Source organism: Tachysurus fulvidraco, chromosome 4, assembly GCF_022655615.1.
Source record: "Tachysurus fulvidraco isolate hzauxx_2018 chromosome 4, HZAU_PFXX_2.0, whole genome shotgun sequence".
Classification (NCBI taxonomy): Eukaryota; Metazoa; Chordata; class Actinopteri; order Siluriformes; family Bagridae; genus Tachysurus; species Tachysurus fulvidraco.
Window position 1 is genome coordinate 8,561,270 of NC_062521.1, and position 144,179 is coordinate 8,705,448.

The 144,179-nt window shown below is 36.6% G+C and overlaps 6 protein-coding genes across 41 annotated transcripts; 4 read left to right on the plus strand and 2 right to left on the minus strand.

The window, feature by feature from the left end:
• Positions 1-6,447: 6,447 nt before the first annotated feature.
• lrrfip2 (leucine rich repeat (in FLII) interacting protein 2) lies at positions 6,448-58,131 on the minus strand. Of its 27 annotated transcripts, none has more exons than XM_047811880.1 (28): positions 57,640-58,131; positions 44,057-44,221; positions 39,714-39,800; positions 39,202-39,258; positions 36,128-36,181; positions 35,923-35,970; positions 35,115-35,189; positions 34,690-34,731; positions 34,080-34,142; positions 33,561-33,656; positions 32,691-32,735; positions 32,519-32,566; positions 31,400-31,456; positions 30,781-30,852; positions 30,565-30,678; positions 30,005-30,049; positions 27,042-27,176; positions 22,894-22,965; positions 20,491-20,661; positions 20,169-20,261; positions 19,863-19,955; positions 16,753-16,854; positions 13,040-13,172; positions 12,894-12,943; positions 12,636-12,756; positions 11,085-11,164; positions 8,322-8,426; positions 6,448-7,194 (listed from the first exon to the last, which is right to left on the minus strand). In XM_047811880.1, exons 2-28 carry the CDS (start codon positions 44,144-44,146, stop codon positions 7,084-7,086), a joined length of 2,259 nt encoding a protein of 752 aa, XP_047667836.1. In that variant the 5' UTR covers positions 44,147-44,221; positions 57,640-58,131; the 3' UTR covers positions 6,448-7,083. The 27 variants fall into 27 exon arrangements, with proteins under 27 accessions (XP_047667836.1, XP_027005957.1, XP_047667838.1 ...); XM_027150156.2 differs by having other exon boundaries at positions 35,923-35,973; XM_047811882.1 differs by lacking the exon at positions 39,202-39,258.
• mrpl14 (mitochondrial ribosomal protein L14) lies at positions 58,094-62,147 on the plus strand. Of its 3 annotated transcripts, none has more exons than XM_027150174.2 (3): positions 58,094-58,183; positions 61,172-61,239; positions 61,682-62,147. In XM_027150174.2, the coding sequence occupies exons 1-3, from the start codon at positions 58,142-58,144 to the stop codon at positions 62,046-62,048; spliced, it is 477 nt and encodes a 158-aa protein (XP_027005975.1). In that variant the 5' UTR covers positions 58,094-58,141; the 3' UTR covers positions 62,049-62,147. The 3 variants fall into 3 exon arrangements, with proteins under 3 accessions (XP_027005975.1, XP_027005977.1, XP_027005976.1); XM_027150176.2 differs by lacking the exon at positions 58,094-58,183 and adding an exon at positions 59,129-59,209; XM_027150175.2 differs by lacking the exon at positions 58,094-58,183 and adding an exon at positions 59,157-59,296.
• A 9,217-nt stretch (positions 62,148-71,364) lies between these two features.
• On the plus strand, positions 71,365-73,588 carry mgme1 (mitochondrial genome maintenance exonuclease 1). Of its 2 annotated transcripts, none has more exons than XR_007140404.1 (4): positions 71,365-72,036; positions 72,578-72,800; positions 73,113-73,225; positions 73,305-73,446. XR_007140404.1 is itself a non-coding variant. In XM_027150078.2 (4 exons), exons 1-4 carry the CDS (start codon positions 71,412-71,414, stop codon positions 73,434-73,436), a joined length of 1,113 nt encoding a protein of 370 aa, XP_027005879.2. In that variant the 5' UTR covers positions 71,365-71,411; the 3' UTR covers positions 73,437-73,588. The 2 variants fall into 2 exon arrangements, 1 of the variants encoding a protein (XP_027005879.2); XM_027150078.2 differs by having other exon boundaries at positions 73,093-73,225; positions 73,305-73,588.
• A 1,298-nt stretch (positions 73,589-74,886) lies between these two features.
• On the minus strand, positions 74,887-85,662 carry slc29a3 (solute carrier family 29 member 3). 7 transcript variants are annotated; one of them, XM_047812471.1, is made up of 7 exons: positions 85,473-85,662; positions 85,254-85,331; positions 83,345-83,627; positions 80,115-80,197; positions 79,432-79,658; positions 78,792-78,954; positions 74,887-76,820 (listed from the first exon to the last, which is right to left on the minus strand). In XM_047812471.1, the coding sequence occupies exons 3-7, from the start codon at positions 83,615-83,617 to the stop codon at positions 76,187-76,189; spliced, it is 1,380 nt and encodes a 459-aa protein (XP_047668427.1). In that variant the 5' UTR covers positions 83,618-83,627; positions 85,254-85,331; positions 85,473-85,662; the 3' UTR covers positions 74,887-76,186. The 7 variants fall into 7 exon arrangements, with proteins under 7 accessions (XP_047668427.1, XP_027006100.1, XP_047668428.1 ...); XM_027150299.2 differs by having other exon boundaries at positions 85,212-85,331; XM_047812472.1 differs by having other exon boundaries at positions 85,467-85,662.
• Positions 85,663-90,147: 4,485 nt separating this feature from the next.
• kifc1 (kinesin family member C1) lies at positions 90,148-97,903 on the plus strand. The gene is made up of 17 exons (XM_027150064.2): positions 90,148-90,275; positions 90,712-90,737; positions 90,964-91,044; positions 91,145-91,238; positions 91,338-91,388; positions 91,873-91,914; positions 92,032-92,221; positions 92,313-92,478; positions 92,626-92,793; positions 93,325-93,444; positions 93,785-94,069; positions 94,195-94,359; positions 95,029-95,167; positions 95,914-96,053; positions 96,161-96,234; positions 97,378-97,453; positions 97,530-97,903. Exons 2-17 carry the CDS (start codon positions 90,726-90,728, stop codon positions 97,572-97,574), a joined length of 1,848 nt encoding a protein of 615 aa, XP_027005865.2. The 5' UTR covers positions 90,148-90,275; positions 90,712-90,725; the 3' UTR covers positions 97,575-97,903.
• A 3,957-nt stretch (positions 97,904-101,860) lies between these two features.
• On the plus strand, positions 101,861-108,093 carry LOC113644918 (nuclear nucleic acid-binding protein C1D). Its single transcript, XM_027150069.2, has 7 exons — positions 101,861-101,906; positions 102,372-102,385; positions 102,542-102,596; positions 102,781-102,929; positions 103,043-103,109; positions 103,251-103,306; positions 107,622-108,093. Exons 1-7 carry the CDS (start codon positions 101,876-101,878, stop codon positions 107,766-107,768), a joined length of 519 nt encoding a protein of 172 aa, XP_027005870.2. The 5' UTR covers positions 101,861-101,875; the 3' UTR covers positions 107,769-108,093.
• Positions 108,094-144,179: the final 36,086 nt, after the last annotated feature.

Here is a 144,179-nt window from a genome sequence, read left to right on the forward strand (position 1 = left end):
CTTTATCCCACTTCAAATTAAGTGAAAGTGTTAGCACCCTGGTATAACACACATCAGAAACTAACTACTTGAAATGAGCTAGAATATAACTGTATCGTCATCAAACTAACTGGTAGAATCTGGACCCCTATCTATTTTATAATGATGTTATCTGCTTTTGAGCTCCTCCAGGAAGACATTATATTCCTTAAACTTGATCTATGTAATGCCTACCACCTAGTGTGGATTCAAGAGGGGAGCGAGTGGAAGATGGCCTTCTGGCCACTACAAGTACTTCATAATGCCATTTGCTTCAACTGTCTTTCAGGTACAAGTTCATTAGAAGCATTCAGTGTTAGAGTACTGATGCACCATCTCATTTCATAACTTTGCTCCACCTATGAAGACTGGGTGAATATACAAGCATTCTGCTAATTAAATGATATCTTCACAATGGCTCAGATTCTGAATATGCCTGGCCCCACACTTCACTTCCCCTAAAGACAATCAGCCCTGTGCAACCTCCCGTAATCTCAGTCCCACCGAGATTATTCTTCAGAGGAATGTGAACTCTTGGCCATCAAGCTAGGGCTGGAGGAGTGGTGCCATTGGCTGGAGGGTGCTGAGGGCCCTTTGGCTGAATATCAAGAAGGTCCAGGCTACACCCAACCAACCAGCAACTGCTAACTGTCTGGAGGGAAAACTCTTCGTCCCTGACCCCATGCAGTCTCAAGTCCTGCAATGGTGCCACAGCTTCTGTTTTCTCAGTCACCCCAGCACTGCCTGGACCTAGCAGTCTTTCCAAAATGCTTCTGGTGGCCTACTGTACTATGCACCCAGCAGAAGATGCCCAAGACCCCTCCTGCAGTTTTCATCTGCCAATCCCCAATCGAGCCTGGTCTCATATAGGTATGGACTTTGTAACTGTAGTACACTGTTTCTCTAAGTTGATGCACTTCATCCCTCTGCCCAAGCCTCCATCTGCTAAAGACACCATCCAACTCCTGATGCAGCATATTATCTCCCCAGCCTGCCCTGCAAAATTGTGTCTGACAAAAGGCCCCAGATTACCGCCAACTTCTGGAGAGAATTCTGCCAGCTACTAGGCATCACCATCAGTTTCTCCTCCAGTTTTCATCCCCAGTTCAACAGCCAAACAGAAAGACTCAAACAGAAGTTCAAGACTGGTCTATCCATCCTGTGCTAGGAGAATATCCATCATCCTGGTCAGAGAAGAGAGCTCTAGAAGCTATGTGAACTGGACTAACTGCAACTGTCACCCAGCTCTGCTCTACCATGCCAACCAGAAGGTGTGGATATCAACCTCAAAGTGGCCTGCAGGAATCTGGCCCTCCATCTTTGTGGGGCCATTCCTGATCTCTAGTACTCAACCCTGTGGCCATACACCTGAGCTCCAGAAAGTCCTACACATTCACCTCATGTTCTATGTGTCTAGATTCAAGCCTGTCCATGCCTGCTTGATTCTGCTGACAACTTTTGATTATCAATACATAAGACTGATTACTGCACATTTATTCTCCATGGTGAGCTCACACTGACTGTTTTTTTTTTTTTGGAAGTCTCTTCCCTGATATTAGCTCAGAGGTAGCAGCAACAGACTTCATTTATGAGTGAACCTGAAAATTACTGCAATGCTCCATCTCAATAAAAATTTTGTTTGATCAAAAGTTTAAAATTCTGTTTAAATTCTAAGTTTAAAATTGAGTATTGTAAAAACAAATGAATGAAAATAGGCCAAAATTAACACAAAAAAAAACGACAGATATTGGGGCAGAGTCTAGATCAATTCATCTTATGCCAAAAAGTGTAATGTGTAATCTTATGCCATTAGGTAATGCCCCAATATGCACCATCTGACGTCTAGGTAGACGTCTATGTGGACTTAATTTTACTAATGTAATTACATTAGATTTGTGGAAAAGGCTAGCCTGTTAGAGCAGGACAATGTCCATGATACATAAGAACTGCACACACTTTTTGCAGCAGCTTATAGGCTCAGAATAGGCCTAGTTAGTTGGTGCTACACAGGGGGCAGACAAGTGGGCTAAACTGGGAGTCTGCTAGCTGCTTTGAGTTGTCACTCAGTTTGTTGTGGGTGACTGAAGATTATTGTTAAATTCTACGGTCTTATTTACACCATCAGCATGAACTGGTGATGACTGCATTTTGTCAATAAAAATTCAGGCAATTTAATAACTGACCATGTATATGACAACCACATCAGTGATTTTAATGTTTTATATTTAGTTTATAACCCCTTCAAGAGGGCAAACTAATTTCACTAATAATCAAATATCATCCAGCAGTAGATCCCTTTTCTAGATATTTTTCAAGTGAATGTAGTATCAATTTAAAGAAATATTTAGGAAAAGGATATAGTACATAAGCAATGAAACCTCTTCTACAAATAGCCAATTATATACTTATCACTCACCACCTGCAGAAATCCTTTAAACCCAACTTCAAACACGTCATTTGTCCAAATATAGGGTACCCTTGAAAGTTTTACACAAAGCACAGCAGTATTGTTCATACATGTATAGTATGAACAATCCATCCATTTCACTATTGTTCATGAAATCTGACTCATCAAAATACAGAGACAAAAGGAGCTAGAGTGGTAATTACTGTAACCTGCTACTGGTCCTGGATCAGGGCTGTGTCTTCTTGCATATGTTCTTGATCCTAGTGCAGATTTGACACCATATTTAAAAACACTTCTAGATAGAAAAGAAAATGTTCGTTATGTAGATGTCTTTCTCCTGACTAAAATCTTATTATTAGTCTTAGGACTAATTGCTATTAGTATGTAATAGTTGTAGTTTAGTAGAAAGTAATTGCTTCTTTGTAGCCCCATTTTTAGGAACACCTGTACACCAGCACATACATGGAGTAATCAGCCCAGCATATGGCAGCGGTATGATGTTTATGGGAAAATGTGATCTCTATGACTAACTGTCACAGTTGTTGGTACACTTAATTATAAATATTTAATTGTGGCATACTTGTTCATGGGCTCTGTAGAGTATTTCTGAAATTTCAGATCTCTTGGGATTTTCACACAACATTCTCTAGAGTATAATATACAAAACACACCCTGTGTATTGAGGGTCTGCAGGCTAAAACACTGTTGATAAGAGAGATCAGGGGAGAATCACCAGACATGCCTGAGCTGTCAGGAAGTCTCTTTATACCTGTGGTGAGCAGAAAAGCATCTCAGAACAACACACAAGTTTGAGATGGATGGCTACAAGAGCAAAATACCACATGAGGTTTCTACTCTTATAAGAAAAACTATCTAAGACCAAGAGCACAGACTCACCTAAACTGGACAGCTAAAGATTGGAAAACACCAGGTCATTTTTTTATCTGTAATCTTCAACTTCTAATCTTCTTAAATCTTTTAATCTAGCGGTTATAAATCTCCTGTTTCAAAAACCAAACTATAGGCCAATATTAAACCTACCCTTTATATCCAAGTTCCTAGAAGAGATTGTAGCACAGCAGTTATGCTTGTACCTACATAGGAAGAACGTCCATTAATGTCAGGATTTAGACCTCATCATTGCAGAGACAAGACAGCACTGGTTAATGACCTAATACTTCCCTTTGATCAGGTTGCTGTCTCCCTGTTGGTATTGCTTGATCTTGATCATACTATATTAATTGATAGGCTAGAATATGTTGTTTGTTTAAAGGAATAGTCCTCCCTTGGCTCAGGTCTTATTTGACTGAAGCAGATCTGGAGGGTTCATAAGCACAGTTTGTGTGTAGTGAACTGAGAAGTTTGGAGGTTGTCATGCCCCAATCTCTCTCACATTCACTTAGTTTTGCTGACTGTGGAGTGGCTGGATGCTTTATGTCTCAGGAAGCCCTCATATTTGTGTCACCTTCTGGCTCTCACCACTTAGAGACTATGGTGCCAGGTTTAAACTGCAGTTATGGTGGTCAGTTTTGCACTTGGGTCTCAATCATTGAACATTTTATGACTTCAGCAGGTAGGAACTGGTGTTAAATCCATATTCATTGAAATGAATTTAAAAACGAGGCTCATTTCTAAGTTACACAAACCCACTTGACTATATACTGTACAGTTGTGGAAAGGACATGATTTATAATCACACTTTGGGATGGGTTGCCTTTAGAGTCTGGTCCTTCCTCATATAGCCTTAGTGAATTTTTCCTTGCAATTACATTTATATTTACAGCATTTGTATGTATTTTCAAATGGTGGTTGAAGACCTACTTATTCAGGAAACACTTCAAATAGCACCTCTTTCCCTATCTTTTGCATTTATATATATATAAAAAAAAAACCTTTGACAGTTTTTCATTGTATCTTTGAACAGTGTTTTAAACTCATGGTATCTTAAGTATGTAACCTAGTGAGCAGCATTAATGTATCCAATGTTAGAGATTTAAGCACTTATGTACGTCACTCTGGATAAGGGCATCTGCCAAATGCTGAAAATGTACAAAAGTCTCTATCATATACCATGAGCCCAAAACTCTGTTCAAAGTTTTTTCTTTGTTCAATCCTTGCCACCACTGCCTCAGGCTTTGTCATTTATATTCTAAGAGTTTTTTTATTTACTAAATTCTTCCTGAAACCTAAAACCAATCCTTTTTGCCATTTTCTTTTGAACTCTCTTATGAAAAAGACATTTTCTCCTTGGTGTGATTATTGACTGAAGTCTCTCTAATAACACTAATACAGTCTCTTGTTGTTACCTATAATGAAGGCTACAGCAGAGAGTAGATCTTGCTGTTTCTCACACAGTTATGTTCCAAATTAGTTTTGGGATGCAGTCACAGAGTGTTACCGATAGGGTTGTTCCCTTTGTACCACAGGGAGATTTTCCCTTGCCACAATCACCTCTGACTTACTCAATACATCTCTTTCAATAAGTTTCTGTGGATTTCTGAATAACTGCTTTGGGACAAGGTCCATTGTTAAAAGCACTAAACAAGTGAAATTTAATAATTCAATATAGGCTAAAAAGATAAAGGCTCATGTTATAGTGGAAAAATCATTTTATTTTTCTGAGTAGAGGTTGTGATACTGTATCTACCCATCAAGCTTTGTTTATAGGCTTTTATAGTCAACTTCAATTAATTTTAGTAGAGAAAAATAAAAATTATAATAATTTGACATCACCACAGTGGCCAGCCATACTAAGAAATATAAATTGCAAATTAAAATAAATACTTAAAGCTTTTTAAAGATAACACAATACTAGCTTTGTGAAATTCCTGCTGACACTTCATTATCCAAAAGCAGTGATTTTAAGTAATTAGGTAATTAGAATGAACATTTACATTTCTGCCATTTAGCAGACACCCTTATCAAAAGTGACTTACATTTTATTTTAATTTATACAACTAAGCAATTGAGGGTTAAGGGTCTTGCTGAAGCTGCATTGGCAGCTTGGTAGACCTAGGATTCAAACTCATGACCTTCCGATCAGTAGTCGAACACCTTAACCACTACACTATCACATCACTCATCCATGAATAGTGCCCCAAACATTGCCCAGTTGCATTGAACCTTATACTGAACCTGTGTCATGTTTGGTCCAAATACATAATACAATCATAAAATACAGCCATCCAATTAAACCAGCTCCGATACCTATGATTTTCAGAATTATTGAGCTTCTTACACTGATGAATAGTTCAACACCACAACTGTGAGGATTGGCCAAAAATCCACCAAAAATTCACTTTCACATTTTAGAAAATTAATGCACCAAAACCAATTTTCACCTGATCAGATAGTTTTTTTTTAAAAAGATAGGTATCTGACTACAGCTCTGCACCCATGAATGAACAGACCCCAGTTTTTTTACATGACCTTACAGAACGTTATCCTGTATATAGGCCTTCTTGTATTGTGATGCTTTTAGATTATTAATATTTTGATGCTTCTCCATTCCGCTGCTCTCAAAGAGGTGTAATGAATGCTTTACTGCATTATGGTCTTATGATTGCCTTGGCCAGTCCACTTTCCACTGACTTTTAAATTCATTCTGTTGCAACCATCATGAGCCACATCATCAGTGAAGCCTGTTCCAGAATCAGCCATGCGAGCCCAGGCCATGTGCTTGGCTCTTTCTCTACACTTTAACCTTTCCTTTGGTAGATATTTAATACTGGTTCCAGAACATTTTGGAATGATTTCATTGTTGTTTTGAGGTTTTTCTTCACAGCTCACACAATGTTTTGATCATAAACTGCTTTTGATTTTCTTGGCCAATCTGCTCCATTGTTTGTTAGTGGTTAGTGTTTTTTTATTTGTTTTGAGGACATTCTGAATTGTTATATTTGCCATGCCCAGGCCTTTCCTCTTTTCTCAGCTTTAAAATGACTTGTATTACTAGCCATTAAAAATACCTAGTTCATCTAATAATTAAATTAGCTACAACACTCATTTCATTCACACATCAATCCAATTTACTTTTTTATTTTTAATATTTTTGAAACCCCACTGAAACCATAGAGAACTGTTTTATACCATCACATCAGACTGAATACTTACATTAAATAATTTTTTGTACCGATACCATTTCTTTATAATGCAAACCCTCAGTTCCCATGTTAAACAAAGGCACAGTGTTGCAAACATTCATAAATGTCAGCAGTTGTGTGAAGTAATTTAAAATACATTTTTACACTCATTCATGCGGCCTATTGCAGAAGCAGAAGACATTAGGAAGAATCAAGCACCCAATCCACGCAATATAACCCAGGTGAAAACCATGATATACAAAGCTTTCCAAACACAAGACATAAAACCAATGGTGGGGGTGGGGTTTTGGGGTGGGGTCAGGAAAACACCCTTGGGTTGATTAAAAAAAAACCAAAAAAAATCACTTTCTCTATTCCAGGCAAACTGAAGTGTGCACCAAACTTTTATCTTTAGTGAAAAAATTTAAAGTATTTTCTGTTATTACCAAGTGTTTATTTTTGTTTCCCATAGATGTGAAGTGTTAGGTGGCAAAAACAGCATTTTCCATGTGACAGAAATTTGCTGTGACAGATATTTAAGAACTGTTTTGAAAGAATAGTCCAAGGCTAATCTTATCACTGCTGTGAGAGGAGAGCATTGCGATTTGCTTTCATCTTTTCCAGTCTCTTCACCAAGTGATTGTTGGTCATCTCCATTTCCTCAATTTTGTCAAGTGCACCACGTAGCTGCAGAATAAGTTAAAAAAAACAACAAATAAAAACAAGTTTGTGCAGCTCTCCATTTTGCTATAATACATTTGTAATAAATAATTTTAGAAGTGGACCTTTTTCCAACCACCATTTTAAACTTCAATGCAAGTGGCTTACAAAATTCTGATAGTTTTGAGGTCATTTTGATGCATTTCACGAATACTTATATACCTGTTTTTAATGCAATAGCACTTTCATTTGAAAAATGTATTGAGCAGAAGTAGGTAGGGACTATATTTGTATGGCCCTCTCTGACCATCTGTGAGAGGGCCGTACATTAAAAAATATACTGCTGTCTGCCTAGATTGATCAGATCACTGAAATGTATGTCATTAAATGTTTAGATTTACAGTATTTATACAAAAGCTATACAAGCATGATGTTTTGCATCAGTGCATATGTCCTTGATAAAAGTTGCATTTCAATATTTATTCAAAGAAATAAAATTGTTGTGCCCATCACGGCACTCCAACAACAGCAGCTGTAAAAACATACACTCACTGTCCACATTATTAGGAACACCAGCACATGCATGTAGTTATATATCATTAGTGAATCTGGTGGCAGCCCTGCAAGGCTTTAAAATCATGCAGATACAGGTCAAAAGCTTCACCTTTGACTTTAAACGTGAAGAATTGATGTTTCGAGCATTTTAGAAACTAATGATCTCTAGGAAATTTCACACACAACAGTATAACCAGTTTACACAAAATGGTGTTCAAAACAAATAACATCACGAGAGCCTGTAGGCTGAAGCAATTTGCAGAAGAGAGATAGCAGAGGAGCGCTGACCTTTCTTAGTTGAACTATCACCCACAGAACTGTCACTCACTCAATGTTTTTTTTTTTGCACCAATCTGTGTAAACTCTATAGACTGCTATGTGTAAAAATCTCCAGAGATCAGAGAAATTGCAATTTCCCCATTCTTCTGTTTGATGTAAAAACAATTAACTTAAGCTCTTGCATCTTGTTTCTGCATGATTTTTTTGTAATATGCTGCTGCCACAGTATTGACTGATTAGATAACTGCATGAATGTGGAAATAAAATGTGTTTCTTATAAAGTGCATAAATTTTCAATCTACATTTACTTGTATCCTTACCTCCCGCTGAAGTTTTCTTTTCTCTGCCTTTAGTTCATCTTCAATTTTCTCAAAGTTATCAGCTGATGCTTTGTATCTTAACACCTGAGCTTCAAGTCTGTTTATCTATAGGGAAAAGTGCACATTATTAGAACTGAGTGTTTAATTATTTAAAGGCAATTTAACTATCATTAAGATCTGACGATGACAGTCCGTGTTTACCCCAAAGGTAAAAATCTGTGTACATGCAAATAGAGACAGTTACAAGTCTACATGTCAAGCAAATTCAAATAGCATCGATCAGGATGTTACTGATTAGATCAGGGGTCAGCAACCCGCGGCTCCGGAGCCGCAAGTGGCTCTTTCATCCCTCTGTTGCGGCTCCCTGTAGATTTGGAAAATAAAAATTTCATTTCATTTCATTTTATTTTAGTTAGTTAGTTAGTTTAAAAAAAACAGTAATTCTAAATTCTAAGATTATGATGCTCTTGTAACATTAAAATAAACTGTGTTTAATTTTTTTGTCGCTCAAAATATGCGTCATAAGTGCCAAATTGTGAAATCCGACACACAGAAGCAGACGCATTTTTGGTTTGCTGCAGCCGGCAAGTTAAAATTTTGATGTCATGTAGGGCTGTCAAGTGTCACACATTGAGAGTGACAGTCACGCATCGTATTTCTCATGCAGAAAACCTTTTTGACTATTTATCATATATTTAATAAGCTGCAGCGCCCAAAATGTATCAGTCCGCACCGCTGTCTGGAACCGCGCGCGTCTCCCCTGAAGTTATTAGTCGAGCCTGACACTTATCAGCCAATCAAAAAAGAGGCTACACAATAGCCAATCAGAAAATAGCAATATCTGGGAAAGATTTAACCCATCAACCAATGAAAAAAATTGGGGTTGCGGGGGGGTTGGAGATGTCACGCTTGCCTGTCTTCAAAACTTGAGAGCCGAAGAGGACTCAATTAGACATTGAACATTTTATTTGAAAGTAACCTTCAACCCAGCGTCTTTTTTCTTAAGGTTAGTTCAAACTGTTCAAAATATTTTTGTTTGCCTGCAGAAATAAAATTTTGTTTACTCGGTAGCAGTTCATTGATTTTATAAATGCAACACACCACAGTTTTTTCTATACTTTCCATAAATTTAAAAAACGATATATGCAGTGTTATCTTCATTTTAGATGTCAAATGGGTTTTGTGGCTCCCTGTGTTTTTTTTTCTGTGGGAAACGGGTCCAAATGGCTCTCTGAGTGTTCAAGGTTGCCGACCCCTGGATTAGATATTCTTTTATCAATACAAGTTCAAACTCAGTGCATCTACAGTTGTATGCTTTCATAAATTGCTCCTGTGAGTACATATGTATGGATGTATAAAGAGGATAAAATGGAATGATATACTACTCATATATTATGAAAAACATAAAATGTTTCCATTATTAAGTAACATATATTATTATTATTATTATTATTATTATTATTATTATTATTATTATTATTATTATTAATGTTGTTTGCAAAGCAGCATTCTTATTATTGTGCATACTTATTATTATACATGAAGATAACCCTGAATATATCGTTTTTTACCTTTATGGAAAGTATAGAAAAAAACTGTAGTGTGTTGCATTTATGAAATCAATGAACTGCTACTGAGTAAATTAAATTTTATTTCTGCAGGCAAAAAAAATTTTTTTTTGAACAGTTTGAACTAACCTTAAGAAAAAAGATAATGGGTTGAAGGTTACTTTGAAATAAAATGTTCAATGTCTAATTGAAGCGTGATATCTCCACCCCCACTCCACCCCCCCACCCACAACCCCAATTTTTTTCATTGGTTGTTGGGTTAAATCTTTCCCAGATAGTGCTATTTTCTGATTGGCTGTTGTGTAGACTTTCTCTTTTTGAATGGCTTCAAATGCGTGACTGTCACTCAATGTGTGACACTTGACAGCCCTGTATGACATCAAAATTTTAACTTGCTGGCTGCAGCAAACCAAAAATTTGTTTACAAACCAAAAGTCTGATTCTGTGTCGGATTTCGGAAGTCGGCAGTTATGACGCATATTTAGAGCGACAAAAAAAATTAAACACGGTTTATTTTACTTTTACAAGAGCATTATGATCTTAGAATTTAGAATTACATTTTTTTTTAAACTAACTAACTAAAATAAAATAAAAATTTAAATTAAATATTTATTTTCCATATCTACAGGGAGCCGCAGCAGAGGGATGAAAGAGCCACTTGCGTCTCCAGAGCCGCGGGCTGCCGAACCCTGAACTAGACCCATAAATGAGGTGTCAAATCGACCGGCTCATTAAGGAGAGGTGTGCTATGACTTTAATAAGCGATCCAACCAATGATGTTCGCACAGCGGACGAAAAAGCGGGAAAAAAATTCCTAAAATTCCTTTAAGCTCTCACATACGCAGTGTGCGCAGAGCTCAGGCACGGCTTCGCTCTCTGCGTTCTCCTAGTGACTGTAGATGTAAAGGAGACTCTCAATACATCTACACTATCAATCCAATGATTCCAAAAGTATTGGCACCCCACCGGGTATTCTGGTGACGGCACTCGAAACACCACGTGTAGCCCCGCCCCCAAATTAAGCGAAATCAAAAAGTTTGCACAACATGGACGTGTCATATATCAAAACACTCAGCACGATGAGGGGAACTTCATTTTCTTCAGGAAATGTACATTCTAGTTATTATTATTATTTATTATTATTATTACCATCATCCTCATTAGTAGTAGTAAAATTGGTCATTTTGAAACTTACATTTTGTTCCATTGTGCCCATTTCTTGTTCCGCCTTTGAAAGTTTGAATTTATATTCACTAATTTGTCGGTTGACATCTCCTACGAAGAACACACGGATATAAGTTTGAATTAGAAGAAAAAAACATTTTTTTTCCTTTCAAATATACAAGCACAGTGAAATTATTTTCTTTACTTTTGGATTTCCCCCCTAATTTCAAACATTCAGAGGAAAGTGCTATCTACCATCTTTTGCATGCAAGAGATCTTAGATATCCATGATTGGCTAATGCTGCTGTAACTCAGAGAAGAGGAGGGAACTGCCACCACTCCGTGGCTGATAGCATGGCCAATGCTCTCATGTATTCCTGGCCAAGTGTGACCCTGGCATCCTCTGGATTCAACCTCAAGATATGCAGGACAACAGGGTAAATGCTTTTCTGTTGTGCCACTTGGAAGTGTGAAATTCTTTTCTTTGTATATAACAGCTTGTTTGGAGCCTAGGATTAGTGCACAGGTTCAGCCATGATACTGAGCCCTCACTATAGAAAGGAGCATTGCTTATGAGCCCAGCCAAACCTACAGCTTTGTGCTAACTATGAATAGCAAACAAATCAAATCCAAAGAGGTTATTTACATTCTGTTAGCAAACCTTCAATGGTAATATATATACATTTATTATTGTTCATTTATGCCAAGTCTAAGTCTACAAAGATCAGTGGATGATCAAACAAGATTAGTACAATATAGCATATATGGTCCCAATAAAACAAAAGTACCCATTCAGCTCTCTTCAAGGTCTTCCTTTAAATGTATTAATCATTATTTAACATTTCTTCCGTAGGGTGGCTGGGTGCTCCCTTAGAGTTTGGGTGAGGAGCTCGGTCACTCGGGAGGAGCTCAGAGTAGAGCTGCTGCTGCTAAACAAAAAGGGGAATCAGCTGAGGTGGCTTGGGCATCTGTTTCGGATGCCTCCTGGACACCTCCCTGGGGAGGTGTTCCGGGCATGTCCAACCGGGAGGAGGCCCCGGGGAAGACCTAGGACACGCTGGAGGGACTATGTCTCTCGGCTGGCCTGGGAACGCCTCGGTATTCCCCTGGAAGAGCTGGAGGAAGTGTCTGGGGAGAGGGAAGTCTGGGCGTCCCTGCTTAGACTTCTGCCCTCGCGACCCGGCCCCGGATAAGCGGTATAAGATGGATGGATGGATGGAAAATGTATTCTCATTTTTAATACTAGTATGCATTAGAAGTTTAATATGCTCTCACTTCTTTAGCACTTCTGGACAAAATAAAGGTATGCACTGTTGGCAAGCGCTGAAAATCTCTAAAATAAATGCAGTTGTCAGTATACCTTGTGAAAGGACATAGTAAGTTCAGGATGAAGATTTTCTTTGCTTTTACTTAATAAAAATGATATACCTTTTTCAAATACTTTTAAGATTGACTGATTTAACTTTATAAACATCCAGTGATAACATTTTAGTCATTTTAAAGGAATTACATTTTTTCATTAAAATGGAAAAATAAAAAACTAAACAAAAAAGAGTTCAACTGCTTATAAGTGTGAACTTACTCTGCATTTCAATTATGTTCAAGTCAGTGCCATTTTCTAGACGTTCTCCCTCTGAGTAAACACTTTCCATCTTAGAATGTTTCTGTCTCTCATCCTGTAGCTGTGTTTTTAGTTTCCTTATCTGTGAGAGATGCAAAAGCAGATGATCAACAAATGTTCTCTTCTGGGGAAATGTATTTTTATGCTGATTAACTTAATAATAATGAATCCTTCAAATAATCAATTTAGATATAATAATTATAATAATAATATTCATACTTGGGATAAAAGTTCATCCTTTTCTTCAGCAAGCTTTCGTAGTCGAGTATCTGTTGTTAGAAAAAAAGGTGTTTACAACTCAAAGTATGTCGAACACAATCAAATTTTTTTTTTTTTTTTTTTTTTGGCTCAATCTGTTTTCGTACCCAGAGGACCATCCCCAGCTGACTCTAGAACCTGAGCAGATTCCTGAGAGACAAGAGAGATCACTGAGGTGTGGGATTCTCGACTGTCATCCCCATTGGCCGTGCCCTCTGGAATGATAACCAGTCCATGTTTCTGTAGGGTGAACAGTAATGAAGTAAGTTTTATGGATGTCCAAACACAGAATATATATGCACAGCTAAAAATTCTTCATGATTTAATAATCATCATGAAAAAAGACACTGGGGTAATATTTGTATTATCTTAACTACTTAATAATGACATGAAAAACTTTACATACCAGAATAGATGCTATGGTGACTTCTATACCTGTATCTAGCACATCTGCAGTATACTGTATACGCAATAACCGTAGATAAGAATAAATAAACAGAAAACCCATTTACTTCATACTTAGTTACAGGACTTTGGGGTCCAGGGCTTCCTGAGTTCTATATTTTTGCATATTTGTCACACTTAAATGTTTCAGATCTTCCAACAAATTACATTACAGTATTTAATCTAGATAAATAAAGTTTGTCACAACAAGTTTGGCTTAACAATGCTAGTCGAGACAGACAGACAGACAGACAGACAGACAGACAGACAGACAGATAGATAGATAGATAGATAGATAGATAGATAGATAGATAGATAGATAGATAGATAGATAGAAAGAAATCAAGAAATCCAAATGAGGTTTGATAACTACTCCTGTAGACTGATGGTAACTATTTTTTAAAAGACATGGGTTGTGTTACATCTGGTGTAAAAAAAAACTATATTTCACAATAGGAGCATCATACTCCATTCCAAAATAAGAAAATACTACATTGAAAAAGTGGTGGTACAGAAACACCAAATTGTTGGTGATAATTTGCTGCTTCAGAATGTGTATGGCTTCAGAAGGTTCTGACACAACCATGAACTCTACCAGAAAAATCTGAAGTACAAGTGCAATTCAAGTACTAATCTTAAGCACAAGATCATAGTGTACCTCTGAATGCCTCAATGTCTAAACCTGCAGGGCATATACAATGGAAAAAAAATCTTACACATATTTGTGTAGAACACTACAGTATTTGTACCTGGCAGAGTCCCTCAGAAGTAAAAATGGACAGAGGCTCTCCAATCTGTGAAAGAGTGTGTAAAAGATTGCCGAATACTTTAAAAACAACGTTTCTCAATGTCAAATTGCCAAGGCTTTGCAAATCTCATCTACAGTGCATAACATCATTAAAAGAGTAGAGAGACTGAAGGAATCTCTGAGCGTAAAGGATGAAGACCTTTATTGGATGCCCATGGTCTTCGGGCTCCCAGACGTTACTGCATGGCTCATCGGCATGATCGTGTCAATGACATTACTAAACGGGCATAAGAATACTTCCAGAAACCACTGTCGGTAAACGCAATCTGCCCTGCCATGCCAACTAAGGCTCTGTATGTATACAACAACAGCATGGATTCATCGCCTGCCTGCAGTTCAGATCCTTCACCTATAGAGAACACTTGGCATATCATTAAATGAAAAATATGTCAAAGATGACCACAAACTCTTCAGAAGCTGGAAACCTATATCAGGCAAGAATTTGACCAAATCCCAACACCCAAACTCCAGAAACTCATAACCTTGATGCCCAGACGTCTTCAAACTGTTTTGAAAAGCAGAGGACTACACATGCTACACCATAGTAAACATGTCCCCTTCCCAAATTTGAAAAGAGCTCGTTTAGTGGATAAAAGTGTACATTTTCTCTGTTTAAACATTTTTATGTTATCTATGTTCTATTGTGAATAAAATATTGGCTTATGTGATTTGAAAAAACTTTTTTTGGAATCCTGGTTATATAAAATTATTTTCTCTTGTCCATCATTTCCTAAAACCCATTTTTTGTTAAATGGGCTTTCTATGGTAACAGCAAATACATGACAACAGTGTACTTTACAGATCCCTTCAGTTCAAGGATTTTTTTCATCATATACTCAATCTAAAAATTAATTAAATATACTATTTTCCCCATTAATATAAACAATATATAACAGTCAAGTGAAGACTTTTAGATATCTTTTTTAAGAGTGTTAAAAAAATCTTTTCTAAGAATTTTTTTTAAGAGTGTTGTGTTATATTATATTATATATAGTCATAGACGTCATACTCATATAGTCTATAGAACGTGACTAGAGTCCGTCTTTGGCTAATTACACTAACTGGATATGATTTAGAAATGCAGAAACCTGTCCAACAATTTGCAATGCTTGTCAGACCAAAAGAAATCACTCCTAGGAACTTTACAGACATCTGTTATCAAATAGACATAGATTTGGGGAGGGGTATAAAATCAGTTCTATGTCTTTGCATGTTTCCAGAAACATGGTGGTCCCCCAATCACAGAAAAATCAAATTAGAGGAACAACAAAGATCTTACCAGTCTAAAACTATACAGTACACAACCAACCAGACCAGGGGTCGGCAACCTTGAACACTCAGAGAGCCATTTGGACCCGTTTCCCACAGAAAAAAAACCACAGGGATCACAAAACCCATTTGACATCTAAAATGAAGATAACACTGCATATATCGTTTTTTACCTTTATGGAAAGTATAGAAAAAACTGTGGTGTGTTGCATTTATGAAATCAATGAACTGCTACCGAGTAAACTAAATTTTATTTCTGCAGGCAAACAAAAATATTTTGAACAGTTTGAACTAACCTTAAGAAAAAAGACGCTGGGTTGAAGGTTACTTTCAAATAAAATGTTCAATGTCTAATTGAGTCCTCTTCGGTTCTCAAGTTTTGAAGACAGGCAAGCGTGACATCTCCAACCCCCCCGCAAACCCAATTTTTTTCATTGGTTGTTGGGTTAAATCTTTCCCAGATATTGCTATTTTCTGATTGGCTATTGTGTAGCCTCTTTTTTGATTGGCTGATAAGTGTCAGGCTCAACTAATAACTTCAGGGGAGACGCGCGCGGTTCCAGACAGCGGTGCGGACTGATACATTTTGGGCGCTGCAGCTTATTAAATATATGATAAATAGTCAAAAAGGTTTTCTGCATTAGAAATACGATGTGTGGAGGGAAAGCGTGATAAAAGACCCAAATGTGTGACACTTGACAGCCCTGCATGACATCAAAATTTTAACTTGCCGGCTGCAGCAAACCAAAAATGCGTCTGCTTCTGTGTGTCGGATTTCACAAGTCGGCAGTTATGACGCATATTTTGAGCGACAAAAAAAAAACACGGTTTATTTTAATGTTACAAGAGCATCATAATCTTAGAATTTAGAATTACTGTTTTTTTTAAAACTAACTAACTAAACTAAACTAAAATTTAATTAAATTTTTGTTTTCCAAATCTACAGGGAGCCGCAGCAGAGGGATGAAAGAGCCACTTGCGGCTCCGGAGCCGCGGGTTGCCGACCCCTGAACCAGACCCTTACTGTGTACAAATAAAACAAATGACAAGTATACATTTTAAATGATGTTAAATGAAAATTTAAATTAAATCTAAAAGAGTTTTGATTTTATTTTGCATTAGTTTGCAAACATTAAAAAAATGTTGCTTTGTCATTATGGGTTACTATGTGCAAATTTAATTTAATTTAATTTACACATTAACTACAATTAAACTGAGAAACTTTCATAATGTACAAAACCCATCATTAAGAAATCTTTTGTACATTGTTGCATTTCTTGATCTTCAGCACTGACATACCTCTACAGATTTGGATTTCCCCTTGAGTTCAGCCAGCTCATCTTTGAGCTCATCCCTCTCATTCCTAATGCAATCAAAGTACTCTTTCTGTCTCTCTAAGGCCTGGTCAACAGCAGGACAGGAAAGAGAGAAGAACCATGAGCAGAACAAGTAGAGAAGGACAGGTCACATGCATGCAAAACACATGCATAATGGTCAAAATGCACAGACTGCATAGTTAACATGCATAGTCAAGATGGCAGCAAGCATAAAAGTAGCATGAACAAAATGATATGCAAATAAAATGAGAGCAAAGCTCAGGTTAAAGAGAAATATCTAAATGTTTTAATCCACTCTGTGCATCTGTATTCATGTGTGTCACATTTGTCAGTTAGTATGAGGTGTTTGTGGTTATGTACTGTGTTTCATTTTCTCCAAAAATGACAAAGATTCCATAGCTTTTCCTAGCCACATATATATAAGCATTTAATGTGTTTACAGAGGCCTCTTCAGTCTTTTTTTTTTTTTAACAAGTTGGACTGAAATTGAGGAGATTGTGACCATGTCCGTGCCTCCAAATATGCCCACCACCTGACTATGGATAGGGAGCAAAGGAGTTAGAGAAGTTAGGGGAAAGTTTGTGTGGCCCATAACAGAGAATAGCTTTGATCTAAAAAAGCCGACAGGAATGGCTCTGTCTGCTGCAAAGGATCTGGTGCTCAATTTTTAGTGACAGACAAATAATTAGGCAAAAATCTATGATAATAATCTCATTCTTTTTGGTCTTGGGGAGTACATACCAAAAGTGGACTAAAAGAAAGACAACCACTAAATCTGCAACAGGGTAATGGGTGCCCAATGCTCACACTCATGTGCATGGGCCAGTATGATCTGATCACACAAAGGAGCTACTGCAGCACAAATTGCTAAACACATTGCCTCTTGGTGTGAACAAAACACATTGCCTCTTGCTGTGTTTGGGGCAGTATAGCCACAGACCTATTCGAGTGTCCATGTTGATCCCTGTCCACCCCTGAAAGTGCCTACAATAACAGACTACACATCTACACATACACATCTAAAATATTAAGGGAACACTTAATCATCACAGAATAACACCAACTCAATTAAATTTCATGGAGATCACCAGCTTTGGTGTAAATGAAAGTGACTACATGCACTGGAGAGGCCACAGCAATGCAACCACCAATTTTCTGAGGCCATCATGGGCACAACCACCAACCACAAAGAACAAATGCCAAGGCACCTTCAAAATGTTATACTGCCTGCAACAACATCTAGAATGACAGCTTTAATGGTGGGTCAGTGATGAGGAGTCATATGGGGAGGAATATCCTTGGATGTTTGCACAGACCTTAGACCTCCACCCAAAGACCTACATGTGCAAGCCAACTGTACCCTTACTGGTGTTGGGTACCAGGATGAAATCCTCAGATCCACTGTCAGACCTTATGCTGGTGCAGTGACAATGACATGACAATGCCCAATCTTATGTAGACAGGGTGCACTGATGCCATTGACTGGCCCACATGCTCCCCACACCCAAATCCAATTTAGAACCTCTGGAATGTTATGTATCGGAGCATGTGAAGCTGCCAAATCGCATCATAGACTGTCCAGGAGTTCACTGATTCCCTGATCCAGGTCTGGGACGAGATCCTCCAGGACACTATCTGCCATTAAATCAGGAGCCTGCCCAGATGTTGTCAGGAATGCATCCAGGCATAAGGGAGGAATACACAATCGCAATTGCCCTGATGAAATTAATGCAAACTGTATCCAAACTGGATCAGCCTGTAATATCAATGACTGACCACTGTCACATCATTTTGCTCTGAACAAATTACACAATGTATATGAATATAGGATTTTCTAGTTTAAAATTCTGTTCAAGATCCAAATTGTGATACTAGTGTTCTCTTCAATATTTTTGAGCAGTGTATACACACACATTCAATTAATTAGGAAAACCTATAAATGTATGCAGTAATCTAATTATTTAGCAGTAGCACAATGCATATAATGCATACAGTTACAGATCAAAAGCTTTAGTTAATATTTAGGTGTACAGGTGTTCCAAATAAAGTGGACAAAAGTGTGTTAGACTGATAATATATACAGTGTATATTAGAAACAACTAAACACTGTCATATTCATGCTCTTATCTAATTAGCCAATCATGTGGCAGCAGAGCAATGCAAAAAAAAAACATACAGATACAGGTCAAGAGGCTAAGTAATGGTCAATTCAATTCAATCTTATGGACACTGTTTTATTGACAATTGATATTGTCCCAAAGCAGATTTACAGAAAAATATGAATTCAGAATATAGATTTTAAATGTATGAATTTATGCCAATTTGCAGGACTAGAGAGATGCAATGTTCACATCAAACACTGAAAGACATAAAAATTGTGATATCTTACATATGACTTCCACTGTGGTAAGTACATTGATACCAGATGTCCTGGTTTGAGTATTTCAGACACTGCAGATCTGGGAATTTCACACACAACAGTTTATTCTAGGTATTGAGAGAATGGCATGAAAACATTTAGCAGTTATGTGTTGCAAATAACATCAAACCTTGAAGTGGATGGGCTAAAATTGCAGAAGACTACTGGGTTCCTTCCCTGCTAGCCAAGAACAAGAATCTGAGGGCACAGGCTCATTGAAACTGGACAGTTGAAAAATGGTCCTTTTCCTATCCTGAGATGTTCAGTTTGATTCTGTATCCATAATAGCCACAGATTGTTGTTTTTGACACAAAGGAGTGGAACCAAATAAAGCATCATTTTTTGTGCAAAGGTTTATTTTGTTTTCATGCCATTCTGTGTAAATTCATTGGAGACCATTGCTTATGAAAATACTAGTAGATTGGAAGCCTCTGAAATACTTATACCACCACATCAGGTACCAACAACCATGCCAATGTTGAAGTCACATTTTACCCATTCTGATGTTTGATGTGAACCTTAACTGAAGTTCTTGGCCTGATTATAAGCAGCTTTCTGATGTTCCTGTTCTACTGAGCAGTGAGACAAACAAGCAACCAACCAAATACTGTATTGAAGGTCCATTAAAACATGCATAGTCCTAATGTTCATACCGCAATCTTTTTGTTCTTCCAGTTAACAGTTTCCTGTAGGTCAAACACCTCCCTTGTGAGGGTATCTAACTTGAATTGAAAGTTCTGGTTTGCCTAGAAAAATAGTGTTCAAATGGACAGCCATGAAATGGAAGGGGTGAAGCAGTGGACAGAAACAAGACTGGAAACACAGAACAGAAAAGGCCTGCTTGTGGACCTTAGATCTGTTACTCGTGGTTTTCTAAAAAAAAAAAAAAACCTAAAACATTTATACATTTAAATGTATTCTAATAGCATGAGTTTAATGTAAATCAAAAAGAATCTTACCTCAATAAGTTCATCTCGTTGACGGATTCCCTCTTTTAGCTCCTCTTGTTTATGCAGCAGGACTGAACATGTATGCTTTTGCCTCTCTATCTCCTAAAGATCATGTTTTTTTTTTTATGACATACATTGACATTAATTTCTAAAAACCATCAAACTACATTTAAGTCAAAAGTTCTACAGTATGGGTAATGAAGATTTTAGGAGTCCACTAGAGGGTACACTGTTAATATACATTTAATTATTTTGTTACATGATTTCATGACATTATTTTAAACAACCCCCTAGAGCTCATGCTAATGAATAATAGAAAAAAAAATTATACTTTTGACTTCTCCTCTGTTTCCCGGCTCAGCTCTGACATCTGCTCTTCCATTTCCTCAATGACATCCTTGAGTGTGTCCACCTGGTAGATGAGGTTTGCCTTGTCGTTGTCGAGTTGTGCATTAGATACCATGGCCTTCTTATACTTCTCTTCTACTTCAGACAGAGATTCCTACAGAGAATATAATATTTCCTTCAAAATACAATTCCTACTAAAATATTACTATAATTGCCAGGTGCTAATGTAAGGTGAAGTCGTTGTTCAATTATTAACTTGTTTTAATGGACTTTTCCTTTCATTATAGCTTTGCAAAAAGATATTATTTTTCCAATTAATATACTAGGTTTTTTTGGAGCAGAGAGTGAGAATATATGAAGGGAGTGAGTATATATGAACAATGGAAATACAGTAAAAATATAAAAAGTCTACATAACCCTGTTATAATGGCAGGCTTTTGTAATGTAAAAAATGAAAAAGTTAATCATGTCAGAACATTTTCCAGCTTTATTTTGCAAACACAATCTATAAGTGAAAAACAATAATAATTATTTCAGAGAAATTTTTCTTTTTTCTTTTTACAATAACCATGTGTGTGCACACCCCTAAACTAATACTCAGATGAAGCACTCTTACATGTTTTTATTTTAGCATTCTTTTTGGGTAAGAGTCAATCAGTTATGCACATCTTGACCTATGAATATTTTGTCATTCTTCCTTGCAAAAACTGTGACAACTGTGTCAAATGGGCTGGCTATTTACTAGACAATGGGATTTCCTGTTCAGTTGGATTTAGATCTGGACTCTAGAATCCTTAATCTTGTTTTGGTGAAGCCATTCCTTTTTTGATTTTGAGGTGTTCTTGGGGTGGTTGATGCTGAAAAATGAAATTCTTATTCACCTTAAGAAACAAACTTTTGTGCCAAAATAGACTGCTATTTAAGGCTATTCATTATTCCCTTCAGTTAAAGCTCCAGTTTCAGCTGAAATATGCAGCCCAATGCATGATCCTTCCATGCTTCACTGTGTGAATGGTGTTCTTTTGGTGATATGCTGGTTTTTTTTGGTATTATGGCCAAAAAGTTTGGTCTCATCAGACCCTAACACATTATTCCATATGGTTTTGGGATGCTGGATTATTATATATTTTTTCTTTTTAAACTTTCCCTGGGCTTGTTTTTTATTGATGATCTTGAAAAGGATTCTGTCTTGCCACCCTCTTCTACAGCCTAGGCACACAAAAAATTTGTGACATTGTTGATGTAGAGTGCAACCAGTAAAAGAAATTGCACTCTTGGTAGCCTCCCTGATATCTTAGGAGGATGTCATTTTCACTTCTGTCATATTTTCCCCACTTGTTTACTATTGTATTTACAGTGTTCCATTGTATAAAAAATGTCTTAGAATGTTTTGTAACCCTCTGCTTATTGATAATTTTCTCACTTATTTTTGTCACTCTGTACCAGCTCCCTCACCATAAAAGCCAATCAGGATCTCTACTTTGTGCTGGGATCCAACTCACAACCTTCCGATTGTTAGCCCAACACCTTAACCACTAGGCTACCACACGCCCCAAAGGCAACGGCATTGTGGATGACACCACACACTCTTCACCATCCTGCTGTCTGGAAAAAGGTACAGAAGCATTCAGGTCCTTACAACCAGACTATGTAACAGTTTCTTTTCTCAAGTCATCAGACTCCTCAATAGCCACAACTAAATTGAACTGAACTGACATACTTACACACACAGGAATGCACACAAGTACGCATACACGCACACTGGGTGTGTAGACTTTTCATATCCACTGTGATTAAAAAATTTTCAATGATTTCACAGTTATTCAAGGCTAAATTGTTACAACTTAAATTTAACTAATTAACTAACTGATTTTAGTAATTAACTAATATTACTTACTTCTTAAAATAACTATTATTGAGATCAGCATGAGTTAATATTCTGTTTCTAATACTTTAAAAGCATTATTTTGCTTATCTGTTGTGATATTGCACAGGATTAACAACTGTTAACACAAACATAACAAAATAATGATTAGAAAACATTTAAGGCTAAATTTTATTTTACATAATAAACAAAATAACAAAACCCATGACAAGTCTCCAATTTCTGAGTTAAACCTTGCTACAGCTAGGTATTAGGTATATACTTCATCATATCTTTGTTCATCAGCATTCATTTCTTAAAGCTCTTACCTTAACACAATTTAGCTTATAGGCTAGAATTGTTAAAGAAAGATTCAGTCAGAATTAGACAGCTTCACATGATACTCATGCTTCCACACAAAATAATGGTGAAAACAGTGAGGTTTGGGTGTGAGTAAAAGCAAACAGCCAAAGAGAAATAGAAAAGAAAGATATGGCATGCACTGGACACAAGCCCCTCTACCTTCAGCTCTTTAAGACCCTGCATATATCGCCCCTCTACATCCTGAATCTGGTCCTTTAGATCATAGATGTCCTGTTGAGGAGGAAGGACTGAAATGAATATTGGTGGAAAGCAGAAGTAATGAAGGAAGACTTCGAGACATGCCTACTTTACCATGAGGCAGTGACGGTGACATATCCAGTCTTTTAATTAAGCTAAAAAAATTTTTAATTGTATCGTAAGATCAATGAGGCAGTCACAAATCTTGTTAATTTTTCTGATTGAGCAAATAGAGTAAAAAAAACACAAAGAGAAAAAAAAATAGAGCCATTAAACACCTATTCTGATTCACTAAACCTGATAATAGATACTGACTTTGTGACACTACATGCTTTAATGTTATTGCTAGTGTAAACACAAATAAAACTTAACTGGAAATAGAAAATATTTTGCACATAATTTGTTAAAAGTAATTGCAAAATTTAGAGTAACAATAATCATACTGGTGTTGGTTCAGAGTACTCAGTCTCAGCTTGTCAGTCAGCTTTCCAAATTGTACTGATTATGTATGTGTGTAATGGACTGATGAACAGATAAAACTTGTGTTGCTTAATACCATTGGTCGAATAGAAAGCAGCTTGCATGTGATTTCAAAAACACAAATAATTAACGCATGTAATAATGTTGACAATATATCATTATTTTAAAATAACGTTAAATAAATAAAAGGTTTATTGGGCTTGTAATTACGAGTATAAAAAAGGTCATGTATTTCTGAATAAACTTGTCAGAAAATAAAATACAAATGAAATTCCAAAGATGAAACAGATTTTAAAAAAGGTCCATTGTGAATGATCCATATAAAGAGCACTTACCCTCAGAGTCATGAATAGAGGTCTGGCATTGGTGGATGTTTGGATTATACTAGGTTAACTTCCACAATAGTAAAATTCTAATATAGAATTATATTACTTAAATAACATGTTTGTATGAATAACAGGAAGGAAAAGAGTGAAAAGACATTTACTGGTATAAAATTGTTGTGAGTTAGAGCACTGACAGAGCCAATCCCTAAAGAAGACCCTCTGAGACCAGTGGTTGTGTCCCTCCTAGATTTACCCAAGGATAATCGGTGCATAATAGAACCCACTCATGATGGTTGTCCAACTCTTGATCCAATCCTGCCATTCAAATGAAATATAGTCACATTTCACAGTATGAAGCTATCACAAACCATTACCACATGTCATTGAATGTGTCTTTATCATAATATAGTCCTCTCCAGCTACAGACAACTACACTTCTCATCTCTGATCATCACCTAATATCAAGTCAACTCAAATCAAGACTGTCCCTGAATGTTGATAAAAACTAAAATACATGGTTGTTGACTTTAGAAGAGCACAGAGCGACCACTCTCTGCTGAGCATCGTTGGATCCTCTGTAGAGATTGTCAAAAGCACCAAATTTCTTGGTGTTCATCTAGCGGAGAACCTCACCTGGTCACTCAACATCAGCTCCATCAACAAGAAAGCCAAGCAGAGTCTCTACTTCTTATGAAGGCTGAGGAAAGATTGTCTCATTTCACTGTGTACTGAATCAGCTATATAAAATTGAAAGGACAATAAAAGCTTCTTGACGACACCTAATATCCTTCACCACCTTCTACTTTCGGCTTTTCCCTTCAGGGGTCACCACAGCAAATCATCTCTCTCCGCCTATCCCTGTCTTCTGCATCGTTAATTACATCCATATACCTCCTCTTTGGCCTTCCTCTTTACCTCCTGCCTGGCAGCTCCATGTACAACATTCTCCTACCAATATACTCATTCTCCCTCCTCTGAACATGTCCAAACCATCTTAATCTGGCCTCCCTAACTTTGTCCCCCAAACGTCCAACATGAGCTGTCCCTCTGATGTACTCGTTCCTAATCCTGTCCAATCTTGTCACTGCCAAAGAGAACCTCAACATCTTCAGCTCGGCTACCTCTAGCTCAGACTCCTGTCTCTTCTGCAGTGGCACTGTCTCTAAATCATACAGCATGGCCGGTCTCACCTAATATCCTTCACCTATTCTGCCTAAACTCAGCTATCAATTTCTCCAACTCAACAAAACCTATGCTCCATATTCCCTTCCTTCCCCTATGCTCCCTTCCTCTGTAGCTTCTTGCACCCTATCATCTCTTCCAGGCCCTGCAGTTGGAGAAATATACATAATTATGGCTGATGTCTCCAATCTACTGGAAACAGCTGCATTTGCAAAATCGGAGAAGCTTCGACTAATTTTAAAAGGTTTTATGACGACTATACACATTATTCTGGCTGTATTTTTAGACCCACACTTTAAAACTAAGTGGATTGCAAGAGAGGAAAAGTGGCTCAGTCAGCGTGGGAAAGTTATTTTCTATTCTTGGCCCAAAGTCCATCAGTCATCGCGCGCGCTTGAACACTGCCACTCGGCAAAAGTTTGTTTTTCTGAAAGTGAACACAGTATTGGAAACATAGCTTTGATAATTAAAAGTATACTTATCCAATCAACCTATTTCTGTTCAGAGAAATATAGTTTCCAAGTTTAATATAAAAGTTTGTTTAAATGGAAAGTACAACTGATTTTCTTTGCCTTTTTATTTAACTTTATTTATTTTATTTTTTTATAATTTATTTATTTTATGTAATGCTTTTTGCCAGTCTATTTAATTTAGCATCATCCAGCTTTAAATTTTTTCAAAATGTGAGCAAAACAATATTTTTTTTGACTTGGGCTAATATTACTGTTCCAATAATAAAGCAGGTTGATCCTAGTATTGTGTATATATCTTACACTGAATTCATGGTCTGCAGGAAGAAAATAAAAGAAAGAAAATTTACAATAGCACAGTAATTTGGCACACATTTTTGCCATGGAGCGAATACAGACTGAGTACTGTGTGAGGAGGGAGCAGGCAGTGTACAAAAAGTGGGGAAATAGAAAATCTGAGTAATTATAGAATGCTTTGAATGCAGAGAGGAAATTGTTGCCGCTTCACTCCACTCACATTCTCTGGTCCCAGTGTCACCCTGACCAAGTCTCCATCAGTAAACAATTGATAAGTTCAACGGCATGTTGCAACTGGAATGAATCTCCTGATCACGCAATTACACCTTTTGACCATACAGTGCAATTATTGAAGAGAAATGTGTTTGAGACAACATCCATTGTTAAAAGCACTATACAAATAAAAAATAACTGCATTCGATATAAATTCTTCATATAAAAATATGAAAAGAGTAGAAAAAAAAGAAAAAGGTACAGAAAATAAAAAGAAAAAACAATAAGGTAAAGGTAAAAAGATCACCTCTGATCATCACCTAATATCCTTCACCAATTCTGCCTAAACTCAGCTATCAAATTTCTTCAACTCAACAAAACTGACACGCCATTTCCCTTTCCTCTGTAGCTTCTTGCACCCTATCATCTCTTCAGGGCCTGATGCCTTTTCCTCCCAACCAAACAGGAAGATCAGCAGTTGAAGAAATATACATAAATATGGCTGATGTCTCCAATCCACTGAAAACAGCTGCATTTGCAAAACCTGAAAAGCTTTTGACTCATTATAAAAGCTTTTATGATGACTCGTGCATTATTCTGGCTGTATTGTTAGACCCATACTTTAAACCTGAGTTGATGGCAAGAGATGAAAAGGCAAGAAATTCAGTCTACACAAAGACACATTCACTAATCAACAGAAATATTACAATACATTGCTTATTGCCTATAAAATAAAAACTAATTATAAGGTGGTACAATTATCATAATTGTATCACTTATATTGTTATTGTAGGGTCAAGGAAAACATTGAGATCCAGTTGTTAGTTCAACAAAAACAACTTCTCTGCAGTATCAATAAAACAGTAACTTCCCCTTCTCCTGTCACTGACACTGAGGCATGAAGAGCAAACTAATTCAATGTTCCAGTCCTATGCAACTGTGACACATTCATCTGCATCACTTGATGTAAAGGGAGAAGTCTTTATTTTTTAATTTAAAAAATATATATACACATATAATAAATAATAATATTTTTTTAATAATAATTGAAAACAGCGTTGGCCACTTGTAATTTTCCAAGCAACACACATACTATTGAAATGGTCAATAAGGAATATATAAAGAAAATATGTCGCCTTACCCTCAGTTCGCTCAAAGAAGCATCCGGTTCAATGACAATACTGGACATTTCCCCACTGCCTCTTCTGGATGAAGTACCACCAAGAGTGGCCAGTGTGGCAGCAGAGAGGCCTGGAGTGGCACATCGAGAAGATGGCTACAACACACAACATTAATTGCATTTATAAGTATACAGCAGCAACAAACAAATATAATTGCTTATCTTTTAGAATTGTTAGCCTGGCCTAAATTTGTTCTCCCTCTTTACAAACAAGCAGAACTCATGCCACTGGCATTTATACTATTCTCCAAACAGAAAGGAAGTTATTAAAGCAAACATCTTCAATACAATTAACATAACTGTGACCGTGAATCCATTTTTTAATTTCAAAATCTAATCAGTTTGTAGAAATCCTACAAAATATCACTCACTTGTTCTTGACATGTCATGTTAACTAGGATCTCAGACTGATAGAAGGATGGATGGTAAAAAGCATAAATAGACCCTCTCTCTATACCTCTGACCTTGCTGTGATCTTGACCAGGTTTGGGGCAATTCCAAAATCTAATCAGTTCTTCTGCTAGTTACAATCATAATTCCATATAGATCCTACACTAAACCACTAAGAAGAATCATAGATAGATGCACAGATGGATGGAAGCAGCTCAAAAATACTGAGACATACAATGGCTATAACCACTTCAGAATATTAATATTTTGTTGCTTTGCAGCTTGAAATGACAAATTTTCAGTGAAAAATATAACAGCAACTAATCAGAAAAATAATAAATTAAAAATAGAAAGTTGGATAAAGGACCATCCTCTTGTGTCACTATTTTGTTGAACCACTTTTTGCTTTAATTACAGCCTTTTTGTTTGTGGGATACATGTCTACCAACTTCACACATCTAGACTTTTTAAATATTTACCCACTCTCTTCTTTGCAGAACTGATAAAGTTAAATTTGATGGTGACTGTTGGTGAACTGCAGTCTTCAGGTCAGTACACAGATTATCAATGGGATTTTAATCTGGACTCTGACTAGGCCATGCAAGCACATTGACCATTTTCTCCTATTTGGTCAATTTTTCTGTATGCTTTGGATCATGTTCAAGTTGGAAGGTGAACTCGTTTGACAACTCATTGACTTGACAATTTTCTGGCAAAGGGCATTCAAATGACTGTCCTTAAGAGTTTAACAGTATTTTGCCCATCCATGTTCCTTCTTTACTGACAAGTGATACTTTATCCAACTTCTAGTGGGATAAAGTGGGATTCTTGTGTAAGACAGGAAGGCAATGTTCGCCAGTGACTCTATATCAAGAAACATGTCATGCAGAAACATGTTTGTTTAACTTTTATTAACAGATGTGCTGCATGCAGATAGTGTCTGAACGGTCACTTTGATTAACATGACTATGTTGCATGTGCTACTGTTGATTGTGCTTCTAATTGAGTCTTTGTATGTCAGTCTTGAAAGGAGCTCCACGTTACATGACAGCTTATGAAATATTAATAACAAAAAGAACATTTTATGTTTATTTTTTATATTTATTTTAGAATCTTTAAATATTCCATAAATCACATACATGTGCAGTGTTAAATACAATACCACCATTTAAATAGTGCCCACAGTGACCCAGCTGAGAGAGCTCAAATCAGTTACTAGTCACTTCCAGCCCAAAATAACCTTATAAGTTTCATGAGCTACTTTAGCTCAAATTGTTAAAAAAGGTCAATTAAAAGTCAGTTATTGCTGGTTCTTATGGAAAGGTGTCAGAATACACAGTGCATTGCAGTTTGTTGAGTATGGGCTGAATAGCTGCAGTGCAGTCAGAGTGCCCATGCTCACCCTGTCCACTGGTCTCTCTGTCCTGCCATGGTATAATTAAGCACCAAACTCGGTCAGCTCCTTTAGGGTGATACACTGAACAAAGTTTTTAATTGGTGTACCGACTGGCCTTTCGGTTGTGCCGCAGCCCCACCCCCAAAATATGCAAAATCAAAAAACTTTTTACAACATGGACATGTGACATATCAAAACACTCAGAACAATGAGTGGAACGTCCTGACAGGGTATTCTGATGACGTCACGTGACATCGCGTAATGTCATGTGAAAATAAAAAAATTTGCACAACATGGACATGTGAAATATCAAAACACTCAGCACAATGAGGAGAAGTTTCTCAAGAGTATTCGGATGATGTCACATGCTCGTCTCCACTTACCTCCAAATGTTTTGGCACCCTAGCTTTCTTTCTACTTGCTTCCAAAAGTAACACTGACCCTTATGTCCACTCGCCTCCAAAAAGCACCGGCCTTTGCGAATACTTGCATTGTCAAAGCCAACATCAAAGTTTGTGGTGACGAACTTTACAAATCTAGTTCTGTTTGTTATAGGAGCCAAAATATAAAATGCTGCACATTAGCACCATCTTGAGGAAGATAAAGCTACGCATGCTCACCTGAATAGTGGGAGGGAAAATTACCTGCTGACCAAATATCATGTGCTTATAACTTACAGTGTGGAATGTACAATATATTGAAAAGAAGAACAAGAGCAACTAAAAGAACAAGAAGAAACAAAAAACAGTAAAGTTCCTAGCACTATATGCTTGGAGAATAAGAATAAAAAAAATGTTCCCATAAACTTGTGGTACTTGGCCACCTAATAATAAACAGCGAATATATAAAGCTGAGCACAAACTTAGGTGGTAGTTTAAAAGATAAGGTGTATTTTAGCATATAATTAACTGTTACATTAAAATAAGAAATTCACATTATTAAGGGCAAAATTGAATCTTCACCACAGTAGTCTTAACATTATATTTGGAACTGCGTAACATACCAGACAGAAACCATGGGGATACACTGTAAAGAATGCAAATAATATGCAGCTTTTGTCCTATTCCTGAATTCTAGACACAGGGTTATTATAATTAAAGTCACCTCGACCAAACAGCATAACTGTTCACATACTCACACGACTGAAGGGATCCGAGTACTGCTTGTCACATTTTTCTTCCAACTAGAAGAAAAAAAAAAAGTCATCAGAATGTTTCTGATTTAATTTTTTTTTTATATGCTGGTCACTCCTACCTGCAAAAGTGGATCAGGTTTTGTTTACAGATTGTGTAAAAACCACATTAATGTTCAAAAATGTATAGCACACAAAAATACTGTTTATCCAACACCCAACCAAAAAGCAACAAAGAAAAAGCTTTACAGATTCTAATAGAGACAGACTCCCTAAACAGCTCATCCAACATGCTATACCTAACAATTCTCAAGAACAAATTATGGAATAACTGTCTAGGCAGTTGGCAGGTTATATATTAACTTAATATGTTTATGTGCATTTAAATATCCATACATAGAGAATTATGGTATCCAAACTGCACATTTTGTGTCACACATTTAAAAAAAAAAAAAAAAAAAAAAAAAAACCAAAGACAGAAAAAAAAAAAGTTTTAGCCCTGAGACACACTCCTGTTAGACAAACGTTGATGAGTACATGCAGCAGGTCACTGTGCCATAACTTACAATGTCCAGATCTGGGATGCTCAGATCATCTAGGTCAGAAATAATACTACCTCTCCGGTTTGAACGGCTGAAATAGTCAGCAGCAGTCTCACTCATGTCAGAAAGTTCAGATGACTATGAAGTAAAAAATTTACATAAGCAACTCAAACAAAAACAGAGACATAGTAAGTTTGTTTGGAGTTAAACAAAATGGGACAGGGCTCATAGTCAGCTCACCACACTATCCCTCCTTCCATGTTTGATGTGATCCTGAGATGTAGTGCTGGCAGAATCGTCATCAGACGAGGACTTTGAAAATTGAAAAAAAAAATGAATATAGTACCTTTTGTTATTAGTTAAAACAACCAAAAAATTAAATAAAATACCATCATGGGTCACTTACAAACTAAAAATGCTTTAACAAATGCAGTCCCTTTGAATTGTTCCTAGGTTTGGGTTTAGAGTGTACAAACACACATTTCTATATTTCTAAACAGACCTTAAGCTTTAATTTAACAGCACTGTGTAAAAGCACTGTGTAGAAGCATTCTTAAACTCCACAAAAGCACATTTTACAAAACTAAAAACAATGAATACTATGACAAAAACATACAAGTCCTTAGTTTCTCTTCAAAAATACTTCCATCATAGCCAATTGATTAGGTCATGCAAATAATTTTAAGTGTTATGCGTTAATATCAACAAAGTTATGTGAGGACCCCAAATATTTAGGGAAACCCTGCACTCTTTAGACATGCTGGCTGAGCAAAAGCTCTGTGTCATTTAATGACAAATAAAAAAGCCTATCTACTGACATGTTAGATACATGTGCAGGTACATGCTGCAAAGTGCTTACCACTGGACTACTGCGAGTCGAACTAGCACCAGAAGAGCACCAGCTGTATTCAGACGTCTGTAAATACAAGCATCCCATTCAGACTGACTCCAAATTTGGGCTTTATTTTAGACGGTTGGGATATTGTATTGGGACAGTAATGGATTATACAACAATCATTCAACTATCATCCATGTAGAAAACCGGCATAAAAAATATAAATGTCATCTTCAATACATAAATTCACTTTGCATTGGTACAAAATAATTTTATTTTTGAAATACTAATTTTATTTCCATACCAGAGTTTCTGCTAGAAATTTGTTTCACAGACAATTATGCAGCTTACCAGACAATTAATTTCATTTTTTCATATGTTAATTTCAGACATATGTTAATTACTACAGCATGAAAAAAAACCCATTTTGGCCAATACTAGAATGACACAATCAAATAGGCCTTTTGCCTATTTTCTTTACTATGCTTGAAGAAAATACACAACAGGCCTGAGAATGTTACAAACAAATAAGAACAAGAAAACTTGAAAAAGGCTACTTTATGACATGGCTGATAGTAACATTTATCTCTATCTCTTTCTTTCTATAAATAGACTAGGCAAGAGAAAATTTTAATTTTGGTTTTTGAATAGTGTATATTGGTAGATGACAGGAATTTTTAATCTGTAATAAAATAATGCAATAATATACCACCCAGAGAATCTTTCCCTCAAACAAACCCTCATTTTATTTAGCTAAGGTGCACACTTTGCTAGTTGTTTCATTTACTCAGATTAAAAAAAATAGATATTAAATATATCTGGGAACCATTTGGCAAACATGACAGCTATGTATATTTCTGTTTTGTTGCTATAGCTGTGATTTGACAGAAAACAGTGATGCCCAGCAGCAGTTTTATGAATAAAATGCTAACAGAAGGTAGTGATACAATCTTCACTGCTAGCATGTCCAACAGATCATCTATATTTAATTAAACAAACATGCATTATGAAATAGCAAAGTGTAAATGTTTACTAGTCAAACACCAATATTCACCAGGAACACACCATGTAACATAAATGTTCTGTATTATTTCACTGGCCAATATTTCACACTGCATTAAAATTGGAATTTGCAACACTTACAGCTCTGGAACCATATGGCCCATAGAGACTAGCATCACTTATTGAGGCCTACAGACAAAAATAGAGGTCCACTATTCAACAAAAGCATTTTAATAAATTACGTCTCCTTTATTTAACAGCATTACCAATTGGATATAATTATACATGCAAAAGCATTTAAGGATAGACTGACCGCGCTGTGGCTGCGCGTAAGTCCTATAGAGGTAGTGCTGGAAACCTGCAGGGGGTGGGGGAGTAGTTGTGTATATTAGAGTACAACATAATACTGTATAAAATGCTTAGGCACTTTTTACACTATTTTAACTTATGACTTTATGGCATTATTTGGTCTGTAAAGTTGTTTTAGATTTCCAAACATTACTTTCCAACAAAAATATGGAATTGCAGGAAAATGTCTTTGTCAGTTAAAAATAAAGAAAAGACATGAAGAAATAGTTCAATGTCCAAACATTTATGGCACTTATATAAACCAACTTACAGAAGTGCTAATACGTCCATGATACTTGTCCAGAATGTCATTAACCTAACAAAAATATCAGTCTAAAAAACTGTTGAGGTGGTAATATAGTAAGAAAAACAGATAAAACAAGAATTAGATTTTTTGTGTGCTAATTTTACTCTCATTCCATAAAGTAGGCCTTTTATTCCATGTTGAAAAGATTGACAGGGATTACTTACAAATTCAAAAGCAAAATGAGACTTTATTTTGCAGATTATCCAAGATAGACGCTTAAAGAAAATTATCAGCCAATTCCTGATGCATTTCAAAAGACAAAGAGCCATTATGCCAAAATACTGACTTTAGTTTGGGTCTTTATAAAAAAAACATTTAATTAAATTTTTTGAAAGCATCATTGCTTTAAGAATTACATGTGTATAACTTTACATGTGCATAAGTCTTTTGCACAGTTCTGCACATACATGCACATGACTGCATATACACACCTATACTTCGACCTATACTTTTGTAACTTGACCAAAACATAGGGTTAGGGTTAGCATAAAGACAGTGTGTGGACAACAGATAGAAGGAAAGACAAACCCAGGGCTGATGGGTAGCAGCAGTAGAAGAGAGAGGTGGAGGCAGTTTGGAACTTCCTAGACTGCTATATTTTGTTTGGTCATAATACAATCCTGTCTATAGTGAGGACATACATCAAAAAGCATTATTAGGCACTAGGAAAAAAGAGCAAACATAATTCCTCATCATTAATTTCAGATTCCTTGAATATTACAACATCCTCTTTACAACTTTACAGTGTATTATCTTATAACAATGTTGGCCTTTATTAAATCTAGACATTAAATTTATCATGGACCATTGAAATGGTCAAAATGCTCAAAAGAACACGAACTATTTGTTTAAATAATCTTTCCTGTCTTTTTCTGCTTACTATGAATTCAGGGTAAGATGCCTATAACCAACCAATAAATGAATGCAGCTAGAAAGAAAAGCATGCATTGGTCACATGAATCATTTTATCAGACACATTTTGCAAAAGGTATATATGTCTAAAATAGTTTTACTTATAGAAATGTATATGTAGTCAGAAGCACTGACCAGTAGGTCAGGTTTTTTCCTGGAGGAAGCAGACTTCCTATGAAGGTCATTATACACTGAGCTCTAAAAAGAAGAGAGCACACAGTTAACTTATGCTACTGTAAGTGTTAGGTGAGTCTATGGCATTCAGAAATATAGAAACCATCAGTAGTTTAAATGTATAGAATAATGGTCATCAAAGTGATCAGGTCAGGTAAAACTGATATTTATATCCTTATCTCATTATGCAATAGACAAATGTAGCATTTTAATACACATTGGACCAACTTATAAATATGTGCATACAACTATACCTGTTGGCACTATACTATATGGTGACAAACAAACTAATAGGGTTTGAGTACAACTGAAAGATAATTAAAATGTGATATGCAATCAATCTTTTAAAACTTTTAACGCCTCATCAAAAAATCTTTTTTAATACAAAAAAAGAACTAATTTGGAACTACTTCAAACTTTATAATGAAGTGAAATTCAGTTAGGATACAAATTAATAAATTTCAATGCTGACAGAAAAAAAATATTTCTGAGGAGGAAAAGTATTTTTAACCTCTTAGAGATTTTGACTATAAACTGGACCTAAAAACTATACCACATGAATTATACATACAGTGGAATGAGAGCTCTTCAAAGAGGAACTTCTGCCATCAGACTGCAAAGACATCAGTATATTATAATCCACATAAAAAGTTTAATTCATATAACTACCCATGCATTAAACATGACGGAACATTCAGAGGGTTAGTCAAACCAGACCACTACTGAGTACCAATTAATGTGATATCCAGGCAACACTGTGAGTGATGAAACATTAGTATTTTTGTACTAAATTGCTCTTTCAGAAATTACTTGTGTTTTAAATTAGAAATAAATTCATAATAATATGTTTTTCTATACTCATGCTAATATGGTAGGTTTCAATATAGTATCCAAGAACATAAAAAGTTTGTTTTTTTGAAACATTACTTGTAGGGTTTTACATATTCTACATGCTTATTCCTCCAGGAGGAACAAAACAAATTCACAGAGACGCACCACCAAACTTTTTTTCCTAGAGCTGGTCGTGAGGCTGGAGTAATGCAAGTTGCCTAGCAGCAATGAGGCAGAAGACTTTAAAATAAAGAAGAAATTCAACATAAGTCTATTTCATTCTTTAAACAAAGGGTACTGTTTTTCTTTGTTGTCTTGTTCTCAATATTAACAGATATGTTCCACTACAGATACAGTTCAGCCACACTCCTTCACTGAGCTCATCGCCTACAGAGATGCTTGTGCATTTCTTTTGTTTAAACTGAGAATATTAAAATGTTATAAAAGGTAATTCTGTCAGGGTATGTTTGGTTTAGCTAACAATAGTAACGCATTCATTTCAGCCCAGTTAATTATAACTGGATTTCAACTAAGAATTTGAGCTGATAATGGTGAAAATGGCTCTTCCAGTTATCAGAAGTCAGAAAACAAAGACCAAAAACTTCGACCCAAAAGATTAAATAAGCCTAAAATGGAGTCTCAAATGTAACCCTTTACAGATAATGTTAAAGTTCTTTAAAACAAAACAAAAGAAACACCCAAGAAAAAAATTGTGGCCATGTGATCATTAAATAAACGGCCTTTAAAAGGAATACATACAAATTTTTAGGCTACCATTTAGCCATTTGATCATTTATCATGATATCAAATGGAAAACTGCAACAAGGAGAAAAAAAATTATATTGCACACAAATAGTAGATGGATATTAATATTGCATTATAAAATGTTGGGGGTTTAGGAGTTTGAAGATTAATCAAAATGCTTCAGATGCATTAAAAAGACAAACTATAAGATAAACACACTATTACAAACCCTGTAACTTCCACTGCTGTGGACTGACATGGCATCATCTTTGAGGCCCTTCTGAGCAAAAAAAAAAAATGGAGGGATTCAGGTGGGGTTTAGAAAACAAAGTCAATTAACAGAGAGAAAACAAAGGAACACAGTCGATAAGAGAGTGGAAACCAATGGAAAAGGAAATAACTATAGAAAAAGAAAGAAAACAGGGTATACAAACTCTGCGACTCTGGCTTTTGGATTGATTGCTGTGGCGGGCCTTTTCTGTGTCAGCCTGAAGTGGGGGTAGAGAACAGATCAGACCAAAGCAAAGGAGTGGGAGAAATAGACTTAAAAAGAGAAAGGGAGTTAAATAAGGAACAAAACTTATTAGAAATCTCTTAATATCAAAATATCACATGCTGTAACAGAAACAAATACCCACACAATTATGTTAAATATTTTCCACCTTAACACACTGCTGTCATGTAAAATATAAAATACAATGTATGAATATATATTAATTTAAGACAAAAATAACAATCTTTCACAAAAACAGTTACACTGGATATATAATGTATTCAGACCCCTGTTAAAATGTTAAAATGATTTCCCCAGACTTCCTTGCAAAAATGTTAATTTCTCAAACTGTAAAGATATTCCTGTTCATAGACCTCCTTATATCACCGTGGTGCCCCATTTTCGCTGACTGGTGATGATTGGCTTTTACAATACATGTAATATTTTGGAAGTCAGTGAAATGTCATGCATGCTTTGCAAGCTCTTTACGTCCTATGAGTTCAACAAGTAAAACCAAGATGTGAAGAAAATCCTACAGAAAAAGCTGGTCTAAAATTATTTTGACTTGCTGTATGATGATTATTAAAGATGAGATTAGACTTTGGAACATGAGATTGAGTGTCACTGATTCATTCAGATCACAGCAGCATCCCCAAGTATGTGCAGGGTGTGTTTCTTTTTTCCCCATAAATGTTTCTGAATGTTGTTCACTTCACTTTTATACATTGTGTGTGGAACATTTCTGGCATTATTAAACTTGGTTTAATTTTTGATCGACAAAAAACGAAAAATCTTAACAGAAGAGTACAGCTACTATAAACCTGAGAAATGGGGATACACTTTTTATAATCAACCAATATAATCAAATGATTTTAACCTCCTGAACAGGATCAAATCTAATCATGAGGTAAACAAAGATTCAGCACCATTCAATTACCACTGAAACCATAACATTAATCAGTCATGGGATCCTGCCTTTTTAACATCAAGAGGCATAAATAAATAAAATAAAATTTGCAAATAAAAAAAACATTTACAAATATGTTTTTGTGGCAAAAACATATTGGCTAACCAAACATAGCCCATCCTCACTCCAACAAATAGCATTTTATTTTACAATAAAGGCAAGAACAGAACCATATTGTACCAAACTCATATATAATAAAGACTCTTCAGTATGGCCAATTCAATGAGGAATGATGAAAGGTGAAATGATACTAATCATGTACAGTAACAGTATCACTAACAACGTGCAACGGGAAAAAAAAGCAATGATCATGAATCCGTGATTAAGAAAATATATGTTTTCACCTGTGCTTCTTGCATTTCTATATATATAATGCCCCCTGTAATGCAAAAACAAACATTTATGCACAGATCGGGCAATTATGTATGCACATGTACGAGAGTTGGTACGCATATAGATCTCATCGACCTGAACAACTTTCGCGCTCTAAACTATGAGCTCCACCCAACAGGAAGTCGACCATTTTGGATTGTTTTATAAGTGCATGCGGTGAACTTTTAAATAGTCCTCCTAGGGAATTCATGCGATTGACATCAAACGTGGTGAACGTGATGCCGAGACATTGCACTTGCTAAATTCCGAGGAGATTTTTGATATCTCGAACGGTGCTGCCATGGAGAGGAGACTAAGTTATGGCGAATTCAGAGAAACAGGAAATGTCTAATATCTAAAGCAAAAAATGTCTTATTGGGATGACATGCGCTGTGTATGTTCGGCCAAGGATTCCTATCAGATCAATGTGCCTATTGTGAATCTCGGACATAGCGCCACCAACAGGCGCCAGGAAGTGTGTCAGTCACAACAGTTGCATGTGGTGAACTTTTAAATAGTCCTCCTAGGACATTCATGTGATTGACACCAAAAGTCGTCAACATGATGCCGAGACGTTGCAATTGCTACATTGTGAAGGGATTTTTGATATCTCGGACGGTGCTGCCATGGCGAGGCGACTAAGTTATGGCGAATTCAGAGAAACAGGAAGTGTCTTCCATCTAAGGCAAAAAATGTCTTATTGTGATGACACGCGGTGTTGTATGTTTGGCCAAGGATTCCGATCGCATCGATGTGCTTATAGTGAGTCCCGGGTATAGCGCCACCGACAGGCCACAGGAAGTGTGTCAGTCACAAAGGTGGATTTTTTCACACTTGCATGCAATGAACTTTTTTACTCTTCCTAGAAGATTCATGCGATTGAATCTAATGCAAAATTGCGAACGGATTTTTGATATCTCAAACACCGTTGCCATGGCATCGTGTCAAAGTTTACTTTTATTTCAGGCATATTTAAGGCTTTTGGCGTGCTTAGATTAACTTGAAATTTGACACATACATCACATTTGTCGGCTGTTAAGTGTGGACAAAAAGGTCAGACAAAAGGTGTGTCTCTTAAGTGGCTCACTAGCACCCCCGTTTGTCTAAAATTTACCTACATTTACCTACAGTCCCCAAATGGGTCAGTAACAACATAAAATAGTCCACTGATATTTACCCACTTGATGCACTTGCACACCATGCATTGTTTTCTGGGAGGCACCGTATAGCGATAAAAAACCGTGCGAGGGCCTGCCATCGCTGCTTGCAGCTATATTTTAGGCTTGCGGTTGGTCTTCGCAGACACTAGTCAACACTAGAAACGTTTCAAACTCTACAAATGTAAGCACCAATCTACAAACCTGCAGGAAGTGATCCACAAATGAATGCCTAGCAGAGTTGTGTTTGTGACATAAAAACATATTTGGAACTTTTTTATTTTGTGAAACCCCTAACACATATTTGTGTATTTCATTCCATTTATTTGTGAATTTATTTATTTTTTATGAATCTGTTACTAAGATGAAACAGTTTCTGTTACAGCTTGATGCACACTATAATCAGCAAACTACATGCAACTATACATACATGCTGTCAAAGTACACTCAAGCTCTTCATTCCATTGGCAGTGGACTTGGTGAACAAACCCATGCATTTCAAGACTAATACCATCATACCATCCACTGCTGGATTTGTCCCCACTTTTTACTAGAAGATGATTGGTGGGAAGTGAACTATAGCAGAAAAACACAAGATTTGACTTGTGATTTTATAAAGGTGAAAAAAGAAATGAATGTTTTTTTTACAGCATTTATTACACAAAATATGTACTGTAACTAACATACTTTTTGGAAAGAACAATCAATGGCTTAAAAAAAAAAAAAAAGCTTTTTTAATGATACAAGACAAATATGAAAAACACTGATGTTAAAATATTGTAATCTTAAACATTTTAAAGAAGACAGGTGAAGAAAAAATACATTATCCCATAGAAATCATACAAACATCTGGAAATGGCAGACCTATGTGGATATTTTGCCATCATTTGCGGAAAATGGTTGAACCTCCGTTTGAGTATATTTGAGCATGTCAGAAGAAATGACATGTTGAATGTTCTTATGTTTTGTTTCTACACATGTTGACCTCTTTTGTACAACACCAGTCTAATGGCAGTAAACAAACTAATTACCTCTTTCTGTTGTCGCTCCAGTTCTCTCATTCTGATATCTCGTGCTTCTGCCCTGGCAGCTCGCTTTGCTGCAAGTCTTGCTTCTGCCTATAGAACAGAACAAACCAAAATAAACATACTTTTGACCTAAATTAAATAAGATTGTATGGACTAGGCACACTGATATTTCTAATAGCTATCTGTGGTTAGAATAACAAGTGAATGATTTAAATTTTACATTTCATCATACTCTGTCTAGATATGTACAGTTAAAAGTTTTGGCATATGTGTATAGTGATAAAAATTGTGTGTTTTGCAGGGTTTGCTGCTTAACTATTTGAAGATTATTTTTCCACATGTTTCTATGGTATACTGGAAAACAATGATAAGCATTTCATGAGTTTTAAAGGCTTTTATTAGCAAAAACATTAAATATATGTCAACAGTCAATATTTACAGTGTTGATTCTTGTTCTTCATAACATTTGCAATTCGCTCTGACATGCTGGATATTCCTGCCTTATTAGTGCACGTAGATGATCAGATTTTGTGAGATTCTGCTTGTCCACTCGCCTTTTGAGGTTTGACCACAGGTTCTCTACATGATTGAGATCCGGGGAGTTGTCTGGCCACAGATCCAAAATTTCACTGTAATGATCTTTGAGCCACTTCATTATCACTCTTACCTTGTGACATTGTGCTCCATCATGCTGTAAAATACACGAAATCATCAGCAAATTGCTCCTGGATTGGCGGGAGAAGTTGCTCTTGCAGGACGTTTTGATACCATTCTTTATTCATGGCTGTGTTTTGGGGCAGAAATGTGAGTGATCCCAATTCCTTGGTTGAAAAGCAACCCCACACATGGATAGTGTCTGGATGTTTCACTGTTGGCATGATACAGGAAAATCAATTATCCAGACATCTCAAACAAATACTTTGCTCTGTCCAATACTTGTTTTTTCTTCCGAATTTTAGTCTGTTCTTGTTTTTCTGGGAGAGAATTGGCTTCTTTGCTGCCTTTCATGACACCAGGTTGTTGTCCTAAAGCCTTCATTTCACTGTGTGTGCAGATGCACTCACACCCATCTGCTGCCATTAGGAAAAGCTGTGCACTGGTGGTGACACAATTCCATATCTGACTCCTCAGGAGGAGTCAGTCCCGGCACTTTCTGGACACTCTGGGATGTTCTTCAACCTCGCTCCTTGAACTTTTTGATGATCCGGTGAATGCATCTTTCAGTGCAATATTCTTTTCCTTGCATGTGAGGCCATTTTGATGCAATATAATGATAGTTGCATGTCTTTCTTTGGAGGTAACAAACAATGATAAGAAGCACTTCTTCCCTCCTTTTATAGTAATCAGTCTGCTCTTAAAATCCAAAAACCAAGTATGATTACATCTGACTAGTACTTAATGATACTTTCAAATGTGCTGATGATATGATTAGAGAAATGGTGTTAGATGGTTATTTTATGCCAGGGCCAAAGCAGTGAATTTTGGTTTTTAAGAAAAGTTTGGCCAATAAAGCTTTTTGAAATTAGTTAAAATGCATCTGATCACTCTGCACAATAATCTAGAAAAGATTTTAAAAATGACCACCACAACAGCTTTTTGCAAAACACAAAATGTATGTCTCTGACAATACTCATGGCCATGACAGTACATGATTATAATATCGTATTACATTTCCTCTGATTACATTACACGTGCTGTGTAGGAATTTAAAAAAGTGTACTTGTCCTCCAGATTAAAAACAGGAAATGTTTTGAATGAACTATGACACTAAATGACACCACAATGCTGAAGCATGTCAGGTCAAAAAAGGCTAAAAGGCCTAAACAATTTACAAACTTGATAAAGAAAAGAGGGGAAATGACACCAAAATAATAATAAGAATATTTAGAACAGTATGATGCCTATTTCAAATCCCCAAAATAAATAAATACACTTAATAATAACTAAATAATAATAATAAATAAAAATAAGAATAACAACATTTATTATTATTAAACAAGCGTTTAATATTTGTTTATAAAATGCCTGTGGAAGGCCATATTTTACAGTAATGATTAAAAATGTAGTTACAGATTAGTAGATTGATGCAACACACACAATTTCAGCTCAGTCAGACATTCAGCTCCTTGGAAAGTTATATAAACTCCCAAGTTCTGTTAGACTGCATATATTTCCCTGTAAATTGGAAGACTTATGAAATCCTTCTGCTGCTGCTACTAGGATGAGTTACATCATTTTGTAAATCTGTGGTTCTTTGACCATTCTAATCTGTCCTACCCAAATTTACAGCTGATAAGAGGCTTACATATTGCCTTGCATATTGCACAATTAATGCATTGCCTAGCCCAAAAAGAGTCACACACAATAATATTTTGCTGCAATACAATTTGCTTTGGTAACAACACGCGTTCTCCATGGCATCATTTTGATAATCTTAATAATTATTGTAAATTAAAATATTAAATCTTAAAATCTAAATCTTTCAAATCCAGTTTGAGTCAAGATACAATCCAGGATCCAACTGCAAATGGAGGGAGTAAACTCAAGCAGTTTGAGTTTGTTAACAGATTCTGTTTGATTATTGTACTGAAAGATGAGATGAAGTAAATAAAAAAAAACATTCTTCATCATATGTATCCTGTCTATAAATTTGGAACAGGGCTAGATGTGTGGGATGTACTGTAGTCAGAGGACTAGTTTGATAAATATGCAAACTGACATGGTCAAATCATTTTGGAAGTGAGGCTTTGATATGTCCCATTACCATTTTCTCAATGCACTTTATGATGACGAGTGCTGCTGGTTTCAAGCACATATTAGACTTCTTTAATATGAACATGATGGTTGGTTGATTTTAAGCAACTGGGCATTAACCTTAATCTTGTCTCAGAGAAATGCTAGGAGCGTTATTACCTGGAATATTACCTGAAGGATATTATTGAATAATATTGAAGGATATTACCTGGCTGTGCTTTGGCTCAGTGTCCTGTTTTACACTCTAAATGCAAATGTCTGTCTGATGGTAACAGGTTTTCCACAACAGTCTGCTTATCTGTGGCTCCATCTGTGTTATCTCTATGGCAGCAAGCTTATTAGTTTCATTACTCATCTCTGGCTGATAATGAGGATGTGTGCATTAATTTGGTCTCTCTGTCCTGCCATGGTATCTGAAGAATAAGTTCACTCCTTTTTTTTATTGTGCAGACCTTGTGTAGTTTGCTGAAGACACAAGCTGGGTTTAGAACTGTCCAATGCATTCAAAAACCCTGAAGAGATAGTTAACAATCATCTTCAAGGAAGAAGTGTGGATTGAATGATTGTGATCAGAGATCACTTAAGCATTTGTTGAAATCAAATTGTAAAAAGACATCAGCATAACTCACAGCTATGTATGATAGTGAACATCAGAGCATTTCTACACAAACAATACAAAGAAAACATAATGAGTGTGGAACTAAAGAGCTGTGTAGTCTCAATGAAACCACTTAGCAGTGAGGCTAATTGGGGGGAAAAGCTTCAGTTTGCTAGGAAAGATTGGACTTTGGAGCAACGGAAAATGGTCATGCAATCTGATAAATCAAGATTAGGGCTGCACGATTTAGGGAAAATGTCATATTGCGATTATTGACATCGTCTTGACATCGTCTCGTCTTAGTCATGAAAAAAAGGTTGTTGATGAAAATATTTCGTCTCGTCTTGTCTGAGTGTAGTGTATGAAATAGGCAAACAAAAAAAAATAGGCAGAGAGAATGGGTTGTCATGTCCACACATGCATTTATTAATTTCATAAAATCGCAGCATTTTGCGTCATATAATCGCACAGGCTTGATATCGCGATTGCGATATGATTAATCGTGCAGCACAAATCAAGATCTACGAATTCAGAGTAATGGGCACACAGAGTTAAGAAGAGATGAAGGTTAATGTTGCCTCAGTTAGTCAGGTCTCAGTTCAGCAATGTTATGTGTCCAAAACTAAGATCAGATGTCTACCTGAATTGACCAGTTTTTTTTTTTCACTGATGGACTGAGTTCTTGATTCAATGACCACACACTATTCAGAGGTGCAGCAGGTGCTGACCTACATACCCTAGGGGTGTGTACTCAGTCCCTTATGACCAAGTTTGTCTGGATCAAAAATGCTGTAATGTGGCTGCCACTTAACATCCCTCCAAGAAACTCTATGTCACTCTGCCATCTTTCAGAAGATCAACCCTAAAAATGCTGCTTCATATAAATTGAACTATTGGTATATTTGCAGAATGACAGTCTCTTATGTAATTACATATCTTATGTACTTTTTCAACACATACAATACAATAGCAATGTATGAGATTAACAACTTACCTCTCGTGCTATGCTACTTAAGGCCTCGTCCTCAGCAGAGAATCGGTCCTTGATCTGTGCACGTTTTCGGCCTGAACTTGGTGTACTCATATTGGTTCCTGTGTGGCTAGTTCCAGACAGACTGGTAATCAAAGCAAATGTAGTCTATGTTGATTTTGTAGTTTTCTGAAAGATAGAAATATTGCCTTGGTCAGAGTCCAAGAAAAAAAACATATGATTTTTTTCATTATTAGCTTCTACTGGTCATTCTAACTGAAAACTGCATAAACTTGAAAATTAAAGTATATTTTATTATCCTATAGCGTCACTGTACTATTTATTAGCCAATCAATTACAATAAACATATGGGATAAGCAATATAGGCAACCTTGGCCAATTAATATCTACTTAAACAGATTCTATTCTACTTAGCAGATAAGAAAAAGCTTGATGTCTTAAAATGACAAAATAGAGAAGGCATACTTTTAGATACTGAGGTTCAATTATGTGCTCAATGAGGGTAATAAAAGGTAAAGAGGTTACAATACAGGTGTACTGTACATGCTGATTTTACATTATAGACAGTGTATTCTGAAACAATAGAAAGTCTTTGGTGATGTGGAAAACTAAAATTGTAGCCAACATCAAATAACATGTATTTATGTGGTTGTAATATATTTTGATATCTTTAAATAATTGACAAAGAATTTATTTATTTAATAAATCTCAGGGGACTCCCAAATGCCACAACAAAAATTGTAATTCTAACAATGCCACCTGCTGTCTGTAGACTTGGACAAACCAATCGGCGGTCAATCTGCAAGATGCTCAAGTACCCCTTTTCCACCTAAAAGAAATGGGTGCTGGTTCAGAGCTAGTGCTGGTTCAAAGTTGGTTCCGGTGGCGAACCTTCTAAGAACTGGTTTGCCTTTCCATCAGCTAGAGAGCCATCACAGAGCCGAGTCTGACATCACTGTATACGTGTCACGTTTCACAGCAACGTTAGCGCAGCAGCGGCAAACACAAACACTTCTTGTCTAGACCAGCAACGTTTTGGTGCTACTTAATAACCACTTTTCCTGGTTCAGAGCCAGTATTGGCTGTCGAAAAAGAAAGAACTGGTTCTAAATTAAGCTCTGGCTATGAACCAGCACTCAAACTGCCTCGGTGGAAAAGGGGCATAGATGATGCAGGCTGGGACATGTTCCAGTGCAGCTCTGATGACATCAACATGTTTATGGAAGCGGTTGTAGGATTTATCTGGAAACTAGAGGATGATACATTTCACAAAACCATCATCAGGAACTTCCTAACCAGAAGCCGTGGGTGAATAAAACCAACTCTCTGAGATCCTGCTCCGTTGCCTATAACATGGGGCTCACCACTGGGAACATAGACTACTACAAAGCTGCATCCTTCAATGTGCACAGTGTGGTGAAGAAGGCAAAGCTGCCCTACAGGAAGAAACAGGAGCCTGTGGCAGGGACTGAGAACAATCATGTTCTACAAAGCACCATCCTCTAAAACAGTGAATGCGGACACTTCTCTGGGAGACCAGCTGAACACCTATCTGCAGCTAATAGCTACATCTATATATCTATACATCTATATATACATACATATATACACTATCTGTGCTGACCAGCTAGCACCAGTGTTCACTCTGCAGCATCTCTTCCACATCCGACACTTAAGGGACTTGAAACTGCCCCCTAAGGAGCTGCACTATTGAGAGCATCCTGACGGGTGGCATCACAGCCTGGTTTGGGAACAGCACCAAGCAGGACAGACAAAAACAGGAATATTGTGAAGGCCATCCAATCAATCAGCAATTGTTTTTCAGCAAATAATAAGCTGTCAGTTCTTCTTGGCAAAATGCCTCCAAATTGTCTGTCAGTATTTTCTGATAACATGCTGCATTCATCTTGCCATCATTTTTCCCTGTGCCATTAAAGCTCTCACAGACCCAAAACATAAGAGAACAAACAGCATGTTTTGCAGTGGGGATGGTGTACTTTTCACTGTAGGTCTTCTTGTCTCCTCTCCAAACATAGCATACAGTATATGGATGTGACTATAAAGTTTAGTTCTGGTCTCATCACTCCAAATGACTGCTCCAGAAGTTGTGAGGTTTGTCTAGGTGCTATCTAGCATACTGAAGACGGGTCTTTTTGTGGCATGGGCACAGTAACAGCTTTCTCCTGGCAACTTGACTGTGCAGGCCATTTGTGTTCAAGTACCTACTTATAGTGCTCTTTGAAACAACACCACCATTTTTTTCCAGAGCAGCCTGTATTTCTCCCAAAGTTGTTTTTTTTTCACCATGGTGAGATCCAAAGAGATTGTTAATGCTTATGATTCTGGTAAGGGATATAAAAAAATCTTAATAGAATTTGTAAATCAGCCATTCCACTGTCCAAAAATCATTTACAAGTGGAAAACATTTAAAACAACTTCCAACATGGCCAGGTCAGGCCATCCAAACAAATTCACCCCAAGAGCAGACTACAAGATGCTTAAATAAGTCTCCAAAAACCCTAAAATATCATTACAGGACCTACAGCAACAGGACCTCTTGCTTCGGTTAGGAAGATGCATGAATGCATGAATCTACAATCAGAAAGAGACTGTACAACTTTATCATGGGAGATTTACCATTTACCATTTTTTGATGGTAAACATGGAGGTGGAAGTGTTTTATAGTTTGGGTCTGTCAAAGAATTGCTGGACCTTGCAACATGACAAAATCATACCAGTAAATCCACCAAATACTGGCTGAAAAGTAAAAAAAATGCAGATTTCTGGAATGACTTCAAAGCCCAGATTTAGATCCTATTGAGATCCTGTGTAGAGATTTGAAAAGAACTGTGCATGCAAGAAACCCCTCAAACATCACATACAGTACAGACCAAAAGTTTGGACACACCTTCGAAAAGTTTGGACACACCAACTTTTCAACAGGACAATGACCCCAAACACACCTCCAGGCTGTGTAAGGGCTATTTTACCATGAAGGAGAGTGATGGGGTGCTGCGCCAGATGACCTGGCCTCCACAGTCACCGGACCTGAACCCAATCGAGATGGTTTGGGGTGAGCTGGACCGCAGAGTGAAGGCAAAAGGGCCAACAAGTGCTAAGCATCTCTGGGAACTCCTTCAAGACTGTTGGAAGACCATTTCAGGTGACTACCTCTTGAAGCTCATCAAGAGAATGCCAAGAGTGTGCAAAGCAGTAATCAAAGCAAAAGGTGGCTACTTTGAAGAACCTAAAATATGACATTTTCAGTTGTTTCACACTTTTTTGTTATGTATGTATATAATTCCACATGTGTTAATTCATAGTTTTGATGCCTTCAGTGTGAGTCTACAATTTTCATAGTCATGAAAATAAAGAAAACTCTTTGAATGAGAAGGTGTGTCCAATCTTTTGGTCTTACTGTAGCTAAAAGAATTCTGCATTACAGAGTGGTGTAAACTGGTAGATGGTTACAGGAAATGTATCATTGAGCTTATTTTCAGCCAAAGGGGGAAACACTTTCTATTAGGATGCAGGGTGTCCTAACTTTTTCCTCAGTTGAAATACTCATTTTTTTTTAAGTGAAAAGGTATTTTTTTGTTGTTTACATGCAATTACATCCCTTTCACCTACATGTACAAATTAAAAGAAGATCAGAAATTGACATGTTAACAGTTCTTAATAAAGAGCTGAATATATAATGGTGTGTCTTAATTTTTTTCACGACTGTATATTTTGCCACTATAACACCTCAGAAACAGAGCGGAAATACCATTGATGAAATACCTACTGCGCATGTTGTTATGATAATCAATCAATAAATGATCAATTTATTTCTTCAGGATCACACATTTGTTTCTTCTAACAGACTCCAGTAATTAATACAAGTGATGTGAAACATATGTCAATGAAAAAAAAAACATGCTCCCCACTTTTCAAAAACAATTTAGTTAAATTCAGAACGCTCATTTTTTCTACTGACTGTCTATATTTACTGCAAATTAAGGTATGATGCAGGTCTAGACCTGTTCCTAATGGACAACCTCACATTATGTTAAAGTATAATCATCCAATACAAGTTTCTATATAAATCAGCCCTTATCAGGAGGTGGAGATTAAAATCACTCTTGATCCATAGCTTCTCGCTATAGTGTTGCATGTTCATATTGTATATAAAAAATAATGTCAGCAGATTTTTTATAAGCAATTAGTAGGCAATTCTGTCCTCGCCATTTAGCAACAGCAGAAGCTCAGAAGCTGTTGAGACCATCAGCACTTGCTCTAAGTATATACTAAATTTGTAATAAAAAATTTAATTTAAAGCTGAGATTGTACCTCACTTCCTGTTTTAAGTGGTACTATAAAGTAAAAAAAAAAGGAATGATGAAAATTAATTTCATAATTTTGCTCATGCATCAATGAACATAAAAAAACTACACTGCTCTGATCTACAATATAAAAGAACGGAATGGTATTTGTTTTTATTTATGTAACTTTGTGCAAGTATCTGCACCATGTTTTATTGTGTTTTAAATTCAAAATTCAACCTCTCATTATGTTCAAAATAATATTGGATAGACAGAATGGAAGTAAGACAATTATAGATGAAGATGAAGTCAAGCCAAATTTTGTGAAAACATAACATTTGGACAACATTTGCAGGAGAAGTAGAAAAATAGCACTTGTATAAAAGTTTTTTTTTTGGCATAGAAGCAGTTTTTACCAGTAAGTGGTGTTGTTAAAATTGCGTAGCTTCGGGGCTGTCCTGAATATACCAACATTAAGGATTCGTGTCAGGTAATTTCTGAGATACATACGGTACCTCACTTCTTGTTTGGTGGCAGTGCAGAATGAACTTTAACATGCATTATAGGTGAACCATTTTAAATATCAACATTATTTTATGTATGAAAGTTCAGCATACTCCAGGGGATTATAGAAAAAACATTCAGGGTACATTTAGGTCATGGTCCTGAGGGTAAGTATGTTTTGAGATGATGTGTTGATGCATTGCATCCTGTATTTTGAACTTGTTGGCATGTTACAGAAAAGGTAAAACTTATAATAAACTTATAACGTATAATATGGGTCAAAAGATAAATGCACATTATAACAATACCTTTTGGTTCATCGGGTTAGTTTCACCTGACTGAGTAGTAAGAGGAAGAACTTTAGTTCCTAAACAGCTATTTGAACTTAATTTCAAAGCCTATTAATATGAATATTGACACCAGTGGTCAATTACAAAAGCTTAATGGAAACCTTGTCAAATGATTGCTAAACCCTGATTGGCCAATGTCAATCATGATAATTATGTATCATGATATACAGGGTCACCTTACTCTGTCCTACCAGTCCAGCTTGATTGACCTCATTGTTCTTAAAAAAAAAAATAGTATTTAATCTTAAACTTTGCCCCGTGTGTCCACACCCCAACTTGTGCAAACATCAGCAGAACCTTGCCCTAAATATGTAGTTCCAGTTTGGTTCAGGAAATCCCTTAATAAAACTAAAACTCCTTAGTCTTCATTCAGTCTGGAGCTTAAGCTAGAGATGACTGCCTGTAGTACTGGGAAGCACATTAACAATCCCAAGCTGGGTAATACATATAAATGTAAATATCAAGAAACAAAAGCTAAAATTCTCATATTTATCTTTTCATTTCAAACCCAAATGTCTTCGTTGTGCAGCAAAGACAAATGCCCCAGCCATGACATTAAATGGTAATAAGATATAAATATACAGTCACACACAAACACTTGAGCTCCTCACAAACTTCTGATCAGCACTAAAGAAGAATAATTGCTAATGATTATTTTGCTCAATATAAAATTTTACATGCCTCTCAAAATTATTCAGTATTTCCATATTAGTAACAAATGGTTTCCTTTATACGGTTAATTAAAATAAAACGCTTGCATAAATAAAATGAAAATAACTATTCATTGAATACATTAATCGAATTTAATGCTACGATTATTTAGCTAAATTAAGTGAATAAAAATTATTTGGCCAATACATTTACTTACACAATAAAATAAAATAAAAGATAAAAGACAACTTTTAATAACCTAGTTGCATAAGTATGCATAACCTAAAACTAATATATTGTTAAAAGCACCTTTTGATTTCTTTAAAAATTTAATTCTTGACTTGTGATGACATCTTGAATTAGCAATATTTTCTATTCTTTCTTTGGAAAAACATTCTAAATCAGTGAAATTGAAATCTCCTGTGCACAGCCTGCTTTGTGCACTCCACAGATTTTTAGTTGGATTCTAAGTTCTGTCTAGGTTATCTGTAAATCTGTTGTTGGTCAAGCCATTTCCTTGTTGAATCGGATTTATGCTTTTTCTCATCATCATGCAGAAAATAAGAAATTCCTTTTATTTTCAGCTGAAACCGACTGCTATGTGTAGACATTCATGATTCCCTTCAATTATGAAATAAGTTTTGGTTTAGTTCTGGCTGAAGAAAAGCAACCCTAAATGTAATTTTTTTTGCACTTAAACTCTCATTGGCCATTAACACATGATTTGGGATTTAAAGACAATTTGAAGAATTTTTTTTTTTTGAGAATTTTTTTGTGAGAAAAGACATCTGTCTAGCCATCCTAGCTATAGCCCAGACATAAAGTATATGGGAGACAAGCAGAGTGTAATCAGTACTTATTGGATATTCCAGAAGGTCCTTTAATCTTACCATTGTTTTTTTGGCAGCCTCCCTATTAAGTTTTTGTTTTGTCCTTTTATAGAATTTGAAGTGACATCCTATTATGTCCGTGTGATGTACCATTTTCTTAATTTGTTGATGATAGCATTTACAATGTGCCATGGTACATCTTATGTTTTGGAAATTCTTTTAGAACCATCTCCTTTCAAAAAGTGAGACACCAAGCATGCCTTGTAAGTTATTTTCCAACCATGGCTTCGGCAATTTGATGAATTAAAAAAAGATACGACGATTAATTTTAAACATGAGACTGAATGTGATTGGTTCATTCTGAACCTCTGTTCATACTAAACAGCATTAATTAAATGCCCCTTTTGACAAGGTTCACCATTTAATCTCTTTTATTAAATATTTAAATCTTTTATAATTAACCCTGTGATTATGTGGACTCTTGATTCAATCCCTGTGAATGAGTTACTATAGAAGATATATAGGCTATAGATATAGCCTATATAGATATAGCACATGTATATAAACCTCGTAAGTGCACTGTTGCGACAGCAAATTATAACATTTACTAAACAATCATATATGAAAATTGTGGCATAAAATACTCTGTAAATTTCTCAGCAAAGCATTAATTGTGAAAGACGAATATTCATTTTGATAAGTCAGTAGTATTTTGCCGAAGCTGAAGAAAAGCAGCCCTAAAGCCCTTGGTTATGTGATTTTTTTGCACAAAAACTTAATAAGGACATAACATAATATGACCCTCTCATAAACTCATTCTAACATTCAAATTAAATATAGAGAACAATCACATTTCCACAGTCTAAAGCTAACACACCAATATCTTGTCTCCTTTAATAAGTGTCTTAGACTTCATATATACATGGACAACATTGTTGGTACCCTTCAATTAAAGAAAGGAAAACCCACAATAAATCACTGAAATAACTTGAAACTGATCAAAAGTAAAAACTGTAAATGTTTTGAATAGTGATTTTTAAAAAAGCATTTAAAAAACAAACTAATGAAACTGGCCTAGACAAAAATTACGGTACCCCTAACTTACTCATTTGTTGCAAAAACTTTTGAAGCAATCAAGCGATTTCTGTAACTCTCGATGAGACTTCTGCACCTGTTGACAAGTATTTTGGCCCATTCCTCGTAAACAAACTGCTCCAGCTGACTCAGATTTGAAGGGTGCCTTCTCCAGACTGCATGTTTCAGCTTTTTCCTCAGATGTTCAATGTGATTTAGTGTGTTTTTAACCTTTGATTAATCTTGAGATTTAATTGTACCCTGCACAGATTTAAGATATTATGTGCCAGATGCAGCAAAGCAGTGCAGAACATAACCAAGCCTCCTTCATGTTTCACAGTAGGGACAATGTTCTTTTCTTTGTATGCTTCATTTTTGCATCTGTGAACATAGAGCTGATGTGAATTGCCAAAAAGCTCCAGTTTTGTCTCACCTGTCTAAAGAATATTCTCCTTGAAGCTTTGTGGCTTGTCAATATGCATTTTGGCAAATTCCAGTCTCACATTTTTATGGTTTGCTTTTAACAGTGGAGTCCTCCTCAGTCGTATTCCATTAAGTCCACTTTGGCTCAAACAACGAAGAATGGTGTAATCTGACACTGATGTGTGTTGACCTTGGAGTTCACCTCTAACCTACGTGGAAGTTGTTCTGTACTCTTTGGCTACCATTTGTATTATCCGTCTTTTAAATTTAATAAAATTTTCCTTTTGCGACCATGTCCAGGGAGGTCTCATGGACCTTAAACTTCTGAATAATATGTGCAACTGTAGTCACAGGAAGATCAAACTGCTTGGAGATGATCTTATAGCATTTACATTTACCTTTAACATGCTTGTCTATAATATTCCCTTTAATCTCCTGAGACAACTCTCTCCTTAGCTTTCCATGTTCCATGTTCAGTGTGGTGCACACCATCATACCAAACAGCACAGTACTTTTCACCATTTAAATAAGCAGACTGACTGATTAAGTTTCAAGTTATATTAGTGACCACTGTCGGTTTTTCTTTTTTTTTTTTAAAGGGAGGGTACCAGTAAATTTTATCCGTGTATGTATATGCCCTTTGCCACATTACCATGTTAAATGTTTATTTACATCTGCTACTGTCTGACCCCACATAACTTGATCAGGTGGCTAATTACTTAGAGTTAAGGTTTCACTACACATTAGATAACGTAGCTCAACTTAAAAGAAGAAAAAGCACCCTGGTATAATGATCACACATGCACCCTACAACAGACCACTACGAAATCAACACACAAATAGTACTACCTACTAAATTGGTAGTATTTCAATACCATGGAAGGAAATCCTCCTGACATACAGAAAGAAATCTCTGTTAGTTCAGCACTTCTGAACACCCCAAAGATAAGAAAAACTTTTCATTTAATACTGGGAATAAAACCACTGTTAGAAAATGCACACCACGTATATGCAGCAGGAATATCTCCATGAGAATATCAGAAAAAAAAACTTAATGCCAGACAATTTGATAGCTAATCCTATAACAATATTACTATATCTAACCAATGTTTCAATCAGCTTAGACACTTTTGATACCATACAGTGCATCCGGAAAGTATTCATAGGATCTTCAATTTTTCCACATTTTGTTATGTTACAGTCTTATTCAAAAATGGAATAAATTCATTAATTTCCTCGAAATTCAACAAACAGTACCCCATAATGACAACATGAAAAAAGTTTGCTCGAAATCTTTGCAAATTTATTAAAAATAAATAAATAAATAAATAAATAAACAAACAAACAAACAAACAAATAAATAATCACGTGTACATAAGTATTTACAGCCCTTGCCATGACAAGCAAAATTCAGCTTAGGCGGATCCTGTTTCCACTGATCATCATTGACATGTTTCTATAACTTGACTGGAGTCCACCTTTAGTAAATTCAGTTGACGGGACATGATTTGAAAAGGCACACATCTGTCTATATAAAGTCCCACAGTTAACAGTGCATGTCAAAGCACAAACCACGCCATGTAGTTCAAGGAATTGTCTGTAGACCTCAGAGACATGACTGTGTCAAGGCACAAATGAGGTCCCGATGAGCACAGTGGCCTCCATCATTCATAAATCGAAGAAATATTGAACCACCAGAACTCTTCCTAAAATGGGCCGCCCAGCCATTCTGAGTGATCAGGTGAGAAGGGCCTTAGTCAGGTAGGTGACCAAGAACCTCATGGTCACTCTGACCAATCAGGCCTGTATGGTAGAGTGACCAAACGGAAGCCACTCTTCAGTAAAAGGAACATGATGGCCCACCTGGTGTTGGCCAAACGGCACCTAAAGGACTATCAGTCAATGAGAAAGTGTCTGGCCTTTTGAATAAAAAATTTAACTCTTTTTCCTGAATAACGAGCATCATGTCTGAAGAAAACCAAGCACTGGACAATACCATCCCTACAGTGAAATATGGTGGTAAGATTTCAAACAAACTACTATATCATTGTCATTATGGGGTATTGTTTGTAGAATTGTGAGGAAAATAATACATTTAATCTGTTTTCCAATAAGGCTGTAACATAAAATGTGGAAAAAGTGAAGTACTGTGAATAAATTCCAGGTGCACAGTAAATAATACAGTAATTCTACTTGATAAACTAGAAAATGTTGCTGGAGTTAAGGGAATATCCCTCTCCAGTCTTTATTTGACTGATTGTTATCAGTTTTTAGATATAAATAGTGACTATTGTACGCATTAATTTCGATGATTCGTTGTGTTATCACCACTGCTTTTCTGCTTATACATGCTACCTTTTGGAACAATTATTCATAAACATGTTATCAGCTCCAGTATTAGGGGGATAATACACTGTTATATGTTTCAGAAAAGTCAGACAAGAAATAACAGCTTAATTGGATTGAAGAACATTATATAAAGGACGAATGTGAATGCTGTGAATGCTGATTAACTTCTACTTCCTACTTAATTTTGACAAGACAGAAGTGGATTTAAAAGAGCAAATTGATTACTACAAAAGGAGGGAAGAAGTGCTTCCTATCATTGTGTTCATGTTAGCAATGGTTACCTCCAAAGAAAGATGTGCAGCTATGATTACTTTTCATTAAAATAGCCTCACATGCAAGGAAATGCTAGAAAGAATATTGCACCTTGAGGAACTATTTACTGGATCATCAAAACTTTAAGAAGAGAGGTTTGACTGCAGTGAAGAAGGTGGCAGGACTTCCAGATGGTCATGGGAAAATATTGGGATGTTTTTAAATTTAAATAAAATAAAAACAAACATTTGCTAATATTTTATTCACAATAGAACATAGATAAATGATTTAACAGGGAAATGTTAAACTTTTATCCACTAGATAAATAAGCTCATTTCAAATGTTGCACGCTATACATCTCAAATTATTTGCAAGGGGGGCATGTTTATTAATTATATATTTCATAGATTTCCTGATAAAAAAATATAACCGATTGCTAAGAAAAGTGCAAGCCTGACTGCATGTAGATATGCTTATGTTCCTTCACTATAATGCTTATTGAACTATGCAACTTTGACTTGATTGGATCAACATTTTAATTACTAAGACATGTGGTAATATTTTTTGTACTAATTATTTTGAGCAAAATTTAAGTTGGACTCTTCATTGCAGTCTAGCCTCTATACTTGAAGTTTTTGAAGATCCAGTAAATGTTTCTTTCAGTTGCAATATTCATTTTAGCAATTTGCTTGCATGTGAGGACATTTTGATGCAAATCTTCCCTCCTTTTATAGTAATCAATATGCTCTTAAAGTTCAATCAGCTGACTAGTTCACCTGACTAGTACTTAATGACACTTTCAAATTTGCTGATGAAATGATTAGAGAAATGGTGTTTTTTAGCTAGTAAAGTTTTTTGTAATTATTTAAAATGGATCTGATCACTCTGAACAATAATCTAAAAACAATTTGAATGAACACCACAACAGCTTAAACAGCAAACTTTGCGAAACATACAATGTATATCTCTGACAATACTTTTGGCCATGAGTGTATTTGACCTTTAATTGCACAACCATTTTGCTGTTTGACTACAGAGGTGGTAAATGGTTATATTTTTCCTGTGTAAAATACATTTTTGTTTGTGTGTTAATTAAGGAAAACTTACCACTCAGTTTTTGCAATACCGTTCTTTAAAAATACAATTATTACTATGTTTACATGCAAACATTTCTACCAATTATCCTTCTATTTATAGATAATTACAAATGATATTGGCCTTATTTGGTTTATTTTATTGAGTATACATGTACAACGTTCTTTAGTAGTTTCTAATTCTAATATGTATAAGCTAGCCATCTTACTAGCAGCTACATGGGTGAGGAGAAGCATTTGCAAGCAGACATGAACTTAACCTAACTCAATTTGTTTCTGGCTGGGTGACCAGGCATAGAACTGTATTATAATGGCATTAATTAAACATAACTAGACATTTTGAATTAAAAACTGTGGGAATTTCTGTGGTGGTTAGCATTTTATTCAGCAGAAGACCCCGTCAATCCTCTTTCAAATAATTTTCCAAGACCTGCAGTTTGATAAGCTGGATGTGCACTCAAATAGCATTATAATGTCACAAGTCATGTTTTCCAAACAAAAAGAGATGCATGCACAACCTAACCAAAACCACCTTCTGTTAGCTTGTAAATGTGTACAATTAAATAGTACATTTTACAGTACAGGTATTTTTTATTATCTTTTTTTTATATAAACATTTTAAATGTTTATTGTACATTTACAAATTTTAAGTTTAAAAAACGCTGTAATAATTGTGTTATAACTCTTACTTACTGAATGTATGAATCTACAACTCTCTGATACAGAATCTTTTCCTGAATTTATCTTTTGGTCACAAGAGGGGATAAAGAGTAAAATTATAGCTATGCATATTTTATTAGAATTTTCTAAATAACGAACAATGACAATACAATACAACAGAAAATAAATAAAATACAAACATTTAGTTTACAAAATAAACTGGTTAATACTGTTTAGACTGTGCGATTACAACAGTATTTTAAGAGCATTACTCATAAATCACATCTATGAGATAATAAACATTTAGATACTTTTAATAAAAGACTATTGAGTAACATGTTCTTCAGGTATAATTTTAAATGAGCGACCAATAATAAGTCTAAAGCGTGCTATAATACTAACACTGATTTTAATGTTTAATCTGCTAGTTGTAGATGTAGGTACTTCATGACAGCGTATTGTAACTTATTTAACTGTCATATCAATATCTTATCCAAATCACCCAACGCCAGCATACCAAACAAGGCAGTATAATAAATTTAGCTGTCATGCAGTCCAGCAGGAGCAAAAAATATTAAACACTCAAAACTTTTGCACCAATAGAAATGTTCATGAGTGCGTTAAGTTGGAGGTTTATGCTATCACATAGGGTTTAAACCTGTATGTACTACTTACTGCTGTAGATTTACACAATAATGTAAGAGATATTTTCTTCTCTTTTCAAACTAGACGACTTGATATATTACACACAAGCCGATCTGCCCTAATATAGCCGGGTAGGTTTTTATGAACCTGGGGTGGACTAGTTGGGATACTCCTCTAGGGAAGTTTATTTCACAACAAACTAAATGAATTGTCCACATTCCCTGACTCTGTTGACTTGTTCTTGTCATTATCAGCCAGTGGTGTCTACAGCTATTATTAGCGCGCTACCTACCCAGTTTAGTTATACAGGATAAGTTATATATAGCAATAGCTAGTCTAGAAAAACAAGTACTTTAATATTAGACCAGCTAGCTAACGAGCTTTCTCTCCACCTCTACTATAAAACACATTGTAGAACCATTTTTTAGATATTTAGTGAAACATTTTTACCTTTTTCCTGGCGTTGAATTACACGTTTATTCCCATCCAGTGTTGGTTTGTACAGTGAAATGTCGCCTCACTCCCCTAAAAGAGGCTAGCAATGGTTAGCTGACTGGCTAACGATAGCTCCAACTGGCCTAAATGATCCAGAGCTCCGTGTGTGTGTGTGTGTGTGTGTGTGTGTGAGAGAGAGAGAGAGAGAGAGAGAGAGAGAGAGAGAGAGAGAGAGAGAGAGAGAGAGAGAGAGAGAGAGAGAGAGAGAGAGAGAGAGAGAGAGAAGAAACTGCCCGTCACGCCACACTTCTGAAGTCTCCCAAACTTCCAAACATTTCAAAGTGTCCTATCTGTCCTTTAGAGAAGGACAATGACCCAGGCATTCATGTGGTTTTATAACATGCCTATACTAACAAACTGCTCTTCCTTCCTTCTTTCCTAACACTCGCCTTATTCCAGGGAGAGATACACTGTACCGGAAGTAAGATGAAGATCAGGGAGAGTTTCTTTTGCGCGCATGCGCGCGTTTATGAGTCTCCACTGTTTGGCATGTTTGGTGGTGAGTGGACAGAGAGCTGTGGCTAATTATAGATAGGACTGAGTTGCTTTAAGTTTATATTGCATTGTAATAATATTAGTATGATGTTTATTTTGATGTCTAAGCTAGCTTGTTGTATTAATATTATAACTTGATGCCATAAGCCAAGTCAGCTAAAACTAGATAAATTAAAAATCAACATTTCCAACACTATTGTGAATCTATAGAAATTTTTAGTTCAGTTTTGTTTATGCAAACATTTATACACAACTTTACTAAAAGATTGATACATGCAACGCCTTGAGCATATAAATAGCATAAAGTGTTTAAACTGTTAAACGAATTTAAATGATCATTGATTACACAAACTAATTGTTTGTTATCCAGATATATCATGTGTTTCAAATGCATTCCTGGAAATTATAGTTGAGATTGTTGACTATACTATTAGTACAGTATTTCCATCTTAATTAAAATATTTATTTGAAACTGCACTGTGTGTTAATCTATAAAAATTAAAAATAATATAATGTATAATATATAAGCTTCATTAAGTACTTTTTAAGTTTTATAAGTCCAAATAAAAGAAACTGCTCAAATAGCTCACAGTAAGTAAAACCAGAGAAGAATAACACACCATATTAAACTGGCAGGTTTTTGTGTTGCAAAAAATAAAATGATACCAAGATGTCATATGAAACTCTTAATGTGAAATTAGGAGAAATTAAAAACGAAAAAAAGAAATAAAATATTTTGTAAGGAAAAGGGAAAATAAAAACCACGAAAGGTAGAGTTGACTTTTATTTGGGTAAAGTGAAGAATACTTTCTAATTTATTTACTTGTATATATAAAGAATACTTTCATTAATGAAAACTGTATGATAATTACTTTTGAAAACAAGAATGAATGCGATTGGATTAAACAAATAAAGTTAATATATACATTTTATACCTAGTCAACGGGATTATATAGAACCTTTATTTTGAAATATGGCTAAATGAAGCCGGAAGTAATTCTACTGGACTGGCTGGTTCACGTTGTTGAAGGTGAGATACTGAACGCATACGAGTGTATTTAGTTTGTATATATTTGCTCAGAACCAGTTGGTGGACTTTCAGTTTTAAACCAAAAAGGTTTGTACTACATCCTAAATACAGTGTCGCAATATGTAATATTGTAGCGATAGAAAATAGTGTAGGAGTTTAGAGTAGTGTTGAGCTTCGGAGATCCCACATTGACAAATATGGTATTGTAATCAATGTGCTGTTAGATTAATTATATATTTAGATTAGCTTTAGTAGGCAGAGTGAGATTTTAAATAGCTTCACCTTTTTCCATTCACTTGTCAAAATGTATACAACACATCCAGGGCATGCTTTTGTGCGAATATTACAGCCACATCTTTTATCATGTAATAACACCACAGTTAATTGGCTGTGAATTTCATTATACATAGTTAATAAGTTATGGAAGCCATGATTAAGATGCAGCATGATTTATTCATGTTTGTTTGTGTGTGTGTCTGTCATCAAGTTTATACCCATCAATCACATTTGAGAAATTTCCATTTCTTATATATTGTATAGTGAGTATAAAACCTCTGTACCTCCCTGTTAAAATTTGCAGGTTTTGTGTCATAAAAATTAAACCAAGACACTTCATGAAATTCTTGAACTAGACACTTTCTCCCCTGTTTGTTGTAGGTGTGTATTTAAAAAAAAACCTAGAACAGTGTTTTAGGCTCATGGTATCTTTAATCTGTAACCTATAATTTACATTTGTAAATTACTGTAATGATAGAGACTTAAAGCACTTTTGTACATCACACTTTATAAGAGTGGCTGCAAATGCTGTAAATGAAATGATCAGATTTTCTCAAGGTTTTCCCACAACATCGACCAAATAACTGAAAGGAAAGCCTTAGGGTGTTCTAATAAAATATTAGTCTTAATTTGGCAATTAATTTTCAGTTCTTCTTCTGGCCCAGAATCAAATTGTGAGGTTTTTCCTGTGCCCTGCAGTCTTTCACAATCATTTTACAAGTTTCAGATAGGATATTGATGAGGGCTCTGACTGGGCTGCTCCAAAAATTTGATAATCTCCTCTGTTGATAATCACCATCTTAAGCCATTCCCGTAATGGATTTGTGTTTTGAGCCATTTTGGATGCTGGATGTTAAAATTTCAATTCAACTTCAGCTGTCTAACAGAGGCCTATTAGGTTTTCTGCCAAAATGAATGGGTTTTTAGAGCTATCCATGGTTATTTGATTCTATATTGAATAGAGTAAAGTCTCTTAGATAAAGGGATGCACCCCCAAGTATGCTGCTTTCACTACCATGCTTCACTGTAGGTATGATGTCTTTTGGTTATAAGCTGTTTTACACTAAACATATCTTTTAGAATGATTAGGAAAAAAGGTAAGATAAAACGGTTTTATCTTATCATTGGTCTCCTCACATCAGAAAACCTTGTCACATAGTTTCTCAGGTTTTTGCCAGGAGTCTTCTGTGTCAGCTCTTTGTAACAGTCAAATGTAAAGCTTTCTAAAACTGGAATATCTTCATGTCAGAGAGGTTTGCAAGATGTGGGTCTTATTAACTTAAAGAAAGAGTGAGGAATGGATGTTGGTGAGGAAACAATTGTTTATGGTTGGTAGAAAATTATTCACACAACATTAAACAGGACATTAATTTAATAAAAATATGTACTTTAATTAATAAAAACAGTTAGTTTAGTACATAGTTCTTTTCCTATAATACGATGCCTTATTTTGTTTCATTCTTATAATTGATTCTATTGTCATCTATGAGTAGTGCATCAAGATTAATTTGTCTGTGCTTTCAGAGGCGTGTAAATTATGTCAAATGGCACACCTGTAGTAAGGAAAAAAAATGTCAAAAGTTCACAAATAAGAACTACATTAGATTAGGGATAAGTTCATTTATTAACAAAAATTCAAAAATAAAGTAATGTAATGCCTGTGTTTTGACATGCTTCTTATAATAGATCACTATGGCCTTCTCATCAATGGTGCTTCCAAAGATGTTATTGACACTACAGTACAGGTCTTTCAGGTAACATATATATATTTATTTTAAAATAATTTCAATATAATTTTTTTTTACAGCTGCCATTAATCTGTAATCCAGAAGGTAGTTCGGGGCATAGACCCTGTCCAAACAAATGCAGAACTTTTTGGAAACATTCTCCCCCTTCATTTGGAATCCCATACACATGAAAATTGTATTTTTGAAACCACCCTCCAAGGTGGAGAAATGTTAAAAGATCATTTTCACTGTTTCTGATAGATGCATAATTTTTGTGCCTAACTTGATAGGTATTTTAAAATATGCTGTTCATGTGCATTTTTCAAAGAAGAGTAGAAACTTTTTCTAGAAAAGTTTTCAAATATGTCCATATATGTATAAATTGCTCCTTATTGGGCTTTTGGTTACTTTTTCATTTGTGATGGTTATGTAAAACAGTTTCCCAATACTGTCATACTATTTGCTTCAGTGTTTCAACAGTTGCGGCAGCACTTCAGAAGCTGACAAGAGTACGAGTAGTAGACAACAGCAGTCTTGGAAACGGCCCCTATCACCGTTCTCCTAGAGTCATTCATGTGTACACCAAGAATGGAGTGGGCAAAGTGGGTGACACCGTCCTGTTGGCCATTAAAGGACAGAAAAAGAAAGCACTGATTGTGGGTCACAAGATGCCTGGACCAAGGATGTCGCCTAGATTTGATTCAAACAATGTTGTTTTGATCGAAGAAAATGGGAACCCAACAGGGACAAGGATAAAAGCTCCCATACCTACACATTTACGCAAACTGGATGGTGATTACTCCAAATTATTAGCTATTGCACAACGCTTTGTGTAGGTAATGTTACTGAGCTGTAGCTACTATTCATGATTGGTACAGTGTTGAACAATAAAAATAAAAATGTGTCAAATTTTTCAATAAATCTTAATAAAGTAATATATTTATAAAGCTTGTTTTTATTCTGTAGTAAATTGTGTGCGGTTTATTAATTCTCTTTCCAATTGGCTTTGAATCTGTTATTTGTTTGGGGCAAGTCATGGCCTAATGGTTAGAGAGTCTGACTTGTAATCCGAAGGTTGTGGGTTCGAGTCTCGGGCCGGCCACGACTGAGGTGCCCTTGAGCAAGGCACCGAATTCCCCAACTGTTCCCCGGGCGCCGCAGCATAAATGGCTGCCCACTGCTCCGGGTGTGTGTTCACTGCTGTGTGTGTGCACTTTGGATGGGTCAAATGCAGAGAATGAATTCTGAGTATGGGTCACCGTACTTAGCCATATGTCACGTCACTTCAAAAATTAAATCCACAAACAATTACAGTGGTTGGACAATTAAACTGAAACACTTGGTTTTAGACTACAATAATTTATTAGTTTAATATACATATGCTCTATAGCTTCCTTTTGCAGCCGATTCAGCATCAGTTTGTCTTGGTAATAACAGCTAAAAGTCCTGCAGAGAGATTTTGAACCATAAATGATGCTCATCCAAAACACCCAAAAGTCGCTCGGTAAGCTGATCTGGTAGACTGTGCAGACTATGGGAGCTCTGTCCTTCAGAGTACATGGTCCTAGAATGGTTTGGTAGTCCTTAGCACCCATCTAGCAAATGTTCTTCACTTTAGGCATGCAACAGTTGGAGTGGTAAGATTCTTTGGTGATTTTCCACAACAGAATTGTCCAATTTGTGTTAAAGACAGTAAAGGTGGACTTATCAGGCAAATTATTTCACATTGTCCACAACCTAAGATTTCTGCTGCTGGCACAATTAAAATGTTTGGCTATAGCAGCCCAACAGCTCCCAATGAACGGTTTTAGTGGAAACAGGAGTGTCAAGGTATGCATTTAATTCTGCAGTGAATTGGGCAGCTGTGTTTTTTTAGGTACAGTCCAGGGTAGTATGTCTTTCAGTAGCATTCCTCTTACATTGACAATTTGTCCTTCATGGCGGTATGACAACATAAACATCAAATTGTTTAGTTCCCACTCTTCAGTTCATTCTTCACTTACCACAGCAAATACAAAGACAAAACACTGGCATAATTAAAAGGTGTTTTCCCATCTTTGTCTGTGTTAAAAAGTCAGTGTGCACACTAGTTATTAGCAGTTATATCATGGCAATATATTGCAGGTTTATGTACAGTACATTAATTTGACATTTTACTGAAAATACATGAATTAACATAAATCTTGGAACAAGAACATTAGAGTAAGTCTTGTTTTAAGTAAATGTAAACCAAAAGAATTAGAATTGTAGCTGCTATCTTCTGTTAATATTGTAATGAATGTTTGTGGACCTTTGAAATTTTCTATATTTCAGCAAAAATATGAAACAAAACAATCAGATTTTCACACAAGTCCTAAAATTAAACAAAAGTGAACCCAATGAAACCAATCACACAAAACATTTTTTGAGGAAACATAATCTAGATCTGTGAGTGGCAAAAGTATTTGAACATTAGTTTTCTGTCTCTGGTTTGACCCTCTTGTGCAGCAAGTGCAATTAATTTTCCATGTTGCTGTTGATCAGTCCTGCATAACAGCTCGGAGGAATTTTAACCCATTTAGTCTTGGTGAATGACCAATTTTCTCTTGAGATTTAGTTCACTTAGGTCACTTAGGACATGTAAATCTGATGTTTTAAGTCACAAACTTTCAAGCAACACTCTAGTTCACAGTGTAGTCTGACAATTCACTATAAATAGTGGTGGATATAACCCACTATGAAACATCTAATAACTGAATGGTTTTAAACTGTAAACTGTTTTTGAGTCACTATTAATTTTAAGAAATTACAATGCAACCATTAGTATTCCTCATCCGTCTCTCGATACATGGTACATATATATTTATAAAAAAAAAACTATTTTGTTTTGTAATTTAGTGAGGTTTTGTTAGAAGTGTTTACTTTTTTTAGGTGCTTGTAGCAAAGATGGGGACTCGAGTCATATGACTTAACTCGAGTCAGACTTAAGTCTCAAATTTGAGACTTGAGACTTGCTTGACAAATATTAAAAAAGACTCGACTTGACTTTGACTTGACATTCATGACTTGAGACTTACTTGTGACTTGCACATGTGTGTTACTCCCACCTCTGGCTTGTAGTAATTTGTAAACAATATGTAATGGGGTAGAAGGTGTAGGACTACAAATTGGGTGGACTACAAATCCCTGGAATCAAGAGAGTATAAAAGGAAGTCAAACTTGGTGATTTCCTCTTTGTGTACTGTACCATGTGCTACGAAAAGTTGTTTGGTGTTTTTCAAGGCTGTGTTATAGCAGATGAAAAGACCAATTGATTAATGAACAGTATAGCAGCCTAGAACTGAATTTTAAAGTGCCCTCATGGGAGTTGTGTTGAGTGGTGCCTCTGAGAATTAAACAGATATATTTAAGAGTACAGGTAATCAAATTAAGTGGGGGAGAATTGGTTTTAAGCTTTTTATATTGTAATTAGTTTTTTTAATGTGTAATTCTTTTAAGTGTTTTTAAGGTTGTTAAATATGGTATATGGCAATAATCAATTTGTATTTTCTTTATCTATTTGCATCTATTCTATCTATGATGCATGATTGCTGTTTACTTTTATTGAAAGCAGTGATGGCATAATGGTTGCTTGAGAAATGACTAAATGTTGAATTGGGTCTGGTATTTTGAAATGGCAAAGTGATTTATTTTGGAAAGTGGGTTTTGTTTGGTTATATTTTCTTGTTTGGTTATGTTTTCTTTGCCTTATATATGTGGTGTACTCTGTTAATGCGGGGGGAAACAACTTGTGGTTTGAGGTTATGATTTACTCTTGCTGTGGAGTGTGGATTGAATGGGGTTTTTTGGTTTGATTTGTAATTTGTGTGCAACTACCATTAGATAGGATTGGGAACCCTGTTGTCTGTAATGGTTACAAGATGGTTCTTTTTCTTTCTTTGTTTTTGTTTTTGATGTTTTTTCCATTTTTGATTCTTTGTGATGCTACTTGTAAATATTGTAAAATAAACCTTCAGATTTGCAAAGAAACTGTAGTGGTTACACAATTTTAAGTTTCTCATCCCCTTGTGGGATGATAGGGTTACAAATATTTTCAACCAGCCTTCAAAATGAGTTTTCTAAAACCATGGATTATCAGCATGTATCCAACAAATATTTCATGGGCTGTGTGATGTTGACAAAACAGCTGCTTGGAATTCGTCACATTCCAGTGCAGTATAAAACCAAATATTTTGTTGGTCACTGAAGGCATGTATTTTTATTCATCTATGTAAAACTTTTTCATTTCCCTTTCTCCCAATATTGTTGCTCATATAATAAACCCCTGATTAAAAACTCAACCTAGCCAATATCAAACCTCCCCATTATATTCAATGTCCTAGAAAATGTAGCACAGCAGTTATGCCTACACCTACAATACATAGGAATAAGTCATGAATTATCACTTAGGATTCAGGCCTTCTCATAGCACAGATTTAGCACTGATTAAAGTGGTAAATAACCTGTTACTGGCTCTGATCATGGTTGTTTCTCCTTGTTAGTATTGCTTGATCTTTTTGCAGCTTTTACCACCAGTACTATACTATTTGATAGGCTAGAACATGTTGGTGTTAAGGGAACAGCTGGCTCTCTGGGATGTTGTTCAAATGTGAATAAATTGAAAACTAAAAGATGTTCACATCACAAAAGCCAATATTTTATTCGCAATAGAACATAACACAACACATGCTATAAAAGGGATGTCTTAGAGAGGCAGAGTCTCTTTTTCAATCTGTGAAAGAGTGTTTTTAAAGTATTCCACAATCTTTTCACTCAGTTACTCAATGTCAAATTGCAAAGGATTTGCAAATCTCATCATCTATAGTGCATAACATCAAAAGATTCGGAGAAACTGGAGAAATCTCTGTGCGTAAGGGACAAGGCCGAAGACCTTTATGGATGGCCTTGGTGTTCGGGCTCTCAGATGACACTGCATCACTCATGGCATGATGACAACTAAATGGGCCCAGTAATACTTCCAGAAACCACTGTCGGTAAACACAATCCGCCGTACCATCTGCAGATGCCAACTAAAGCTCTATCATGCAAAACAGAAGCCATACTGTATGTGAACATAGTCAAGAAGCACCCTTGTGTCCTGTGGGCCAAGGCTCAATTAAAATGGATTGTTTCAAAGTGGAAAAGTGTTCTATGGTCAGTTGATTCCAAATTAAACATTCTTGTTGGAAATCACAGCGTGTTATCAGCGTTCAGTTCAAAAGCCAGCATCTCTGATGGCATGGCGGTGCGTAAGTGCATACAGTATGGGCAGCTTGCATGTATTGAATGCTGAAAGGTGTATAAAGGTTTTAGCAACAAACTCTTCAGCAGCTGGAAACCTATCTATCAGGCAAGAATGAAACCAAATTCCAACACCAAAACTCCAGAATCTAATAACCTCTGTGCCCAGACGTCTTCAAACTGTTTTGAAAAGAAGAGGAGACGCTACACCATGGTAAACATGCCCCGTCCCGACCTATAGCAGGAAACAAATTTGAGCTCATTAAGTGTACAATTTCTTGTTATTTTATCTATGTTCTTCTTAAATTTTATTCAAATTTAAAAAACGTACAAACATTTCTGGAATTCGGGTCGTATTTGACTGATAATTGTCAGTTTGTAGATGTAAATGATGATTGCATTAGCTGTTATACTGATGACACACAAACTGAACAAAGATATGAGACATGTTACTACAAAGCCAGATGAGAAGCACCAGCTTAATAAGATTGAATAATGTATCAATAATGTAAAGGACATTAGACAGTGGATGCTTACTAACGTCCCCCTGCTTAAACCTTACATGAGAGAAGTGTTGGTACAATTAACACATGCAGCCAGAAGTAAGTTTTCTGAATATAGAGTAACCCTGGGTGGTCTTTCTGTTTCATCATTTGACTCCAATCTTTGTTGACTCCAATTATTTATTCCAATCTTTCATACACATATCAAACAAGACATATAGTGATTGTTGTTAATACACTGCAAACAACAATAACAATTCATGCTAAATAATGAAACAAGGTCAATTTTGGATCCACCTCTATGTTGTATTTCTCTTCCAGGCAGCAATCTCCTTCAAAAACATTAGCATTCTCTCGGTGTACCTCTTGTGTCTTGTTTCCTTTTCTCTGTGTCCCTCTGTAGTAGCATGAAAGTCTATAATAATTTAATGCTGAATTCTCACCAGATCTATTGCTTGCATTGCCTTGTACCAAGCAAGGGCACTGATAAATTTTCCTCCATTACTATATAACTACTATATAAACATAGTTCTATGATATATGTTTTTTTTAATGTATCTGGGGTTTCTTATTTTTAGTTTGCATTTTCCCAAGGTTTTTGGAGTGCTCTTATTATGCATTACCAGGGACAGTTTAGTCAACAGTTGACAGTTGAATGGGTGATTGTATCAGATTAAGGTTTGGCTTCTATAATGGCAGTGTGCATATATTTTTTGTGCCCCTTTAAGCAATGTGTGCATGTTCCAAATGCTGTATGTGTGCTTCAGCTGAACACTACATGCATGCAGACTCTGATGCTACCTCTCTTGATTTTTAATTTTTCCTATTTTATACGTGTTTTGTTGACTAACGTTTCCCACCTTGGTTTTCCTTATGCATGAAAGAATAAATCCGTATTGAGGGACAGGTTTGTGAGTTTACCTGTTTTACTATCCTTACTATCCTTGAGCTATCGATTTTCCTCACAAAGATGTGTTTCACAACTGTAATTGTTTTACTTGTTTGTCCTCTTTATTTTGTAAACCAAGGCTTATGAGTTCTTGGAACTAGATCCTCTTCCATTTTAGATAAACTAATTTTAGTATGTATTTTGACTTTATTTTTGCTTTTGGACCACCCTCTCTGCCATCCACACAACTAAAGAGAAACTTTGATCTACTGCTCGCATTTGCAAGCAGTCACAAACAGTTTTCTTAGCTTAGAGAGAGTGCAGAAAGCTCAAGAAAACTGTTTCTACTGTACATAGAAACCATCACAGAAACCATCATATAGAGGGCCAGGGTTCCCTAGGAACGAAACAACAGAAAAAAATGCAAAAATAAAAAACATTTTCAAGTCAAGAAGTTTTCATTGAAGTTTTTAAGTGAAATGAAATATCATTCCTCCAGGAACACATTACTAGTTAAAATCCACTGTACTAAATGTGAACTGATTGTTCAAAGGGTGGAGTGTGGCCATTTAAAATTTCATCTTTCAAGCTTTTGCACATTGTGATGCCACTCAAACACGTTATGTTCATGCAACTACTGAATGAGAGCTGAAATGTCAGTGTCACTTCAACCACTCATTGTTAGCACAGGAGGACATAGCTGCAAGGTACAAGTTCCAATCCAATAGCTAACATGACACCACACTACTCACTCTGCACTAACCTCTATCCCACCAAAAACTTAAATAATAGATCACTTACTTTACCCCCGCCTCCTGTGTGCATCCTCTTGCAGCCTCAAGTTGCTAGTGCATGTACACATTTTTGAACAAATGATTTAAATATGAATGCATTCTGGCAATCTGTGCTTATGTAGTTTTTCTTGGTGTGACTGCAACAATAGGTTCTCAAAATTGTTTATCAAGATAGGTTCTCTTCTTCTTCTTCTTCTTCTTCTTCTTCTTCTTCTTCTACTTCTTCTTCTTGAGAATAAGTTCTCAAAATTAAATAGCTTTTAATTAATTTTGATGCTATATTTGCATATAGAACAAAGAATAGTATAAACCAGTTAGAAGCTGAGTTCTTTGTTCTATATAAACTCTTGTGTTTTATAAACTCTTGCAAACTGATCCATCGTTAGATGGGGAAATACATTCTAGCTATGGGTGGTCTCTTCTGCTCTTGATATTAATTTTAATTAAAAAAAATATCTTGCTAGAGCAACTATGAAGGCCTAATCCTCAATGTCAACACTTGATGTTCAACAACATCATCTGTATATGTTCCCTAAGCTAAACTAAAATGCAAAAAAAGTAAAAAAGTTTGCTTTATTAAATGAACATAGTTACCAGTCATTAACCAGTATTAAGACCATACTTACACAGCCAGCACCTTTGATCTGAAATCTGTGTTTTTAAATATTTGTCATATTTCTAAACCACTTATTATAAATAAAGCTAATACTTAACAGAAACTTGAATTAGAACAAATAGATGTAGCACTACATTAATCTAGTCCAACCACCCCTCAACCCATATAGTCCTAAATTTACTACTCTCATTTAACTAGACAAGGTGTTTTAACGCTAGAAATAGATGTTGCACATCTTATTTGAACAAGTTTTTTACTAATGTATGTATTCACAATAAATACTTCTAATCACTTCTTTCCAAAACTTTATTATTTACAGTCTAGATCTAGAATAGTAGTGGTTAATCAGAACATAATAGAACACTTTCAGCAGATTTATGAACATGCTATTCATTTGGAGAAGGCTTAACATTTGTTAAAATACATATTTTACTATCTGCTGTATGTGAATGTAGATTAGAGTAATTCCTGATTCTCAAGGGTCTGTCTCAAGGGTATTAGTGAGGTCAATCGCAAAAGAAATGAAGGGAAAATGCAGAAATTTCTAGCTTTCATTCTCTAGAAAAACAACACAATCATGGAAATGCAGTAAGAAAGACTGTGTTTGGATAAGACATGGGGTAGGACTGCTAACAAGGACAACATGCAAACAGAAGTTTAAGTATCAATATGCAGAGTATTATTATACAATCCAATCATAAAATCCAAGACAATAGGCAAAGACAAATAATAAATCGTAGTCAGGCAGTCATGAAAAAAAAATGCTGAGTTGTGGTGAAATGGAATAAATTTCAATCACACCACATAATGTGGACATAATTCATATAGGCTGATGGTGCTGCTGAAAGAATTGTTGCCATCACAAAGCCAAAAAGTCTGGTTATCACTCAGATAACCAGATTCACAATCAGCTCTGATGGTGCTACTAAAAGAAGTGATCCTATCGCAAAGCTGGTGCTCGGGCAATCAGATCCACAATTAGTTCTAAACTTTCAAAACCTGTCCATTGTGGTCAGTACCACTGCTCAACTAAGGCCTGGCTGTCAGATCAGATCCACCCAATAATGATGCTTTAAAAGAATCTGCTACCAAGTTATACTGATTATGTAAGACTCAGAATCAAAGATAAACAGACAGAACAAGCATAAAACAGGCACTACTAACCATCATCATTCAGCAAACAGCTTACATAACTTAAATCAAGGACAGAGTGTGAAATTAAATTTAAATGGAGACAAAGGGTTGTTAGAATATATATATATATATATATATATATATATATATATATATATATATATATATATATATATATATATATATACATTTTATCTTAAAGGCAGGGTCTCCGATTTTTGAGAAATGCTTCAGAAAGGTCGGGCCGAATAATAAACAAAAATAAAAACAAAAATAAAAACAAACGTGTAGCCAATGAGCAGAAAGGGGCGGGTTTTGTATATATGTGCGGAGAGGACCCGTGCTAATGTAGGATCAGCTTTCCAGCGCTGGGGAGAGCTGAAGCAGTGGGTCGCATATTCACAGATTGGAGTTTCCCGACTCAATAACTCCGGAGCTAAACGCTGTTACTACACAAATAACACCTCTTTTCTATCGTAGTAATGTATAGAGGCAGCTACCACCGCGTTTTCCTAGTAACAGCGTTTAGCTCAGGAGTTATTGACTCGGGAAATTCGAATCGAGGCGCTTTTTTCCTTCTCGATTGTTTCACAGAACTAATATATGCCGTCCTTTGCATGATCATGCTTGTTTGTTTATCTGCAATCGTATTGTTCTTCTATTCAGCTATGACAAAGAAACATTTCTTTCCATTAGTTGCCTGGGTTACGTATGTATGTGTGGGCGGAGCTATAAATACAGGAGTAGGACCCATTTGGGTTAGGGGTATGTTTGTTTTGGTGATTTTATATGTCAACATTGGCTTCCAAAAAAAGACCCACCCTTTCAGTGGCAATAATACTTACTGCGGAACCTTTCTACATACGCACCGGTTTTAGAGAGCACAGTTAAGGGTCACACACAAAGTCATTGTGGGAAATGGTGTGTAAAAAAAGAAAAAAAAAATCTTAGGTAAACTACATTTCCCTACTCTTCTTTAGTCGAACCGGATTTAAGTAGTATGTATGAAATGTATGAGCTATAAAGTGTTCGATTTGACACATTTAACGGGCTCAGAAAGCTGGAGTTTGTATATGAGACGTGTATGTGGACGATTTAAAGTAGGAGAAACAATGCGGATTTCCAGGTTGTGGCTGCGGTCGTGTTGTGTGAGCGCTGTGCTGTCTGGACGCTTCTCCGTCTCCTCGTGCTCACGCATGTTTTCGTCCTTCCCTGGTTTACGCTCGCGCAAAAAGAGCAGTCACTACGGCAACGTGGACTCTGATCATTATTTGTCACTGGTGAAGTCAGTCGTGTCTACGAGAATCAGCTCTCAGACTCCACAAAGTATTGAAAAAGAAGACCAATTGCTTTACGGAGCTATAGTAAAATCCAAGCCTCAGGTGTGCAGACCGCTTAAAAACCCACAGCCTCTGTTTAACGACGCAAAACGTGTTTTAGACGCAGAGAACGTGGAGGGAATCATGACCCGGATAAAACTGCACAGAGATACAGATCACGCCTCTATACCAAGTGTAACAAAAATACTCAAAAAGACAATGTCAGAGCAGCAAATGTTTTATTTGGAGAGATGGAAGAAAAAGATGATCGCTGAGCTTGGTGTAGAAGGCTTCAACGAATACATCAACAGTAGGCCCCAGTTTCCCCCCGTGGTGTCAATTAACATTTCAGTTTGTCTTCAAGAAAACCTGTTAAAGCAGAAATGATTTTTTGAAGGCGCTCTTATAGTAACACCTTGGCACTGACTGTTATATCTCTATGTACTGTATGTTCCAGTCAGTCTACCGTGGCGTCACACCTGTTGTTTTGTTTCCCTGCAGGCGAATTGTAAAAATCCTAAAAAAAAAAAATTTTTACACCACGACATAATACATAAACAATCGTAAAGTAATTACATAAATATATATATATATTTAAAAAGTAAAGATTGAATTGGAATTGAATTTTGAACAAAAATTAACACATGGGTGACTGACTCAGTAGACTGTAAACATGTACTGTCTTGTAGCAATTGCAACTACGTTGACTACCTGTGCCACATTAGAATTTCGTAAAATTTTATTGTATTATTGTAACTAATGGTAAAACAGCTTTCTTTTCTCAAAACCTGTTTCTTGCCCAAACTTCCATATGGAAAGTGATTCACCTGATCTTTTGTGTTTCATTTTAGATCTTTTCACACAGGGAAAACTGTTGCATGCAGCTGTTGAAGGAATTTTAACTGGAGAAAATAACTCAAATGAAGATGGCGAGTGTCTGGAAAAGGTTTCTGGGTATTTACAAAGTATCAGTCACGTGTTGGAAGACGTTACAGGAGTGAAAGCCATCGAGAGTGTTGTACTGCATGAGCCTCTGCAGTACCTGGGCATTGTAGATTGTGTTGCTGTATACAAGTGAGAATCAGTTGTTTCTGTCCAGCATTTTTAAAGCTATAACAAATGCCACTGCTTAACAGCTGACCTATTGATCAAAAGACCGGACAAGTTTGGGCCACTGTGTCCAATATATTATTTCTGAATCATTTTTATTGCCATGCAAATATGTTTTATAGAACAAACTTCAATAATTCTACTATGAAAGAAAAGTAGTTGGTAACATTAATACAGGATTTTTTATTGTGTAACTAAGTTTGAGTCAAACTTAAAAAGCTAGGAACAAAAACTAATATTCTTTTATAATATACAGGAATTCACTGTGTGTCATAGAGTGGAAGACATCAGAGCGGCCAAGACCTTTCCTTCACAACACATATGACAACCCCTTGCAGGTGGTTGCATACATTGGAGCCTTAAACAGTGACAGAAACTACAACTACCAGGTATATTGATTCATTTTTTCTGTTTGCTTCTGATTTACATGAGCCAGTATATTCTCTGAATGTTTGTCTCCATCTGCAGGTGGACAGTGGATTGATTGTTGTTGCCTACAAGGACGGTTCACCAGCCCACACTCACTTCCTGAAATCAGACCAAGTAGTGCAATATTGGGATAAATGGCTCTACCGCCTGGAGGAATACAATGGTGAATGATTAATAATCCAGTTTTTACTGACGGTTTAAAAAACCAAATGTACATATGATTGTCCAACTATGTGCTGTATGTATAGTTTTGTATTTTTGCAGTGCCCTGCTTTTTTTAACTTGGACCTCCATTGATATAAAATTATCTCTTGGACACTGAATTTGACTGCTGTGGTTGCAAGTAAATTTATACAGTTTTGCTTGAAAGTTTGTGAAATTTCTAGATTTCTGCATAAATATGACCCAAAACATCATCAGATTTTCACACAAGTCCCAAAGGCAGACAAAGTGAACACAAACAGATCAGACAATATAATATAATTAATATATTATACTTAGAATTTTTTTTCTCTCACTCACTCACTCACTCACTCACTCACTCATCTTCTACCGCTTATCCGAACTACCTTGGGTCACAGATAGGCACAGGATCCCGTAGAATTTTTTTAATCAGGAAAATGTTCCAATATTATATATCTGTGAGAGGCAACAGTATGTGAAACTCTAGGATTAGTACTTAATTTCAACGTCAAATCAGAGTCAATCTGGTTTCAGTCAGTGAAATGACAATCAGTTCTTCATGAGTGAAAAATTACCGGGAACTTAACTTGCAGTTATTGACACACCAGGGCTTACAACAGATACTGAAATCAAAGTTTCACATAGTTTTACAAATCACAAATAAGTAATGCTGGATTATTTTCTCAATAATTAAATGAAGAAGTATAATATTGTTGGCTCATTTGTTTGTGTTCACTTTGTTTTCTTTTAGGACTTGGATAATGTTTGGATAATTACTAGGATAATGTTTTATGCAGAAATATATTTAAAATAAATATTTATGTAGAAATATAGACATTTCTAAAGGGTTCACAAACTTTTAATGGACACTACACACACACACACACACACACACACACACACACACACACACACACACAGTGAATATAAAAAGTCGACACACCCCTGTTAAGGCATGTTTTAGTGATGGTAAAAATTTTTTAAACCAAGATAAATCCTGTCAGAACCATTTTCACCTTTATTGCATAATTGCAAGCTATATAATAAGATGAAAATTTTATGCAGAAAAAGATAACAAAAATATACAATAAACTGCTTGCATAGGTGTGCACACCCATAAACAAATTCTTAGCTGAAGCATCTTTAGATTTTTATCACAGCATTACATTTATTTTTTTTGGGTAAAGGTTAATCATTTTAGCACATTTTGACATCAATATTTTGCCATTCTTACTTCCAAAAGCATGTTAGCGCTGTCACATTGTGATGGTGCAGCTACCTTTGTGTGTTCTTTTACTGATGTGCTATGTTTTTATAGGCAAAACGTTCAACTTTGGTTTTATTAGACCACCACATTATTCTACATGGTTTTGGGAGATTGGATGTAATTTTTTCTTCAAAATTTATCTAGGCTTGGGTGGGTTTGGGTTAAAAAAGCTTTTATTTTGCCACCTTCCCCTGTAGCCCAGACAAAGGAAGAATTCAGATTATATTTCACATGTAGGGAGCGACGGTACCTGTGTTCTGTACTGACCCCTTGCCAGATTTCTCCTGGCCTTCTCATCAATTTTAGGGGAATGTCCTGATGTTCTTAGTTATATGACTGTCGCACCATATTTTCTTCACAGAGCTCCAGGGTATATTCAATGCCTTGTTTTTTTTTTTTAACCCTCCCCTTATTGATATTTTTCAACAGAGATTCCATACTGCTTTGTAAGCTTTATGTGAGATGTTACAAAGAAGATAGAAAAATCCTATAGGAACAGCTCTACTTTGTGTTTAATCAGTCACTTTAATTGATGGAAGGTACACACAGGCTACAATAACTGCTCTGTGCAATTCTGGTGAGCTAAAAAGCATCTCAGAATGCAGAAAACTCATGAGTCAGTTGGGCTACAACAGCAGAAAAATACTTGAATATCTTATCCTTTTTGCATTTGTAAACTCACTGAAAAGCATTTTTAATGATGTTTACTTATTTGGTACACACTTCTTTTTCATCCTCAATGATATATCCAACCTTATTCTAATGCTTCTTAAGATCTTTCATTCAGAGTGATTGTTATGTATTTAATAGTGGAGATTATATAAAACGTCTGACAACAATTAGTCTATTTAGTCACAAATCAAATACAAAAACAAATGTAAACATTTCCCTTTTTTACCTACATAAAATATTTTGTAAAATAAAAAAAAATAATCTGTACATAGTTTAAACTTAGTTTGCTTTTAGTTTCCTATAGCAACCTACGAAACCTCCAACAGCTCTTTATGTTTGGTCAATTATTTGTCTTGTAAGAATTAACAATATGTATGAAAAGAAGCAGATAATGTTGGCTGTTGGGCAAGTTTTATTTGTCTGACACAGACAAATAAAACTTGCCCAACAGCCAACCTTATCTGCTTCTTTTCAAATTAAACATTTTGGATAAAAAACATAACCTCATTTCCCAATCCAATCATGTATCTAAAATTAATGCAAGAAACTTTGTGAACTGTATTAAGCTATAAAATTTGTGAAGCTGAATCTACACCTGCACACACAGTAACACATTAAGAATAAACCTGGCCTTAAAGTAAAAACATTAAATTTACATAATATGCAACAGAGAAAAATGCAGCGGAATGTCCGCATTCCACATATTTCAATGATGAGACTGATTAAGTTCCCTCGATAAGAGCAATCAGTACATGTACATGTAAACACCTACATACAGACCATTTTAAGTGTGCTACAATCAGAAAAAGTAAACAAGCAAAACAGAGAAAGCAGAGCCTGCTGCCAGCCCTGCTGCCAGAAAGAATGACATGATCACACCTGCTGGTTCTGCAAGGTCACGTGGCACCACCTTGGGCCCATATATCATGGTCAAAGTACCCAGATATCCATTGGAAAGCCCTAGCAGGCAAACAAATATAACAGGGAAGAGGTCATAAGCAAAAAATACCCGTTGCAGGTGATAGCGAGGCTGGTAGTTACAGAACATAAAGAGCGGAACTAATGCAGTTCTGCAAGCCACAAGGATAGGTAACACAGGGCTGGTTGGGCCAGGAACCTGGAGCCAAATGGTCATTTGCCTACCACTGAAGTCTGCCACGTTATATAGCAGGAAGCTAGTGAGTGGCACAAAGTAGGTGCCGCTCCAGGGGCTGCCCGAGTCTTTATCCACTGACTGGATGCCTGAGGAAATGGCTGGGAAGATGGTGATGGAGATGAAGAAGATCCAAAAGACATATATACACAGCTTCCACATCTTTCCCATGATGGGTCTGAGAGGGGGCACAGAAATGCCTGATGGATTGTTGCTTGAAGTGGACAGAGAGCTATCAGATGTGGTGGCAGTGCCAGTGCAGGAAGCCCCCAAGTAGTACCTGTATCAGACACACAAAGGAAAGAGATATTGCAGGACAGTTGGGTCCTTATGTATTTGGACAGTGACACTTTTTTTTTATTCTGTACTCCATCCCAATACATATGAAATTAAGCAATCAAGATTTAATTCAAGGGATTTAACAAACATTATTGCATGCATAAAGTTAATTACTAACAACTATAACAAACTAACAACTATAAATTATAGCTGTTCGATTAAGCGTAATTATCGCTTAATTCAAATGTGTGGTTTATGTAGATGTTAAAAAATGAAAATCGTCTCTCTCCCCCAACACCCCCCCAACACACACACACACACACAAACAATACCCCCACCCTGAGATTCACACATGGGAAATACGAAATACAACCTGGCAGCATGCTCTGACGAAACAGAGCAGTCGTACGAAAATGGTTCAGGTTCGCAACTTCAGACGTTGAACAAGCCAAAGCCCACTGTAAAATTTGTCTGAAGTTTTTGGCATGTAAAGGATGCAGCCCCAAAACAACGGCTAAAAAGCAGGTAACTATAGTGGACACATTATCCCACTGTATTCCATATGATAAGCAGGGGCCTCGAAGACATTCCGCCCATATGGATTTATTCATATGCTCAAAATAATCAACCCCAGATATGAGCTTCCAAGCTGAAAGTATTTTTCAGAATTTGCTCAAAAATGTTTTCATGCTATAGTCGCTGGTGTTTTATTAATATTTTTTAAAAATAATGGTTTTAAAATCGAAAATCGAATTTTGTCTCAAAAAATCGGGGATTCAAATTATAGGACGTATCGCCCAGCTCTACTGTAAATATAAGGATTATTCTTAATAGTTTGATGCAAATCCTTTGTAGTGGCAGAAGTCTGAAACATATGGACATCACTCAATGTCCTTCAGTTGCTGCTTGTTTGCGGGTCTTTTTCCTGTTTCAGTTTGTCTTCAGTAAATGAAAATATGCTCAACTGGGTTGAAGTTAGATGACCGACCTACCAGCCAAAGAACATAATCAGTCATTTATTTGCCTTAAAAAGCTCTTGGGTTGCTTTTATAGTATGTTTTGGGTCCTTATCCAGCTGTACACTGAAGCACTGTCAGTTTGCAGCATTTGAATGAATCTGAGAGAGTTTAGGTGACAGCTCTATACATGTCCAAATTCACCCTGCTACGTCTATTTGCATTCACACCATCAACAAAACATGCAAGAATACATTGGTAGCTATACTGCCCACAAATAATTACACAAATTCCTTAAATAGATTTATAGTCGAGTGAAATTGTGCAGCCAAGAGCCCCTGAGGAACTAAGTGACCTTAATTTATGAATTTCTGCTGGCCAAACATCCCTTAAATGTTCTTAAAAATGGAGGAACTATGAAGAAAAAAATGTTTAATTCCTAAATGGTTAATGTAGCTGTTACATAATCAAACTACTCGAGTTCTCCAGGAACTGGGCCAAATCCACCTGATTTGGACAGGTGGTCAGCACCAGAGTATGGCTGTTGTGTGACTGGAGTTTCAAGCTATATTTCAGTTAAATTTAACTGAATACACACATACACACTCCCTGTTTCTCTCCACTATGTATTTAACTGTTGTTCATTTATGAAATTTGTCTAATGACCTGTATAATCTATTGTCATGTTTCACATATTTTGCTTATCATTTAAAAGCTTTGCAGTAAAAAAGAAGTGCTTGATTGCAAAGCAACATTGACGTCATGAAACTAAATCTTTTTGCTGATGACACATGGTTGAAACCAGTCATGCTTCCTTATTCCACTCTCGCTTTAGCAGTCTCACTCCCTCTCTCTCTTTCTATAGCAACCATAATTTTGAATCGAACAGAACTTTGACTTACATAATGACAATCTAAGGAGACAGCAGTTTAAATAGTTTTTAGTTTGTACATTTTATTTTGAAAAAGCACCATAAAATCATGCCCTCAGTATCTTGGTAAGGGAGGTTTACACACCTGGAGTAGGCCACTTTGGGCAGCAGCAGGTACAGGATGATGCAGAAGATAATAAAGATGTCAGCGGTAAGGAAGTAAGCCAGCGCACTGCTGGTCTCATCACTTGCTGCAGCCAGATCCACTATAGATGCTACTGCACTCAAAGTGCCACCCATGGCTTGACCTGCACTCATACACATGCACACATAGGTCTTGCTATACTTGTCAGGACCTTTTACATAAATATTACTTAACATTACTTATTAATGTAATGCTGTATTGGCAGTCAAATGTTGGCATAAGTTTAAATACATCACATTCATATTATGTGGGGAAATCCACTACAAGATAAAAACATTCTCACACACAGGAGATCCATCCATGACTGACAAATGATATTCTTATAATATTTTGTTTTAGTTTTGGTGTAAGGATTTTTGTGAGTTGTTCATATTGTTAAAATAACCAGTTACCATAATGTTATCTGACAGACATTTAGTCCATGTAACTTGCAGGCCTGCTGTCATTAGTTAATTCTTTCGTAACCATTTTATCGTAATCAGAGTTCCAGGCCTGGCACCCCAGTCCATCACAGTGCAGCACGCATGCACTTTCTTGCACACACACATGCATGCACACACATGATACTTAAAGTAGATACCTGATATGAGAGCTTGTGATATCCTCATGGGGAAATACGCACTGATGCCAAACATGCTGCCACTGAAAATGTTGGAGGCTCCACTGACCAGTGCAACACTGGCCAGAGTACCAGCCAGGAACGTCTTTCTACAGCCAGACACATCCATCTTCACCAGCACTGTTGTGATTATGAACACAAGCAGGATCACAGCCAGAGACAAAAGGATCCGAACATTAGAGGACAGCCTGGTCACACAAACACATCCAGACATTCAGCCACAGGGAATAAAAATGCACAGCTGCGTTGAGCCCTATATTCTTCAGCCAACTCTGCTCTTTCAGTTTATTTTATGTATACCGAACTACAACAGTAAAATCCTTTCCTGCTGCTTGGTATATTGTCCATTAGAAGTTAGACTTCACACTTATTAATAAACTGAACATTTATAAAATTAAACTGAATGATTTCAGTAAGTACAGGGACCATAGACTCTTTCCTTTTATGACTTACAGGAGAATGTACATCAACAAAAGGCAAAGTGAATTCGGGGTTTGTTTAAATTGTTGGATCTAGATGCGATTAACCTCTGCATTGAACATTTGAACAAATAGATTTCAAAAGCATTGTGTCATTTCAAATGTTAGTCATTTCTGGAATTTTAGGTAACTGGAAGTTAGACAGGGACTCAACGAGTGGACTACCTGTTAACTAGGAGGTAGTTGAGGACTAGGCATAACACTGAAGGAACAGTGGATGCAATGGCAAGGTAGCTCTCAAAGTAATCCTGCAAGGAAGAGAAAGAGATTGTGAATGAATATCAAATAAAATTAGCATAGCATACATAGATTATAAGAGATAAGTGATCTATTGTTAGTTCTAACCGGTGTTTTCTTCATGGAAAGCAGTTCTGTCTACTTAACTTTATTAAAAACAAGACTGCCCAATACATCAATAATTCTATTTTAAAAACAGAGGGGGAAAAACTGACAATATAATTACTATTATTTAATTAGTCAAAATCTGAAGTATAGTCAACAGTGTTTTTTTAAAAAAGGAAATAGCTGTGAAATAACCCTAAATTAGTAAATATCACCCTATTACCAGCAATAAAACCATACTGAATATTTTACTGAGTATTTTCTTTGCACGCAAGTCACTGTATGGGTGCACATGACTTGTGCACATGACTAAAAGGTGAATATACTGTTTGTTCACTCACTAACACCCCTGCCACACACACACACACACACACACACACACACACACACACACACACACACACACACACACACACACACAAACTTTACTACTTGTTTTTGATGCTCACACTGCTCATGTGAATGAAAGTGGAAGTGAAAGTGTGTGGCAGAACTAATAGATACGCCATTAAGACAGCAGAAACTCCCAAAACATTGGCCTCTTGAAACTGGATTTGTACAATGGAATAGTCGCCTCTGAAAGTGGAATAACAAAACCAATTCTTTTGTTTTTACTCTAAATTGAAGATGTTTGAATTTTTCTTTGGCTGAAGATGAGATGATATCAGGAAATGAAAGCATCTAACATGTACTTTACATCTAGAGGTGTCAAACAACTTGGAACATGGCAGATTTGATGAGCAAAAGTACTGAAACAGAACTAACACTTGCTATTTGGTTCTATACCCCTTGCTAACAATAATTGCATTATGTCGATGACCTACTGACATTACCATACTGTTTCATTCTATTTTTGTGATGATTTTATCCCATCGTTAACATGAAATCTCTTTCAGGAGGTAAAAATACATGTTAAATAGGATTAAGGTCAGGTGGTTAACTTGGTCATTCTAAAACCTTCTACTTTTTTGTCCTGATGAAATCCTTTGTTGCACTGGCAGTGTGTTTTGGCTCATTGTCCTGCTGCATCACAAGATCCTTCCACTTAGACGGGATATATCTTTCTGTAAATTGGTAGACAAATTCTGCTACCACCTTTAATAAAGCTTAGTGATCCCATACCAGAAGCAGCCATGCAAGCCTAATGACTCTTCCTCCACCTTGCTTAATTAATAAGCTTTGAATAAGTAGCATATCCTTTTGTTTTTCGGCCTTCTGTCTTTCCTTCATTTTGGTAGATATTAATCTTGGTTCCAGAACTTTCATGGCTCATCTATGCATTGCTTTGTGATTTCAAAATGGCCTTCCGATTCTAACTGCTGCAGCATGCAGTCTTCTTTAAACAGTGAATTGTGATACCTCTGCCCTGCCCTGTAGAGGTTCTTGGTAATCTTCCTGTCTTGTTTTTGAATTCTTAATAGCTGTGACAATGTTTCTGTCATCAACAGCCTTGACGTTTTTTGGCTGACCTATTATCTGACCTATATACTTCTTGCTGTCTATCTGACTGTGGTTTCATTCTTTTTCAGGACATTCCAAATTCTTTAGTGACTATGCCCAGTGCTTCTGCAATGGCTCTAAACGATTTTCCCACTTTTCTCAGCTTCAAAATGATTTGCCTTTCTACCATGGACAGTTCTCTACTCTTTAGTTTAGCTTATTCTTTTTAATAAGTAAAGTCTTCACAGGCAAAATCTAGGGCTCAATAAAGAGAAATTCAGAGTTATGAACTGTTTAAAAATCAGTGTAACAGGGCAATTTTTTGACTACAACAAACTTGAATGATAGCTAAATTTAAAATAGGACCATGGTCATAGATTTGAACTGCTGTTGATCGTCAGTTTTGCACTTGGGTCTTCATTACTTACTTAATTGGCTTTGTCAAGAAGGAATGCATGTTAAAATTCTCATACTTATACGTTGCTTAAAACACAATTTTTGCTTTGCTTTTACACAATTCAACTTGAATACATACAGCTGTAGATAGTAAATTATTTATAATCACACTGTCCAACCTACGTATATCAAATAGGTTAATAAAAAAAATATATAATGAATACATAATGACAATATAATGAAAGGAAAAATGTGATTTCTGTAAATTAAACCATGGCATGTTAGGAAGGGCTCGTCTGAGCATATAATAAACTGCTGATCTGAGGGAATATGTCTCTCTCTCTCTCTCTCTCTCTCTCTCTCTCTCTCTCTCTCTCTCCATGGCTCACTCTCTGTCACGCACCTACCGCACCTACACCTAGCTGACAGGAAGGAAGTATATAATAACGATCACTATTTTATTAAACTCTACTATTTGATTAAATTTACTGTGACAAAGAGGAACATGCAGCTCAACTTGCACAAAACATCACACCTTCAGTTATTTTAGTCTGTAAAACATCTGCCAAGAAGAAGTTTTTTCTGTTGAAGATTTTTTTTTCTCTATTAAACTCTATTGACTGCTGCGGGTGACAATCAGCAATTTCTGAAATGCACAAACTATCCCTTCAGGGATCTTCAAGGAGTTAAAATCAGTTGAAATATCTTCCTCATTCTGATGTTTGCAGTTGACATTAACTGAAGCTCTTGCCCTTTATATGAACGATTTTATGCACTGTGTTACTCCCAAATGATTGACTGATAAAGATAACTGCATACATGAGCAGGAGTATGGGTATTTAATAATACAGTGAATGTTCAATATATATACTATCAAGAATGATGAGATCATGTAGTATGAATAAAATGACCTTGTGATCACGTCCTGGAAACATATAAAGATTAGAACAAGTCAGATGGGGATGTTGTGATTGTATTTCATAACAGCAAGCTCCTCTTTAACAAAAGCAATGTGACAACTAATACATTTAAATGAAAAATGAAACATACATTTTAAGTGTACATACGTACAAAATTAAGTGTATAGTCACATATTTATATAGTGGGATATCCATGTTATTTCCAGTTATTACTTATGTTTCAGCAGCAATAATCGCTGATGGCTACAATCACTTTTTCTCTCCAAGTTACACAAAACATTGCGCACACACACTCACGCTGAGATCAGTGTGGAGTTCGTGGTTGCTGGCCAGGCTGGACCCGTTGTTTAGTTTGTAAAGCCAGTAGTGCTTGGCTGTGATGAAGAAATTCCACGGCAGCAGCGAGCCAATGCCCAGCATGAAAAATATGCCATAGACAAGGCAGTAGGAGTCGTGTGGCCGCTGGCGAGCAATCAGGGGTGTCATGCCCTCATCTTCCTCCTCAGAATTGACCCCTGACCTCTCATCAGACATGATGGTGTGAAGTGTGGGGCTGTATAAAGATTTCATAAAGAGAGGGCTGTATAGAGAGAGAGAGAGAGAGAGAAACTGAAAATAAATTTACTGAAAGATAACGTACAACCACTACAATTGTAAACTAATAGTAAAAGTTAAATCAAAAGGTTATTCATTTCATATTCTAGATGATATGTAAACCTTTTTGGGAATAAGCTCTTTTTGACTCAATTTCTATTTCAGTTTATAATTTCTCACACAATGTTAACATTTTCCCCAAAACATCTGGGGAAGAAAGTCTACCAAAAACGGCATTTTCTGAAAATGAAAAGGAGTGTGTTTGGGTGGGGAGTACATAATTCTTTCAAATCTAACCTTAATTAATGGTAGTGAGATGCAATATCGCTTTTGTTTCACCAGATAACATTTTTGACAACAGCAAATGTACTGAAAAACAGGAAAACAGAAACTGCCCATGATGCAGTTCAATGTCTTATTCGAACTTAAATGTCCAATCATAGGATGATGATAAGCCTTCTAGAACATTGCATGAATGATTTTGAGACTAATAACTGGGCCTTTTAAGTGTCCTGCATCACTAACATAACATATATAACATCTTTACTAACCGTGAAAAGGATAGTGAAAACTTGGGCTGATGTCAGTGACCATCAATTACTTTCACTTGGTCAAACACATCAAATCAAATTTATTTGTCACATACACATACATATAGAGTACGACATGCAGTGAAATGCTTTTTTCGTCTGTCCGGTATTCAAGCAGAGAAAGATGGAATTAAGGATAAAAATAAAATCAAAAGGAGGTATATAAATAAAAAGTATAAACTATAAAAAATTTATGATAATATATGTGAAAGGATATTGGTAGTACAAAATTAAAAATGATTTTGTTATTGTCCTTAAAGTGTCCATGTGCAGTATGGTCTGTGTATAAAGTGTCCTTGTGCAGTCTAGTGTGCATAAAGTGTCCATGTGCAGTATAGTGTGTATAAAGTGTCCATGTGCAGTATAGTGTGTATAAAGTGTCCATGTGCAGTATAGTGTGTATAAAGTGTCCATGTGCAGTATAGTGTGTATGAAGTGTCCATGTGCAGTATAGTGTGTATAAAGTGTCCATGTGCAGTATAGAGTCTATAAAGTGTCCATGTGCAGTATAGTGTGTATAAAGTGTCCATGTGCAGTATAGTGTGTATAAAGTGTCCATGTGCAGTGTAGTGTGTATAAAGTGTCCATGTGCAGTATAGTGTGTATAAAGTGTCCATGTGCAGTGTAGTGTGTATAAAGTGTCCATGTGCAGTATAGTGTGTATAAAGTGTCCATGTGCAGTGTAGTGTGTATAAAGTGTCCATGTGCAGTATAGTGTGTATAAAGTGTCCATGTGCAGTATAGTGTGTATAAAGTGGCGCTGTGACAGTCCAGAGTTAAAGTGACAGTCCAGAGTTAAAGTGTCACAGTGCAAAAAAGAAGGTTGTCCTGAACTAGATCCTGGGTGTTTCCTGGTTTAAACTCCGAATGGCCTGCGGGAAGAAGCTTCTCCTCATTCTCTATGTGTTTGCTTTCAGGGAGCGGAAGCGTTATATGCTGAATGAATTAAAACTGAGTTATAAAAAAGTATTTCACAGCACCGTCAGTTTCTCAGCTTTTCTTTACAGACTGCGGTCACTAACGAGCACAAGAGTCATCTGTATTGTGTTAATCATTAACACCACCGTCATATGTCCATACAACAAGCCCGACTGGAAACGCTTTAAAGACAAAAAGGGAAAACTCGCCATATTAATTAAGCCCAGGACATACATGAAATCAGTGAAGTAAAAGTCTAACTCATCCGAAGGGTTCAGTCACTTCAGCTGGTTAGTAAATAAAACCTAATTACTCACACAAACCTTCACTCAGAGACTCTTGTTGCTGTTTCATCCTCACACGTGATTCACAATATTTAAAACAGAGAAGTATTTCTGTTGGACGGTCTATATATTTAGCATAACTGCCGCTTCCCAGTAAAAAAAAAACTGACACTGACTCAATCTCAGTAAACAGTTCTTCTTTCTTCCTTTACCACTTTTTCTCTTGTTTGTAACGGAGGTTGACCACACATATAGTGCATTACTGCCACCTACTAACGTGGAGTTTGGTCAACCTTCATGAACACCGAACTCATGTGTTAGTGGTGTTTCGTTAAACAAACAAACAAACACAAACAAAATCCACATACTGGTGAATTGGTGAAACTTGGACAATGAAAGAATCCATAAACCATTTTTGTTTGACTTTAAGGTTAGTCCTTAACCTTGTAAGTTAGGCTATATCATGGTAAAATATATACATATATAAATATATAAATATAGTGGTATGCCTCTGCCATTAGCAGAGTTGTTACGGTGCACTATGCCATTACATTGTATTTAATTTAAGCATTACAATCAGCAAACATATCCTGAGCAGTTTAGTTTGTATTCATCACATAAACTACTGATACTGTCTGGTAGTATCATACTGATACTAGTTATTAGTTATGGATTCACGGTCTTGTGTTACCATAAACTGGCATTGTGTGTTTTTGCAATATGAAAAGTTTTTAAAGAGCAAGTGTGTTTTAACTTTAAGGGAAAAATCAGAAAAACTTTTGTTTAACTCAAAAAAGGTATAGTAATGGTTACAAGAATGATTACATAGAATGAATACATACTATTCAATACAAAAGATTATGATTACAGATTATGCAAGCATAACAATACTGTGCTTAATTCAGAGTTGTAAAACACATTTTAAAAAACAAAAGCAAAAAAATTAAAAATGTGTACTAGGCCAATAATACATCAACAACAGATTCTACACCTGCACCATTGAGACAGGTAGCATCACTTCCTGGTTCGGGAACAGCACAATGCAGGATAGACGAGCCCTCCAGAGGGTGGTGCCATCAGCTGAACGTACCATCCACACTGAGCTTCCTGACCTGCAGGACATCTACAACATGCCCAACAAGACCAGATCCAGGAAGATTGTAAAGGATCTCAGCCATCCCAACAATGGACTCTTTTCTTTGTTGCGTTCAGGGAAACGCTTCTGCTCCCCGAAAGCAAACACAGAGAGAATGAGGAGAAGCTTCTTCCCGCAGGCCATTCGGAGTTTAAACCAGAAAACGCCCAAGATATAGTACTAGACCTCTCTCCATATTCACTGTTTTTATGCACACCTTTTTTTTTGCAGTGACACTTTAACTCTGGACTGTCACTGACACTTTAACTCTGGACTTGCACAAGTAAGTAAGTGAGCTATGATACCTTTCTTTTCCAAATTTTTATTATTGCAGATTAAAAATATTTAAAATTGAAACAACTTACATATCTCTGTCTAGTTTGTGTGTCTACGTCTGACTCAGAGTCAGGATTGCCAATGGATAGGACCTCGTCACTGTTAAGGTAGCCTTAAGAGAGTCTTCTTTTGCCATCCACTGGGACCGGGCCTGGGTGTTAGATGGGATAATAAAATGTTATGACGATAGGGAAATATGGTGGCATCACATTGGCATTTGGGGAATGGTGCGTATCACACAATCTCACAGTATTTTTCTAGGTTTTTGCATGTAAAGGAATTGAACCAGAAGGATTGTACTAAAAGTACTCTCCCGATTTCTTTCATTGCACATCATTTAGGGCCCACTTGTTCAAGAGGAAAAGATGGTGTGGAGTGAAGCAAAGTGCAGAAAGGGGCTGGTGGTGGATTGGCACATCAGCCACCAAATGGCTTCGACAAAAGGTGAGCAGGTAGAAACCAGGTAAGTCATGTAACACAGTCTGTAACGATAACCACCAAAAGCTAACTCCAGGGACATTAGGTCCTTGTGCTTATGAGATACTGTGAGGGATAGGGTTTGGGCAACTCAGAGCCTATAGCTTAACACAAAAGCACCTCAGCATGGTCATTAACGTAATAAAAAGCTGCCCTGCCATCAGCTGGACTTGAAAAAACTTTGGTCCTATTGTTGTCCAAATATATAGATACTAAATATTAATGCATAATTAATGCATAATTAATAAGGGAGGCTAAACTCCCTTCTTAGGCTCTTGTTCAAATTCCTGCATAATGGATAGACTTGAGCCTCAATATCACTTTTCTAAACTGAAACTTCAATGTTCACTTCCCTGAACCTAAACCTTAATATTCACTTTTCTAATCCAGACTCTCACTATTCACTTTGCTATAGCTTAGTCAGAGCACCATAATGCCATTCTGCTCCATGTCAGCACAGACCTATGTCAACACATGGATTGGGCCAATCAGAGGGCTTACGAAGAGACTCAGCTGGGTGTTGCATAAGAATGCTGAACTATAAAAGCCTATGAAGGTGGACCATGGTTCATTTGAGCGGGCACCTGTGGTATGCTTGAAAGTAAGAATGCTTTCAAATATATATATTAATTTATATATTATTTATATATTATTATGTATTATATTATTAATTATATTTATTAATTATATTTATAAATTATTATTATTAATATTGTTATTATTATTATTTATTATTTAAATTAATTATTTTAATTGTTTATTTTTTATTAATTTACAAAATGCAAAGTGAGCAAACAGAAGAAAAATCTAAATCAAATCAGTAACTACCCTTTGGCTTCAAACCAGCATGGATTCTTACACTTGCACACTTTGTTCACTTGCACAAAGTCAGGAATTTGTAGAATCAGTGTCAGGTGCTGGATTATAACAACACCACCAATGACAGTGTTACAAAACAGAAACTGATCACCATTTACCCTAATCAGAATGGATGAAAAAGGAAGTACGGCTCCTGCTGCAGGCCCATAGCAGTGCCTTCAGATCAGGTGATGCACAGGCTTTACAGCACATCCAGAGCAAACCTGAGGAGGGGCATAAATAAAGCCAAGCATTGCTACAAACTAAAAGTAGAGGAACACTTCGCCCAACTCTGACCTGGACGCATGTGGCAGGGCATCCAGGCCATCAGTGACTATATGCCCAGCAATCTTCCCCCATCAACCACAGATCTCAAGGCACTGCAACTGGTGGTGAAAACCACCCAGCGCATAACATGAACTCTACCTCCAGCTATTGAGGACGTCCAAGGAAACGCTGTCTGTGTTGAGCTGAAAAACCAGTAGACTGAGGGACAGTTTGTCCCTAGGGCTGTTACCTTACTAAACTCTGCCTCCCGGTGACCACCCACTCCTGTATATTATGTCAATAGCACCTGTATATTTGTCAGTATAGTATATAATATATAATATATAACACAGTGTATATTTCATGTCTATAGCACCCAACCTGTATATCTTGTATATCCATACCTATATACTGTATAGATATCATATTCATCTGTATATTATTGGTACCATATTGTAAATACTGAAATCATACTGTAAATACTGTACATCTTGCACTAGCTGCTTACTGCATTTCATTGCCTTGTACTTGCATGTGTAATCTAATATAAGATGAATGATTATTCAATTATTACCAAGTGCTAATGATCATCAATTTCATATGTAGGTAGAAAGATATTCATTAACTGAAAAAGAAACAGCCATGTCAGATGTTTAAATCTGGGTGAAGAACAGCCAAACAGGTCATACACCATGGCAAGACAGAACACAGCAATAAGACACAAGGAAATTATACAGCATCTGCAAGGTCTGTCCCAGGCAAAGCAATTGGCAACAGTGTAGAATGGTGGAGATTCCTTGGAAGTTTGGGTCTGCATTTCTGCAAATGGACTTGGAGATTTGGTCAGGATTAATAATGTCCCCAATACCTACATTCACAGAAGGTCTGTGGTGAATTCTCCAAGATGTTTGGAACAAGCTACTTGCAGAGTTCCTACAAAAACTGAGTGCAAGTGTACATAGGAACTGTGGGAAAAGGAGATGGACAAAATGACTCAATGCAGCAGGGACACAAGTTTTTATCACTACTGTACAACTAGCAAGAATAATATCAGTGTGCCATCAATCTCCCACATGTACACAAACAAGCAAAATTAAATCACTTTAAGCGGTTGTGTTATGAACATACAAAACTTTATTGCATGCATGCTATAGTGGTACATTTATTCATCGGACAGACATTTTTTTTTCGTATGTCGCACTGTACAGCCCTGCTATGGCTACATGGGCTACAGGAGTGGGTTGAAAGTGTAGGTCTAGCACTACGGGTACACTGTGGGTGAAGTAATGATTTTATATATAAAGAAATAGTCTAAAGCCAGGCTCACAGGGTGTGATTTTGGCCATGATTTGTTCGTCTGAGACAAATGTTAAAAATCCTATGGTAAAATCTGTGCTATCTGATTGCTTGTTTGACATGGTCACTGACAGCCGATTAATGGTCATTGCGATCAAGTTTTTTCCTTCGAAGCAGCAAAGTCATCAATGACTGCATAAAATGTAAAATTTTGAGAAACATCATTATTGATGTAGATGACAGCAAGTCCACTGATGCTATTGGGCCCTCGAGCAGGACTACAGCTAGATGGCACTACACCACGGAGACACGCACCCAACGCCCAACGTGGGGAGGACCATACTCTCTGTTTATTGGCTGTGATTTGACCAATGAGAACTAATGCTAAACGGCGGCAAAAGATTTAAATTCAAACAGCTTTGAACATAATTTGGGTGCAGTTTAGTGCTTTTGTACGTGTTCATGGCTCGCTGGTAAGTGTGATATTTTCTGTCATTATTCGTCCACTGTGAGATTTTTTTTTATCAGCAGCATGAGGGAAATGGAGTTGTTTGGTTAAGATTAATTTTACAGACCTCTAAAGGATTTCTAGAAATTATGGAGGCGATGCCGCCCAAAATCATCTAACATCTAAATTGTCTGGTAGCTTCAGTCAGTAATGAATTAGTCACTTGATTTAGTAGCTCGTTAATAGAAGTATCTGAATTGCTGCCCGCGATGACATTTAATATTAACGGCTTTATCGCTTATTAGGATATGGTTTTAAAAATAACAACAACAAAAAAAACAGCTGATCTGATGTGAACGTTTTAACAAGAATTCTTGTCACCATCTATATTTTTGCTTCTCGATTTTCTTTTTTGTTTTGCGGGTTTTAACTCTGTTTTTTGTTTAATTTGTTTATAAAAGCGCGATCTGACAGGATGAGCAAAGAGGTGAGTGTTTAATTCTGGTTGTCTTCTGAGCTAATTTGCTATGTCGCGGGCGCCCCCCCCCCCCATGTTCTTGTATCCCAGGCAACTATATTTTTGACGTCTCAACCACCCCCCCCCCGCCGCCAGTGCCTTATCCATGCTGTCTAATGTAAACATAAACACACAATGTAGTCTGTCCTTAATCGGCAAGCATGTATCTTAAGTATCAAAGTTGTTCATCTGCCAGAATACATCATCCCGGTTACCAGTCATGTCGAAGAGGCCTCTTTCCAGCACAACTGATGGAGAGCATCAACAGCCTGCACCGGTGTGATTTTTAACCTAGAAACATTGTTTTAGCTAGTTTACTTTATGTAAACATGGTTGTTTATTAATAGTCATTTAAATCTCTTATTTTTAATGTACAGAAAAAGATACGGAAAGTTGAGATGAGCCTTCAGAAGCTCAAACCTTCTACCCTTGTGGTCCCTCCAAAGCATCCTAGGCCAGCCACTGCAACCAGTAAGTTGGTCAACAGTTTAACTTGCACTGTATATTCAAATGTAGAATCTCTTGTCTAATTCATCACCTTTTTTTTTTTTCTCCCTTTCCTTTCCTTAGATAAGCTTCCTCTATCCAGAGCAGCGACAGTGGTGGCAGCTCCCTCAAGAAGTAAGGTTTTTTTTTTTCTTTTTGTTTACAATAACTTTTTAAACGGGGATTGGGAAGTAGGCAATGCTTGTGTTGTGATAGTCATTTGCTTGTTTGACTGGTTGCTTGAATTGATCTGTGTATATTTGTGTGTGTAAAGGTGGTGGGTGGCATGTGTGTAAATAAATGAAACCTTTTAAGCTTATAAAAGGTCAATGGGGGAATGATCTATAGGCTAATTGTAATGCTCCAAATTATTGTTCACTCAAATGAACATAATGTGACTTCATAAAAACAGGTCTTTGCTGATGGGATCTATTTATTTATTATTAAATGTCCAGTATAACTATGCTCTTTTAGAAGCCTTTGTCTTAAAGAGGATATCACTATTGGTGCTCCTCCTTTAGAATATTGCTCTGCCATTCTAAACAGCATAAGTATCCTGTAATAGCTGTAGACTCTGATACATATTAGTATAAAAATGACCAGTTAATTTTATTTGTAGGTGATGCAAAAAAGTCATCAGCACATGGACCAGCTGCTAAAGGTAGGAAGGAAAACATATAACCAGTCTGGCTAAACCTTTGTTTTTCCGAGATACATAAATGCCAGCATTTGTTACACTTGTGGCCTTTGATTGCTTTCATGCAACATGCATGTTTAGGCGCATCCAAGAGACCTGGTTGGGACTTAAAGGGCAAAGTCACGGACTTGGAGAACAAAATTCAAAATTATCAGAGCCGTTTGAAGTCTTTTAACCAAGAAAATGAAGACCTTAAAATGTCAAAGGCAGAAATGCAAAAAAACAAGACTCAGGCCCAAGAGGAGAACAAGCATTTAAAACAGCATATTGGGTAAGCTACATACAACTAGACTTGAAATACCATGCTTTTGTTTGTATGTTTTTTTTTTGTTTGTTTGTTTTTTTATACCTTTCTTTTGTAGGGCTCTTGAAGATAAACTAGCTAATCTGGTATCTGTGAAAGAAGAGCTGGAGATAACTATTAAAGAAAAAGATGGCCTGCAGAAAGATCTAAAGAAGCTAACTGATGAAAATGGGATCTTGGTCAAGTTAAGAGATGACATGACTACTGAAATCTGCAATATACAGGCATGTCTGTACTCCCTGTATATCTTATGTTTCAAAAGATGCTCAAACATGTAAAATTCTGGCTTTACAATCAATGTAACTTAACATTTTTAATGTTTCTGATTACTTTGCAAAGAATATTTTTTACTATTATTTTTCTATTATCAGAGCCAGCTCTCTGTTCAGACGTCTGCTCTGGCCCACTGTCAGGATGAGCTCAGAAAGTGTCAGGATATGGTAAAGAGCTTACAGGAATTGGTGGCCAGGCAGCATGATGAGCTCCACTGTGGAGAAATGGAACGCAGGAAACTCCATAACACGATTCAGGAGTTGAAGGTGAGCTGAATGGCATTATAATCATTATAATTCTAGAATGTTCTATAACGTACAATTGAAGTTTTAGCATTAGAAATTCACTAATTTTGAATTTGTAGTATGAAGTGCTTGAAGTTGAAATAAAAAAAATCATGCATTAGGTAGATGCATTAATCATGAAATTGGTCTCTCTATGCAGTGATTAGCTTTCAGTTTTTTTATTAGTCTAAAGTAAAATGATTAACTGTAAGAGTTTGGACTGTAAGAAAAATGTTTTTACCTTGCTTTGTGTGTAGGGGCATTGATGTGCATTTCCACTTTGTGGCAACTGTTTGTGGAAGGTCCACTGATGTTACACAATTGTGTAGAATATCTATGCTGTAGCATGATTTCCTTCACTGGAATTAAAGTTCCAAACCCAAACAGACTAGTGCTGGTGTAAATAAATAGTCCAGTAATGGGTGACTACATGTTTTTGGGCAGTGTTGGTCTCTTTTGATTTCTTTCACTTTGGTATGAAGGACACTTTGAAACATTTTTAATTCTTTTCAGGGTAACATTAGGGTCTTCTGCAGGGTACGTCCTTGCCTTGACAACAGGGAGGCAACCATCCCACACATTCAACTCCCTGCCAATGACAACAAGGCGATAACCCTGGCAAAAACAGAAGAGGTAAGCAAATAAATTGTGGCAAGTAAGTAGTGAGACTAATGAAAGAATTTTCGAGTCTGAAATATTTTTGATTTAAAATTTTTGCTTGCGAAGTCTAACCATAAATAGGGCTTGATTCACTGTCAGATTCTGTGTAAAAGGGCACTTTAATGTAGGACACAGATTCTAATGTATAGGATATGCCAGCACTTAGTGTTTACCAGAGCTTTTTAGCTGATTATTTAAAATGGGGGTGTTTTTGAGCAGGGGAAACCCCAAAATGTGCAGGACTTGGGACACTTCATGACCAGCATTTGGAACCTGTGATTTAGGAACGTGTCTCTCTCTCTCTCTTACCCAGTCGCATGTGGGACGTGCTGCAGAAACTCAGAAAAATTACATCTTTCACTTTGATCGTGTGTTTGGGCCACACAGCACCCAGAGTGAGGTGTTTGAGGAGATCTCTCTCCTGGTGCAGTCAGCTCTGGATGGCTATAACGTCTGCTGCTTTGCATATGGCCAGACTGGGAGTGGCAAAACCTTTACAATGGAAGGTGGTGATATGGAGGACATGAGGGGGGTCATTCCACGAACTGTTAAGCAGCTTTTCAAGTCTGCCAACATGCTTCATGAGCAAGGCTGGCAGGTAATGGTTCAACTATTCAGGGAAAAATTAGTGTTGCAAATAGATTCTATCCATCTATATGTAAATCTATAAATACTGTATGTTGAGGCCAGTAATGTAAAATGGTATTGCCTTTTTGTTTGCAGTACATCTTCACAGCAAGCTTTGTTGAAATTTACAACGAAACCCTGCGGGACTTGCTTTATAAGGGCAAACCTAACAAGAGGCCAGAGTATGAAATCAAAAAGAGCACAAATAATGACTTTACAGTTACCAATTTGAATTTCCAGAGGGTCACTACTGAGGAAGAGGTATTTTATGTAATATTTCTAAATGTATTTATATGTATTGCAAGTTGTAAGAAGTACCTCCTACTGAATATGGTAACTACTTTGGTCAATTACTATCTGACGTAAGCCAAAAAGTAAAGTAAACTTGAATATTCAGAATTCATCCTGCTACTTCTATCAGCACTCCCATCAATAAACACTGGCTCTACCATATGATATATGCTGTGGAGAAGAAAAGGAAGGACTCACAATCCATGCCTTTTTTTATTTTTTTAAGTGTTTCTGGTTGAGATTCTTTTTTCATGGGTCTGAAGAATCTTATCCTTGAATTGGGCAGAGGTTAATGTTTTTCTGATCCAGTCTAATCTAAGTTCAAACTTTTTTTTTTTCCTCCACCAGCCTTTGCTTTCTTGGACACATTTTGAGAGTTCCCAAGAAAAAAATACCAATTTGAATTTAGCAGTTAATATAATAGACATGGCATTTTTCTAATTGCTAGCAGTCAAGACTTCCTTTGTTAAACAGTTTCCTAAGAACTTTACTACATGAAAAATACATGTTCAGTGGCACATCCAGACTGTTAATTTAATCTGCGAACATAAATTATGCATTAGTTACAAACATTTGAGCATTTGTATTTTTCTTAGATGCTTTGTTTATACATTCAAATGTCTTTCCTTTTTATTTTAGGTTTACAAGTTGATCATCTTGGCAAACCAAAACAGGTCCACTGCCCGAACAAACATGAATGATTGCTCCTCACGTTCCCATTCCATTTTCCGACTGGATATTGAGGGAGAAAATATTGGGAGAGATACAAAGTGCAAATGTAAGTGTTCTAAATATTCCACTGAAAAATGGGGAACATGAGTGCAGTTATTTAGTATTGAACTGCTTCTTACTAAGGCATTTTACCCATGCATAACAACCCCCATCCTACTGTAGTATTATTTATCATTTTTTATATATATATATATATATATATATATATATATATATATATATATATATATATATATATATATATATATATATATATATATATATAACTTCTCAGATGGCCATAAAGAACATAAGGTAATTTTGCCAAAGGTTCTCAGTCTCAATTCAACTGATGGTCTTATTTGACCACTATATATTTACCACTTGAGTACAAAAACTTGGGCCTCAGAAAAGGCAGAATGCATAAGCATCTGTGCCAAATATGTAATTCCACGTCATTTGTTTGGAACCTCCCACCATGCATCAAGACTTTTTACTGCACAAGTAAATGAAGACTGTTTTTAAAATGGTTTAAGCAATACATTTTTGGTTTTCTTGTCATAAATTATAATCAAACTTTAGGTTTACAGTGATACAAAGTTATATTTAATCACATGACACATGGTATTTTGACTTTTCTCATCTATTTTCAGCTTTGCCCATTAGGGGTTGCAACAAAATAATGTTATTCTGTTTTGTTTTAAACTATTCTTGTTTCTGCTATTGATCGCATCAACAGATATTATGCAACAATCCCCCCTTACCCCTGTCAGATGTGATTCTTCACACACTATTTTCTATTTTCCTCCCCAGCCTCCCTTTGTTTGGTGGATTTGGCTGGCAGTGAAAGGATCCAGAAAAGTGAATCTCAAGGAGAAAGGTTTAAGGAAATGACTGCCATAAACTCTTCTCTCACCAATTTGGGAATTGTTATCACTGCTTTAGCAAACAAGGTGTGCCCTAAAATCAACTAGAGGTCATTTATAATCGTAAGTTCCAAAATCTAACCAGCTCAAAGGCACAACGTATGAATGCCTTTTTCATCCTCTGCTCTGTTTAGGAAAGCTTTGTGCCCTATCGCAACTCCAAGCTTACCTACCTACTTCAGGGGTGCCTGGGTGGCAACAGCAAAACGTAAGTTCAGAATTTTACCATGTTAAATGGGAGACTGATAATTGGCAATTAAATTGTTAGAACAGCGAAGGAAAATTTTCTGAATAATTCTTCTATGGAGGAATTTGCTGTTCTCAGATGGTATTCGTAAAAATACAAATCATTTGGAAATAACTCCTATCCTACAGTTACTTGTACTGTAACCATTTCTGTGATCCATGCAAATTTACAAAGCTATTAAATTATTTTGGCTATTAAATGCAATGGAGCTGTAGTATGAATGCAATCAGGAAATTCAGCCTCAGAGCTTTCAAAATCTGATAATTGAGGCACATTCTGTGTGGAAGTTGGCCCCCACATGATCCGAAGACTAACAATCATATCAGATCATTTTTGTGAACGTGAAATCAGCGTTTGTGCTTGACTTTTTATATTAAAAAACAAACTTAAACTTTTATGGAGCCCACACCTTCCTCCCTCTTTCTCTAGAAAACAAATACCCAAAGTCTATCAACAGAAGTGAAACCTCACAATGTGTTAAAGCCTTGTTAAATACTAGATGAGGTCAAACGTGAGCCTTCTTAATTAGTGTCCTTTGCAACATGAGCTGAGCTGGTGTGAGCATTAGATTAATCACTACAACAGTTGTTTGAACAGCCACTCTGTGTACCACAAACAGGTTCTGCTCTCAAAAATCACCTGGCATTTGCAAATACCACATGCTGAAAGGTGGCTTGCTTAACCTTTTTTTTTTTTTTTTTTTTTTAAATCTCTGAAACCGAATGAGCACAAATGAATTAAACCACTTTGAAGCTCATTTGACTAATATTTTGTAGTACAGCTCCCCACATAGTGAGCGTGTCTAGTATTCTTCAGTGTGCATAAACTGAAATGGTTGTGCATTTTCTGATCGTGTGTGGGAACCTATTTTAGCAGTAACATTTTATTAAAATAATAAAAAAAAAACATTAAAGTGCCTAATTATAAAATTAACAGTGAATGATGTGGTAAGTGAAAATGAACAAGGGAGGTTAAGAACATCTCTGATGGGAGCATGTTTCTTGGTACTTCGAATGAACTACAAACTTATTTTTTGAGTCTTTAATCTATATAATTTGAAATTTAATGCGGTGAATGCTGTCTTTTGTTTCTTTTGATGTCTAGTTTGATGTTTGTAAACATTTCACCTGAAGAAGAGAGTTTTAGCGAATCCCTTAATTCTCTACGCTTTGCCAGCAAGGTTAGTATTTATCTTCCAATGGCTTATGTTGTGTTCTAATTCCTTTGTTGACCATTTTTGCATCGAACTGTTGCAGGTGAATGACTGTGTGATTGGAACTGCCACAGCCAATAAGAAGTAGCCTTTTTTCCTTTTGCTTTGGTCATCTGAAGGCATCGGTATTTGTCTTTTTATACAGTATACTCCTGCTTGTCTTGCATAGAACCTATAAGATAAAATGGGGTTTTTTTATCAATTATATTGTTTTTTTAAAAAAACATATTAAAGTTTAGCACATTAGTTTCAGTTTATTGTTTTTTGTTTTGTTTTTTTTTTAAACTTATGAATGAATCCTTGATCAATGCATTTATTTTAACTTGTTTTGTTTGTACATTTCACTGTTTTCAATTCTTTTAAGAATAATTAAATGCATAGTACATGTACATAAAATTCCTGTTTTTTATCTGGCAATTCTGGTCATTATTATGGGGAAGGGTGGTTATTGGTTGTTTTCTCAGTTATTAGTGAGCACTGTTACAACTTAAGCACAAGCCAAGATGTCTGAGCTATTGCGTCTTTTATATATAAAAATTTAGAACTCAGGAAAACTGTACCACACAGACTGGGGAAAATGAATGATAATTTTATGAACATGCACATCTTTATTACAAATTAAAATTGCTTGGAGAATGCTGGTGATATAATGAAGGTGACCCTAGCAACATGGTTGTCACATAATCAAGGACCAAAAGCTGACACTAAGCTAACCAAATGTGATGTGATCTCTGAACATTGAGTTTTGAAGTTATGTCTTGCGTTCATTTAAATTTTTGTATAAAGCTTTGAGCAATGAACATTCTCAAAGCAACTTTAGAAATGTATATTTAAAAAAAAAAAAAGTATAATGTTTGGGCAAGGGAAAACTGAGTCAATATGAGGAAGAAGGCTTAAGAGGAACCACAAGTGAACCCATCCTCATTTTATTGACAGTCATGGGTAGCTCGAAGGAGGAAAATATTAGGTATATTTGTAATAGTGTTAAGTACAACATTTATGTGCAAAGGACAGGCAGGAACTCTAGTGAGGCTAGGTATTGCGGCATAGCTAAGAGTGAGAGGATGACCGACATGAGTGCTTCCTGCAAAATTGTCCAACCACTCCAGTCAGCAAGCCTGAGTGAACATGCAGGCGTGATAAGGTGACCTCATCCAAGTTCAACAAAACACTATGCCCATGAACCCTCCACGCTACTTAAATTAAAGCTAGTAAGAAAAATCTTGCCTCAATAAATGTTTTCAGCATGGACATAAAGACCGAGTGTATCTGGGTCAATAAAATTTATTTGCATACTGCTACAAGTCATTGTCTAAAACCAGCTTTACAGAAGTATAGAAACAATAAAAATACATTTAAAGTATAAAATTAATAAAATATCTTAAATACTGTATCTAATTTATCATGTATACGGTAAGGATGGGTGAACTTTTCAGCTGTCAGATTTCTTACATTCAACATAACATCACAAGCTGTGAAGAAGGAAGCTGTGTCTTCTGTTTGGAGTATAACGGAGAAAAGAAAATGGCAAAAAAAAACAACAAATAAACTAAAAGTACTGTTTGTAAGCACTGTTTTACATGGGTTGCCTTTTCAAACGGAAACACGTCCATTATGATTACTCGTTTGTGCTGTTAGCACCCTGCTATATAACTGTCTGGAAGCATGTAGCTGAGCAATTTAATAGTCTTCTGAAAAGCAACAGTCCCTTGTTAGTGCCTCACATACAAGCCCTAATGATTCAGAAAGACAGTCAATAAATATTGGGGCGTTGTCAAGGATTTTTTCGGTTCGCAATTGTCACCATCCAGAAATGCTCCATCTGCATTACAGATTACCCCCTCACACATTTTTCTGCACTGTGGCAATTTCCCGACTTCTATGACACACTAGGCAAAAATATGAAAAATTAATTAACTGTTTACTGTTTAATAGAATTAACTATTTACTCTACTGTTAAGCATGTACTAAACACCTAAGAATGGAATTCCAAGAAACCCTGGGCCATCAGAAGCAAACTGATGAGGTAAAAATGAGGTATGTTTTAAACTGCGAGCTATGTGTTGATGCACCCCTTTTCATAGTCGGGGTGCAGAAAACAATGTTTTGTTTACATGTTTTGATTATGGGTGTGAATGTATTTTGCACCATATTCACCGCAGCAATGGAAGTAAGTCCAACATGTATATTCAAAGAACAAGTACGGCATGCTGTACTTATGCTTCTTTTGTGTGGGTGTAATGCAATCAAGTCTACTTGAAAACGTTAATGCACTTTCATTCTCTCCTCATCGTTTATTGAGCAACTCATTTTTTTTTATAATGGGAGTTGTCAGCTGACTAATAAATAACTAAATATTTATGAATAAAAGCAGTATCTCACCTCACTGTTATGAAAAATATATTATTTTAATATTTTTCAAAATAATATTGACAGGAAAAAACAATCAGAGAATTAAATTTTGCCTAGGTCACTTTTCACAGTCAACTGTCCCTAGAATTCACATAGAATAATATCACGAATACATTCTCAGTCAGTATACATCCATGTCCACAGCACTACCCATATAAAACTGTTTACATGCTGTATTTATATAGCACTGTTTTTGCTATCTTTGAACATGCTGTCTTGCATATTCAGTCAATTGCTGTTTTGCACACCACATTTCAATACCTTTAATACCTCATCAAACTGTTGCTATTACATTAAGTATACATATGTTTAAATAGAACACTTGTTCAGATTCCTATATATTTGCACAACATTTTGTATAATACTGTATATGCACACTATGCTGTTTTTTGTAGTGTTTTGTATTGTTTGTTTGCACTGTCTTTTGTCTTGTACTTTGCTCTAGGTTGTACAGATGCACTTTATGTGGCTAGGGCACCTTTTAATCCTTAGCTTTGTGTCATTTTACTTAGCTATGTTTTTTCTATGTAGCACTATGGTCCTGGAGAAACCTTGTCTCATTTCATTACATGCAATGAAATGAGACATTATTGCATTAGCTATATACAGTATGGATGAAATTACAATAAAAATATTCTTCACTTGACTTCACTTGACTTGCTAAGACATGCACTTTGACATCATCTGAAGCAAGAGCTTGCTGTAGGTACCGTGATGATATTTTAGGGTTTTTCGAGATTTCTTAAAACATCTTGTAGTCTGATCTTGTTGGCTGTTGTTTTAAATGTTCTCTATTTGCAAATGATTTTTGGACAGTAGAATGGCTGATTACAAATTCTTTTGAGATCTTTTTATAACCCTTACCAGAATCATAAGCATCAACACTCTTCTTTCTAAAGGCCTCAGTGATCTATTTGGATCTCACCATGGTGATACCTCTCATTACAACAACAAGAGCAAAACAAACTAAATGTCTGGGGTTTAAATAAGACAAGGCTTCTTCAAAATGCTCTGTAACAATGTTTTAATAATTTGATATTGTACATTTTACAGATAATTAAAAAACCTTTCCTTTTGTTTATTTGTTTAGTTATATAACTTGAAACTTACCATGACATGCTGTGTGGCCATGAAGACAAATCTCTGACAGACTATTTACATGTGTATCAGAAACAAGGTTTTGCCAGTGCTGATAGCCAACACCTATTACACTGCGGTCCCTTACACAACCTTATGATCTGGCGAAAGCTGTACTTGTTGAAGGAGAAAGCAAATGAAAAGAAATGCATGTATGAGCATACTGTTTCACATTGTTTGCCTTGCTGACCTCTGCCTGTTTTTGCACCTTGCCTTTTCATTTTATGTCCTGAATTGTGGGCTTGTTCTAATAAATGCCGCACATAGAACCTCTTTAGCATTAGTGCTAAGGGGCCCTGATTTCTTGAAATAAGGATTTTGGTTTTATTGCTTTGAGCCTGCATAGTTATAATTTTATTGTACTATACTGTACTTGGTTACTTACATTTTTCCAACATTTATGACATTGTTTTGTGGTTTTTGCACAAGTTTAAAAATTATTTAATTGAAAAGCAAAGAGCATGAAAGTGTACTACAAGAAATTTGTCAATGTGAGGCACTGGGTATGCAGTCGACACAAATCCTGACAAATTGTTTGCTTTGGGAACTTGGGCTTGGGTAGTCACTGTGGGACTCCTCAATTACTTTCAGATAAAGCATGGCCTTTAGCTCATATCAAACCACCAATTTTTATGCTAGGATAGTTAGGTGGGGGTGGTGGTATGCTGCTACCCCCAACTATTTACCCAAGCATAAAAACAGGTGGTTTGGGATGAACTCAAGGCCATTTCTATGTGGTGCTATATGAGATATGAGCCATTTCTATGTGGTGCTATATACTGAGACTGTGTAGAGGCTAGAACATGTGGGAAAAAACTTAACTTGGCAACTGTGATTGGGATGGGCAAAGGTGGTCACAACAAAGGATGGGGTAAATTGAGGCACAACTTAGGTTTATCTCTGGTCATAGCTCCTCCTCAAAAAATGAAGGGGGAGGATGAAAGAAAGAAAAAGTACAGTTTGAGTTTTGTGCAATCAGCCGTTTTATAAGGTTTGGCTACTCCAACATGTTGCAGACTGTTAAATAATGGGCCGGATGTTGGGCTAGTCAGGACCTATTTGGTGGGTTGCCCATTGTGGCTTTCTGAGTCTGTGGCTGTAATGATCTCAGCCAGTGGTGAGGACACCTGATTGTAACATGTCTATGGTTGGGCAGGGAATCAAGAAGCTGGATAATTTATTCTTTACTTTAATTTTCTAACCGATTTTCTTTAAGCACACACAAACACACGCTTCATGTTAAGTCAAGAAGAATTTTATTGTCATTTCATCCACATATACAGTAGTGTGAAAAAGTGTTTGCCTCTTCCTGATTTTTAATTTTTTTGTGTTTCAGATCAACAAGCAAAGGTAAATATTAGTCAAAGTTAAAAGCGCTATACAAATAAACTGAATTTGAATTTAAAATCGCTTGATTTTTGTTTTTTAGCCTAGAGTAGTTCTTTCTGTTCTCACATGTTCCTAATTCTCAAACCCTTTATTTTGAAATGTGTTATAACGTCAAAGAGGAAACACGCACCGACTTCCTGTGTAGCGTGTATTAGACGCGATTCATTGCGAGGTGAGATGGATTCAAATATGTAGTCAAAAGGCGAATTATATGAGCTTTTTTAAAAACCCGATAGAGACTTTATTTAAGCCGTGCTATGTTCAAACCACGTCACACTTTTATTTAACATTGACTAAAAAAAGTGTCCTATAAACATGTAGTAAATAAGTTTTTTATCATTCTTTTTCCTTCTCAGCTATACTTACAGATATGACTCACGAAGGCTCTCTGGAGGATTTCCCCACCGAAATCGCTGAATACATGACTGGTTTCCTGACTTCTGTAAACTCGGTCCAAAATGTTATCCAGACCCTCATGTCTCTGTCGAAGCCCGAACATATAAAGGTTGGCTGTATATAAATGTCGCAACAGCACACAAATAGGATTAAGTGCAGACACAGGACAAGTGTGGTTACAGGACACCCATTTTAATAAATGTTTTAATTGTTTTGTTCCAGCTTGGCCCCCTTGAGCAAGCCAAAGTCGACTTACTGTCAGCATACGCACTCAATTCCCTATTCTGGAGTGCGTATTTCAGCAGTTCTACAGCACAGTAAATACACATATTTTATGCCAATAAAAACTAATCGCTTTCTTTCTTTCTTTCTTTCTTTCTTTCTTTCTTTCTTTCTTTCTTTCTTTCTTTCTTTCTTTCTTTCTTATTAGTGTACTTGGTAACACAAGGAGTGAATCCAAAAGATCATGGAATCAAACAGGAACTGGTAAGAATCACCATACTGTAGCATTTTGAAAACCAGATAATAAATGTAACATGGGATTTTATGAAAATGTATGATTTAAAATTATTACTATAAATTGGAAACAAGTTTTTGCACGACAGGTTTTTTTTTAGTCAAAACATACTTAGTGTTGGAGACATTGGACCTCATTTATCATGCGGAATACTAACACGTTTTTATTCATTTTGTTATTGTAATTTGCTCATAAAATTGTAAAATACTGTAAATTCAGAAAGGTTTTGCATTTAAACTGATGTCCAAAATGTGAGTATACTTATAGCTATAAAAATCAGTAATGTAGTGCTTTATGAACATCAGTTCATATAAGTTGCTTTGTTTAACGTAATTTGCATGGGTTATCTCCCTTGCATTACTGCTGTATTTTGCCTCCTTAAGATTCACTGAACATTTGCAATAGTTGTGTACAGTGTATAGATGAATCCCAACATCATCTTGCCACTGTTTGAAAGGGGTCAGATATGCAGAAATTGTTTGAAAAACAAAGATTATTCATAAACTTTTAAAAAAAAATTCTTAAGAATGGTGGAAAGTTAAAAAAAACCTGCTATCACAAAACATAAAAACAGTAAATGATCATTCAGGTCACCATAAACAGTTAAACGAGTATCACATATGTAAAATACTGTATTAAACTGAGTGATTTGTTTAAATTCGGTTGTTATTTTATCATCTAGACTATATGTAAACATCTGATATGAAATAGCTTATTCAGGGCAGTACTAAATAATAATAATTAAGCAAAGTTAAATTCTTATTTTATTTTAATTGTTGACTTTTTCAGATTATGGCATATGTGAATTTATGAGACCAACTATATCTTTTTTTGGTGCCTTGTTATTGCAAGTAGTGTTAGCAACAGGTTATCCAGCTTATAATAATATGAGAGTAGTAACTCTAATGTTGTTGATTATCTTTTCAACAATTTGTATGAATAGTTTTATATATTTAATCAAGTACTATGTGTGATATAAAGCCAAAACTCCTAGAAACCAAGTAGTGTTACTTTACAATCTACAAATTGGGAAAGAACTGGTAGTTAAAAAGGCTACCCCAAGATGATGTGTTCAAATTTCAGTTTAGGGGATGTTTCTTTCACTTTTACTGGGCTACTTTGTCAGTCAAGAGTGCACCATGCTGTCTGATTAGGAAAATTCTCCATATTTCCTTCCCATTGTGCAAATTGAAATGCTTGAATGCTTCTGTATTTCTAAATCTTGGCACTTTTATTAGGCTTTTATACCTTAAATCTTTATGATCATCATTTAGGGTGGGAGGTGCTATCAAAATTAGCTAGTCCGACCCTATTAAAGATAAATCCTGCTCCACCATGGCAGAATAAACAGAGCCGAATCCCCAGCAACAGAGACACTTTATTTTATTTGCATTAAAAAGCGCTGACAATACATAGGAATAGTTATTGGGTTGTTTGCATGTAATGCATTCACACATTTTTCTTTATCATATAAAAATGGTTTTATTTCATCCAGTTGAGAAGCAGTTTAAAAACGATAAACAGATTACAAAGTGACAAAGCTAAAAACTGACTTTTTGTTTTTTTTGTTTTCCACTTCAATTCAATACCATTACCTCTTTATAAAAAACCCCCAAAACTGACAGTTATGCAAAAAAAAAACATACATAGTGCTCAATAGGAAACAAATTACTGTTGATTTTTTAAATGTCCATGGGAACTGGACATTTAAAATAAGTTAATATGAAAATAACTAATGTATTATAATAATGAAGTAATAGTGTTTGAATTACAGTAGAGTATAGTAAAATACAAAGTAAATAGTAAAAGTACAGTTTCTCTTGCCTGAATGCCATATTCATAGATCCATTATAAAAAGAAAACTAAAAAATTATTTTTTTCCCCCCATACTTTCTACAATACATTGTATTTCTTTTAATATGAAATTGTCAGACTTTAATTACACTTTGAGAATGATAAGGTAATAGTGTGCGAAATGGGGAAATCCACAAAATCCAAAAGACTGCAGACAACATCTCCAGTGTAGAGGTAGTTTGATTTTCTTAATTATGATGTTACACAGCACAACATTAAGTTTACTAGAAAGTGTGGATATATTTGTATTTCTAAACATAAACCTGTTGTAGCAATTCATTCAAGCATTGGTTTATTCAGACAGCACAAATTCAGTAAGACGACAAAGTTGAAGAATAGAAAAAAGCTTGTTTTGCAATCATCTTGGCCAATGTAGCCAGACGTTGTTATTCTTGGCTTATAGGAGAAGAACCCAAATGTGGTTTTCTGCTGTTGTAACCCATCCAAAATTAGTTTTAATGTTTTACTATGCCATAATGAAGGTTACTGAGATCTCCATTTTGATGTTTAATGTGAAATCTACCTGAAGCTCTTAACCTCTGTCTGTATGATTAAACATCCCATGTCCCATACCATTAGATAATTGCATGAATGAGTAGGTTTAGAAGTGATCTTTATAAAGAGCTTAGTGCATGTAGCAGCTTTCAATGTTGTATTGGGCTAAAACTCAGATGATTAAATCAAGAACCAAGATAAAATCACAAATCTTTCTCTTGGTGGCTTGGACCCTGTTGGTGGTTAATTTCCAGATAATCCTTGTTGATTTGAGTTTAATATAAAGCAATCACAAAGTGTTGTGAAAATGCTGGCACACTTAATGATGGACTTTAAGGCTGGATATGGTTACAGTTTATTACTGTTTAATACAGTTTTACTTTTCTTAAACATGTCCTCATTTCTTTTATTTTTATATTTGCTAGATCAAGTTATCTTCAGTCAGTTTTGAATAACTATTTGCATCTTAACTATTAATTATTTTGTCATCGTCCTACGGGGTGTCCTGAAAGTTTTCATACATATATGTATGATATAGGGGAATATGTATACCAATACCATGGTAATTGTGCCTTTTTCAGTGGATCAGAGTCAGGTTCGAATACAAAATGTGTTGACGCACAGAAGGAATTTGGTTCCAGCTGTTTGTGACTCTCAAAAGTACGGACCTAAATAACACTATACTATACAAGACAAGATAATACAGATTATACAAGACAGTGCAGATGTGATACAATATAGGCAAGATCAGTTATGTACATAAAGTGTGAGAAGTGCATGGTAGTGCAAATAATATTGTGTAATATTATGCTTTTGTGCAATATGCAGCAGTAGTGCGTAACATATACGGGTGATGTGATGGCTGACGGTTCTGATAATGCAGTACTTCTAGCTATGAAGCAGGGAATATAATTATGGTGAGTTGTTAATTAGGGTGATTGTCTGGGGAAAGAAACTGTTCCTGTGTCTGGCAGTTTTAGTAAGCATGGTTGTGGATGTCCATTTCTTGGTTGGTCTGCAACAGTTCCAGTCTTTTTAAGTTCGTCTTTGGAAGTTTGGCACAAGTATGAAAAATTTTGTATGACATTTTACTAAAAGAGTATTAGACACTGTGTATTATGCCATAATTGTCTATTGTATGGCCACTAGATGGCACTGTGTTTCTTGATTTTGATTTGTTAGTTGGAGTCACATGATAAGAGGTAGAGCATGAAAAGATACTGATATGCTTGATAATTACTAGGAATCTGTAATTATTGTTTGCAGTTTCACAAGATTATTGGAATCTGGATTAAGTAAACACCAACGTCACACCACCACAGTAATACAACAATAAAACACTCTTAAAATCTTAAAATTATTCATTGTTAGGGCTTTGTGTCATGGTGCATTTTTCTGCTGGCAGTAGCTATTAGAAGATGGGTAAATTGTGATCATAAAGAGATGCACATATTCATCAGCATTACTCAGAAGGCTATGGCCATCAGTCGGCAATACAATGTTAATAACAGACACAAAGTTTGCCAGGTAAACAATACACTTCCCACAATTGTACAGAGTGGTTATCTGAATAGCTGTAGCCTTTCTCTCAGCTCAAACCAGGTTTGCCATTCTCCTCTGACCTCTCTCAACAAGGCGTTTCCATCTGCTGCTTACAGGATGTTTTTTCTATATTGCACCAATCTGTGTAAATGGAGTGGGATAGGTGATCCTAATAAAGTACTGAATGTTATGATTACCAATGAAGATTAAAAACAATAAATTGTGATAAAACCAGGTATTTTTTTGCACTGACAAGCAGGAACTTGACAATGGATTTTTACAAAACATAACGTGAAATTCTAGCTTAATGTATCTTTAAAAGCATGTAATGTCCATTAAGATGCTTATTTTTTATTAAAAATTTCAAATCACACCTAATTTTACACTCCATAGGAGAGAATCCGGACTTACATGAACAGGATAAAGGAGATCACAGACAAGAAAAAAGCAGCATGTCTGGACAAAGAAGCAGCATCTCGGTTTATCAGGAACGCACTGTGGGTTGGAGAGGTAACCAGAGACAAAGAAAGCATGTTATAGCACATCAAGCCAATCAAAGGAAACTGAGTTGAGGACCCAAAATTCTGAGGCTGAACTATACACATGTGCAGGATGTGTCTTTTATCATCCATGTGATTTCTCTCATCATTGTGGCATTTCTTCTTTTCCACCACAGTTTTGCCTGCCAGCAGATTTGTCTGAATATAATTTTGTTGAATGATCTGTTTTCATGATAAGATTTCAGTGGGAAGTAGATGTTTACATACTGTATAACCTGCATCAAGTTGTAAAGGTTATATGAGAAATGGCATGCAAGGTTTCTGTTAATGTATACAAATAAAAGTTCAGATATGCATAAACTGGATCTTGAGATGCTGCTTTAGTTATTTGTTTTATTAACATATCGATACAAAAGAAATTTAAGCTGTGATTAATTTTCAGAATGTCTAAACCACTTTTTACGGGCCTTGTATTCAAATTCAATTTGTGTGTAGCGCTTTTAACAATTCCCATTATCTCAAACCAGCTTTACAGAAGTATAGAAACAGAATAGGGAAGATATATATATATATATCCTTCTGCAGTATGTATTTTAAGTGCTGTTGAGGGTAGATCACAGTAGATCAGGAGGGAGGGAACACACACTGGATGGCACATGGCATCGTATTGCACTCTCCTAACAGCAAGTTTTTGGGAAGTTGGAGGAAACGAATAAACGAGGAAGGAGCCCATACCATGGACCTGAAAGGTAGGGTGAGACACAGACCAACTTGTATATTAAAATGAAAAACCATGAAGAATAGTTTTAGAAAACAAAGATTAGGAAAAAATCAGGAATAATGGGGTTTTGTAAGCACACCCCTAAATTAATACTTTAGATTTTATCACACCATTCATTCTTAATTGGGAGATTGTTGTCACATGAATGGAACAGTACTTGCAGAAATTGCTTCAATTCTTCTCATCAATTTTAGGGTGATGTCCCATTAGAAATGTCACTGTTGTACCATATTTTCTTTATTTGTCGATTATTGTCTTTATAGTGTTCCATGTTCTATTCAATGTCTTGCAATTTTTTGTAACCCTTTCGTAATTCATATTTTTTAACAATGAAATCCTGTACATGATGTGTAAGCTTTTGCAGCCCATGGTTTTCCAGTTAGATATCTTCAAGATGATGTACTTTATTTGGTTTTAATCAGTCTTTTTAATTGATGACAGGTATTGACTGATTCTGAACACTGCCACAATTCCTATTATAAAGGTATGGGCACTCTTATGCAACCAGTTTATTGTACATGTTTTATTTTTATTCTTTCCCCCTAAAATGATTCTTATTGTTTTTCATTTTAATATTTAAGTTGTAATTTCACAACAGGGGGGCACGGTGGCTTAGTGGGTATTGCACGTTGATGCCCGATGACGCCTGAGATAGGCACAGGCTCCCCGTGACCCGAGGTAGTTCGGATAAAGCGGTAGAAAATGAATGAATGAATTTCACAACAAAGATGTATGTTTCCACATGTTTCTTGGTGACTACTCTAAACAAATCAAGGTACCAAACTAAGGTTTGGTGTTCCATAAGGTTCTGTTTTAGGTCCAATGCTTTTCTCCCTACTGTATCTAAGCTACCCCTTGGTGCAATTATTTGTAAACATGGTATTAGCTTCCACTTTTATGCTGATAACATGCAGCTGTATGTTTTAGCTATGTCAGATGTGAGTCACCAGCTTAATAAGATTGAAGATTGTGTGAAGGACATCAGACAGTGGATGCTTACTAACTTTCTTTTGCTTAACTCTTGACAAGACAGAAGTGCTTTTACTAGGACCACAGGCAGCCAGATGTAAGCTTTCTGATTACAAAGTAAGACTGGATGGGCTTTCTTTTTCATGATGTGCAGCAGTAAAAGACCTTGGTGTGATTATTGACATTGGCTTCTTATTTGAAGCTCACATATATCACAATGGTAGCCTTCTTTCATCTCAGAAATATTGCTAAAATAAGAAATTTAATGTCAATACCTCTAGGATGGATTATTGTAATGCTTTACTGTCTGAATGTTCCAGCAGGAGCATAAACAAGCTACAGTTAGTCCAGAGTCATAACTAGAACATTGACTCCCAGTCAAATTTCACATTGATTATAAAATACTATTACTAACCTTTAAAGCACTTAATGGTTGTATGCCAACGTACATGAGTTTTCAACGTACATCTTTTTTTTTATTTTTTATTTTTATGATCCGTCACACCTACTTTGATCAAAAGGTGCAGGATATTTGGTAGAACCTCAAGTACAAAAGGCTAGATCAGGGGGCAGAACTTGTTCTTACAGAGCCCCACAGTTATGGAACAGCCTTCCACTTAGAGTTCGGGATTCAGACATAATCCTAGTGTTTAGGTCCAGGCAAAAAACACATTTGTTTAGTCTAGCTTTTTATATATAGCCTTTCTTAGGTAAAGAAGCAGATCTGGATGGTTCATGGGCATAGAGTGTTTGGTGATCTGGGATGTCACCTTACCACCCTCCCAAGTTGCTCAGGTTTGCAGACTGTGAAGGGGTGGGACACTTTACATCCCAGAAACCCCTAATGTCTGTGCCACCTGCTGACTCTTGTCTATCACCTGATTACACGACTGATTTCTCTCTCTCTCTCTCTCTCTCTCTCTCTGTCTCTGTCTCTGTCTCTGTTTCTGTTTCTGTCTCTGTCTCTCTCAGTGTTCCAAGTCCGTAGTCCGATCGTCTTACGGTCCTACTTCATCAATCCTGATGTTCTACCCTGGTTGGAGTCTTGTCGCATGGTGGTCACCCTGCTTACATGTAAGAAGTGAGCAAACTTGCCAGTTTCTTTATTTTCAACAAGTATTTATGGCAGTAGGTATAATCTGTTTTGACAGATTATACTGGGTAATTGGTGCAGGCTCTGTACATATTTTTACATATTGCATATTTTGTATTTTCAAACATTTTCAAAAGTATTTTTTTGGTCTTGTTTGACATTTAATCTTTTGGAAAAGTCATTGAAAGGCAATGAAGATGTGGAAGGTGGTTGGAAAATTATTCTATGTGAGACTAATTAAAACGTGGAGGAGAGCTTCATAATGGCTTTTGTTGGCATTGCCTAAGGGTTTAATTAAGCAGACTCCTGTCTTATGATATGATTTGGCATATTGCATTTGGTTTAAAGCCCTTTAGCAAGGCTGAACAAAAGAAATTCAAAACATGCACAAGAAGGTCAGTCAGCATGTTTTGTGATGAGGAAATTTTCATCCTTCTTAGAGGAATGACTACACATGATATGGGATAGTTTGGCAGCTTTATTGTAACAAAGCAATCACATTGTTTTTTTTGTCAAACCACGCAAAAACTAGAAACCCTTTGCCCTAGGACCTTGTCAAGTTTTGTGCACACTTCTGACATTTATGGATTCCTTATGCATAAAATGCATGACTCCTTATGCATCTAATGCAGTTTTTCAAATTAAAAATGTTAGAGGATTTCCTTAAATTTGCTGTTATGTTTTTGGTCCCTTAAAAGTCAATACAAATCAATAGCTTCTTACTGGTTACATTTTTGCTATGATTAAATATTTTTATTCTGATTGGAGTGGTCCCAAATTACAGGGCATGAATGGTTCACTGAACAGAAGTGACAATCATCACATTCAGGGATATTCAGGCAAGGCTGGCATCCCATAAGGCATTACACCAGATAAAAAGCAAACTGAGCTGTTATTGTCATTGAGGTGTTTATAGAAATCTAGCTACTGTCAGGACATATTTTTCCTAAGGAATGTTCCTGTCTCTAAATTGAAGCCCATGAAGGGTGAGCGCTCTTAAATGAGAAATCATGACTTTAAGTTGTATCTGTGCATACACCCAGGTGGAAGAACTTGTGTTGTGTTTAGGAATTGGCTAAGTGGAATCAAATCTGCTCTGCTGGTTGCACAGTAGCACAAGACGGCTGACATGGGGCAAGCAGCTGACCAGCTTGTATCCCCATTAATCCCAAACACCATGTTTATCACCATGAACATTATGTTTGGAACTGAAATACTTTTAGTGTAGCCTCTTTAGACCATTCTTTCAGGACATTCTATGACATTTGGAACATTTGCCTTTTGAGTCTGGTTCATCTCATGGTTATTCAGTCCTATCTCAGTTTTTTCCTTTTTTCAATGTATTATTATTATTATTATTATTATTATTATTATTATTATTATTATTATTATTATTATTATTATTATTATTATTATTGTTGTTGTTGTTGTTGTTGTTGTTATTATTATTTATTTTATTATTTTATTATTTTTATTTTGTATGTATAGTTCTTTTAACAATTTTCATTGTCTCAAAGCAGCTTTAAAGAAGCATAGAAACAATAATATTTTAAAGTTTAAAATTAAGTTGTTATTTATCTCTAACATCTATCCATGATAAGCAAGCCTGAGGTTATTGTGGAAAGGAAAAACATGATATGGGGAAGAAATCTTGAGAGGAACCAGGAGGGAACCCATCCTCATTTGGGTGACAGTGGACAGTAAATAATGTTCTTTTTACCAGTTTTTTTTTACTACAGTTTTGTAATTGTGCAACCAAGAGCTCATCAGGAATTAATATAGGTCAGCATAATTTCTGAGTTCATTATAGACTTAACACTAATTCCTTCCTGCCGAAGTCTTCAAATGTTCACTGATGAAGACCTCCACAAAGCTGACTGATGTAATGCTATTTCAAAGTTGGTGTGATGGTCTCCAAGTGGTTCGATGATCAGCAGTCTAATGGGTCACGGGCTGTCAGTGTACATCTATCCCCATCAGAGTGCAAAACCAAGCGATGAAACTCCAAGCAGGGATAGGGCATTAGCATGGATCAGGTAAGGCTAGAAATAAGAAGTGTTCACACTGGGAACTCAGAACACAGGGAGCTTGGGAATGGCATATATAGCTCAACAGAGATGGATAGATAGAGAGAGAAAATTATTAGGTATGCTTGTAATCATGTTAAAGATAAATGTACATTATGTGCAAAGTACAGTCAGGGACTCCGGCAAAACTAGCTATGACAGCATAACTAATGAGTTTTAATGTACAAATCTGAAATAGGATATCACAAATCAGTCCTTTGAAGTCACTGATACATGCAGTGAAACATATTTCCTGACTGGGCTGGGTCAAAGAGAAAATTAGAATGCAAGTAAAGGGAGCAGAGGGAGGAGTGATGTCCTGAGCGGAGTTCTGGAGCAGCTTGTTGCGAGACAGCTGCTGTCTAGACTATCAGTTTGACATCATTGCTGGGCCTGAGGGCTAGATTTGAAGAGGAATACTTGACAAGAGGCCCCCACTGATGATTTCAGCCTTTAAGCAGATCTCCAACTCTTGAAGGCTTTTCTGTCTGTGTCTGTATCTGCTTCAGGGGTGAAAGCAACATCTAGCCAAGCAGCTCATGTGCTGCCCATGTGAATATCACTCTGGGTCATTTTAAATTGAGAGTTTAAAAAGTAACAGCCACATTCAACACTGCATCATTCCTGAACTATACAGTAGTTTTTAAATAGTGCCTATCGTTAATGGTCGTGGATTAATAACCAAAACTCTAGAAGCAGAAACATGGACTTGAGTGTTACACAAGAAGTGCCTTAAATGCAAGAACTAATTACACAACAATGTGATGTAGGTGCTTGTGGACATATGTGGACATGTTGCATACTGTTATGTAATGTATTTGGTAGTTCAGTCACAGTGGCTCCTGCACCTAGTGTGGGAACTATTTTGGTATTTTAGGGATGCCAATCCATCTATAATTTTGATTTGTGTAGGAGGAAGGAAACTGATGATCCTACCCCAACCACTGTGCCTCCACGGAATATATAATGATACATAAATAATGATAAGTATAGTTAATTATTAAAGAGGACTGTTTAGAACAAGGGTAGTATATTATGCTCAAGTGGCTGAATTGTTTCTTTAAACATTAAATAGCTTTAAACATTTTTCTACATGTTTTTCTACATGTGATTCAATTGCATCTATGGAGTCGGTCAGAATTTCTCTCCATTGATATCAGCAATATGCTGTCATTCTACAGAAGTGAAAGTCCATAAAACGGCAAAAACAGTTTACAGACAGCTGTGCTTAGTGTTAACCAAGTATTTTTCTTTTTTGGTGATCGAAATTTGTGTAATTTGATGTACGAAACAATGAAAATTTTGACTAATCAATTTCATTGTATTTGTATAGAGCTTTTAAAAATTGTAATTTTCAAAAAGCAGCGGCCAAGTTGCTTTCTAATGCCTAATAGCTTCTCAGAACATTCTGTCTTTGAATATCTCTCTGATAGCCAACTGTGGTGTATACTGTTTATCCTGATTTCTTTTATAGGCAATTGATTATTGTTACTTCTTATGATTTTTTATGTTCCCTGATTATTCATTGTATTGACTTTGTATGGTGCTTAGCACATACGCCTCTCCTGTTTTTGTTTCTGGTGATACATTTGTTCATCTTTGCTTGTCTTAGTTTCTTTTCCTTTAGCTACTAGCATAGTAATCTGGCTCTGTGTTACTTCCCTAGGTTTTTACCTCCTGCTATTGCTATCAAACCTCACCTTTTCTATATATATTGCGTCTCTGCAATTTAGTCCATCCCCACCGATCTCTGACAGTATCTTTATTGTCCAGGTGGGTGAGGGCCAGAGGGAGGGTCATGGCAATGGCATCATCCATGGAGGGATTTGGATGATACCCAAACTGCAGGGGGCCCAGTGAAGGTGGAAGCTGAGTCTTGATGTGCCTCTCAGAACAAGCCTCTCAAAGCACTTCATCATGATGGGTGTGAGTGCAACAGGATGATAGTCATTGAAACAGGACTCTGTAGACTTCTCTGGAAATTTTCTAACTATTCAGAAATGACAACAAAATGTTCTAGCTGTTCAAGAAGAATAGTATAATCGATGGTGTGTCAATAGTAGGTCATTAATAGTAGGTCATTAATTAGTTCAAATGGAAGTGGTAAATGATGATCTGATAGAGAAGTCCACAGTGTTAGCAATCAAATTGTCTGGTTTTAAATTTATAGTTTGAATTTTGTGCCTGTTATTAAACATTTTGCCATTGAAATAATTCATGATGTAATCACTGCTGCATAGGGATGGTGTGCATGCTTATGCAGTGGTCTTATTCTTAGTTTATATTGGTAAATAAGCATTAAATAAAAAAACTAGGATTATTTTTTGTTATCTTTTGTTAGGTCTGTGATATAGCACTATGATATATTCGGTAGAAAGCTCTCCTTCCATGGTGTTTGAGATACTATCAGTTTAGTTTGATGCTAATTACGCTCTAATTTTGTTTGTAATACTGTGTGCTAGTACAGAAAATAATAAAAGAGAAAAAACTGAGATTTTCTCATTGCATGCATATGTGCACAAAGTCAACCACTACTGAGTTAAAAACCAGAGTGAGTTTATTTTTTGTGTTTGGGTGCACATATATTTGGCGTCCTCTAGCTTAGAGAGTCCAGCACCCAATTCTGGAGAGGTACTAATTGTGATTGTGTTTTCTGGCATTTGAATGATTTTATGTGCTATCATTTTATGTGAGAGCTTTATTTGCTAGCTAACAATTAGTGTGTGAAATTGCAGCAGGTTTTGGGCTTTGGGTTTTGCACGACCGACTTTATTTGTTTCATTTGTATGAAATTTGTATGTCCTGTGTTATTTTGTTTGATATTTTGATTTGATTTGTCGGTTATTAATTTAGGCTGTAAGCCTGCTGTTATCCAATTTTTAGTTTTCACATGCATGTGTGCTGCCACATGAAAGATGTACATGTGTACATATGTCAACTTTTTTCATTAAGCACCCTAGAAACCAGCTTACCAACCACCTCGTAACAACTTAGCAACCAAATGGTATTCATGGAAACCATGTAGCACTGAATCTAACAGCACTAACCATGATTAGAGCTATTTCTGACCATCATTTAAATTGCGCTTTGGACACAATATTTGCAATTTGCCATGTCACCGTGTTAAATGTACATTTACATTTAGAAAAAGAGCTCAAGATGGCCGTGTGCATAGACGCAGCGGCTCTTAGCTCCCCTGTTTGATGTTTTGTTTATGTGGGTTTATATTATATTTTGCACCTGTTAGTCGGGAATATGCAATGCTTACATTGTCTACGAACGTCATAACCTAATTGGGTGTGGATTTCAGTGCAAACTAACTGTCACGAGTGATTTCCAGTGGACTCACAACATTCCAGAGGACATAGCAAGAGCCCCGGGGTCTCCGTGGATTGTCATCGGACCCTGCAGAGTCAGAGAGTGCAGAGAGAGAGAAAGCAAAAGTGAGGATGTCGGGCAGGACTACTTGTTCGGCTACGTAAACAACCGTTTAAACCACAGCTTCCAAGTATCTTTCTCACCAACGCCAGATCAATTACTCATAAAATGGATGAGTTGGAGTTACAGCTAGTAACAAATCGCCTTCTTCGGGACTGTTGTGTGATGATAATAACCGAAACCTGGCTTCACACGCTAATTCCTGACGCAGCAGTTCAACTATCAGGACGCACATTCCATCGGCAAGACAGAAATAAAGACTCGGGCAAGAGAAGAGGAGGGGGACTTTTTATTTTTGTTCACAGAAATTGGTGTAACAACAGCAATATTATAGACAATTACTGCTCACCTGACTTAGAAGCAATGTCTGTTATGTTCTACCTACCGAGAGAGCTAACAGCAGTAATCGTGACTGCCGTTTACATCCCACCAGATGCTAATGCTAGCGCAGCTCTCACTCAACTACATAGCTCCATAGACAAACACCAATGGAACCACCCAGATGGAGTGCACATCATAGCAGTTGATTTTTATCAGACATGTTTAAAAACAGTTCTACCAAAATTCACCCAGTATGTCAAATGTGCGACCAGAGGGGGAAAATGCACTGGATCATGTGTATACCAACATTAAGAATGCCTTCAGGACCTCACCCCTCCCCCACCTGCGGCAGTCAGACCACTGTTCACTGCTTCTCCTCCCAACATATGCCCCACTGAGGAGGAAAACAAAACCGGTCACAAAGATCATCAAAACTTGGCTGGCGGAATCTCTCTCTCAGCTGCAGGACTGCTTTGAACGACTGGGAGGTTTTTGAACATCAGGACCTGGAACAATATACAGAATCTGTTTTATTCTACATTAAAAACTGCACAGAAATTGTCACGATCAATAAAAAGATTTGGGTGTTCCCAACCAAGAACCCTGGATGACGTGAAGTGCAGTCACTACTTAGGTCTGGTGACAAAGCCTTGTACATCACTGCTAGATACAGCTTAAAGAGAGGCATCAAACTCGCCAAAGCAGACTATAAGAAGAAAATTGAGGATCACCTCACAGACAAAAATCCAAGAAGAGTGTGGCAGGGCATTCAGAGCATTACCAACTACAAAAACAATAACCACAGCACCATTACCGCTGATGCTTCACTGGCCGAGGAACTCAACAATTTCTTTGCCCGCTTTGAGGTTAAGGAAGTCACAACAAATTTAGCACATTCACCAACCTCTGGCACCTACCATCTCACCCTGCAGGAACATGAGATAAAAAGGGTACTTAAAACTGTAAACACAAGGAAGGCCACTGGTCTGGATGGAGTAACTGGCAAAGTACTCAAAGCCTGTGGAAACCAGCTTGCTGGAATTTTTCACAAACATCTTCAACCTTTCATTGTCATCAGCCATCATTCCATCCTGCTTAACATCAGCCACTATCATTCCTGTTCCTAAAAAAGCGTCATCAGCAACGTATACGATTACAGACCAATTGCACTAACACCAGTAATCATGAATTATTATTATTATTCGGACCACTAAAGACAGATTCACAAATAACCTGCCTGCTCTGTCTCAACTTCTTACTGTACCTTTAAACACAAACGATCTAGATGTAATGACTAACATCATAGGTGCTATATTCACTCGCACATTAGACACTGTTGCCCCAATCCGATTACAGAAGGTTAGAGATAAAATGCTTGCACCTTGGTATAATAGTCATACACCCTCAAGAGAGAGACCCGTAACCTTGAGCAAAAGTGGAGAAAAACTAAATTAGAGGTTCTTAGAATCACGTATATAGACAGGCTCTAAAAGCTGCCAGGGCTGAGCACCTGAGCAAACTCATAGAAAATAACCAGAACAATCCCAGGTTTTTATTTAGCACAGTGGCTAGACTAATGAAAAAAAAAAATCCCAGAAATCTGAACACACTATTCCATCACAGTTCAGTAGTGAGGATTTTATGAGATTCTTCACTCATAAAATCAAATCAGGAATAAAATAGGTGACGCTCAACATATGAGAGCAACTAGCGACCCAACCTCACCTAAGGCTCAGACTACAGTGCTTTGCAAGTACAGGACAGGAATAGCTAGATAAACTTATTACTACAGCTAAATCAACAACTTGTTTACTAGACCCCATTCCAACTAAATTACTGAAAGAAGTGTTACATAAAGCTGGTGAGCCTCATGTCCCTAAGTCTTTCAAGTTGGCAGTTACTAGGCCACTCATCAAAAAATCTAACTTAGATCTAAATGAACTATCAAATTACAGACCTAGTTCACATCTTCCGTTTATGTCTAAAATACTTGAAAATGTTGTCTGTTCAACTGACCTCACAACAGAAGGAGAATCAAATAAAATGGATGGTCATGACATCGTATTGTTGAATTATCAAGCACACTTTCGTGTTTGTGTTGAAAGAAAGATGAGGATGTCATTAAAAGAGAATTGGCGGTGGGTCAACAGGTAGTTTTAGCTGACGTCTTCAACACAGTAAAAGTCGACCATAGCACAAAGCAATAAAAACAAGGATAAAATCTCCTGGTTAAATGTTGAGTAATGTAGTGCTTAAAGTTTAAAAATTAATAACAAATGAGCAAAAACAACGCTTCCGAGTGGCAGAAAAAAACGTGGTGCAGACACGAAAGATGCTTCCTATTGAAATACATTAGATTGAAAAAAAAGGCAAATTCGTCTCCACAAACACAAATCAAACAGATTACATTTCGTGACCTGTGTCACGGACTGCCGTGAGACTGGGTTGAACATCCTGTCTGTCTCTGATCCTGAGAAGCTAGTTCATGCATTCATGACCTCTAGACTGGACTATTGTAATGCATTACTAGGTGGTTGTCCTGCATCTTTAATAACTAGGCTACAGTTAGTCCAAAATGCAGCTGCCAGAGTTCTCACCAGGACAAGAAAATATGACCATATAACCCCAATTTTATCATCTTTACACTGGCTACCTGTTAAGTTTAGAATCGACTACAAACTGCTACTACTTACGTACAAGGCTCTTAATGGTTTAGCTCCCATGTATCTAACTAGGCTTCTAACACGTTCAAATCCTTCAAGCTCTCTGAGATCACAAAACTCAGGACTTCTGGTAGTTCCCAGAATATCAAAGTCTACTAAAGGTGGTAGAGCGTTTTCGTATTTAGCTCCCAAACTCTGTAATAGTCTTCCTGATAGTGGTCGGGGCTCAGACACACTTTCCCAGTTAAAATGTAGATTAAAAACGCATCCCTTTAGTCATGCGTACACATAATACATCCCATAATATTGTGTACTATTACATTAGACTTGCACATTTTTATGAACAGCAGATATGTTAATCCCTCTACACTGCTTCTCTCTTTCTCCCCATCCTGAGGCATCCAGACATTGTACTAGCTCCGATCGTCTTCCATGCAATGAAGATGTCGGACCTCCACTGAGATGAGGCCGACTCTGAGAATCCTGAAACATCTACAGATCTACCAGCTCCAGCTGGACTCTGTCATACTAAGAGGAGATGTGAACTCCATGTGATCCTTACACAAATACAACAGTTGTTTGACTGTATATTTGTGATCACACCATCTAGTGTCACCCATATGAGGATGGGTGACACTATATATATATATATATATATATATATATATATATATATATATATATATATATATATGCGTTGCTATGCACTAAGTAACGAAGGTAAATGTAGTTCCTGCACTTTCCAAAAATAAATCTCGCAATGTTTTCGACTACATTATATACCTTACAGTGTTTATCGAAATTAGTATAAGTGCACGTGTTCCAGGTCATCATGTTTTTGCCACCATAATTAGGATTTTGTTTTGGGGTAAAAGCTTCCGCTTCTACACGACGAATCGGCTGATCACTGGGAATCAGAATGTTAGCATACGTGAGGTACCTGGATGACGGCTGCACGGCAGTTGTTTCAACTAGCGAAACTAAGGACTTTAACTACAGCACTATTCGGACGGGATTAGTTCTATGTGGGGACATGGGGTAAAGTAATTATTACCAAAGCTTCTCTGTGATTTTAGTCCTGTCTGAATGTGCCATCTCGGTAATCATTACGGACAATGTCAGTAAAGATTACGGCGACTTTTACCTTCTGTAAAAAGGTCCGGAAAAATTACCTCAGGTAATACTAATCCCGTCTGAAAAGACCCGCTGTAAATATGTACGGTAAAATTCCGTCATTTCCTGTTTAAAAGTTTTTGCTGCATTTTTCAAGCATGAAGGCGCCATGTTGTCTGATTGCGCACGTGATAACAGGAAGCAACGTCATACACACATGATGACAAGGAGGTTACTGTGGTGCGTAAAGCGAGTTACCCCTCCCACGTCTGCTAGTTTTACTGAGATGTCTTGTCCCATGTGAATTGGCCAATTAATATTACAGACGTCCTGAGGTAAAATTGCATTACTCCACGTCCCCATGTAAAACTAGACCCGTCCGAATAGTGCTTTAGACTTGTTTGACCAAACTCAGGTTTATTGGGTACAATGGAAGCAAGACTTCTTCAGGGCACAAATGCTAATGCTTAAAGGTATGTAGCAGTAGCTGTTTTATCGTAACTCGTTCACTGCACAATATAAACAAATGAGTGATATATATAGTTTTGTTTCTTATTTTGTTTCTAGATTTTTTCAGAGAATAAAGAAGACATAGAGCAGGAGTTGTCTAAAGGCAAACAACTCCGGGTAGCACCTCTTACGTAAATAAACATGGTCATCGCCACCACATACTACTTGTTACTCGCTAAAAGAAGAGCGGAAGCTAAGAACAAAAATGTGTGTTGTAAAGGTTATATTGTGTAACTTTATTTGTGCACGTGTGTAAATTACAGTGTGATGGCAAATGTCATTTATATGTATGTATGTAACAAACTATATATATATGTATGTGTGTGTATGTATATATATATATATATATATATATATATATATATATATATATATATATATATATATATATATATATATATATAAACATACCTTATGCTGGACCAGCAATGGTTTTTTTGGCAGGGGAATCAGCCTAGAGAGATGAAGTCTGAAAATTAGAGAAGTGGTGCTCTATAAATAACCTGTCCCTGAACACCTCTAAGACAAAAGAGTTTATATTGGACTTTAGGAGGCGTCACGCTGAACCAGCCCCACTTTACATCAAGGGGGAATGTGTCGAAAAGGTAAACACCTTCAAATTCCTACGAGTACACATATCTGACAATATGTCTTGGTCTACTAACACCTTAGCAACCGTCAAAAAGGCACAACAAAGGCTGCACTTCCTCAGAGTGCTCAGGAAGAACAACCTAGAGAGTAAGCTGCTGGTGTCCTTTTAGCGCTCTACCATAGAGAGTGTGTTAGTGTACTGCATTTCATTGTGGTACTCCAGCTGCACTGCGGCAGACAAGAAAGCCCTTCAGAAAATAGTAAACACAGCCCAAAATATCACTGGCTGTTCACTACCCTCCCTGGAAAGCATTGCCCATTCCCATTATCTCTCTAGGTCCAAAAACATAATAAAGGACACATCCCACCCAGGACACCACCTGTTTATTCTTCTGCCCTCAGGCAGGCGGTACAGATCATTAAGAGCAAAAACCGCCCGCTTACAGAACAGTTTCTTCCCAGTTGCCATCAGGACTGTAACTCAATGCACTAATCTCAGTACCATTCCAAACATGCTATTCATGCTATTCACAGTCATTTATTTCATTTAAAATCTCTTCTGTCTAAGCTGCTGCTACTCTTATATATGGTCACGTTACAAATAGGCACTTTATTACTATCAATGGTCACTTCACTCAATGGCCAATTTATCCAGACTATTTATTGTGAATTACACTTGAGGTATTTAATTGTAAAAGTGTATTGTTATTGTTTGTAGTTATATGTCTGTTTTTATTGTCTGTGATTATATGTCTGATTTTCTCACACCAATCAGGAGTAGCGCTCCTAATTTCGTTGTATGCGTAATACAATGACAATAAAGGCATTCAATTCAATTCAATTCAATTCAATTCAATTCAATTCATCATCTACTACTGCAGAGAGATTTACCAACAATCTCCCAGAATTATCATCCATGATTGGATCGCCATCTGACCCTGCAGAACTAGATCAGGTGACTGACTATTTAGAGTCAGTGTTTCGGTACATCCTAGATATTGCAGCTTCACTTAAAAGAAAAGTAATTAGAGAGAAAAAACTTGCACCCTGGCACAATGACAATACACAAACTTTCAGCTAGGAAATTAGAACGTATATGACATCAAACTAAATTATCAGTAATTTGATTAGCATGGAAGAAAAGTGTAGCGTCTGGTACCGGTCATTTTAGATTTCATGTCCCAGGCACCCTAAATTTCAACATCTACTCCTCAATTAACCGATGACCACTCAGTTTTACGATTTTATTGAGGGCTACACCCACAACTGGCTCCAGAATGTCTGGAGCCTACACAAAGACCAGATAACCCCATGCGGCAAGGAGACATTCCTTTTACTAATAAAACCCGAAGATAAGGTACTCTAAGGTTCTCAGTCTTATAACCCTTTTTGTAATGTGTTCTTCTTTTAAGGCTTGCCTGACTTAAAATTATTTGCTCCTTAATTTCCTGACAAGGGTGTATTTTATTCATGCGTCAGAAAACAACATTGTATTTAACATCCGTTACACTCTAATTACTGATCATGGCATGTTAATGTATACCTGTTCTAATGCTGTATGCCCCTTTAAGGTCTGATGTCAGAATGTATATGAAGCTATCATTTTCTTTTTACTTCCCTAATGAAAGTGCATCTTGTTTTATGTTTCATTTTTTGTTTCTTTGCCTTTATAAGAACACAATATCATATTAACATCAGTTACCCTTCGATTACTGATCTGTGTATATAATGTACCCTTTATACTGTCATTACCCTTCATGTTTAGTATCCAAATGACCACAAAATTATCAGTTACTTGTTTTTTAAACAACGGTGTATTTTATTTGAGCACGAAAGGCGCCATACCGTCTTAATACACCCTGGATCAAACCTTAAAGTCATCTAAAAGTTTGATAGCTAAACCACACCCACAGACACCTGAAACAAATGGAGCTTTTCCCTCCAAAATCTAAGGCCATAGCATTGGCCATCTTCCCAAAGATGGGTGGAGTTCGCGACCTTTAAATTGTCACAACCACTAATCCGTGGTCAGACTTCCGGAACAGCTTCAAGACGACTCCATCTTCCTTCAAAGAAGTTCCAGCAAGCTTCACTTCCAAGAACGACAACTGCTCTGATCTTCAGGAGAACTTGGAAGAACGTCTGACCCCACCCTAACTGACTTTTCAGAGATTTCTCTGTTGCATCCGGACTTTTGTTCAGTAATCCAATGCAAGTAACCGTTTCCTCTACCAATCAATTTAGATGCGTAATTTTAAGTAGGAATCTTTCATTGAATCTTAAGGTGAATTTAAGTTTCTGTGACGATTTCCCAGTTAGGGTGTGTTTAATTTTTGAGTCTAAGCTTGCAATTCCTTTCTTTCCTTTCTCTAATTTCTTCTTTCCAGTCTCTTCCTCCCTTTCCCCAATTTTAATTTATTTTGTTTTATTTTATTTTCATCTTTGTTTTCCCTATTTCTTTTGTTTGTTTGTGTAGTTAGTTTATGTTGTGTTTGTCTCATTCATTAAATGCCATATTTTTGTGCCAAATAAGTGATTGTCTCTGAGTATCGCTCACAAATTAAGGTACCTGCAACATCTGGTTAATTCAATTTAAATTACGGTATAAAATAAAAGGGAAGCGAATCTTTCTTGGCCGGGAAGATACCTCCTTCATAGAATTAATAAAGGTTACACGGCCTGTTCGCCGGACGAACAGACCAAATAAGTGTAACGTTAATTCCATTACCGTTAATTTCAACTTAGGTTAAAATATTTAGAAGTCACTATAACACATTATAGTTACTTATAAATGTTTACCTTGCTTCGCGAGCCAAAATCGCTACAAAAGCCTTCATAGCTACAAAAAGTGCTGCTAGAAAAGTGTCGAAAAGTGCACACCATCTATTTGTATATCTATGGAAAACTGATATCAATTCAGACCATTAACTTTATACCAAACAAATTGATAGATAATACCATAGATAATATTTCTGTTTTTGTTCAGTATTTAAACCGTTTTAATCCCATTCAAGAGACCGACTTATTTTCACTGATCATTTTGAAGAAATGATCAGTGAAAATAAGTCACTCTCTTAACTGCTGAGCAGTTATGCTCATACCTACATAGGAATAATATTCATGAAATCAGTCTCAGACAGGGTTTAGACCTCATTATGGCACAGAGACAGCTGTAAGAAATAAAAATGTGTTGTGTAAAAATAAGACGATGATGTTGAAGATCTTAATGAAGAACAAGAAGTTTATTCCAGCATAGCAGTGACAAAATACATGACGTACTTTGGGTTCATTGGAGTCAATAAGAACCCCGAGCAAATCCTGCTCAAGCATTATATACAGTTTTCCCTTTGGTAATTTAAATGAAGTTCCACTTTGAATGTGTAATGAATGTAAGAACTGAATGTCTCCCAAATGTCTGGGCTACACCTTGTTGTCTAACTGATTGTCTTTAAATGTTAATCATGGTCACGTACACCTTTTTTTGGTATTGTTACAATTGTTATCAACCGAACGTTCACTTTTAAATGGTAATCGCGGTCACGTAGAGCTTGGCTTGGTATTGTTATCAACCAAGTGGTCACTTTAAATGGTAATCACTGTCACGTAAACCCTTTGTTCGTGGTGATCCTTAATGTCCTGCTGCCGTTCCCATATTTATAATTGAATCAAGTTTATACGTTTAGAGTCCTAAACGTATTACCTTATGATACTTAAATCTTTTTAGGAATGAGCTCTTTTAGATGTGTACCTTGGAGTGGAATTTGGGTGCAATTTCTGTAATTTCATACACAGCGCTGGTTAAAGTTGTAAATGACCTGTTACTGGACTTTGATTAGGGTTGTGTCTCTTTGCTGGTATTGCTTGGTTTTACTGAAGCTTTTGATACTATTCTACTTGATAGGCTATAACATGTTGGTGTTAAAGTAATAATGGAGGTCACACTCTTGATCTTGTTCTAACCCTTGGATTAAATATAGAAAATACAGTTACAGTGTCTCAATCAGAAGCTTACCACTATCTCATTTAATTTAAATTGTGTTTCATACACGTTATTTGCGACTTGCCACATGTTTAGTGTACTTTACATCCACTACTGCAGAGAGATTTACCTGCTAGGAAATTAGAATGTAAATGGTGTCAAACTAAATTATCAGTATTTCTATTAGCATGGAAGGGTCGGGTCTCGTTTGACAGATCGATATCAGTTCGTAGACCTAAATGGTGACCACTCTAAATAAATTAATGTTTGGTGTTCTGCAAGATTCTGTTTTAAGCTCATTACTTTTCTCCTTATATGTGCTGCCCCTTGGTGCAATTATTCATAATCATGGTATTGGCTTCCACTGTTATGCTGATGACATGCAGGTATATGTTTCAGCTGTCAGATGTGAGTCATCAGCTTAATAAGATTGAAGATTGTGTGAAGGACGTTAGACAGTGGATGCTTACTAACGTCCTCCTGTCAGTAGGAGCATAAACAAGCTTCAGTTAGTCCAGACACAGCAGCTACAGTCCTAACTAGAACCAGAAGATATGAACAAATCACCCCTATCTTAACCTCATTGCATTGGCTTCCAGTAAAGTTTTGCATTGATTATAAAATACTATTTTTAACCTACAAAGCACTTCATGGTCTCACGTCACAGTACCTGAGATATCTTTTGTTTTTTTATCATCCGTCACACCTACTTGATCAAATCAAGTGATCAAGTGATGATCAAAAGGACAGGCTATTTGGTAGTACCTCAAGTACAAAAGGCTACAGCAGGGGGCAGAGCTTTTTCTCACAGAGGCCCACAGTTATGGAACAGATTTCCAAATAGTGTTTGGGATTCAGACACATTCTCAGAATTTAAGTCCAGGCTAAAAACACATTTGTTTAGTTTTTATGAATAGCTTTTCTTAGGTAAAGGAGTAGATCTGGAGGGTCCATGGGCATAGAGTGTTTGTTGAACTGGGATGTCTGTATGCTGTCAGCTTGCCACCCTCGCAAGTCGCTCAGGTTTGCCGACTGTGGAGTGGTGGGATACTTTGCATCCCAGGAAGCCCTCATGTCTGTCACGCGTTCTGGCTCTAGCCTTGTAGTCATGCTGTCATAGCTAGTCTTGCCGGAGTCCCTGTCTGCACACTGCACATAATTTACATTGTCCATAACCTGATCACAGTCATGCATAACAATTTTCCTCTCTCTCTGTCGAGCTATATATGCCACTCCGGAGCTCCCAGTGTTCCGAGTTCTTGGCCCGATCGTCTCTTCTTATGGAGCGACTTCCTCAATCCTGATGTTCTACTGCTGGCTAGAGTCTTGTCGCCCAGTTGTCACCTTGCCAGGGATTGATCTGCATGGTCAGCCAGTGTCTCATGGGATTGTTGTGGACAACGCCGCCAGAGACTGCCATGCCTTCTTTTGAACCAGTGTTGTGTCAGGCAGCAATATGGTCTGGTCTTTATCAGCAATGAGGTCTGTGCTGAGCTCGGAGTTTGCAATGACCCAATAGTTCCTAAGGAGCTCTCGGTTGCACTATTGTAAATTGTTGTAGGAAGGACATTATTCACATTTATACTATCTACTGTCCAGTGCCACCCAAATGAGGATGGGTCCCCTTCTGAACCTTGTTGCTCTTAAGGTTTCTTGTTTATTAGGGATAGTGTTAGATATATAGTATTTTCAATTTAAAATTAATATTTTTAAATTAATTTTAAACTTTATATGTATATATTCATTTATATATTTATTTTCTTTCTTCTTCTTCTTCTTCTTCTTCTTCTTCTTCTTCTTCTTCTTCTTCTTCCATATATTTATTTCTCTTCTGTTTCTATACTTCTGTAAAGCTGCTTTGAGAGTATTCCACTAGCCTGGTAATCTCTTTTAAAGATTATCCCTTCATCTAGCCTAGATTGCAGTTACTCATTTTCAGCCTTTAATGCATCTAGAGTCATCCTAGTGACTTTGTACGAGGCAAGAACTGCTTGCTGTGCATTGGCAATTTTTTGTTCTTGGTTGTAGGATCATTTTCAAACTTAGAAGTAGCCCATTCATCTGTGTTTTCTATTTTGTCAAACATCCCCTGAGAGCCATGCTTAGCAATGTATTTAACAATCAGCTGTTCAATTTTTGCAGTCTTAAAACTTTCCATAAATCTTAGTCTTAAAACAATTCACAGAGTCAGTGACTACAGGTTATCTACTTACTTTAAGATAGCTGTCTTAAGATATTTTAGGATTCCGAAGCAGCTACAATCCCCCTGGCCTCAAGTTCAACTACAGTAACATTCACAACTCACAAATTGTACAACTTACAAACAATAACATTTACAACTCACAATTTGTGTGGATCTTGATCTCATAGTGCACTAAGTACTGTAGGTGAGGCTGGGGTGGAGGAGAAGACATCAGCATATTGGTCCACCAACTCTGTCAGGTCTTGGGTCTATGACAGAGTGAGATCAGCCCCTCCCGTGCCAATATGTGTATACATGGATTTTACTTGAGCTACATGGGTACCAAGTGGGCATGGTCCCAATATGGGCATCTTATATTGGGCTGACTTGGATGAGCTAAGCCACATGGGTAAAAAAAATGTGGGCTGCCTATATTTGTCCTAATTGGGACATGGGTCCTAATGGGAAATGAGTACATGGTCTCAAAATGGGAAACACATATGGGGCCCTCTTGGGCAACCAATATGGGTCTTACATGGGCTAACACAATCATTCCCATATAAACTCCCTACATGGACCAAGATGGGACCAACATAGGTAATCTGTATATGGTTTCTAAATGAGGAAACACATATGGGGCCATATGGAGCCCCGTATAGGCTTTTTAAATAGGCCCATGGTTGGACCCACATCGATCACCTTTATATGGGTTTTATTTAAAAAACAGAGGATCTATAAAAATCTAATCACATGTTTGTAGAAATACATCATGGCCCAGTCAAAAGAGATTTCTGAATATCTTACAAAAGAGTTGTTGAACATCAAGCTGTAAAAGGTTATAAAACCATCTCTGAAGACTTCAGTGTACACAAATACACAGTCAGAAAGACTGTGTACAAATGGAGGAAATTCAAGACAATTCCTATCCTCCTCAGGAGTGCTCGAACAACAAGATGACTAAAATTAGAATCCAGAGACATCATTACAGATAAGTTTACAGTTAATGTCAAGTTTAGGCTTAAAACAAGATCAAGAGAATTTACACTTCTTCATATATAATTTCACCCTCAATTTAAGGATATGATATGGGTATAGAATTAAATTTAGGTTATAAGAAAAGGCCTATATTTGCATATTGTATATTATGTAGCTTTTGTTTTATAAGTTTGCCAAAGCATTTGTGAATGAATGAGTCTTTTGGGTCGATTCCAACTACCATTGATTGAATACTGTAAATGTCAAACCGGCTTAATTTTTTATTTTTTTTTTGCGAATCAGTTTAAATGATTTGTTCAGTTTGCTGAACGATCTAAATGCGGTTTCTTTCTTGTAACAGGAAACTTAAGAACATGCAAATAAAGAGTGTTGGATGAATTGGATATGTGCTATGATATGGATATGTGCTTGGATATGTTAAGCATTATAAGACGTATACTGCACTGGAATACTTGTTGCACCACTGCCCTTTACTTCAAATTGTTAACTTTTCTGAATATAGACTTTACATATAGACTTGAACTTTAACAGTATTTGCCAGTACAAAAACTCATATATTTTTGTCCTTTTTCTGCATTTTTTGAAGAAGTCTGAATTCAGTAGCTGTTTTTTGATACCATTTAAGTAATTTGAATTTAACATTTTGCTAATTACAAAAAAAAGTTTTCCTACTGCTATTAAAATAAGACAGGCCATGATCCATCCTATATCATTAGAAATGTATTTGCAAGTGTCTCAGGTGTCAAGTGTGCCAAGAACTTTTTTAAAAATTTGTATTGTATTTTTACCAAACTGTTGTATTGGCTATGCTCAGTATTTGTACAAATCCCTAATTATGTTTTTTTCTCTTTTCTAATCGTTAGAATTGCTTAACTTTTCCCCCTTGCACAGCAGTTTGATCTTTATGCTGGATTATGCTTTTTAACGTCAAATGTATTATTTACAACTGAAAGAGATGGCTAAACCCATTCAGAGCTATTTATTGTATAAACAATAAACTTCACTGGACTTGCCTAGGCAATCTTCTTGCCTAGGCAATGTCTGATTGAACATTTTGCTGTAAAGTGGTTTGTATAATTCAAGAACAATTTCTTTAGTTTTACTTATATGAATATAAAATTATGGATGCACCGATACCACTTTTTTTTATTACTTATCCGATTCCGATACCAGAATTCTGAGTATCAGCCGATACAAAACCCAATCCGATACTACTGTATTTTCCTTAAACAATTTAATATCACACACATATACACACACAAAATCAAGAAAATTTCAAAAGTGTAGAGTACTTACTGCTACATCTGGTATAATTCTGAATAAACAGTTGGTTATTTTCTTGTGTGCTGATGTCACCAGGTTTTCATCAAGAATCTTGAGATAGTCCTCCTTTTTCATGATACAGTACCATCCATCTTAACAAAGTTACCTGTACTGCTGGCAGAGAAGTCTTAGGACAGACTTTCCTTTCTTATGCCAAACATATGCAACATCCATATGTCCAAAGAGCTCCAGGTTAGTCTCACCTGACCAGAGTATGGATGAACAGAAGTTCGGTTCTTTAGCTAGGTAATCCCTTACAAAGGCCAGGCATGCCTCTGGGTAAGGTGTGGTGTCTTTCTGGGGCAATATTCATGGAGACCACCTCGATGCAGAATTTGCTGAACATTGGATCTTGATACCGTCTCCCCTGCTCGGTTGAGGTTGTTTATTAGAGCTTTCACAGTGTTGAGCAGCTTGAATTTCTTGATGATACTCTGTGTGGTTGATACAGGGACATCCAGTTCTTTCAAAATGTAGCCTTTGCCTCCTCTGTGGTGACAGTGACTGAGAATAATTAAAGCGTTGCCCCCTTAATTATATGTTACAGAGCAGGTGTTACCATTTAATATAATTAGGCCTTAATTGATTAGACCTAAATTTATGAAATTGATTATGGTCACTGAAGTGTGAAACCATGTGTACTTTCACAAAAGTAGGATTTTTTTCTGAGACGATTTTAATTTATAAATATTTGGGTGTTTGGATCAGCAATTTCATTTAGATCTATCAAATACCTGAAGGACACAGTAATATTTCAGTAGTGAAATGAGGTTTATTGGATTAACAGAAAATGTGCAATATGCATCAAAATGAAATTAGACAGGTGCATAAATTTGGGCACCCTTGCTATTTTGTTAATTTAAATACCTGTAACTACTTAGAACTGATTAATTGGAACACACAATTGGTTTGGTGAGCCCATTAAGCCTTGAACTTCATAGACAGGTGCATCCAATCATGAGAAAAGGTATTTAAGGTGGCCAATTGCAAGTTGCAACATGGAGGCCTCAAAACAACTCTCAAATGACCTGAAAACAAAGATTGTTCAACATTATGGTTTAGGGGAAGACTACAAAAAGTTATCGCAGAGATATAAGCTGTCAGTGTCCATGTAAAATATTGGAGAGGCAAAGGCGAAGGATGGTGAGAACGGTCAAAAACCTCCAAAGACCTACAACTTCAACTTGCTTCAGATGGTGTCACTGTGCATCGTTCAGCAATTCAGCGCACTTTGCACAAGGTGAAGCTGTATGGGAGAGTGATGCGAAAGAAGCCTTTTCTGGACACACACCACAAATAGAGTCGCTTGAGGTATGCAAATGCACATTTGGACAAGCCAGCTTCATTTTGGAATAAGGTACTGTGGAATGATGAAACTTTGAGTTATTTGGTCATAACAAGGGGCTTTATGCATGTTGGCAAAAGAACACAGCATTCAAAGAAAAACACTTGCTACCCACAGTAAAATTTGGTGGAGACTCCATCATTCTGTGGGGCTGTGTGGCCAGTGCCGGTACTGGGAATCTGTCTGATCTGATGAGAGTTGCATGAATTCCACTCAATATTAGCAGATTCTTGAGAATAATTTTGATTAATCAGTCACAAAGTTGAACTTAGACCAGGGCTGGATACTTCAACAAGACAACGACCCAAAACACTGCTCAAAAACTACTCAGGCATTTATGCAGAGGAACAAGTACAATGTTCTGGAATGGTCATCCCAGTCCCCAAACCTGAATATCATTGAACATCTGTGGGATGATTTGAAGCGGGCTGTTCATGCTCAGCAACCATCAAACCCAACTAAACTGGAGATGGTAAGGAGGAATGGAACAAAATATATTAATCCAGAATCCAGACACTCATTACAGGCTATAGAAAGTGTCTAAGAGGATGTTGTTTCTGCTAAAGGACTACTAAACATTGATGTGATTTTTTTTTGTTGGGATGCCCAAATTTATGCACCTGCCTAATTTTGTTTTGATGCATATTGCTAATTTATTGTTAATCCAAAAAACCTACTGAATTATTACTGTGTCCTTCAGTTATTTTATAGATCAAAATGTAATTGCTGATCCAAACACCCAAATATTTATAAATGAAACTTTTGCATATGACTGTGTGTGTGTATGTATGTGTGTATATATGTATGTGTGTATATATGTATATATATAGAATATTGAGCCTTTGGAAAGAGGTTTGCCTTTTTTAAACCTCAGCTATTTAGTTTACTCTTAATTATTGAAGCGAGAGGTATCACCAAAATCACCGATTCACCCTTAAAGAAGTCTCCAAAAACCCTAAAATATCATTACAAGACCTAGAGCAAGGTCTTGCTACAGTTGATGTCAAAATGTATGAATCTACAATCAGAAAAACATTGCACAACTTTAATTATCATAGGAGGTGTGCAAGGAAGAAACATTTGATGTATAAGAAAATCATGAGGGCAAAATTGGCCAAGATTCCTGGAATAATGCACTTTGGACAGATGTGTCTAAAATTTAACATAACAGAGGGCATGTATGGCATAAACCAAATACAGCATTTTAGCAAATTCAAATTTCACATTTTATTTGTCACATGCACATACATACAGAGTACGAGATGCAGTGAAATGCTTTTTGCATCTGTCCGGTATTCAAACAATGAATGCAATTTGGGATAAAGGATATAATCTAAAGGACGTAGATGAATAAAAAAGTATAAACTATATAAAAAGAAACTATATAAAATATGAAAATATAAATGAAAGATAATGTATATACATATACATAAATACACATAAATGCAGATGGTTTTTAATTATTGTCCTTAAAGTGTCCATGTGCAGTATGGTGTGTTTAAAGTGTATAAAGTGGTACTGTGCTGTGCAAGTCCAGAGTTAAAGTGACAAAAAAAGGTGTGCAGAAAAACAGTGAAGGGGAGAAGTCCAGTACTAGATCCAGATCTAGATCCAGATCCTGGATCAAAGTTATGCACATGTGGGAGCATGGTATGCAACAGAAAAATTCCCTACATGTTTCTATAAATGACCATGCCCATCCAAATCTTTACCAATACTACTCAACAAGATCCAGCCCTCTTTTTAAGTCAAGTCAAGTCAAGTCAAGAAGCTATTACTGACATTTCAACCATATTATCTGATGCAGTACATATTAAAATTCAGTCAGCGTTTCTCCAGGACCATGGTGCTACATAAAACAGCACAGAGCTAAGCACTTAAGAAAGTTAGTCCTAGCCACATAAAGTGCATCTGTGCAACCTGGTGAAAACAGTGCAAGACGTGTGATATGGGTGGTTTTGTATACATGGATGTATGTTGGAAGAGTGTATATTTGGTGTAGGTCAGTGCAGTCCACACAGTTCTCAATGGTCCCTTTGTAAGCTGTAAAAGGCTGCTAAGCTTTCTTGCTAATGGAGCTGGTTGAGTGACCAAGAGAGGTGAACACCAGATGAACACAGAGGAATTAGTTGCCCAGCAGATGATCCATCAATGTTCAGTTGAGAGTGGTCCCTGTATGTTCTCCTAAAGTAAACAAAGATCTAAGTTTTATCAACATTCACAGATAGGTTCTTGGCTCTTCACAAGGCAGAAGTTGCATCTCCTTTCTGTATGCTGACTCACCGTTGTTGCTGATGAGACCCACCATGGTAGTGTCATCGGCGAACTTGATGAAATGGTTGGAGCTGTGCATTGCTGCAAAGTCGTGAATCAGCAAATTGAACAGCAATGGTGGTGCTGGAGATGCTGTGCAGACTGACTGAGGTCGCCCAGTCAGGAAGTCCAGGATCCAGCTGCAGAGGGAGGTGTCCAGTCCCAGTAGGCTTAGCTTCTCAATCAGGGGGAAGTTGTGGCCTAATGGTCTGACTCCTAACCCTAAGGTTGTGGGTTCGAGTCTCGGGCCGGCCACGACTGAGGTACCCTTGAGCAAGGCACCAAACCCTGCCGCAGCATAAATGGCTAGCCACTGGTCCAGGTGTGTGTTCACGGTGAGTGTGTTCACTGCTGTGTGTGTGCACTTTGGATGGGTTAAATGCAGAGAACAAATTCTGAGTATGGGTCACCATACCTAGCCATATGTCACGTCACTCACTCACTCACTCATAGGTGCTGAGGGATGATTGTGTTGAATTTTGCTGAACTGAAGTCTATGAACAGCATTCGTACATAAGTGTCTTTATTGTCCAAGTGGGTGATGGCTAAACAAAGGGTCTTGACAAGGTCATCATCTGCAGAGTGGTTTGGACGATACACAAACTGCAGGGGGTCCAGTGAGGGTGGAAAGTGGGCCTCATGATGTCTCTTGAAGCACTTCATTACAATGGGTATGTGGTGAAAGGCATTGAGGCAGGACACTGTAAACTAAACTCTGTCTTGTCTAGTTTGTGATTACCTGGATGCCCTGCAGTGCCTGCACTCTGAGCACCAATATATGTCAAGAAGGGTGAAAGTTCATTTAAAGTTTATTGCTGTGCACATGAATCATCTGAGAGATATCCTAAAAATCCTGTAACTGAGACACAGACAGGTGAAATTTGACAAGAGCATACCTCTGCTGGAGAGAGAACAGAAGACAAATTTGATGAGTAGAGAGAATAATTTCATGAGATGGACTTTCTGCCTGAGCCAACACAAACTGTGTATGCTCTGGCATTGACAAATAATGGTGGATAAATTAGCTTAGTTTAGTTTTATTTTCTTACATGCCATCTACCAAGCTCTCTCATTCTTTCATTGCTTCTTTGCTTTTACCACCACCTCTGACGTATTTTATAATTAAAGGTCAAAACTGACACCAGTCATTTATTTTTTTGGATAATTCTGAGAAGCAGACCTCTAAAAAGCCAGACAAATGTGCTTTATTTAGCCAGGTTTGCATGAAGCAAAGAGCATTTGAGTTGGAAACGTATCTATTTGTTCGAGTGACTGAAAGTTTGTTAGCTGGAGTAGAATTCTGAAACCTCATTTGAAAAATTTTACCAGTGCTCTGGTTTTAAAAATGTTTCAGGTTACATATGTAACCCGATTCCCTAAGAAAGGGAATGAGACACTGTGGTATGGCTTGACACTATAGGAAAACCTCTGCAAAATTGGTGTCTGATGCATGACCATGAAATGGCATCTAATTTTTCTAATTATGATTTTAATTGTATGAAGGGAGATGTCAGGCATGCCTGACATATTCCCAGGGAAACAGGTTACATATGTAAACTGAGATATGTCCTTTTGAGGGAACTCAACATTGCCTGCCCCACAAGACTATGTCACATTCTCAACTGCTGAATGCAGATCTGACTCGATCAACCACCAAGTTCTCAAAAACTGAGTGTGGAGCTCAAAGAAGAATGGAAGATTTCACTGAGGAGGTTGCATGTGGCAGAAGTGGTCATTCAGCTTTGAGCAAACAATGACTTCCTGCTCATTTGGTCAAACAATCTCACTCTTCAAAGGCAGCTGACTGATGAAGGTGCTACTCTGCTGCATACACATGCACGACTAAATTCATCATCTCAGAGCCCAATGCCGGCAGCACCGGATCCTCATTTGAAGAAATAAAGATGTGTAATCCTGAACTGGGCCCTCAGAGTCCGAGGAGTCAGAGTCTAATGCTCCGCTTTTGCCAACTCCGTTCATTCTTTACCATAATATGTAAGAAATTAGCTATTAAGAATCACATGCCTGCATTCTCCACAATATGTAGAAATATGTATAGAGCAAGATCATCAGCTCAATGATAACAATTTAACCCATTTTTGTTTTTAAATTAAATAAAATAGAATTAAATTAAGTTTCAATTGTATAGCACTTTAAACAGTGGACTGTCTCCATGCAGATTTACAGTTGAAAAATGGTGACTGTGGAAGAAAAAATTCCATTAGATGCTATGAGGAAGATACCTTGAGCTGAACCAGACTCCGAAGTGAATCATTTTCATTTAGGTGACTATAAATGATGTGTGTGATTATAAATTATTATAAAAACTAGAAAGTGTGAATTACCATAAACACCAGAGATTGTGATAATAAAACCTTTTTACAGTCATATACAGATAATTTGGAATTGTGTAACCAGAAGCTCTCAGGCAGCTCCTGCTCAACACCAACTCGTCTGTGCCAAAGCCTTCAAATGCTCAATGATGGAGATACTGCATGTAGAATGTTATTTTGCACATTGATTAAGAGGTTGTTCTCCTCAAAGTAAAGTCCTCAAGGGTCAGCAACTTCTCTTCAAATGTTCAAAGTCTTCATGAAGCAGAATCCAACTGGAGCTGGTACATCTCTTGATGCCTCAGGATTCTCATGGAGTTGGCCTCTTCTCTTTGGAGGTCATTGCATCTCTAAGCTCAAGAAGCTGCTCAAATATTTTTTGGATTTTTTTGGCACACCTTCTTATTTCCAATGCAGATTTTAGCATGAACATTTTTATGATTTTAACATTTTTCAGTCCCAAATATCATGCAGCAAAAGAAAATAATTAGTAGATCTGCAGTAGATGAAGCATGGCCTAGCTATCATAATTGCCTTGAATGGGAGATGATCCAAAGTGTTTAAAATATAGGAAGTTAGTATTATGTGTTACACTAGAGGGTAAGGAGGGATAATGTTAGACTTAACATTATCATGAGTTACACTAGGGGGTAATGAGGGATAATGTTAGACTTAACATTATCATGAGTTACACTAGGGGGTAAGGAGGGATAATGTTAAACTTAACATTATCATGAGTTACACTAGTGGGTAAGGAGGGATAATGTTAGACTTAACATTATCATGAGTTACACTAGTGGGTAAGGAGGGATAATGTTAGACTTAACAGTATATTTAATGAGGCTGGTTTCTTCTTAAATATGTTAACTACCACATCTGTTTCTGTTGATGTCTTTTGTTTGTCAATTTTCCATATACTGTAGATAACCCAGAATAATGCACCTTTCTTCTGTATAAATACTCTCTGTTGGTTTCAGTAAACCGAAGAGTTTTGCTTCCCAAACACAGTCTTTACATGTTTTTTGGCAGTCTCTTCCCTGATATTAGCTCAGAGGTAGCAGCAGCTGTCTCGGACTTCTTCAAGTGAACCCCAAAATTCTATAACCAACTCAACAGTATGTAATTCATATTGGGACTTCATGGTATAGGGACCCTTGAGCCGGGTACTGTAAAAACTTTAAGCATTTCTTCCCTTATGATTTTTACTGTGCCTGTTACACTTTTACTGTTTTTGTTGCTGGATGGTTTGCTGTCAGGAGAGAGTCCCAAAAGCAGTGACACTGACTGGTGTGCTATATCAAAACCTTGTTGTAAGAAAGAATCAAAAAATGGTGGATATAGAATCCATTTTAGTTTTAATGAAGAAGCACAATATAAAAAAATCAAAAATTGTAGGCATAACATGCAAAAAATCCAATAACCAGATGAGACAAACCATGTAGCAAACAAATCCGAAAAACACAAACCCAAAACACAAGAAAATTTTGTGTCTACTTCTTTCATGCATAATCGCCTGGCATTCATATGTTATCAACATCTCATGTACCTATGCCCCACCTGTAATTTACATATAACTGTAAAGGGAGAACCAAATGGTTGATTACATTGTGCCTGCTCCCCACCTGTAGTTAACGTAATGGCCTCTCTGTAAAGCAATCAACTGATCAATACACAGGATGGCCCTTCTGTCCTGTCCAGGCAAAGGTTCAAGGTAGACTACATCAATATTTGTAAAAGATTATATACAGTACAAAGAGATCTTTTTGGGTTTAAATTAGGATCAGGTAAAATCATGCTTAGGAATAATCCAAGAACATTGTGTGTAAATATAATGTGTTAATATTCTGTGTCATCAGAAGCACAAGCATTTGTCTCAGTTTGCTCATATATTTTAAGCTATTATTCTGTGATGATGTTGAACCATCTGGATTATTTATAACTTCTAAAACAGTGAGAATGCCTTAATGTTCTCAACAGTAATTGAAGGAATTCAACAATATAGACACAATTTTGTGAGGTCTCATTTGTTTAACTTACGAGTTTGTGCCATGTTGTATGTGTGTGTGTGTGTGTGAGAAAGAGCGAGAGAGAGAGTATTTCAATTGCAGACGGTGATGGATAGTGTTAGGTTTTTAAAGCTTATTAGCATCTAGGCTAGTATCAGAGCTCATTAATCTCCCACACAGTAAATAACAGAAATTGACGAAAAACTGAGTTTGGCTAATGATGGTAGATGTTGCCTTTCTAATTAACAGTAATTAACCTCTCAATGACTAAATAATGATATCATAATTAATTTCCTTCAAACAGAATGTTTTAGAGCAATTTAATTATATTAATGGGCAGCCACAAGATACATACAGTAAGAGGCACCACACACAGTTTTAATGATACAACTCCACACTTTTAATTATACACCTAAATCACATTTATAATACATTTTATTTACTCAGTACACTGAGCTCATCTAAGTGCATTTAAAAAAACTAAACTAGGTTCCTAAATGTTTGTTTTAAGTTAATCAATAAAGCATATGACACTGCTGGTTTATTAGGTAAAAAGAAAAGAAAGCCTGGTCCCTTATGTGACTTGTACAACAGCTCAGGTCAAGGTAACTATATACATATGTATAGATCATCAAATATATGGCATCACCAGAAAGACAATACAAGAATTGTTGGACTTTGATTTTTTTTTTTTTGTTAAATCTCTTGAAATCCCATGTGCCACCTTTATCCTTTGTTTCCTTTCTTTCTTTTCTTTTGTATGTGGCCAGATCACAGGCTCTGTTGTAAATAGTTATAAACACAAATGCTTAATTCATAAAGAATAAAGAAATAGACTAATCTAGGATGGTTATACAAATCAAGCATGGTCCAAAACATTAATTATTGGACATAGGCCTGAAATCTCTCAAATCATGAATGAGTAGCAAAACAACTCCTGAGAATCATCTGGCAGACATTTAAAGGTCTCTGACAAGAAGACTAAAATAGTAAAAAGTACTGGCATTCAAGAATTTTCGTTGAATATGAGAAAGCACGTACTACAAGTTTTAATCTTGTCATCCTCTTTCTTGTCATGAAAGTGTGTGTGTGTGTGTGTGTGTGTGTGTGTGTGTGTGTGTGTGTGTGTGTGTGTGTGTGTGTTTTGACAGGTTCACTCCTGCTGAGCTTGCATTTCTGGAAGAATATGAAAAAAAAGATGAGCCCATTTTCAAACGCACTCAGTGATCTTCATGGAGAGATTCCACACATTCACATTTCCTCCAGGTTCTGTGGGCTTTTGTTGGATGCTCCTCTTACAGGAATGGAGAAACATTTTGGACAGATGCTCACTGATCATCTGTAATTCTACTCTCCAAATTCAACACATGCTGGACAAGTGACAAATGTGCCCTAAAACCTGGTATGTGTTTGCACAGTTTGCTTTATCCTTTGCTTATAAAGATAATAGATAAAGTTTTGCCATTTTAAAATAATTTATAACATAGAGCAATTGTTTTAACACAGAAAAAAATGGAAAAAAAAACTATATAAAAAGCCACCTGATACAAGTGTACAGTATAAATATGAGGCCACACATTCCTCAGAAGAAGAAGACTTCCAGCAAACAAAAGTACTGTTCCCAAGTCACCATTCAAGAAGCTTTTATTATTAATTCAAGCATATATAGCCGACACAGTACATAGCTAAATGAAAAAATGTTCCTGAAGGAACAGAGCTAAGGACTAGAAGTAAGTTATACTAGGGTGCATTGTGTGCAACCTAGTGCAAAACAGTTCAAAACAAAACAACAACAGCAAAAAAAAAAAACAGTGCAGACAGACAAAACAAAACACTACAGGACAAAAAACACAAGATAGTGCAAAAGAGAGTTGTAAACACAGGGTTAAATTTACCATACATCCAGAGCATGTAACAACCTTACATTTTATCTCGTTTTTTATACGGGACATTCTACCAGAAACGTACATTATCTGTCCTTGAATTGTTTACAGGGAATTAAAAGTATTTTATCCAAAAATGTCTAAAACTGACTAATGGTTGATTTCTGTGAATTGTTCTGTAAAGGAATATGTCATTCATTAGGTTTTCAGATGTTTTTTTCTTTATTAAAAACACTTTTTAAAATTACAAATCCTGTCCTTGTATTTGTCCACAGCCGAATTGAAGCTGCAGCTTTCATAGTTTTGTTATGCAAAAAACATTTGTTATGAAAAAAAAAACTCCATCAGTTGTTATCAATCACATTAATTAATTAAAAACATTAAATTATACATAAATTCTACAAATTAATACTATTTTACAACTGTCCCCATGTTTTCGGTCAGTCCTGTCACGTTTACATGAAACTCTACACAAAATTTGTGCGATAAGCCTTTAAGGGTATGACTCAGAGGAAGTGTGGAAGTGACATCATTTGACTGAGGAGAAGCTGACACTGGTCAAGGGTGAGTTCTGTCATTTAATTGTATGATTTTAAGCTTGTTTTTGTATGTTTTTTTGAGAAGGACGAGCTAAAGGGTCAGGCCCTGTCACAGTAAAACATCCCAGAAATTAATGAAAATGTTTTAATTCCAAAACATGTCTAAAAGGTTAATGAAAGCTCTTGCTTGCATGTTAACAGTTTTTATGCTAGCATGCTGGCAGGCTGATTAATGGTGGTTTAAAATGGCCGACCGTCAGGCCCTTTCACGTCAGGCCCTGTCACATCCCTGAGATTCAGGCAGTGCACTTTGGTGCATCCCATGAGCAAGCAACGCTGCACACTGGAGTTTTATATGTAGGACCAGACGCTGAGCCAGTTTGCTTCAGCACCATCTCACCATCACGACTGAAGGGGCCATTTGGGAACATCTAAGCCCATCTTCTGTCCTATGTCAAGGACCTCTTCCCTGCTGTCACAGTGGTCCAGTGGTTCCTCAGCGATGGATCTTGAACACAATACCGCCAGAAGGGGAACTTCTACCTCTTCACCTTTCTCCTTCACAAAAAGGGATTCCAAGCTGGGACATGGAATTTCTTCGAGGCCAGCCACGGCAAAGGGACGCCAGATGGGGTTGGAGGTGTTATAAAGAGGAGTGCAGATCGGTTGGTGAGCCATGGCCACGATATTCATAATGCAATTCTTTTCTCCTTGTATACTCACTCTCATGGTGAAGTTATTTCATCACATGGGTTCTCTTACCACTGCTATGCTGATGATACACAACTTATCTTCTCTTTCCCACCCTCAGATGCCACAGCTTCTGACCGGATCTCAGCATGTCTGGCAGAAATTTCATCATGGATGACTGCTCATCAGTTAAAGCTCAATCCTAGCAAAACTGAACTGCTGTTCATCCCAGGTGATTCATCCCCAGGTCACGATCTTGCTATATCCTTGCACAACGATCTGATCTCCCCTTCAGCCACAGCTCGCAACCTTGGGGTAACCATGGACAATCAACTGTCCTTTTCCTCTCATGTTGCAAATGTGACTCGCTCATGTCGGTTTCTTCTCTACAACATTAGAAGGATTCGGCCATTTTGTCCACACAGACTGCCCAGGTACTTGTTCAGTCTCTTGTCATTTCTAGACTGGATTACTGCAATGCACTGCTGGCAGGTCTACCTATGAACGCAATCCGTCCTCTGCAAATGATCCAAAATGCAGCTGCCCGGCTTGTTTTCAACCTGCCAAAGTTCTCGCATACCACCCCGCTGCTGCGATCCCTCCACTGGCTTCCGGTAGCTGCACGAATCCGGTTCAAAACACTGATGCTGGCCTACAAAGCCAAAAATGGACCAGCTCCCTCTTACCTCAAAGCCCTCATCATTCCTCGCACTGCACCCCGTAACCTCCAATCTACCAGCACTGCTCGACTGGTTCCACCATCTCTCAGGGTAAGAGGCAAGTATACTACAAGACTCTTCTCTGTACTGGCACCAAGGTGGTGGAATGAACTTCCCATAGAGGTCCGGACAGCCGAGTCACTGGCTATTTTCAAGCGGCGGTTGAAGACCTACTTATTCAGGAAGCACTTCAACTAGCACTTCTTTCCTTATCCTTTGCATTTAAAAAAAAAAAAAAAAAAAACTTTGACACTTTTTCATTGTAACTTTGAACAAATGTTTTAAACTCATGGTATCTTAAGTATGTAACCTAGTGAACCAGCATTAATGTATTCAGTGTTAGAGATTTAAGCACTTATGTACGTCGCTCTGGATAAGGTTATCTGCCAAATGCTGTAAATGTAAATGTAAATGTAAATGTAATAGATCTGTTTGAGGCCTTGGTGCACAGAGGTACCACTCTTAAACTATTCTATGTAAGCGAAGCATCCATTGACAGGGCAATGAAGGACATGCTGGACAGCATCCCCCAAGTCCCATCAACAATGCGAATACACCAGGTTGTCACTACATCTCCTGGGAATATGTTGCACCGGGACGTTAGCTGCATGTGCACTGTAGACAAGATTCTACAGTGCACATGCTATAACACAAAGGCATTCAGCTTTAACACACCAAGCGCACCAACAACAGATGAGATAGAATGGGGTCCAGAAGTTATTCAAAAGTGGTGTGCCATAAAATATGACTGAGACCCAGGCATCTACCCAGGCATCATCACCGCCATTGATGAGGTTCAGGTGCAAGTGAGATGCATGCACCGTGTGGGAGTGAACCGATTCTTCTGGCCCACCAGAGAAGACATAATCTGGTATATATTTGACGATGTAATCTGTTTCATTCCACCTCCTCAGCCTATAACCACCCTTCACCACGAGATCCGAAAAGACATTTGGGCAAAGCTTGTGGAGCACAAGGATTAGAAATGTGCCATTCTAGTTGGTAATTGTTATTGTTAATGTTACAATCATTACAATTCATTACAATTTTGTTTTCACTCCTTTATTGTTATTGTACCTGGCCATGTTATTGTTCAATGGAATTTTAATGAATTGTTAAATTAAATATGTTTTTATATTGAAATAAAATGATATTAGTTTATTGAATTAAAAAGACGTTTGGACTTCATCAGTTGTCAGTCATAATTTTAACGAATTACGTCCTTATTATGTCCTTGGCTGAACTTTACCATAGTCTAATAATACATTAACATTAAAATTATGATGATTTAAAATAAGAATGCTAATCAAAACTTAAATAAAGAACACAAAACATAGCTTTATCTGCATTAACGAAATCTATAAAGTCAGTCCTGTCACAGCACCGTCAGTCCTGTCACACAGGAAATCATTATATAAAAATGTATAATTTGAGGAAATATTGATGAATTAATCTCTTTAACTGTGTAGATGAATGTGAGGGTATATATCCACTAGTATGTTTTTGTAAAAATCTCCTATGTAAAGGTAGTTATTTTATAATTATATGAGTGAATGGCGGGTATTCTGTGATTTTTGTGTAGTATAGTTGACCGAAAAGTTGCTTATATTTCTTATAGGGATTACAAAACCATGTGAGATACAATCAGGGACATGTGACCAATAAGAAAATGCTATTTATATATAAAAAAATCATTAGGAAACCATTCTAACATACAAATTTGTCTGTGACAGGGCCTGACATTTTAGGGGTGCAAGGCGTATAAAAATGTATTTTATTCAATCATAAAAACATGCTGAGATAGCATGATATGTGTTTCTCATAGTTTAACATGTCCTCAGTATGAATCAATGTTCAGATTTAAGAATGTCACCCCCCCACCCCCCCACCCCAAATGGACCAATCACTTTTGAGTAGTGTGAAGGAGTACAATCTGTTAAACAAGTTTCATGTCTTTATGACTCATGGATCCACCCCTTACTATATGGTCCCGTCCATACCATATGGCCTGACCTTCCGCTCCCTGGGGTCTACTGCTCCCTGGGGTCTCTCGCGGCGTGACTACCTCTGACTGGGACGACATGTGTCCTTCTCCATTTGAGGCTTTGCTACTGGCCGACGACCGTTTCCCCGAAGGACCGGCAGATTCCGGGGATGATGTTGAGGCGGGCCTTCTCGATAGCGAGGATGGCGAGGAAGCCGTCCCGTCTTCCACAGCCCCTCAGGCTCCCCCTGCCCCACCTCTACTGTTGGAGCTTTGTGAACGCACTGCTGCGCGGCTCAATATCGAATGGCCGGCTCTCCTGAACACTTCGAATCAGGAGAGGGATGTGTATGATGGTAAGCTTCTAAGGACTCCTACCGGCCCGAGAAAGCAGCTCCTGCCCGTCCTCCCTGCATTTGCAAAACACACAAGATGTTGCTGGGGAGATCCGCTTGATCTGAAACACGGTCTCGCAGGCCTTGAGGTGAAGGATATGGCGGGTCTCGCCATGGGCGATCCCCCCGTGATCGAGCCTTCCATCGCCAGACACCTTAACCCATCTCAGGGCGGGCTGCTCGCCCCACCCAAGCCCGTCCTACCTGGCAAGATGGATC

Coding starts and splice junctions, on each gene's coding strand:
- LOC113644918 (XM_027150069.2), top strand. CDS start 101,876: ATGGGCAAAGGTGGTCACAACAAAGGATGGG. Junction 102,597..102,780: donor TAGACGCGATTCATTGCGAG/GTGAGATGGATT, acceptor TTTCCTTCTCAG/CTATACTTACAGATATGACT. Junction 103,110..103,250: donor ACTCAATTCCCTATTCTGGA/GTGCGTATTTCA, acceptor CTTTCTTATTAG/TGTACTTGGTAACACAAGGA.
- lrrfip2 (XM_027150156.2), bottom strand. CDS start 44,146: ATGAGTACACCAAGTTCAGGCCGAAAACGTGCACAGATCAAGGACCGA. Junction 12,757..12,893: donor AGGATGAACTTTTATCCCAA/GTATGAATATTA, acceptor CATCTCTCACAG/ATAAGGAAACTAAAAACACA. Junction 8,427..11,084: donor TGGGCACAATGGAACAAAAT/GTAAGTTTCAAA, acceptor TTTTCCCTATAG/ATAAACAGACTTGAAGCTCA.
- mrpl14 (XM_027150174.2), top strand. CDS start 58,142: ATGCGCGCGTTTATGAGTCTCCACTGTTTGGCATGTTTGGTG. Junction 58,184..61,171: donor ACTGTTTGGCATGTTTGGTG/GTGAGTGGACAG, acceptor TTCTTATAATAG/ATCACTATGGCCTTCTCATC. Junction 61,240..61,681: donor CTACAGTACAGGTCTTTCAG/GTAACATATATA, acceptor TATTTGCTTCAG/TGTTTCAACAGTTGCGGCAG.
- mgme1 (XM_027150078.2), top strand. CDS start 71,412: ATGAAATGTATGAGCTATAAAGTGTTCGATTTGACACATTTAACGGGC. Junction 72,037..72,577: donor CTTCAACGAATACATCAACA/GTAGGCCCCAGT, acceptor GTTTCATTTTAG/ATCTTTTCACACAGGGAAAA. Junction 72,801..73,092: donor GATTGTGTTGCTGTATACAA/GTGAGAATCAGT, acceptor TATAATATACAG/GAATTCACTGTGTGTCATAG.
- slc29a3 (XM_027150295.2), bottom strand. CDS start 83,617: ATGAAATCTTTATACAGCCCCACACTTCACACCATCATGTCTGATGAG. Junction 80,198..83,344: donor AACTCCACACTGATCTCAGC/GTGAGTGTGTGT, acceptor TCTTCCTTGCAG/GATTACTTTGAGAGCTACCT. Junction 76,821..78,791: donor CCCAAAGTGGCCTACTCCAG/GTGTGTAAACCT, acceptor TGTCTGATACAG/GTACTACTTGGGGGCTTCCT.
- kifc1 (XM_027150064.2), top strand. Junction 91,045..91,144: donor AGCATCAACAGCCTGCACCG/GTGTGATTTTTA, acceptor TTTAATGTACAG/AAAAAGATACGGAAAGTTGA. Junction 91,389..91,872: donor GGTGGCAGCTCCCTCAAGAA/GTAAGGTTTTTT, acceptor TTTTATTTGTAG/GTGATGCAAAAAAGTCATCA.